We start from the raw sequence: 144,179 nt of genomic DNA, 5'->3' as shown, positions 1-144,179 counted from the left end.
CCCCACTCTCCACTCTCCACTCTCTCCAGTCTCCCCACTCTCCACTTTATCCATTATCTCCACTCTCCACTCTCCCCACTCTCCACTCTCCACTCTCTCCACTCTCCATTTTATCCAATCTCTCCCCACTCTCCATTCTCTCCACTCTCCCCCCACTATCCACTCTCCCCACTCTCTCCACTCTCCCCACTCTCTCCACTCTCTCCACTCTCTCCACTCTCCCCACTCTCCCCACTCTCCACACTCTCTTCACCCTCCATTCTCTCCAGTCTCCCCACTCTCCACTATCTCCACTCTCCACTCTCCCCATTCTCTCCACTCTCCCCACTCTCCACTCTCCACTCTCCACTCTCTCCACTCTCCCCACTCTCCACTCTTTCCACTCTCCTCAGTCTCCACTCTCGCCACTCTCCACTCTCCCCACTCTCTTCAGTCTCCCCACTCCCCACTCTCTCCTCTCCACTCTCCACTCTCCACTCTCTCCACTCTCCACTCTCTCCACTCTCCCCAGTCTCCACTCTCCACTCTCCCCAGTCTCCACTCTCCCCAGTCTCCACTCTCCCCACTCTCCACTCTCCCCATTCTCTCCACTCTCCACTCTCTCCAGTCTCCCCACTCTCCCCACTCTCCACTCTCTCCACTCTCCCCACTCTCCCCACTCTCCCCTCTCTCCACTCTCTCCACTCTTCCCACTCTCCACTCTCCCCACTCTCCCCACCCTCCCGTCTCACCAGTAGAGCTGTAGTACTGGCAGACTCTCTCCAGGACAGTGTTTTCTGTCGATCCTGGAGTCACCATCTCCTCATCCAGAACCCACAGCAGTCCTCTGGGGTCTCCCTCTGCCCCTCGCACCTACCACACACACACACGGACACACAAACACACACCATGTTCATCTGGCGAGGCTAGTCTGTGCCCGGAACACTGTGCCCGGAACACTGTGTGGCACACTGGACGATTAGTGGAAGTTCTCAGAAAGGGTGTCAGAGCTGTAGTCTCTTCTGTGTGTGTTAGGTGCAGGTAGCAGACGGTTGTGTGTGTTAGGTGCAGGTAGCAGACAGTTGTGTGTTAGGTGCAGGTAGCAGACAGTTGTGTGTGTTAGGTGCAGGTAGCAGACAGTTATGTGTGTTAGGTGCAGGTAGCAGACAGTTATGTGTGTTAGGTGCAGGTAGCAGACGGTTATGTGTGTTAGGTGCAGGTAGCAGACAGTTATGTGTGTTAGGTGCAGGTAGCAGACAGTTGTGTGTTAGGTGCAGGTAGCAGACGGTTATGTGTGTTAGGTGCAGGTAGCAGACAGTTATGTGTGTTAGGTGCAGGTAGCAGACGGTTGTGTGTGTTAGGTGCAGGTAGCAGCCAGTTGTGTGTGTTAGGTGCAGGTAGCAGCCAGTTGTGTGTGTTAGGTGCAGGTAGCAGACGGTTGTGTGTGTTAGGTGCAGGTAGCAGACAGTTGTGTGTTAGGTGCAGGTGGCAGACGGTTGTGTGTATGTTACCTGTAGAGCAGGCTGGTCTATGGAGGACACCACCTCAGCAGGACTGGTCTCTGGAGCTTCAAAGTCTACCTGAACTCCATCCTGCAACAACAAAACAGTACACACTCTTAGCAGTCATACAGGTGAACCAGTATCACATTACATGAGTGTGTGTGTGTGTTACTGTACCTGTGCGTATCTTTCCAGTGTGTGTGTGAAGGTGTGTGTGTAGTAGTACTCCAGCAGTCTCTCTTGTAGGTAGTTATGACAGAGTTCAGACCAGCCTGCAGCCCTCTCCTCTGCACTGTGTCTGGGGTTGCGGAGGCCTGGAGTGTCCACCACCATCACAGAGGCTAATGTCAGCTGCTGAGAGCTCAGAGCCCTGGGGGGGAGACAGCAGGAAACACCCAGGGCTCACCTCACCACTACCACATATACTCAGGTACAGAGATACTACACTGCCTGAGGTGGGTCTACATCACAACTCCACAAACAGATGACTTTTGATACTCTGTACTCTACTAGTCTTGAACAGGCAAAAAATAAAAGGTGTGTGAGATGACAGAACATGTGTGTGTACCTGTTGATAAGTGACACTATAGCCGTGAAGAGTTCTTCGTACAGTCCAGAAGCCATGCCATCTACACACTGAGTAGCACTCATCCTGGGACCTAGACAGAGAGAGAGATAGAGAGAGAGAGAGAGAGATAGATAGATAGATATATCTACATTGTATACTTTAACCATTTGTACATTGTTACAACACTGTATATATACATATATATATATATACAGTGGGGCAAAAAGTATTTAGTCAGCCACCAATTGTGCACGTTCTCCCACTTAAAAATATGAGAGAGGCCTGTAATTTTCATCATAGGTACACTTCAACTATGACAGACAAAATTAGAAAAAAATACAGAAAATCCCATTGTAGGATTTTTTATCAATTTAATGCAAATTATGGTGGAAAAAAAGTATTTGGTCAATAACAAAAGTTTATCTCAATACTTTGTATACCCTTTGTTGGCAATGACAGAGGTCAAACGTTTTCTGTAGGTCTTCACAAGGTTTTCACACACTGTTGCTGGCATTTTGGCCCATTCCTCCATGCAGATCTCCTCTAGAGCAGTGATGTTTTGGGGCTGTTGCTGGGCAACACGGACTTTCAACTCCCTCCAAAGATTTTCTATGGGGTTGAGATCTGGAGACTGGCTAGGCCACCTCAGGACCTTGAAATGCTTCTTACGAAGCCATTCCTTCGTTGCCCGGGCGGTGTGTTTGGGATCATTGTCATGCTGAAAGACCCAGCCACGTTTCATCTTCAATGCCCTTGCTGATCACGATACATGGCCCCATTCATTCTTTCCTTTACACGGATCAATCGTCCTGGTCCCTTTGCAGAAAAACAGCCCCAAGGCATGATGTTTCCACCCCCCATGCTTCACAGTAGGTATGATGTTCTTTGGATGCAACTCAGCATTCTTTGTCCTCCAAACACGATGAGTTGAGTTTTTACCAAAAAGTTATATTTTGGTTTCATCTGACCATATGACATTCTCCCAATCTTCTTCTGGATCATCCAAATGCTCTCTAGCAAACTTCAGATGAGCCTGGACATGTACTGGCTTAAGCAGGGGGACACGTCTGGCACTGCAGGATTTGAGTCCCTGGCGGCGTAGTGTGTTACTGATGGTAGGCTTTGTTACTTTGGTCCCAGCTCTCTGCAGGTCATTCACTAGGTCCCCCCGTGTGATTCTGGGATTTGTGCTCACCGTTCTTGTGATCATTTTTACCCCACGGGGTGAGATCTTGCGTGGAGCCCCAGATCGAGGGAGATTATCAGGGGTGTTGTATGTCTTCCATTTCCTAAAAATTGCTCTCACAGTTGATTTCTTCAAACCAAGCTGCTTACCAGGTCTACAATTTTGTTTCTGGTGTCCTTTGACAGCTCTTTGATCTTGGCCATAGTGGAGTTTGGAGTGTGACTGTTTGAGGTTGTGGACAGGTGTCTTTTATACTGATAACAATCAATTCATAAAAAATCCTACAATGTGATTTTCCAGATTTTTTTTCTCTCATTTTGTCTGTCATAGTTGAAGTGTACCTATGATGAAAATTACAGGCCTCTCTCATCTTTTTAAGTGGGAGAACTTGCACAATTGGTGGCTGACTAAATACTTTTTTGCCCCACTGTATATAAAATACGACATTTGTAATGTCTTTATTGTTTTGAAACTTCTGTATGTGTAATGTTTACTGTTAATTTTTATTGTTTATTTCACTTTTGTATATTATCTACCTCACTTGCTTTGGCAATGTTAACACATGTTTTCCATGCCAATAAAGCCCCTTGAATTGAATTGATAGATAGATAGATAGATAGATAGATAGATAGATAGATAGATAGATAGATAGATAGATAGATAGATAGATAGATAGATAGATAGATAGATAGATAGATAGATAGATAGATAGATAGATAGATAGAGAGAGAGAGAGAGAGAGAGAGAGAGAGAGAGGTAGATAGATACAGAGAGGTAGAGAGGTAGAGAGGTAGATAGATACAGAGAGGTAGAGAGGTAGATAGATACAGAGAGGTAGAGAGGTAGATAGATACAGAGAGGTAGATAGATACAGAGAGGTAGAGAGGTAGATAGATACAGAGAGGTAGATAGATACAGAGAGGTAGAGAGGTAGATAGATACAGAGAGGTAGAGAGGTAGATAGATACAGAGAGGTAGATAGATACAGAGAGGTAGAGGTAGATAGATACAGAGAGGTAGAGAGGTAGATAGATACAGAAGGTAGAGAGGTAGATAGATACAGAGAGAGAGAGAGAGAGAGGTAGATAGATACAGAGAGAGAGAGAGGTAGATAGATACAGAGAGAGAGAGAGAGAGAGAGAGAGAGAGAGAGGGAGAGAGGTGGTGCAGACACACAGGATGAGGCAGAGTGACCAGTCTGTTCTCATAGACTAGACGTATAGACGTAACATAGTAAATACATTGACACTCAAATAAGTATGATATGTTATGTTTGGTATGGTTGCATAAGACAAATGATTACTTATTAAGGCAGAAATGAAAGTAGGGTAGTTGGTCGGGGTGGATGGGTGAATAACGTGAACATCTAGCAACCCAAAGGTTGAGAGTTCGAATCTCATTTAGTAGCCAGTTAGCAATTTTTAAACTACTTACTACTTATTAACTACTTAGCATGTTAGCTAATCCTTCCCCTAACCCTTTTAGCTAACCTTTCCCCTAACCCAAACCTTAATCCTTCATCCTAAATCCTAACCTTAGCCCTAACCCCTAGCCAGCTAGCTAACGTTAGCCACCTAGCTAGAATTCATAACATATTATGCGTTTTACAAATTCGTATAATATATTATGTTTTGCAAATTTGTAACATATTGTATGTTTTGCAAATTCGTAACATATAATACGAATTGTAATTCGTAACAGATCATACGAAATGAATGATGGACATCCACAAATGAATACATACCATACTAAACATAACATATCAAACTAAATGGATTTGCCTACAGAATAATATCAAATGCTCTGAGACCAGGTTGGAGTGACAGAGTGTGTGTGTGTGTGCACCTGCGTGCGTGCGTGCCTGCCTGCTTGCGAGTACCTGTGTGTCTCTATCTTACCCTCCTCTGCATCAGTAGTAGCGTGTCTCTCTCTGCCGCCCCCGGTGGCTCTCTGCAGCAGCTGTCTGAGGTGGTGTTTGAATACTGCTGTGTGGAGCTCCTCCCCCTCACACCCCAATACACTACTGGCCACCTGGGCACTGTCGAAACTCACAAACGCCCTACGCCCCACTGGGGGAAGGAAGGGAGGTGGGGAGAGGAGGACAGGGGAAGGAAGGGAGGTGGGGAGAGGAGGACAGGGGAAGGAAGGGAGGTGGGGAGAGGAGGACAGGGGAAGGAAGGGAGGGGAGAAAAAGGGGAGGGAAAAAGAAGAGGGTGGAAAACAGGAAAAAGAAAGTATTGGCATGACTGTCATGTTTTCATAGGTCCTATTAACAGCTAAACTATATAAAGTATCATCTACAGTGTCTTCGGAAAGTATTCACACCCCTAGACTTTATAAAAATGTCACGTTAAGTCTTATTCTAAAATGGATTAAATATAAATAAAACCTCAGCAATCTACACACAATAACCCATAATGAAAAAGCATTCAGACCCAGGGCCTCCCGGGTGGCGCAGTGGTTAAGGGCGCTGTACTGCAGCATGTCCTGTGCCATCAGAGACTCTGGGTTCGCGCCCAGGCTCTGTCGTAACCGGCCGCGACCGGGAGGTCCGTGGTGCGACGCACAATTGACCTAGCGTCGTCCGGGTTAGGGAGGGTTTGGCCGGTAGGGATATCCTTGTCTCATCGCGCACCAGCAAGTCCTGTGCCAGGTGCGCGCTAACCAAGGTTGCCAGGTGCACGGTGTTTCCTCCTGCCTGCTTGATGCTGCTGGCTTCCGGGTTGGATGCACGCTGTGTTAAGAAGCAGTGAGGCTTGGTTGGGTTGTGAATCAGAGGACGCATGACTTTCAACCTTTGTGTCTCCCGAGCCCGTACAGGAGTTGTAGCGATGAGACAAGATAGCAGCTAGTAACAATTGGATTCCACGAAATTGGGGAGAAAAAGGGGTAAAGTTCACACAAAAAAAAATAAAAAAAAGTATTCAGACTATTTGCTATGAGACTCGAAATTGAGCTCAGGTGCATCCTGTTTCCATTGATCATCATTGAGATGTTCTACAACTTGATTGGAGTCCACCTGTGGTAAATTCAATTGATTGGACATGAATTGGAAAGGCACACACCTGTCTATATAAGGTCCCACAGTTGACAGTGCCTGTCAGAGCAAAAACCAAGCCATGATGTTGAAGGAATTGTCCATAGAGCTCCAAGACAGGAGCTGACAAGACAGCACAGATCTGGGGAAGGGTAGCAAAACAAATTATGCAGCACTGAAGGTCCCCACAGGCTTCCATCATTCTTAAATGGAAGAAGTTTGGAACCACCAAGACTCCTCCTTGAGATGGCCACCAGGAAGCCACTCCTCAGTAAAAGGCACATGACAACCCACCTTGCCAAAAGGTACCCAAAGACTCTCAGACCATGAAAAACAAGATTCTCTGGTCTGATGGAACCAAGACTGAACTCTTTGGCCTGAATGCCAAGCGTCACATCTGGAGGAAACCTGGCACCATCCCTATGGTGAAGCATGGTGGTGGCAGCATCATGCTGTGGGGATGTGTTTCAATGGCATAGAGGCTAGTCAGGATCAAGGCAAAGATGAACGGAGCAAAGTACAGAAAGATCCTTGATGAAAACCTGCTCCAGAGTGCTCAGGATCTCAGACTGGGGTGAAAGTTCACCTTCAAAAAAGGAGTGGCTTCGGGACAAGTCTCTGAATGTCCTTGAGTGGCCCAACCAGAGCCCGGACTTGAACCCGTCTCTGGAGAGACCTGAAGGTGTGCCATGCTTGCAGTGTCATACACAAGAAGACTGGAGGCTGTAATCGCTGCCAAAGGTTCTTCAACAAAGTACTGAGTAAAAGGTCTAAATACTAATGTAATATTTCAGTTTTTTATTTTTTATACATTTGCAAAATAAATTTTAAAAATCTGTTTTTGCTTTGTCATTATGGGGTATTCTGTGTAAATTGATGAGGGGGAAAAAACGATTTAATCTATTTTAGAATAAGGCTGTAACCTTGCAAAATGTGGAAAAGGTCAAGGGGTCTGAATACTTTCCGAAGGCACTGTAGTAAATGTTATGGAGAGAGAGATGATGGTACAGTCTATGGTATAAACTCTATACCTTTACATGCCCCCGCTGCTCCCAGATGGTACAACCCTGCCAGGACATGCCATATTGCTCGTTGCTCATTGGCCGAGAAGCCCAGAGTTTCCATGGCAACCAGCAGCTTGGTGAAGGCCACTGATGCACGCTGCTTTTCTTCCACCTGATGGAGGGATGGAGGAGAACACAGATGGTAGGAAGCAGGGCCTATTAGTATGTATAGTATGTAGAGTAAGCAATATGGCCAAAAAACACAAAGGTTAGCAACATGTCCTGGTTACCTTGGTGGGAGGGACTATTCCAAAACAGTTGGCCTCTGGGAATTGGTGCATCTGCAGCTCCGTCCTATCAGGAGGAGACAGGAAGTCATGTAAGAGTGTTTGTGTGTGTGTGCGTGTGCGTGTGCGTGTGTGTGTGTGTACCTCATCTCTGTACTGAGTCCAGCCAGCATCTGGGAGAAGACCAGGAAGTTACTCTCTCCCTCCATCTTTTGACACACTCTCCACTTCTCTAACATCATAGTCTGGAGGAGAGGAGAGAGGAATAAATTATCAGGCATTGAGACAATGATATTGTACATAGCAGTATAAGCAATACACTTTGATAATGGGCAACAATTTGTGTGCGTGCATGTTTGTGTTTGTGTGTGCGTGTGCGTGCCTGTGTGTGTGTGCTTATATGTGTGTGTGTGTCTGAGTGTGTGTGCTTATATGTGTGTGTGTGTGTGTGTACCTGTAGGTGTCCGGCAGAGGCCAGTCCAGCATGGTTGAAGTCCAGAGAGAGAACCATGGCGAAGCGAGAAGAGGCATCACTGTGCTGAGAGCTCACACACCCAAACGACCTCAGGATTGTGAATACTGCCTGGATACGCTCCACTGGACACACACAGACACAAACAGATGGAGAGAACATTATACACTCCATATACGTCATACACAAATACTTTATATCACATGACATTCCGCATGATCGCAGGAACACACAGGTACTAACCACTGATGCTGTCTCCGGCAGTACCAGCCTGTTTCAGGAGTGTGTGTGTGAAGGCTTGGCAGGAGGTGGTCTTGCCTGTGCCGCTGCGTCCCACCGCACACACACTCTGGTCCCTGCGGGTGCCCACCATGGAGACATAGACACGCCTGACTAGAGCGGCCAGGGCAGGGGGAGCGTCCCACACACTGTCCCCACGACGGGAGCGAGGGGTCTAGGGAGAGGAGACATCAATATTCAATCATCACCTGGTTCCACTGGAACTACAGGAAGTGTGTGTGTGTGTGTGTGTGTGTGTGTGTGTGTGTGTGTGTGTGTGTGTGTGTGTGTGTGTGTGTGTGTGTGTGTGTGTGTGTGTGTGTGTGTGTGTGTGTGTGTGCGCGCTAACCTTGCCGTGTTGGTTCAGCGGAGGCCAGAAGTTGAGCAGGTTGGGTCCTGCTTGTGTAAGAGGCAGGCTGGCTTTAGCTCGACTGGTTAACGTGTGGAGGGCTCCACACTCATTCACACTCTGCAGTTCACTCAAGTCCTCACACAGGTCCAACTCAGAGGGATTCAACTGGAGAGAAAAAGAGAGGGAGAGAGATGTCAGAAAGGAGAGATATTGTTGAGAGAAAGACCATGTGAGAGAGGGATGGAGAGAGAAGAAAAAATAGAGAGAGGGTAAAGGAAAGACTGGGGAAGTCAGGGGAGAGAGAGAGACTACCTTGTGGATGTCGTGCTCCATGACATCATGCAGTGTTCCATCTGTCTCCATTCTGACTCTCACTAAGCCTGCTGGGAGATCTGGGGTTCCTTCGTCTGGCTTCAGCTGAGTGGCTGGAATACAGAACCCACCAATCACAGAAAAGCTCAGTATAAACCTACCAATGGGAAGTCTCAGGACAAATCCATTAGTCACTAAAAGATTACTTTGATGTTTATCATTAACCATGTTTCCATCCACAGATTTTTTGGCAAGTAAGGTCACACTGTATTAAAAAAAAGCACGAAATCTGTGATGGAAACAGGAAGTGTTGGAACAATTTCAGAAATGTCGACAGACAATTTGTTTGTTCGACTTTGTGGGATCTTTTAGTGTCTGTAAAATGAATTATGCAACAAATGATTTCTTGCCCAATTGTTGATAGAATAACCATCATATGGAGGTAAATTTGAAGTCCCACATGGAAAGAAACACTACAAAAGTATGCGGACACCCCTTCAAATGAGTGGATTTGTCTATTTCAGCCACACCCGTTGCTGACAGGTGTGTAAAATCGAGCACAACACCATGTAATCTCCATAGACAAACATTGGCAGTAGAATGGCCTTATTGTCATTGGATGCCACCGTAATAAGGTGCCACTATTCCAACAAGTCAGTTTGTCAAATTTCTGCCCTGCTAGAGTTGCCCCGGTCAACTGTAAGTGCTGTTATTGTGAAGTGGAAATGTCTAGGAGCAACAATGGCTCAGCCGTGAAGTGGTAGGCCACACAAAAAATCATCTGTCCTCGGTTGCAACACTCACTACAGAGCTCCAAACTGCCTCTGGAAGCAATGTAGCACAAGAACTGTTCGTTGGGAGCATCATCAAATGGGTTTCCATGGCCGAGCAGCCGCACACAAGCCTAAGATCACCATGCGCAATGCCAAGCGTCGGCTGAAGAAGTGTAAAGCTCTCCGCCATTGGATTCTGGAGCAGTGGAAACGTGTTCTCTGGAGTGATGAATCACGCTTCACCATCTGGCAGTCCGACAAACTAATCTGGGTTTGGTGGATGCCAGGAGAACGCTACCTGCCCGAATGCATAGTGCCCACTGTAAAGTTTGGTGGAGGAGAAATAATGGTCTGGGGTTGTTTTTCATGGTTCAGGCTAGGATCCTCAAGTACTTTACACCACTGCTGTAACTAAGTAAAAATACTTGAAAGTACTACTTGAGTAGTTTTTTGGGGTAAGGGTATTTTACTTTGCTTTTTATATTTTTGGCAGCTTTTATTTCACTACGTTCCTAAAGAAAATGTTGTACTTTTTACTCTGTACATTTTCCCTGACACCCAAAAGTACTCATTACATTTTGAATGCTTAGCAAAATAGGAAAATTGTAATCTAATTCACACACATTCCTGGTCATCCCTACAGCATCTAATCTGGTGGACTCACTAAACACATGATTCATTTGTAAATGAATACAGTATGTGTGTGTCTGTGTGCATGTCTGACAATGCGCATGTGTGTGTCTGTGTGTTGGAGTGTTCCCCTGGCTATCCGTAAATAAATTCAACAATTCAAAAATGAAAATGCCGCAGTCTGGTTTGCTTAATATAAGGAATTTGAAATGATTTATACTTTTGATACTTAAGTATATTTTAGCAATTACATTTATTTTTGATACTTAGTTGAGTCATTTTCTATTAAGGTATCTTTACTTTTACTCAAGTATGACAATTGGGTACTTTTTCCACCACTGAGTTACAGTGAAGGGAAATCTTAATGCTACAGCATAGATAGAATGACATTCTAGACGATTCTGTGCTTCCAACTTTGTGGCAACAGTTTGGGGAAGGCCCTTTCCTCTTTCAGCATGACAATGCCCCTGTGCACAAAGCGAGGTCCATACAGAAATGCTTTGTCGAGGTCGGTGTGGAAGAACTTGACTGGCCTGCACAGAGCCCTGACCTCCATCCTATCGAACACCTTTGGGTTGAATTGGAACGCCGACTGCGAGCCAGGGCTAATCACCCAACATCAGTGCCCGACCTCACTAATGCTCTTGTGGCTGAATGGAAGCAAGTCCCCGCAGCAATGTTCCAACATATAGTGGAATGCCTTCCCAGAAGAGTGGAGGTTTTTATAGAAGCAAAGGGGGGATCAACTCCATGATTTTGGAATGCAATGTTCGACGTCAGGTGTCCACATACTTTTGGTAATGTAGTGCATGTTGTGTTGTCCTCCCACTACAACTTCAAAAAGCATGCACAGTTTATTAGGCTATAGATGGAATAAGTTATATGATGAACTTCACAGGGTGGTGAAAGTGCACAGTGACAAGCGTGATGCTCCTTTCCAATAAATATCATGGGTCTTCATTTGTATGCTAGTGACATGATGATGATTCACTTAGCTGCCAATTAACAAATAAGAATGGTCTTGCTCTTATCCATCTCAACATATAACCTGTCATCTTTATCAGCAAACTGTTGTCTAGAGAACATGAGCAAAAACCAGACTGATAATTTTTGCCATTTATTGCAACAGTTTGTGTGAAAAACCATCGATTGAGTGGGAAATGCTATAGAAACACAATGAATTCATGTTTTAATCCGTACATCATAACTTTAGCGCAAAAGTGGTTTTTAGATGCACTACGTCATCACGCACAGCCTTTAATCCGCACAAGTCAGTTTTGATGGAAACAAAATCTGGTGGGAAAAAGCGCATATTTTCTTAGGCAGATTTGATCATATTAATATACTACAGTAAATACTGTTAACGCTACAGTAAGCACTGTAGACTTGTCCCAACAGGATTTATTGTTGTTGTTGTTTTTGTGGAGAGAGATGAAGTCTTAGTGGGTTTCCTGGTTGTGGCTCTAGTCTGTATTCTCAGTAATATTCTCACTATTACTCCCACAGCACAGCTATACAGGGATTACCCGGCAGGGTTTATGTACCAGGGGCTTAGAATTTGATATGCATCCCTAATCTTTGATCACCAGTGTGAGTGTGTGTGTGTGTATCAGTATATGCGTGTGTGTATATGTGGGCATATGAAAAACTAATAGGATTAATGCTGAGTGGCTAGATATTCTACAGTAAACTACAGTAGAGTACATCAAAATACTGCTATAGTACATCGAATACTATTGGTATAGTACATCAGTATATAGTATACAGTATGTCAGGATACTAGTAGCTGTCAAAATGTCTCCCGCAGTATGAAGGGTTGGATACAGGAGGACAGTGGTAAAGCAAGGTACTATTAATACACATCCAATGCAACCCAATACCTCAGAACACACAGCAGTCTACCACACTGCATCACCATTACACTACATTACCACCACTTACCTAGGGAGAAGCCCTCCTTGTGGACGTACCACACAGTGCCAATCTCATACCACACATCCCTCACCTGAGAGAGAGAGAGACAGAGAGAGAGAGACAGAGAGAGAGAGAGACAGAGAGAGAGAGAGACAGACAGAGAGAGACAGAGAGAGAGAGAGACAGAGAGAGAGAGACATTACACAGATCCACAAAGAATTCGAAAACAAATCAAATTTTGAAAAACTCCCATATCTACTGGGTGAAATTCCACAGTGTGCCATCACAGCAGCAAGATTTGTGACCTGTTGCCACGAGAAAAGGGCAACCAGTGAAGAACAAACACCATTGTAAATACAACCCATATTTATGCTTATTTATTTTATCTTGTGTCCTTTAACCATTTGTACATTGTCAAAACACTATATATATATATAATATGACATTTGTAATGTCTTTACTGTTTTGAAACTTCTGTATGTGTAATGTTTACTGTTAATTTTTGTTGTTTTTCACTTTATATATCCACTTTGTATGTTGTCTACCTCACTTGCTTTGGCAATGTTAACACGTTTCCCATGCCAATAAAGCCCTTGAATTGAATTGAATTGTGTGTTCTACGGCATACAGTATGTGTGTGTCTGTGTGCATGTCTGACAATGCGCATGTGTGTGTCTGTGTGCATGTCTGTATGTGTCTGTCAGTGCGCGTGTGTATGCCTAACAGGCCTGCTACATTGTTTTCAATGTAACCAGGGAGTAAGCAGGCTTTGACGTGTTCCTTTTACGACGCCCAAGTGGAGCAAGTATGTAAGGGTGTGTGTGTGTGTGTGTGTGTGTGTGTGTGTGTGTGTGTGTGTGTGTGTGTGTGTGTGTGTGTGTGTGTGTGTGTGTGTGTGTATATGGTATGCACAGTAGATATCCTATGACAGGTCCACGTGACATCATACCTCTTTCTTCGTGTGTTGTGTTAAGGTGGTGTCTGCTTGTTGCCCCTCAGGCTCCAGTCTCTCTTCGATCACACCCTCTTTCTTCTCCTCTTTCTGCTTCTCTTTCTTTCCTTCCATCTTTGACTTCTTGGCATCATTTGTCACCTTCTCTTTCCCTGACTTCACTTCCTGCCCCTGCAGCTCTGATGTAACTTCTTGTTTTTGCTTCAGCTGCTCTGTCGTCATTTCCTGTTTCTGTGGCTCTGAGGTCTCTTCCTTTTTGGCTGTGTCCCCCAAGGGTGGGCTCTTGATTTCGGGGGAAATTATTTGCGGGGGCGAGGAGGTCTTGAGATCTGATTGGTTGGAGTGGCGGCCTCGCTCTCCATTGACCAAATGCTCATTTCGTAGTGCCATCTCAGCTTCCAGGATTGGTGGAGTCTGGTCTGGGAGGAGGAACTGCTGCACCAGGTTGTCACTCAGTTTACTGGGCTGGAAAGATACAAGATGGACACCACCATGGTAAGTAAAAACACAAAGCACCCTCCTGCCTTTACTTCACAATTGGCTGACTTGCTATCGACCCTCGGAAAAAAAAGGTTATTCCTTTCCAATTGTCTCTCTCGCGTTCTAACTCCACCCTTCCCTCCATCCCTTTCTATCTTCTCCTCTTCTCCTCCCTCCCTCCCTCTCTCCATCCCCATCCTTCAATTCCACTCTCTTTCACCCCTTCATCTCTTTCTCTTACCACCTTCTCTTCTTTGACCTCGGGTTCTTTTTGTTTGGTCTCCTTCTCTGTCTCTCTGACCAGCTGTTTGAGGAAGCCTCCCGGTAGGGCTGACAGAGGAGGCGGAGGAGAGGTGGGCTCTTCCTTCTTCTCCTTTATCTGTAGAGTGGAATGGAGGGATGGAGAGGGTAAGACTGATATGACAGACACAGGCCTTGTTCAAATACAAATGTACACATTCATCCTTTTATCCTTGTAGAAAAGGGGATGTATTTTCACAGTATGTATTTTAACCTATATTTGACAGTTAATGTAATTTGAACAGGGCCACAGACCAATGCTTCCATGCAGAGTCAGATATACTGTTAGAAATAGATGCAATGCAGTCTACGCTCAGCACAGGCTCAACAGCAATATACTGTGATAGCAGGATAGCTCACACACTTTCACACTTATACACACACACAAACACATGCTAGTGTGGAACAGCAAATATCATCTACTTTGAGGACTGCAGATCAGTTGAGTTCACAGAGTTTCCTATTGGCTACAAACAGGTGTGAATTACTGACACAGATTATATCAACGGTGTGTAACTAGTGAATGACTAGTTCATTACTGGTCTATTAATACCACCAGAGGTAATGGTCAGATTAGATTTAACCTGCTGTTACTGTGTAGACAGGAGGACAGAAAGGTCAGTAAGACAGCTCTCCTCTCTCTCCTGTCCTCTGCTCAGATGTGGTCTAAATATGTTACTGGTCCATAATGCTAACATATAGAGACATAAGAATGACATTGGGATTGGTAATAGAGGAGTGAATTAAATAACTAATTGAGCGAGCGAGTGAGTGAGTGAGTGAGTGAGTGAGTGAGTGAGTGAGTGAGTAAGGAAGGAAGGTAGGGTGTGTGTGTGATGCTCTGGTTACTGTATGTACACACAGGAGTGGTTGTATTTGCAGATGGGAGATGCAAAGCAGTGTGTGGGACATACGGTAGCCCACACATAGGACAACTAATCCAGATCACACAGGCTGATAATTCTAGACTACAAACATCTTCAACATGACTCATTAGAACACACATTAAGGGAACACACAACTAGAACACAAACAGAGTGAAGACCATTCCAGACTATTCTAGGACACAAATGCCTCGTGCCACATCATCTCTGCACCTCCCTTCTGCTCCCAGAGCTTTAAGCGTGAGGAAAGTGCCATGGCAACGGCTGCTGGGGGAGGAGTCAAACAGTCAGAGGTCAGCGTGATGTGATGTCAGAGTGGGGGTGGGTCAACACATAAACGGTGACACTGTGAACCTGGGATGGAGAGAAACAGGAATGAGAGAAAGAGGAATAGAGAGGGAAAAAATAGAGAGGGAGAAAGATAGGCAGAGAAGAAAGAGGGAAATTCACTCTTCAATTTTATTTTTATACCTACAACCTAAAATGGTTCTTTGGCTGTCCCCATAGCAGAACCATTTGCAAAACCCTTTTTGTTTCCAGGTAGAATCCTTATCGGTTCCATGTAGATCCCTTTCCACAGAGGGTTCTACATGGAACCCAAAAGGGTTCTACCTGGATCCAATAAGGGTTCTCCTATGCAGACAGCTGAAAAGCCCTTTTGGAGGCAGGCAAAGCAAAGAGAGAGGGAAGATGGAGAGAGAGAAAGAGATGGATAAAGTATACATTGAAAGATACACTTTATATACAAAAGTATGTGGACATCCCTTCAAATTAGTGGATTTGGGCTATTTCAGCCACACCTGTTACTTACAAGTGTATACAATCGAGCACACAACCATGTAATCTCCAAACATTGTCAGTAGAATGGCCTTACTGAAGACCTCAGTGACTTTCAACGTGGCACCGTCATAGGATGCCATATTTCCAACAAGTCAGTTCGTAAAATTTCTGCCCAGCTAGAGCTGCCCTCGGTCAATTGTAAGTGCTGTTATTGTGAAGTGGAAATGTCTGTCCTCGGTTGCAACACTCACTACCGAGTTCCAAACTGCCTCTGGAAGTAACGTCAGCACAAGAACTGTTCACCATCTGGCAGTCCGGCGGACTAATCTGGGTTTGGCGCATGCCAAGAGAACTCAACCTGCCAGAATGGATAGTGTCAACTGTAAAGTTTGGTGGAGGAGGAATAATGGTCTGGGGTTGTTTTTCATGGTTCCTTAGTGAAGGGAAATCTTAACGCTACAGCATACAATGACATTCTAGACAATTCTGTGCTTCCAAGTTTGTGGCAACAGTTTGGGGAAGGCCCTTTCCTGTTTCAGCTTGACAATGCCCTGTGCACAAAGCGAGGTCCATACAGAAATGGATTGTTGATATCGGTGTGGAAGAACTTTACTGGCCTGCACAGAGCCATGACCTCTACCCCATCAAACACCTTTGGGATGAATTGGAACACCGACTGCGATGTTTGCCCGTCATTGCCCGACCTCACTAATGCTCTTGTGGCTGAATGGAAGCTAATCCCTGTATCAATGTTCCTTTCCAGAAGAGTGGAGGCTGTTATAGCTGCAAAGGGGGGATCAACTCCATATTAATGCCCATGATTTCAGAATGAGATGTTTGACGAGAAGGTGTCCATATACTTTTGGTCATGTAGTGTATGTTGAGCAGTGTTTCTCAAACAGTAAGTTCAGAATCACGTGTTATGGTGCAGCATGTTTTCTGATGAGTTGTAGTAACCACTGCTGACAACACATGATGAAACACCTCACGACGAGGTGGAATACATGACAGGTGGCAGATCACTCAACACCAGCCACGCACAAATCAGCTGTCTCTCAGAAATATCAGTCTTTCTAGTGTAGTCATAAGCACACAAGCACTCTCACATTTGATTTAATATACTGAAAAGTGCTTATTTTTTTCATAAAGGTGTCCCTAAACCAGGGTTCTTCTAATTCCTTGATGTTATTTGTGTGTATGCTGGTTTTAAATCACTGCCTACTCCTTGATGTTATTTGTGTGTATGCTGGTTTTAAATCACTGCCTACTCCTTGATGTTATTTGTGTGTATGCTGGTTTTAAATCACTGCCTACTCCTTGATGTTATTTGTGTGTATGCTGGTTTTAAATCACTGCCTACTCCTTGATGTTATTTGTGTGTATGCTGGTTTTAAATCACTGCCTACTCCTTGATGTTATTTGTGTGTATGCTGGTTTTAAATCACTGCCTACTCCTTGATGTTATTTGTGTGTATGCTGGTTTTAAATCACTGCCTACTCCTTGATGTTATTTGTGTGTATGCTGGTTTTAAATCACTGCCTACTCCTTGATGTTTTATTGTGATTATATTCTGCCCCATAGGGAAATGCAAGGAAGTACATGTACAGTTGAAGTCTGCACAACCTCTCACAAACTACTGTTTCTTCCCTCACCAACACACTCGCCACCTGGGTCTCGTGTACAGCTCTCCTTTCCTCTGGTTTCAGCCTGACTTAGCTGTCCGATCCATTGGACTTCTCAGACACACTACAACCCTGACCTCTACTCCCCTGGGCCCAGATTCACAAAACCTTCTTTCGAATAAATTTCTTCTTAACTGCCATTTTTTCCTTAACCATAGACTTAAGAATAATGTTAAGCAAAGTTCCTACTCCTCAAAAAGGTTATAGGAAATTGTATTGCACTTCTTATGTTTCTCCATTATTAAGCAAGAAGTTTAAAAGAAATGTGATTATTGAAAATGAAGTTATTGGAAATGTCCTTAATTCAAAGATAGCTAAACCCTTGTCTAAAACTCAGGGCATCGAGAGAAAAAGCTCACGAAAGCAATTGAACATGTTTAATTCACTCACAAACTTCATCTTTCAGTATTGCTTATTTTAAACCCAAGAACATGTTTTAGAACAGTAATCTCATTAGGAAATATGCTAACATGATTTCCATTGCTAGCTAGATAGCTAGCTAAAACGGTTGCCTGGCAACAAACATTTTAAGAACATTTTTAAAAAGTTATTTGAAAAGTTTGTAAGAAATCATTAAATCTAAAGATATTGTTGAGGAATTACAATTAAGAACTATCTTATCTTCTTGCTTTTTTTTTCTTAAGAAGCTTTCTAAGTTTTTGCGAAATAAGTGTTTTTTTAAATCTGGGCCCTGGCCCTTACAGACACATCCACTACCTCCAGCTCTTGTCTGGAGCACCAGCAGTTACGAACGAACGGACGGACGGACAGACAGACCTGTAGATTTTATGAAAATATTGGGTATTGCATGTACAGTATATCCAAGGTCAGAAAGACTGTGGCTGGTTGGTTTAGGAGTATGACACACAGACAGGAAGACAGACCTGTTGTGGACAGTCTCTGATCAACACAACACCAATGAAGCCTACGTCAACTCATCTCTGAGGGTGATGATGTTGGTTAGTATGACATCCAGACCGCCATCTTAATATATATTTTTACTTCAGTGTTCACCTGTTGATTCACCACAACACATTTCTGGGTGATATGTAAGCAACTGTTTTAACTTGGTCAGATCTGTTCAGCCATGATGCTGTGTCCATGGCATGTTCCCGCGAACGGTGGCTCAATTCCGCCGGGTTCCAAACTTTTATCTCCCACCTGAAGCGACTCCAATTTTCTTGTGATCCACCAAATCAATAGTGACAACCCTGTCAACTTGATGGAACATGACATAACCCATCCTATATGGGGAACTGTTATATTCTGTCTTTGACAGCAGTCACACTTTCAGGCAACTCCTGTACACCAGGCCCTCTACCTTGTCTTCTCCTCTACGCCTCCACCCTACCTCTCTCCTCTACCCCTCCACCATACGCCTCTCTTCTACCCCTCAACCTTGTCCTCTACTCTACCCCTCTACCCTGTCCTCTACTCTACTCCTCTACCATGTCGTCTCCTCTACCCTGTCGTCTCCTCTACCCCTCCACCCTACCCCTCTCCTCTACCGCTCTACCTTGTCCTCTCCTCTACCCCTCCACCCTGTCCTCTCCTTGACCCCTCTACCCTGTCCTCTTCTCTAACCCTCTACCCTGTCCTCTTCTCTACCCCTCTACCCTGTCCTCTCCTCTACCCCTCTACCCTGTCCTCTTCTCTACCTCTACCCTGTCCTCTCCTCTACCCCTTTACCCTGCCCACTCCTCTACCCCTCTACCCTACCCTCTCCACTTTCCACTACCCCTCCTCTCTACACTCTTTCTCCTACCCCTCTCCCCTACCCTCTTTCCCCTACCCTCTTTCCCCTACCCGTCCACTCTCTCTACCCTACCCAGCCCTTCTTTGTCTCTTTTACCCCATCCTCTCTCTCCTTTTCCCTTAACCTTCTTTCCCCTATCTGCCCCTCAGTCCAAAGATCCACCCAGGGCTCTAGAAACAAAGTCATGAGAACAAACTCTGTCTCTGTCTTATATTCTCTGACATTTCACACAAATACACACTAAACTCAAAGTTCACCTACCTTATGATGGCTAATACTCAACGCAGGAACTCCAAATGTACTGCTGTATAGTCCGAAACTTGTGAGGCCAAAGAGAGAGGCTCACTGTCCCACTGTCAAACAGAAACACACACCGACACACACAGTCAGACAAGCCGAATGGGGCTCCCAGCAATGCAGTCAGAAATAGAGTGACACAGACAGCCATCTCAGCCATCTCACACACACACACACACACACACACACACACACACACACACACATACACACACACACACACAGTTCTATTATTATGACACACACACACAGATAAGGGAGGCAGCTGGCTTGCCACCAGATTGAGCTATAAATATAGTGGGACTGGGGGAGGTGGTAGGGGATACTACCCTGTTAGGAGAACTGGATTTAGCAAATGACAGGGGAGAGAGGGGACAGAGAAAGAAAGAGAGAAAGAGTGAGAGGTGAGAGAGAGAATACAGTTGGGGAAAAGCAATGGGTAAAAGAGGATGCTGTAGCAAACTAAGGCTTCCTGCATCTTCATTTGTCTAAGGTTTAGACTTCAGGTCTAAACAACCCAACGGATAAATGGCATATAGAGACTGAGGCGAGAGAGTGGAAAGCTGGAATGAATGTATTGGCTATTGGGATTTGGACATAAGAGTGATGGATTGCTGTTGATGTTGTTAGAATGAAACAAACACACACACAAACTCTAAGCCCAAAGCCCATTCCATAGCAACTGCTAGAAAAAGCCACGTATCTCTGAATTGGGTTACGTTAATCCTTACCCTTTTGCAAACTTTAATCTAATTCTCCTAACCTGCTACGTTACTTCTCCTAGCCTGCTGCGTAAATTGTCCTAACCTGATGCGGAAAGTCAATTCTGGCCAATTCTGACATAAACTGTATCCCATCTAGTCAAAACTGTTCTAACCTGACTGACAGCTACAGCTGAGAGAGGAAGAGCCTCAGAAAGCAGGACAGGGGATTGGATTAAAATGGCCGAGTTCACCAGGGAGGAGTGAAAGTAATTGCATTCGTTTTATAAGCGGGCTGCCTCCAGGGATGAGTTGGGTGCCTCGTTCAAAGCCGATGGCACAGAATAAAGTGACACATGTCAAGCACGTGGAGTAAGGATTTGTAATTCTGAGTTTTCACATGCATACAGTGCATTCGGAAAGTGTTCAGACCCCTTCAATTTTTCCACATTTTGTTACGTTCCAGTCTTATTCTAAACTGGATTGAATATATTTTTTTACACACTACACACCTTCCAACAGGACAACAACTCTAAGCACACAGCCAAGACAAGGCAGGAGTGGCTTGGGGACAAGTCTCTGAATGTCCTTGAGTGGCCCAGCCAGAGCCTGGACTTAAACCTGATCGAACATCTCTGGAGAGATCTAATAGCTGTGCAACGATGCTCCCCATCCAACCTGACAGATTTTGAGAGGATCTGCAGAGAAGAATGGGAGAAACTCCCAAAATACAGGTGTGCCAAGCTTGTAGCGTCATACCCAAGAAGAATAATCGCTGCCAAAGGTGCTTCAACAAAGTACTGAGTAAAGGGTCTGAATACCAATGTAAATGTCATATTTCAATTTGCTCAAATTTCGACAAACATGTTTTTGCTTTGTCATTATGGGGTATTGTGTGTAAGTTTTTACATTAAATGTGTTATAAAACAGGGGTACATTTATTCAGTAGCTGGATGTTATTGAAAAATGGTCAGATTGCTTGAACATGAACACATTAAAAGAGCTACACCACATGACACCTGCTCGTCTAACATCTCACTTCAAAATCATGGGCATTAATATGTAGTTGGTCCCCCTTTGCTGCTATAACAGCCTCCACTCTTCTGGGAATGCTTTCCACTAGATGTTGGAACATTGCTGTAGGGACTTGCTTCCATTCAGCCACAAGAGCATTGAGGTCGGGCACCGGCTCGCAGTAGGTATTTCAATTGATCCCAAAGGTGTTCGATGGAGTTGAGGTCAGGGCTCTGTGCAGGCCAGTCAATTTCTTCCACACCGATCTCAACAAACCATTTCTGTATGGACCTCATTTTGTGCACAGGGGCATTGTCATGCTGAAACAGGAAAGGGCATTCCCCAAACTGTTGCCACAAAGTTGGAAGCACAGAATCATCTAGAATGGTAGAGCGTGATTCATCACTACAGCGAACGCGTTTCCACTGCTCCAGAGTCCAATGGCGGCAAGCTTTACACCACTCTAGCCGAAAGCTTAGCATTGTGATCTTAGGCTTGTGTGGCTGCTTGATCATGGCAACCCATTTAATTAAGTCATTGTGCTGATGTTGCATCCAGAGGCAGTTTGGAACTCTGTAGTGAGTGTTGCAACCAAAGCCAGACGATTTTTAAGCGCTACAGCACTTGACGGTCCCATTATATGAGCTTGTGTGACCTACCACTTCGCGGCTGAGCCGTTGTTGCTCCTGGACATTCCACTTCACAATAACAGCACTTCACCGGGGCAGCTCTAGCAGGGCAGACATTTGACAAACTTACTTTTTGGGAAGGTGGCATCCTTAGACGGTGCCACGTTGAAAGTCACTGAGCTCTTCAGTATGGCCATTCTAATGCCAATGTCTGTCTATGGACATTGCATGGCTGTGTGCTTGATTTTATACAGCGGTCAGCAACAGGTGAGGCTGAAATAGCAATTCTTAATAGCAATTCTTAACTTGCCCTTGATATCATTACATAATACAGTTGAAGTCAGAAGTTTACATGCACTTAGGTTGGAGTCATTAAAACTTGTTTTTCAACCACTCCACACATTTCTTAACAAACTATAGTTTTGGCAAGACGGTTAGGACATCTGTGTGCATGACACCATACATTTTTCCAACAATTGTTTACAGGCAGATTATTTCATTTATAATTCCCTGTATCACAATTCCAGTGGGTCAGAAGTTGAAATTCACTAAGTTGACTGCCTATAAACAGCTTGGAAAATTCCAGAAAATGTCATGGCTTTAGAAGCTTCTGATAGGCTAATTTGAGTCAATTGGAGGTTCGGCCATAATGACCATCGTTTGGAGGAAAAGAGGGGAGGCTTGCAAGCCGAAGAACACCCATCCCAACCGTGAAGCATGGGGGTGGCAGCATTATGTTGTGGGGGTGCTTTCCTGCAGGAGGGACTGGGTGCACTTCATAAAATAGATGGCATCATGAGGCAGAAAATGACATGGATACATTGAAGCAACATCTCAAGACATCAGTCAGTAAGTTAAAGCCTGGTTGCAAATGGGTCTTCCAAACAATGAAGCATACTTCCAAAGTTGTGGCAAAATGGCTTAAGGACAACAAAGTCAAGGTATTGGAGTGGACATCACAAAGCCCTGACCTCAATCCCATAGAAAAAGCATGTGCGAGCAAGGAGGCCTATAAACCTGACTCAGTTACACCAGCTCTGTCAGGAGTAATCGGCCAAAATTCACCCAATTTATTGTGGGAAGCTTGTCGAAGGCTACCCGAAACATTTGACCCAAGTTTAAATTGTTTAAGACAACACTACCAAATACTAATTGAGTGTATGAAAGATACCCACTGGGAATGTGATGAAAGAAATAAAAGCTGAAATAAATCACTACACGATTGTTCCGACATTTCACATCCTTAAAATAAAGTGGTGATCCTAACTGACCTAAGACAGGGAATTTTTACTAGGATTAAATGTCAGGAATTGTGAGAAACTGAGTTTAAATGTATTTGGCTAAGGTGTATGTAAACTTCCAACTTCAATAGTATGTAGTGTACTGTAGTGGCTCAACAAATCACACTTAGACAAAGCAACACGAAAAGAAATGTTTTTATTTATTTCTGAACTGTTTTATATAAGCAGTCCAACACATATGCTCTACCTGTCTTGGAAACAAAACTAAATCATTTTTATAACAATTATTGAATAATATTATCAATAATGATCATTGTCGTCATAATCTCAATCGTAAGAGTAACCCAAAGCCAGTAGTATTTGTGGTACATGTAAAAGAGTGATGTGTGTGGAGCAGTTTTCTACAGCGAGACGTCTGGTGTGAGCTCGTAGACAGGAGGCGCCATTTCCCCAAAACACAATAAATATGAAAGAGCAAGAGTCTGGTATTCAAACAAAAATAATCATCTGGTAACTCGCAGGTTCAATAGCTAAAGTCTTTATGTGCAAGATCCGAGCCAATGTCTTCACCACAAACAGATTAATATACATCAAAATCCCAACCCTTCCCCTGCCCATCGTCATCTGAACATAAATCTACATCGTTACATCTTTTAAATAATCCTAGAGCATTTGTCATTTCATATACACATATATTCATATATATACTTGAATTTGTTAGTTTTTATCCTTACTATATGCCATCCTCTTTCAATATCTAGCGCGCGTGTGTTTGGCAAAAACATCTCCACCAAATAAACATACTGACAAGCGATTGTATGCAGCACACACACCAGTTGAACCCATTACAACCCAGCCCTGTGTGTGACAGGTAAAGGTGCCAAAAGCCAGACTCACTCCATGCTAGGACATAGAAACACCTCTTCTCACTCTGCTCCACAGCACCAGTTGTTTGTTCTGTACCCTTTAAAAGACACACATTCCTCAGATTCAGGGGTTGAGTGTGTGTGTGTGGCCAAAGGCTGGTGCTGTGAGGGGTCAAAGTTGAGAGAGGAGAATTTAGTGGTCCAGAACAGTCAGCCAAACAGCAACAGGTATTTGGCACATTGAACATCAAGTAAGTAACACATTGGCTTAAAAAGGTGCTACAAAGTCATTTCAACAAAAACTAAACCCATTCATTTGGTTTAAAAACAATTAAAAGACACCATGAAAGGTGACAGGTATCTCTAAAACAACATCACTTCCCTCTGACTTGTAAAGGCTACTAAGAATATCCCCCCCAGCCCCACATGCAGGTCACAGCTGAGGAAATGCATGGTTATAACAGACAAGGAACATTGTACTGCGTGAAAAAACAAAACCCTGAAATTACAATTGAGTGAACAAATAGTTTCACCTCTTCCTCCTCTCTCTTTTCTAAAACATCTCCCAGCTGTGCGTTCATGTCATTCAGTTAAACATGTCATGACTCCAGCCTGCAGCACAGCTGGTTCTCCTAAAACTGTGAAACATAAAGCTGCATTCTGGGTCACAATCAGAAATCATTTATAGGAAAGTTCAAACCAGCCTGAAGTGAACTAACTGATGGTTTGTGGAGTCAACAACCTAACGCCTCTCTCTCTGCACTGACGTCCCTATACAGCCATTCCTGTGTGTCTGTCTGTAAATCTGCATGTGTGTGTGTAAATCTGCATCTGGATGGCTGCAAGACTATGGCATACACACAAATTAGGACTGCCCTGATACAATCACACAGCACAGTATTTGGCCCTCAGAGGTTCACAGATGCATGCACGTGCGCACACACACACACACACACACAGAGGTATGCACACTGCCAGTTGATTGAAAGCTGTCAGACCCCCCCCTCCCCACATGCCCATAGAGAAGAGGACAGACAGACATGTATTGTAGAGTAGTACTGTTTTATACAGGAGATACAGAGAAGGACTTGGGCTATATACACATACTGTGGCCCATAAAGATCGCTAGTCAGTCAGTAGATCCCTCCTCCATCTATGTCTCTGTCGATTTGACGGTGTGTCCTTCATACACACCATCCCTTGTTCCTATAGTTACGAGTACAAGCGTTCCCCGGTCTCCATGGTTACCAGCAGCTGTACAGGAGCCAATCGGGGAAGTTTGTCCATGGTCACAAGAGTTCCGTGCCAGTGAGATCTGTATCCGAGGGCGATGCCTGCTTTCAAACGGGTCCTCAGGTGACTCAAGTAAATATTGACGTTGGCACATTATGCACTTCAGTGATGGAGGGAGGGAGGGAGGACATGAACAAAGGGTAAAAGTCTCTTCCAAATTCAAAGCAGCTTTCTTCCTCTCCTTTTTCATTCTCTGTTGAAGGAATAACAACCTGCTTCTACCTCTATGGCCCCATCTCTGGACACACAGCAACAATAGCATACACACACACACACACACGGACAATTGCATACACACACACACGGACAATTGCATACACACACACACAGACAATTGCATACACACACACACAGACAATTGCATACACACACACACAGACAATAGCATACACACACACACGGACAATTGCATTCACACACACACGGACAATTGCATACACACACACGGACAATTGCACACACACACACACACGGACAATTGCATACACACACACATGGACAATTGCACACACACACACACACACATATACATACAGGGACAATAACACACACACACAGGGACAATAGCATACACACACACACGGACAATAGCATACACACACACACACAGGGACAATAGCGTTCACGCACACACAGGGAGAAAAGCGTACACACACACACGCACGCACACACAGGGACAATAGCGTACACACACAGGGACAATAGCGTACACACACAGCGACAATAGCGTACACACACACAGCAACAATAGCGTACACACACACAGCAACAATAGCGTACACACACAAGGACAATAGCATACACACACACAGCAACAATAGCGTACACACACAGCAACAATAGCATACACACACAGCAACAATAGCATACACACACAGCAACACACAGGGACAATAGCATACACACACAGCAACAATAGCATACACACACACAGCAACAATAGCATACACACACACAGCAACAATAGCATACACACAGCAACAATAGCATACACACACAGCAACAATAGCATACACACACAGCAACAATAGCATACACACACAGCAACAATAGCATACACACACAGCAACAATAGCATACACACACAGCAACAATAGCATACACACACAGCAACAATAGCATACACACACAGCAACAATAGCATACACACACAGCAACAATAGCATACACACACATCAACACACAGGGACAATAGCGTACACACACAGCAACACACAGGGACAATAGCGTACACACACAGCAACACACAGGGACAATAGCGTACACACACAGCAACAATAGCATACACACAAACAGCAACAATAGCATACACACACAGCAACACACAGGGACAATAGCGTACACACACAGCAACAATAGCATACACACACATCAACACACAGGGACAATAGCGTACACACACAGCAACACACAGGGACAATAGCGTACACACACAGCAACACACAGGGACAATAGCGTACACACACAGCAACAATAGCATACACACAAACAGCAACAATAGCATACACACACAGCAACACACAGGGACAATAGCGTACACACACAGCAACACACAGGGACAATAGCGTACACATACAGCAACAATAGCATACACACACAGGGACAATAGCGTACACACACAGCAACACACAGGGACAATAACGTACACACACAGCAACAATAGCATACACACACAGGGACAATAGCGTACACACACAGCAACACACAGGGACAATAGCGTACACACAGCAACAATAGCATACACACACACAGCAACACACAGGGACAATAGCGTACACACACACAGCAACACACAGGGACAATAACGTACACACACACAGCAACACACAGGGACAATAATGTACACACACACAGTTCATTGCTATTCTCTTGGTATGTCCCAGCAGGTCTTTGCTCCTTCTGCTTTTCTCTCCTCCCCTCCGTATGAGCCCACAGGAGAGGAATGTCATTGGTCCAGACCCCTCTCTCCAAGCGATGCCATTGGTCCAGATCTTCACCTCCTGCTTTAGGTCCTGCCCCTCCACTACAGTCAGACAATCCTGTGGAGAGTGGCTGGCAGGTGTGTATGGCTCAGGTCCAGTCTCAAGACGAGGCTGGGGAATGAGGGAGACAAGGAGAAGAGGGGCTCTAGTCTTCAGTCTCCTACTCCAGGGTTGCTTTCTGCTGCTCTGCCAGGTTGACTGGGTGGAATGCCAGTGCATTGGGGTGAGAGGAGTGTGTCATCATTGAGAAGGGTCTACCCCGAGGCTACAGTGGGAGATGGAGGAGAGAAAACTCTCTGGACCTCTTTAGGTACATGCACATCTCTTTCCCTTCATCCCAGGGTCCCATGGTACGCTTTGGCTTTCAGAGGAGAGAGGCTGCCGGCTTGGTCCATACACACTCCAGAGTGAGAGTGTGGGGTGTTACTGTATGTTTGTGTGTGTGTGTCTAGGGCTGGGGGGGGCGGGGTCATAGGGGATGAGGTTATAAGATGCGGTGTGTGTGTGTGCAGGTGTGTAGCCTACAGGCCGTTGCTGTTGTGGTGTGTGAGGGGAGGTTTGGAGAGCTCCACCCCCCAGCCCGTCCCTTCCCAATGACCTTAGGGGCGCGACGCAGCAGCTTCTGGGCCTCAGTGAACGCCTCGGTCAGCTCCTTCTTCCACTGGACAAACTCTGGGTCACTCTGCAGACAGGTAGCACACATATTACACACATACCTTCCATTTGACTAACTTACAACTAGCACAATCATTTATAGAGACAGAGACAGTGAAAGAGGAAGAGACCAAGACAGAAAGATCTAGTAGTTTTCCTCCGTACCTCACACTGCAAGACAAACTGCTTCCCTCCTTTGATGCGCAGCAGGATGCACTTCTTATCTTTAATCTGTGTCTCCTCCACCGTCACAATCTGCTCCATCGTCAGCAGGTTTTGCTGTTGAACACACACCAACCAATCAGAAATTCACTTCGGGGAGGAGAGGAATCAATCACAGACAAGCTGGCTATGAGATGGACCAATCAAAATGGAGCTATAGAGGAGAGGGGTCTTCGGAACGGAGCTGCAGAGTAAGGACGCTTCTCTAAACTCTGAACTGAGGAGACACTCCAATTCATCTACTGCAGGAGGAAAGGAAGAGGGGAGGGCGAGCAGTGGTCAGACTTACCTTGGTCTCTTTTACAGAATGTTTTCATGTTTTTATCCAGGCCTACAGAATGTTTTCATGTTTTCATCCAGGCCTACAGAATGTTTTATATTCAGGCCTACAGAATGTTTTCATGTTTTCATCCAGGCCTACAGAATGTTTTCATGTTTTCATCCAGGCCTACAGAATGTTTTCATGTTTTCATCCAGGCCTACAGAATGTTTTCATGTTTTTATCCAGGCCTACAGAATGTTTTCATGTTTTTATCCAGGCCTACAGAATGTTTTCATGTTTTTATCCAGGCCTACAGAATGTTTTCATGTTTTGTCCAGGCCTACAGAATGTTTTCATGTTTTCATCCAGGCCTACAGAATGTTTTCATGTTTTCATCCAGGCCTACAGAATGTTTTATATTCAGGCCTACAGAATGTTTATGTTTTCATCCAGGCCTACAGAATGTTTTCATGTTTTTATCCAGGCCTACAGAATGTTTTCATGTTTCTATCCAGGCCTACAGAATGTTTTCATGTTTTCATCCAGGCCTACAGAATGTTTTAATGTTTTAATCCAGGCCTACAGAATGTTTTCATGTTTTTATCCAGGCCTACATAATGTTTTCATGTTTTCATCCAGGCCTACATATAATGTTTTCATGTTTTCATCCAGGCCTACAGAATGTTTTCATGTTTTCATCCAGGCCTACAGAATGTTTTCATGTTTTCATCCAGGCCTACAGAATGTTTTCATGTTTTTATCCAGGCCTACAGAATGTTTTATATTCAGGCCTACAGAATGTTTTCATGTTTTCATCCAGGCCTACAGAATGTTTTCATGTTTTCATCCAGGCCTACAGAATGTTTTCATGTTTCTATCCAGGCCTACAGAATGTTTTATCCAGGCCTACAGAATGTTTTTATCCAGGCCCACAGAATGTTTTCATCCAGGCCTACAGAATGTTTTCATGTTTTCATCCAGGCCTACAGAATGTTTTCATGTTTTCATCCAGGCCTACAGAATGTTTTCATGTTTTTATCCAGGCCTACAGAATGTTTTATATTCAGGCCTACAGAATGTTTTCATGTTTTCATCCAGGCCTACAGAATGTTTTCATGTTTTCATCCAGGCCTACAGAATGTTTTCATGTTTCTATCCAGGCCTACAGAATGTTTTATCCAGGCCTACAGAATGTTTTTATCCAGGCCCACAGAATGTTTTATATTCAGGCCTACAGAATGTTTTCATGTTTTCATCCAGGCCTACAGAATGTTTTCATGTTTTCATCCAGGCCTACAGAATGTTTTCATGTTTCTATCCAGGCCTACAGAATGTTTTATCCAGGCCTACAGAATGTTTTTATCCAGGCCCACAGAATGTTTTCATCCAGGCCTACAGAATGTTTTCATGTTTTCATCCAGGCCTACAGAATGTTTTCATGTTTTCATCCAGGCCTACAGAATGTTTTCATGTTTTTATCCAGGCCTACAGAATGTTTTCATCCAGGCCTACAGAATGTTTTCATGTTTCTATCCAGGCCTACAGAATGTTTTCATGTTTTAATCCAGGCCTACAGACTGTTTTCATGTTTTAATCCAGGCCTACAGACTGTTTTCATGATTTAATCCAGGCCTACAGAATGTTTTCATGATTTAATCCAGGCCTACAGAATGGAGCGAGGACAGACAACCTTCATGCACTGACAGACAGATGGACAATGACGAAGAATACACACACCCATCACACACCCATGAAAGCACATGCTTGTAAGTGGAAACAGACAGACGACCACATACGTGAACAACAGAAGAAGCACACCAACTTAGACACACAGGCACACAAAAAGGGATTGGGTAAGGTAGAAGTGTGTGTTGCTCACCCGTGACTCCCCCTCTCCCCTCCACTCCACTCGGTTGGGGAACAGGTAGAAGTATCGGCGCTGCCACTGCGTCAGGAACGGGTTCCCCAGCTTCAACATGTAGCCGTGCATTATACAGTCCTTCCCCAGGGCATAGTCTGAAACACACAATAAACACACATGGAAGGAAAGCCGGCGCCAGCAGGTACAAGGAAAAGCTTACCCACATGATGTGTGTGAGGTAGGGCTGCACAATGATAAAACACTATGTTCCACAGTACCTACTGTCTTACAAGTGTTTTGTTACAACACAAGTCATATCATCAATACAAAAATATTGCAATATAACATTCAGTCCATATCGTGCATCTCTAGTGTGATGTTTGTGGAGACGTGCATCGTGTGTGTGGAGACGTGCGCCGTGTGTGTGGAGACGTGCGTCGTGTGTGTGTGGAGACGTGCGTCGTGTGTGTGTGTGGAGACGTGCGTCGTGTGTGTGTGTGTGGAGACGTGCGTCGTGTGTGTGTGTGTGGAGACGTGCGTCGTGTGTGTGTGTGTGGAGACGTGCGTCGTGTGTGGAGACGTGCGTCGTGTGTGTGGAGATGTGCATCGTGTGTGTGGAGATGTGCATCGTGTGTGTGTGTGTGTGGAGACGTGCGTCGTGTGTGTGTGTGTGTGGAGACGTGCGTCGTGTGTGTGGAGATGTGCATCGTGTGTGTGGAGATGTGCATCGTGTGTGTGGAGATGTGCATCGTGTGTGTGTGTGTGTGGAGACGTGCGCCGTGTGTGTGTGGAGACGTGCGTTGTGTGTGTGTGTGGAGACGTGCGTTGTGTGTGTGTGGAGACGTGCGTCGTGTGTGTCCTCACCCTCCTCGTGGCCCAGCTGTTTGTTCTTGGCCCTCTTGCGGGCCTCGTTCTTGTCCGTGTCGGAGTTGACCGCCTCGTACACCGTCTCAGCCACCTCCTGCTGCCAGCGCTCTGAGATGACCAGCGGGAAGTTCTTATACAACTCCTGGTCACTGTCCAACAACTGGAGAGAGGTGAAAGGAGAGAGGAAGAGGAGAGAAAGAGGGATAGAGGTGAAAGGGGAGAGGAAGAGGAGAGAAAGAGGGAGAGAGGTGAAAGGAGAGAGGAAGAGGAGAGAAAGAGGGAGAGAGGTGAAAGGGGAGAGGAAGAGGAGAGAGAGGGAGAGAGGAAGAGGAGAGAAAGAGGGAGAGAGGAAGAGGAGAGAAACGACACAGCTCTGAGGTGGAAGACTAAGTGAAGTAATACCTGAGAACCACGTCACCAGTCCTTGTGAGACCTGCTAAGCTGTGCAGCACCACTGTAATTAAGGCAGCCTGGAACGCTCCCAACGTTCCTAATACTGTTGTGTAATGTTAAACCTCTGTTGGAAGGACTTTCTCTCTGAACACTGATAGAGTCACGTTACACCTCAGCCTCCGTGTGTGTGAGCATGTATAAGCATGTGTGAGCGTGTGTCTGAGTGCATGTGTGTGCATATGTGTGTGCATGTGTGTGTGTGCGTTGCAGTATGATGTAGGTGAGTGTGTATATCAGGATCAGCGGTTATATAATGCTGTGGATTTGACTGATGCCCTTGGTGTTTCATGAGATAAGGGTTGTGTGTGTTGGAGCTTTACCTTGATGCCCTTGGTGTCCTCCTCATCAAAGGAACCAATGTCAAAAGCATCTGCTGCATTTACCTCTCCTCTAGGAGGGATGAGAGGGGGAGAATACTGGAGGAGAGGAGGAAGAGGGGGGGGAAAGGGGATAAGTATTAGGGGGAAAAAAGGGTGAGTGAACAAAACAACGACTACATTCCTACAGCAGAGGAGTAACCATGGCAACAGATGGAGAGAAAGAGAACAGGGACGACTGTCCAGACTGGGAGGCTTTATAACAAACCTGGTCACCTGATTCAACACACACACGCCTTACCTTCTGGAGATACACTTGCTGCCAGTCAATGCCTTTGAAGAACAGATGCTCCTTCACCTCTGGGGCCCTGTGTGTGTGAGTGTGTGTGGAGAGAAAGGGAGCGAGAGAGAAAAAGCCAGGTCATTCTCACATTGGAACAGTTCCATGTCCTAACAGCAGGAGGCAGTATTTCCAACAGAACCAAACTCCAAATTAAAACTGTGCTCTACAAACTAGGTTACGGACTATTATAATGTATAGGCCTTTCACAGTATTCACACTAGGCCTTATACTCGCCACAAGGTTGGACAGAGAACCAATGGAAATATTCAATCATGTTACTCAGGACAGGTGCATGGTAACTCCATTGGTGCATTGAAAGACAAATGGCTAGCCCAGAACGGTTAAATACGGTTTATGAGGTATGCAGTCCAAGGTTGAAGTTTCTTAAAAGCTAACATTAACATCAATGATTGTAAAACGATGTTAGTAGTAGCAGGTGTTTGGGTGTGTGTGGTTGTGCGCGCGTGTGTACCCTCGTCCCAGGCAGCCCAGTCTTTTCACCACGTCTCTCTGCAGCAGACCCTCCAATAGACCCTTCAGCTCCACAGAGAACGAGTCTGGCAACTCCACGTTCTACGGAGAGGAGAGAGAGAAAGGTGAGGAGATTAGTCTCATTTCCTGCTTTAACAAGATAAACTACTGACATGATTTAACATGACAATAAAGCTTATTCCATATGTATTGACAATTGAGAGAACTGTATGTCCACAGTTCTCCTCCATAACACTCTCATTCCAAGCCGTCTGACTTTGGTGGTGATCATTTATCTAATAAAACCATTAAATCAGAATTCCTAACAGGGATTATATAGATTACTCAGATTAAGTGGCTGGATTAAAACCTAATCTGATTTAATCTCGACTGACAATACTTTCCTTGTTTAGCCTCTCCTAACAGAGGGGTGGTTCTCTCTGCTCTGCTCTGATACTCCATAGTCTTCTACAGTAGACATACTCTAGTCAAGACCCTCTTCAAGGAGAACTACCACGTGCAGGTTTTGGTTCCAGCCCTGCTCTAACACCTGATCCAGCTAATCGTGGTCCTGAGGAGTAGCTGCAACGAAACTCTGCGTGAGTGTAGCTTCTCAAGAGGGTTTGGCACGGCTGGTGTAGGCCTCCCCTCGTAGTCTATGCTAGGACACACTCTATGGCTTTCTTTCTCCCCAATTTCATGGTATCCAATTAGTAGTTAGTTGTGTCCCATCGCTGCAACTCCCGTACGGCCTCGGGAGAGGCGAAGGTCGAGAGCCGCGCGTCCTCCGAAAAAACCCAGCCAAGCTTCTTGGCACAATGCCCACTTAACCCGGAAGCCAGCCGCACCAATGTGTCGGAGGAAACACGTGACCTGGCGACCGTGTTCATTGCAACCAGCCTGCCACAGGAGTCGCTAGCATGCGACGGGACCCTGCCGGCCAAACCCTCCCCGAACCCGGATGATGCTGGACTAATTGTGCGCCACCCCCCGGTCGCGACCGGCTGCGACAGAGCCTGGACTCGAACCAGGATCTCTAGTGGCACAAGCTAGTACTGCGATGCTGTGCCTTAGACCACTGCACCACTCAGGATGCTCCCTCTATGGTGTAATCTGATGCTGTTTGTAGCAGGCAGAGAGAGGGATGCAAAGTAAGGATACAAATTCACCCTTGTTCCTGCCAGAACCTCTTCTCAGTTCTCTCTCTCATTCCCTGGGCATTATGAGGCAGATTTGTCAGTAGGAGTTTTCTGCAACATCTGTGAAGATGATATCTCCAGGATATGTACTGCTGTGGGGGTGTGTGTGTGCATTTGTTGCTGTGGGGGTGTGTGTGCATTTGTTGCTGTGGGGGTGTGTGTGTGCATTTGTTGCTGTGGGGGTGTGTGTGCATTTGTTTCAGTGTATTGAAGGATAAATCCTTACTTTGCGTATACAGGGCCTTCAGACAGTATTCACATCCCTAGACTTTTTACACATTCTGTTGTGTTACAATCTGATTTGAAAATTGATTATACAGATGTTGTCACTCCCTACACACAATACCCCATAATGTCAGCGGATCATTTTTTAAAACAAATGAATTAAAAAATGAATCTTAAAACGATGCACTAAGTCGCTCTGGAGAAAATTCTGCTAAATGACTACAATGTCAAAGTAATTCTGCAAAAAATGTTGCAAAGCAATTCACTTTTAGGTCTGAATACCAAGTGTTGCGTTCAGGTCAAATCCATTACACCACATTACTGAGTACCACTCTCCATATTTTCAAGCATAGTGGTGGCTGCATCATGTTATGGGTATGTTTGTAATTGGTACGGTCTGGGGAGTTTATCAGGATAAAATAAGAAATGGAATGTCGCTAAGCACAGACAAAATCCTAGAGGAAAACCTGGTTGTCTGCTTTCCACCAGACACTGAGTGATGAATTCACCTTTCAGCAGGACAATAACCTAAAACACAAGGCCAAATATACACTGGAGTTGCTTACCAAGAAGACATTGAATGTTCCTGAGTGGCCGGGTTACAGTTTTTACTTAATTCTACTTGAAAATATATTACAAGACCTGAAAATGGTGTGAATACTTGTGTAAATGAAATATTTCTATATTCCATGGTCAATAAATATGCAAACATTTCTATAAAAAAGTATCTATTTAATCCATTTTGAATTCAGGCTGTAACAACATGTGGAATAAATCGAGGGGTATGAATACTTCTATTCTGTGTCAACATGAACTAACCACATGCTGTGTGTTCAAGTGCACATAAGGACATCTCAATGAGTGTGTGTGTGCTTTGTGCGCACTGTAGTGTACACAAAGATCTATCATAGTGTGTGTGTGTGTGTGTGTGTGTGTGTGTGTGTGTGTGTGTGTGTGTGTGTGTGTGTGTGTGTGTGCATAAGGAGGCCATACCATAGTGAGCGTCATCCGGTCAATCTCATGTTTGTCTTTGGTCTTGTGCTGTCTGAAGGGACTGTGCCTAGAGAGAGGATACAGAGAGGAAGGCTGTTAGTGTTACTGTGGTGGAAGGAGGGAAGGAGTGAGGGACACGGTGACACAGTGAGGGACACGGTGAAACGGTGAGGGGCACGGTGAAACGGTGAGGGACACGGTGAAACGGTGAGGGACACGGTGAAACGGTGAGGGACACGGTGGAACGGTGAGGGACACGGTGAAACGGTGAGGGACACGGTGAAACGGTGAGGGACACGGTGAAACAGTGAGGGACACGGTGAAACAGTGAGGGACACGGTGAAACAGTGAGGGACACGGTGAAACAGTGAGGGACACGGTGAAACAGTGAGGGACACGGTGAAACAGTGTGGGAAACGGTGAAACAGTAAGGGAAACGGTGAAACAGTGAGGGACACGGTGAAACAGTGAACCAAGTCATGTGAGTGATGTCACACTGACAAGCTCGTCCTCAGCAGATCACATGTATCTCTCTCTCTCTCTCTCGTCTTTCAAGTCTTCAAACACACTGACACACACACATCAACCTCCCTCCCCTCTCTATTTCTCACTCCCTCACTTCACACCATACCTAGAAATCGTTACCCGGCCCCTAAACCCAGCTGCCTGCCTGCCTCTGAAGTGTGACCTACTGGGCCCGGACCACTGGTATTTACACACTCCACATCAAACACACAGAGAGAGATGTGCAACCACTGCACAACAGCAGAACCTGAGACAGAGCTGCATTTCCTGACAAAATGTTAAAAATATTGAACAATTAGAGCGTCATTTCCCCAAATTTGAAACCCTTATTCAAGGCTTATTCAAGGCGCGACACAGACAGAGAGAGAGAGAGATTTGTACATTGTACATTGTTAAAACACTGTATATATATATATATATATATATGACATTTGTAATGTCTTTTTGTTTTGAAACTTCTGTATGTGTAATGTTTACTGTTCATTTTTGTTGTTTTTCACTTTATATATCCACTTTGTATGTTGTCTACCTCACTTGCTTTGGCAATGTTAACACGTTTCCCATGCCAATAAAGCCCTTGAATTGAATTGAATTGAGAGACAGAGAGAGAGAGAGACAGAGAGAGACAGAGAGAGAGACAGCGAGAGAGAGAGATAGACAGAGAGACAGAGCGAGAGACAAGGCTGGATGGAGGGATCACAGGAGGAGAGAGATTAGTGAGTGATATGAGGGAATGCAGCAGACTGACCAACAGAGACAGAGACTAAGGGATTAAGAAAGTGATTGAGTAACATGTGGTAGTGGGTGGAGAGAGAGATGGAATGAGAGAAAGAATGAGAGGAGATGTAGTAGTGATGAAAGGATAAAAAGAGGTGGAGGAATAGAGGCGGGTTGGAGAGACAAGAGGGATAGAGGTGTGTGTTCTTACCCTCTGAGCAGTTTGAAGAGCATGCAGCCCAGGGAGAACCAGTCAGCACTGCTGTCGTACGCTGTCCCCTTCTGAAGCACCTCTGGGGCCATGTATCCATGGGTACCACTGTCACACACCAGGGGACCGTTAGTATCAGACACACTGCAGTAATACCACACTCACACCCATGGTCATGATCCTCAGAACACCACAGGGGCAGGGTTGTAGGGCTGAGTACTTACACGCTGGCGTGAGGTTTCTTCTTGGAGAAGTCACAGGCCAGACCCAGGTCTGAGATACGCACATGACCATGCTCATCCAATAGGATGTTAGCAGGCTGAGAGAGAGATAGAAGGGGGGAGGCATACAGGAAGAGGTTATCGACATCAATGACAACGTAGGAAACAACCAATAACTATAGAAGAACAAGGCTGTGACATGAAGACAGCGAGAGTTAGATGAGAGGTCAACAAATCTAATATCATATCTTACATTAATGGGCTAATGTAACTAATAACGAGAGAGAGAGACTAAAAACGAGAGAGAGAGAGACTAATATTTTTATTTTACCTTTATTTAACTAGGCAAGTCAGTTAAGAACAAATTCTTATTATCAATGACGGCCTAGGAAACAGTGGGTTAACTGCCTGTTAAGGGGCAGAACGACAGCTTTGTAACCTTGTCCAGCTCGGGGGTTTGAACTTGCAACCTTCCGTTACTAGTCCAACGCTCTAACCAACTAGGCTACCCTGCATCCCCAAAGAGAGATAACGAGAGATAACGAGAGAGAGAATACTAAAAACGAGAGAGAGAGAGACTAAAAACGAGAGAGAGAGAGAGAGAGACTAATAACGAGAGAGAGAGAGAGAGAGAGAGCAGAGAGAGAGACTAATAATGAGAGAGAGAGAGAGAGAGACTAATAATGAGAGAGAGAGAGAGAGAGACTAATAATGAGAGAGAGAGAGAGAGAGAGAGAGAGAGAGAGACTATATGATGAGAGAGGAGAGGAGGAGAGAGAGAGAGAGAGAGAGACTAATAATGGAGAGAGAGAGAGAGAGAAGAAGAGACGACTAATCAAATCGAGAGAGAGAGAGAGAGAGAGAGAGAGACTAATAATGAGAGAGAGAGAGAGAGAGAGAGAGAGAGAGAGAGACTAATAATGAGAGAGAGAGAGAGAAGAGAGAGAGAGAGACATAATAGAGAGACAAATAGATGAGAGAGAGAGAGAGAGATAACGAGAGACTAATAATGAGAGAGAGAGAGAGAGAGAGAGAGAGAGAGAGAGAGAGAGACTAATAATGAGAGAGAGAGAGAGAGAGAGAGAGAGACTAATAATGAGAGAGAGAGAGAGAGAGAGAGAGACTAATAATGAGAGAGAGAGAGAGAGAGAGAGACTAATAATGAGAGAGAGAGAGAGAGAGAGACTAATAATGAGAGAGAGAGAGAGAGAGAGAGACTAATAACGAGAGAGAGAGAGAGAGAGACTAATAACGAGAGAGAGAGAGAGAGAGCAGGACTAATAACCGAGAGAGAGAGAAGAGAGAGAGAGAAGAGACTAATAAACCGAGAGAGAGCAGAGAGACTAATAACAGAGAGAGAAGGAGAGAGAGAGAGAGACTAATACCGAGAGAGAGAAGAGAGAGAGAGAGACTATAACGAGAGAGAGAGAAAGAGAGACTATAACGAGAAGAGAGAGAACTAATAACGAGACGAGGAGAGAGAGAGAGAGAGAGAGAGAGAGAGAGAGAGACTAATAACGAGAGAGAGAGAGAGAGAGACTAATAACGAGAGAGAGAGAGACTAATAACGAGAGAGAGAGACTAATAACGAGAGAGAGAGAGAGAGAGACAGAGAAGAGGAGAAGAGAGAGACTAATAACAGAGAGAGAGAGAGAGAGAAGAGAGAGACTAATAACGAGAGAGAGAGAGATAACGAGAGAGACTAATAACGAGAGAGAGAGATAACGAGAGAGAGAGAGACTAATAACGAGAGAGAGAGAGAGAGACTAATAACGAGAGAGAGAGAGAAATAACGAGAGGGAGAGAGAGAGAGAGAGAGAGACTAATAACGAGAGAGAGAGATAACGAGAGAGAGAGAGAGACTAATAACGAGAGAGAGAAGAGAGAGAGACTAATAACGAGAGAGAGAGAGAGCGAGAGACTAATAACGAGAGAGAGAGAGATAAACAGAGGGATAAAGGAGGTATACAGCAGTCAGGTCTCTAGACAGAACAACTAGAAAGAGGGGAGGTGATTAAAAGGTGTATGGAGAGTCCTACCTTGAGGTCTCTGTAGACAACGAAGCGGTTGTGCATGTGTTCTAGTCCCAGGATGATCTCTGCTGCGTAGAAACGCATCTCCTTCTCACTGAACACACCATGCTGGGACAGGTGGTAGTGTAGGTCCCCTCCTACACACAATTAATACACGTCACTGAGTGTAACCATCCCTTCTCCAACACAGGGGTGAGTCAGCAGGACACAGGGGTGAGTCAGCAGGACACAGGGGTGAGTCAGCAGGACACAGGGGTGAGTCAGCAGGACACAGGGGTGAGTCAGCAGGACACAGGGCTGAGTCAGCAGGACACAGGGGTGAGTCAGCAGGAACAGGGGTGAGTCAGCAGGACACAGGGGTGAGTCAGCAGGACACAGGGGTGAGTCAGCAGGACACAGGGGTGAGTCAGCAGGACACAGGGGGTGAGTCAGCAGGACACAGGGGTGAGTCAGCAGGACAGGGTGAGTCAGCAGGACACAGGGTGAGTCAGCAGGACACAGGGGTGAGTCAGCAGGACACAGGGGTGAGTCAGCAGGACACAGGGGTGAGTCAGCAGGACACAGGGGTGAGTCAGCAGGACACAATAAGAAGTATGACTTGATCAACATGATCTAGATTCCCCCTGAGAGACACACTCAGGATAACGCAGCAGACATATTGATATCAGTGTGTGTTTAGAGCTGTAGTCTAATCGATAGCTCAGTCATTGTGTAACTGCTGTCTAAATGTGATCTATGGTCAGTGTGTGTGTGTGTGTGTTAACTGCTGTCTAAATGTGATCTATGGTCAGTGTGTGTGTGTGTGTGTGTGTTAACTGCTGTCTAAATGTGATCTATGGTCAGTGTGTGTGTGTGTGTTAACTGCTGTCTAAATGTGATCTATGGTCAGTGTGTGTAACTGCTGTCTAAATGTGATCTATGGTCAGTGTGTGTGTGTGTGTGTTAACTGCTGTCTAAATGTGATCTATGGTCAGTGTGTGTGTGTGTGTTAACTGCTGTCTAAATGTGATCTATGGTCAGTGTGTGTGTGTGTGTTAACTGCTATCTAAATGTGATCTATGGTCAGTGTGTGTGTGTGTGTGTGTGTGTGTGTGTGTGTGTGTTAACCGCTGTCTAATGTGATCCATGGTCAGTGTGTGTGTGTGTGTGTAACTGCTGTCTAAATGTGATCTATGGTCAGTGTGTGTGTGTTGACTGCTGTCTAAATGTGATCCATGGTCAGTGTGTGTGTGTGTGTGTAACTGCTGTCTAAATGTGATCCATGGTCAGTGTGTTTGTGTAACTGCTGTCTAAATGTGATCTATGGTCAGTGTGTGTGTGTGTATGTTAACTGCTGTCTAAATGTGATCCATGATCAATGTGTGTGTGTTAACTGCTGTCTAAATGTGATCTATGGTCAGTGTGTGTGTGTGTATGTTAACTGCTGTCTAAATGTGATCCATGATCAGTGTGTGTGTTAACTGCTGTCTAAATGTGATCTATGGTCAGTGTGTATGTGTGTGTGTTAACTGCTGTCTAAATGTGATCCATGGTCAGTGTGTGTGTGTGTGTGTGTAACTGCTGTCTAAATGTGATCTATGGTCAGTGTGTGTGTGTGTGTGTGTGTGTGTAACTGCTTTCTAAATGTGATCCATGGTCAGTGTGTGTGTGTGTGTGTGTGTGTAACTGTGGTCGAAATGTGATCTATGGTCAGTGTGTGTGTAAATGCTTTCTAAATGTGATCCATGATCAATGTGTGTGTGTGGTAACTGCTGTCTAAATGTGATCTATGGTCAGTGTGTGTGTGTTAACTGCTATCTAAATGTGATGTATGGTCAGTGTGTGTGTGTGTGTTAACTGCTGTCTAAATGTGATCTATGGTCAGTGTGTGTGTGTGTGTGCGTGTGTAACTGCTTTCTAAATGTGATCCATGGTCAGTGTGTGTGTGTGTGTAACTGTGGTCGAAATGTGATCTATGGTCAGTGTGTGTGTAACTGCTGTCTAAATGTGATCCATGGTCGGTGTGTGTGTGTAACTGCTGTCTAAATGTGATCTATGGTCAGTGTGTGTGTGTGTAACTGCTGTCTAAATGCGATCCATGGTCAGTGTGTGTGTGTGTGTGTAACTGCTGTCTAAATGTGATCTATGGTCGGTGTGTGTGTTAACTGCTGTCTAAATGTGATCTATGGTCAGTGTGTGTGTATGTAACTGCTGTCTAAATGTGATCTAGTCAGTGTGTGTGTTAACTGCTGTCTAAATGTGATCCATGGTCGGTGTGTGTGTGTGTGTGTGTTTAACTGCTGTCTAAATGTGATCTACGGTCAGTGTGTGTGTAACTGCTGTCTAAATGTGATACATGGTCAGTGTGTATAACTGCTCTCTAAAATGTGATCTATGGTCAGTGTGTGTGTGTGTGTGTGTGTGTGTTTGTGTGTGTGTGTGATGTGTGTGTGCTACCATCCGCAGACTCTGAATCCATTGGAGATTGTCTGTAGATGGGGATGTAGCCTACTTAACCAGACACACGTCAGAGACTGTCAGTTGCGCATCAGCCCAGAGGGACAGAGAGCCATCAGTGATGTCCTGTCCCATTCTGTGTGACCGTGTACTTTACCATGATCCTCAGAGGGACAGACCACTACAATGAGACTCCTCATGGTGACTGGTGTCTCACCTGCAGGTTGAACCAGGCGAGACCTGCCACCTTTCAGGAGTCTTACCGTTCATCAGGTCCAGAATGAAACAGAGTTTGTCTGGTGTGTGGAAGGCGTATGTCATACACACTATGAACGGACAGTCCTAGAGAGAAAGAGGGAGGGGACGTGTTTAAATGATAAAGTCAGACAGGTCAATCTGAAAATGATACTCCCTTGTACTGTGTATGTGAATATACATATGTATAAACAGAGTGCACAGAAAGCGGTGTGTTAGACTCACCCCTGTGCTGACAAGGGACAACATGATTCTCTCGTTCAGAGCCAGAGTCTCTCCCTGCTTCATCTTGATCCTCTTCTTATCCAAACACTTCATGGCATACCTGACACACACACACACACGACCTTACTGGTGCTGTACTGCTGAGAACTCACTGTTCCTGTAGGATCTTTTATCCCCTCCAGTCATTTATTGTGTGAATGTTTATTTTCTCCACTTTAACCACCCCTCTTTCTCTGCAAGTTCATGCTCCTGCGCTACTCACATCTTGCCGGTGTCAGCCTTCCTGCAGCCGTACACCTCCCCGAAACCCCCTCGACCAATGATACGATGGACACTGAAGTCATTCATCGTCAACTGAAGAGAGGCGAGAGAGATAGAGTGAGGGGGAGATGTAGAACGAGCGAGATGGAGAGAGAGAGAACAAGACAGAGAGAGAAGCTGACGTGATGTTACACTTCAGACAGTAGGCAATAAGAGGTGAAAAAGCCTTTCACAGGCAAAACATCACCACAATCCATACAGTAAGTTAGAATAACACACACACATACAAAATACAACTCACATGGATGTTCAGCTCCACATTCTTCCACTGGCAGAAACGAGTGAACTTGTCACTGATGAAAGAGAGAAAAAAGAAAGATGAGGAGAGGTAGACAGAAAGAAGGAGCAGCGCAGCGGACTAAGGCACTGCATCTCAGTGCAAGAGGCGTCACTAGAGTCCCTGGTTCGAATCCAGGCTGTATCACATCTGCTGTGATTGGGAGTCCCATAGGGCGGCGCACAATTGGCCCAGCGTCGCCCGGGTTTGGCCGAGGCAGGCCATCATTGTAAATAATAATTTGTTCTTAACTGACTTGCCTAGTTAAATACAGGTTCGATAAAACATGTAGAAAATAAATATTCCCCGACCTACTGACCTACTGACTGTGGAGAAACTCGTTTCCCTTACGACACAAATGGATGAAGGGATAATAAAGCACTTTATTCGAAATCTGGGTACAATGAAAAACTGTATTACTCTGGCCAGTATGCAACATATTTATTCTACACCCCCACCCCCCGTCTCCCCCCTCCTCCCTCTCCCCCCCGTCTCACCTCTCTATGAACTTGCGGAAGATCATCCCTCGCAGACTGTCACAGATCTCCACAATGTACGGCTGAACACAAACAGGAGTTTGTGAGTCTGTGCGTTTCAAGTTTCAACGTTTTATTGTCGATGCACAGGATACAGCAGGTGTAAACCAGTACAGTGAAATGCTGAACTTGTGAGTTATTTCCCAACAATGCACAATAAGTGTAGTAATATAGATAAGAAGAAGAACGTGAAATACGAGAAGAAGAAAAAAGGTCAATGCCAGTACCATCATTCAAATGTGCAGGGCTACTAGAGTGATTGAGGTAGATATGTTCATTTAACAGGGCTACTAGAGTGATTGAGGTAGATATGTTCATTTAACAGGGCTACTAGAGTGATTGAGGTAGATATGTTCATTTAACAGGGCTACTAGAGTGATTGAGGTAGATATGTTCATTTAACAGGGCTACTAGAGTGATTGAGGTAGATATGTTCATTTAACAGGGCTACTAGAGTGATTGAGGTAGATATGTTCATTTAACAGGGCTACTAGAGTGATTGAGGTAGATATGTTCATTTAACAGGGCTACTAGAGTGATTGAGGTAGATATGTTCATTTAACAGGGCTACTGGAGTGATTGAGGTAGATATGTTCATTTAACAGGGCTACTAGAGTGATTGAGGTAGATATGTTCATTTAACAGGGCTACTAGAGTGATTGAGGTAGATATGTTCATTTAACAGGGCTACTAGAGTGATTGAGGTAGATATGTTCATTTAACAGGGCTACTAGAGTGATTGAGGTAGATATGTTCATTTAACAGGGCTACTGGAGTGATTGAGGTAGATATGTTCATTTAACAGGGCTACTAGAGTGATTGAGGTAGATATGTTCATTTAACAGGGCTACTAGAGTGATTGTGGTAGACATGTACATATAAACAGGGGTACTGGAGGGATTGTGGTAGACATGTACATGTAAACAGGGGTACTGGAGGGATTGTGGTAGACATGTACATATAAACAGGGGTATTGGAGGGATTGTGGTAGACATGTACATGTAAACAGGGGTACTGGAGGGATTGTGGTAGACATGTACATATAAACAGGGGTATTGGAGGGATTGTGGTAGACATGTACATGTAAACAGGGGTATTGGAGGGATTGTGGTAGACATGTACATGTAAACAGGGGTACTGGAGGGATTGTGGTAGACATGTACATGTAAACAGGGGTATTGGAGGGATTGTGGTAGACATGTACATGTAAACAGGGGTACTGGAGGGATTGTGGTAGACATGTACATGTAAACAGGGGTACTGGAGGGATTGTGGTAGACATGTACATGTAAACAGGGGTACTGGAGGGATTGTGGTAGACATGTACATATAAACAGGGGTAAAAGTAACAAGTCGCAGGATAAATACCAATGGTCATGATAATCATAATAATAGAACTAGGTTATGGTGTGTGTGTGTCGGAACCCCACTATGTGGGACGGCACAGAGACACACACAGGAGTTAGATTGTTGCTGCAGTTTGTGTGTGTGTTCCTTACCTGGAAGAGAGAGGGAGGCACCTGTTTCTTGGCCAGGTGAGTCTGAACGTGGTCTACTGCTTTCTTAGAGAAGGCCTGAGAGAGAGAGATCGACAGCAAGACAGAGAGAGAAGGGGGAATGGAGAAGAGTATGGGGGGTGGAGGAGAGAGAGAGGAGGGTCATGTGACAAGTCATTTCCAGTCCAATATACCATGTAAAGTGTTTTAGATAGGTTGGGGTGTTGCATTGTGTTAATTCATGTCAACCTCCTCCCTGAGAGATGACAGCATTTTAGGGGAGTTTGTTACACTGTGTTGGTTTGTGTCCCATGTTGACCTTACATGTGAACAGGAGAGGAGTTCCTTCATGATGTATCCATCATAGATCTGTCTGCTACGACACAACCGCTCCTCTTCAGAATCCAACTTCTCGTAGTCCTTAATCTGACACACACACACACACACACACACATACACTTCCTCTGAAACACCATGAAATTTGCCTAATCTCAAACATCTCACATGACCTTTAATACAACTGACACACACTAGACTTCTGCTCTCTAACCACTGACTATAGAGAGGGAGAGAGCGAGACAGAGACAGACAGACAGGGGAGAGAGAGAGACAGACAGACAGGGGAGAGAGAGAGACAGAGAGGGGAGAGAGAGAGAGACAGAGAGAGGGGAGAGAGAGAGAGACAGACAGAGGGGAGAGAGAGAGAGACAGACAGAGGGGAGAGAGAGACAGACAGAGGGGAGAGAGAGAGAGACAGACAGAGGGGAGAGAGAGAGAGACAGACAGAGGGGAGAGAGAGAGAAAGGCAGACAGAGATAGAGGTGTGTGTTTCTCTCACTTCTTCGTAGAACTTGAGCTGTGGTACGGCCTCATCTATTTCATTCAAACAAAAATCCTTGAACAGCAGAAACCCTGAAACAGAGAACACACATACACACTGTCAGAGTTGTTTCTTTGACATTATGACATCAGCTTTAGGTGTGTGTGTGTGTGTTTTGACCTAACTAAAAGTAGGAAAGGTAATATCATTGTAAATAAAGCTTCTGGGGTCATTCACACACACACCTTTCATTTGGAGAAGTAGGCCTTTCTAGTGGATTAGCCTTAGTAAGAGAACAATGTCCTCATCTCATTGAGCAAATCCCCTATCAGACACACACATTGCAATGTGCTTGAAATGAACCACAATTACAGGGGGTGAGCGTCATCTTACATCTCTATTGTCTGCATTATTATCTACGTATCACTAACACAAACGTTTACACACACTAGGACACACACACACAATCTACTGAAGCCCATCTGAACAGCTCGCAAAAAAAGCCTGTGTGTTGCCACGGTAACCGCATCATAGCCTTCACGACACGTGTGCATGTGTTGTTACAGCCGATACACCACATCATCAGCAGAGATATTTCACATCTCAGATGGCAATCAGTGAAAATAAAAGTTCATGTCTGTTGTGGAAGTATATTTTTGTTTATTAGAGTAAATATATATGTGGCTGGTTTCAGGAAGCTAGGTGGCATATGTTGGCGTCACTATTTCACATGAGAGCCATTTGAACGTATGCAAATATGGAGAGTCGTAAAGAGAACACACAAGGATGTTGTAAAAAAAACACCTGTCTCCGGATTACATCTTCAAATTAAGGGCAACCATGGCATCCGTGACAGAGAGGGAGAAGTCCATCCATGTAAGAGAGTCTAGCTAGCTACATTTTCAGATATTACAAGTTTCAAATTTTGTCAGAAGTCATTTAAATTTAATTTTAAGTTAATTAAAGTATACTGTTAGCTGGCTGGCTAACATTACTTGTCTGACCTGTTTAGTAATATTATTTGTATCTCAAAATCCATTTGCATTGCTAGTTATAGCCTAATGTTAGCTAACTAACATTGAACCTTGTTGGTTAGTGGCATGCAGGGTAGTAACGTTATGAGTTGGGATTATGGTTCATTGTTTAGCTAGCTAGATGTCTAAATAAAAGATTCCACTTTGCAAGTAACTATTTCAATAGAATGGTTATGATGTCACTGTGACAACTGTCGATAGACGTAGCTCTGGCTATCTACTCCGATTTCAGATGTCCGGTGTCAGTAAGCGTTGGCAAAAAAAAGTGTTATTAAATTGTTGCCAGCAGCACAGTTAGTCACCAAAGCTCTGGATAACATGACAACAGCCTAACCAGCTTGACTGCTGTTGTCAGATCAGAACGCTCGGATCAACCCTACTCCTTGGCCAGAGCGTCCAGTGTGCACTCTGAACGCTCTGAGAGCGAAATGCTCTGAGTTTACCAACTAACCAGGCGTTGGTGACTAACTAGCTCTGTGGTGAAAAACACGTGGCTGAGCACACCCCTCTGTGGTGAAAAACAGGCGGCTGAGCACACCCCTCTGTGGTGAAAAACACACGGCTGAGCACACCCCTCTGTGGTGAAAAACAGGCGGCTGAGCACACCCCTCTGTGGTGAAAAACACACGGCTGAGCACACCCCTCTGTGGTGAAAAACACGCGGCTGAGCACACCCCTGAGGTGAAAAACAACAACTAGCCTACGAGCCCTTTTCTCTTGACACTTCAATCACCTCCCTCTTCCCCCTTATCTCCAAATCATTCTTTCTTTTTCCACACTACTGATTAAAGAGTCAATGACGCACTATCAAACGCAATCTGATCAATTGATTGAGAGCTGTGAGCTGCTAGGTTTAATTCTCCACCAAGAAGCACAGGTTACCACAGCCAGTGGGAAATCCCTGCCTAGGTAGAAACCTTGAGAGAAACTACGCTACTATAGGTTAGGAGAGAGGATAGGAGAGATGAGGATGTAAGTAAGAAGAATGGTAGAAGAGAAGGGATCAGGGGACAGTGGATTTTAGGAGATTGGCATTTTCACTTCTCTTCTCTATGATTGAGTGACTCTCACTCCACACACACGTTAACTCTGTCCTCCATAACAAAGGAAGAAGAGGTTATTTAAAGCATGAGGCCATCTCACAGTAACACATACAAAAAAAGCACCCGCTCCCTCACACACACACACACACACACACACACACACACACACGATATGACTGAGTGTGCGGTTGTTAACGGAGCTGTTGTGAGCAGTGTCTCTTCATAACCTCAGGAGGTAGAGACCAAAAGGCAAAGTGGAAAAGAGGAGAGAAAGATAACCTGCTTACTACTGCTGTGCTTATTGATTCAGTTAAAGGCTAATTGATAAGCTAGCAACTATATCCTGCATCCCTATCGGTAAACATATCAGAATCGGCCGATATTATCTAAAAATGCCAACATCTGTATCAGCCCGATGTCCAGTTTAACACTGATGTGCAAAACCGATGTCAAAGCTGACGTGCAGACCTATATAACGTAGGTACATGACGTAATGATGGCAAGTCAAATGGCGCTACACGTGCAACACAGCATTCCTAACCTAACCCACAATGTCCGCTGTGTGGATCAAGCAGTCAACAAGTCATTTGAAAGAGTAAGAACATTTCAGCGAGACACCTCACAGGCGAAATCAATTAACACCAAGATAATGGAATTCATTGCTTTTGACAATCAACCGTTCTCTGAAATGGGTGATGTTGGCTTTCGCCGACTGGTCGAGCACCGGTACACGTTGCCCTACCAGAGTTACACAGTAATAGCGTCACTGCTATTAGCTTCACAACATACTATGGAATGTCGTTTGGGTCTTTGCGTGTCAAAAAACAGATCGACATCAAACCACACTATTTGACAATAACACTATTTGAAGTGTTAAATAAGCTTTTCATTTGACACGTCAAATAACAGTTCTATTATATAATGTTGTGTAAGTCAAACGCCACCAACTATCAGTAACACTGTCAAAGCTCTACAAAAGTCTGCAAACAAGCGAACACCAGCCACGAACAATGTGTTTACAATACCGCATTGGGAATAAAGCATTTGTTCGACCACAACTTCTGGGGTAGCTAGCTTTAGCTGGTACTAAGCTAGCACCAATACAACCAGCTTGAAAACAATGACTAGTAGAAACTGCAGTCATTTTCATTATTCTTAGCAATGATTTAGGAATCCTTGTGAGTAAGTATTAGCTAGGTTGCCACTTGTTGTTCACCTATTGAAATTGAACATCAGTTCATGAAAATAAATAGCTAGCCAGCTACTTAACCCTGTTGCCCAAAGCTAACGTTATAAGCAGCCAGTTAGCTTCATATGGCTAGTGAGGCTCGACCGGACCTGGTTATGTTTTGTGAAGGTAGCCACAATAAGGATTTGGCACAATAGTGGAATTTGCAGTTTGCCTTCAAAATAAAAGTACCTCTTTGAAAGTGATGCAGAAGGTTACAATTTGTGGAATCATGCCATATTTAGACAAGGTAATGTTAAACGAGGTTGGAATGTGAAGCAATGAAATGGGGTATCAGTCTACTCAGTGACACCCAAAGAACACAACTGTGAAGAGTTTACACACATATTAGCATTGTAGCTCTTATCTCAGGACAGTCACTGTGTGAAATCACCTCCCCAGTCAACCTATTGTGTGTATTGACATTCATATTGCACTGTACAGCTTTACCTAAGGATTGGGGATCATTGAAATTAGGTATCAGTCTACTCAATACCCAAAATATTTCTTCCCAACGTCCTCAGAGTTATCAGACTCCAAAACACCCACGCAGCATTGTTTTTCCTCTGGAATAGTGTTCAATACACATGTTGACAGTAAATGTCTCAATTCACTGTTGTTACAGAGTCCCGCAATAAGAGTTATGACGCAAATGTTCTCTGGGTGGCACTGAGGACTGATACCTATGGATTGTAGATCAATGACATGGGGTAAGGCTGTACAGTGTACAACATTCCAACCTCATAATTATACTATTTGTATTGATTTGCATCACTGTCAATGGACATACTTTTATTTTGAAGGCTAACTGCAATGTCCACTATTGTGGCTAGATTCACATAGATGGGTCCGACCACCATTAATCAAATAAGAACTGTCTTATAAATTAGAGTTATTTTAGATGACACCTAGCTATAGTTAGTTAGCTAGCTAACTATAGCTACTGAAACATGTCACTTTGCTATGTTTTTGGGGAAGAACATAGTTTGCATCCATGAGCTAGCTAGCTTTTTAAATGACCAGCATTGTAGGTGCACGAAACAACTTTACCAGCATCATAGCATACGTATCGATGAACCGTTATAGTGTAATCAATGCAATAACTACGTAAAAAATGTACACGTTGCCTCACGGGTGGCGCAGTGGTCTAAGCAGTGCTATCTGTGCCACCAGAGACTCTGGGTTCGAGCCCAGGCTCTGTCGCAGCCAGCCGCAACCGGGAGGTTCATGGGGCGACGCACAATTGGCCTAGCGTCGTCCGGGTTAGGGAGGGTTTGGGCCGGTAGGGATATCCTTGACTCATCGCGCACTAGCGACTCCTGTAGTGGGCCGGGCGCAGTGCACACGGACCAGGTTGCTCGGCGTACGGTGTTTCCTCCGACACATTGGTGCGGCTGGCTTCCGGGTTGGATGCGCGCTGTGTTAAGAAGCAGTGTGGCTTGGTTGGGTTGTGTTTCGGAGGACGCGTGGCTCTTGACCTTAGTCTCTCCCGAGCCCGTACGGGAGTTGTAGCGATGAGACAAGACAGTAACGACTAACAATTGGATACCACGAAAATTGGGGAGAAAAAGGGGGTAAAAAAATTATTGTGTGTCATATTCAGGTCCTGATTGGTCAACAAGCATATTTGACATGCAAAGACCCAAACAGCATTCCATAGTATCCTGGATGAGAATGAAACGACTGAACAAATGAACAACGAAACAACACAGCAAGTGAAAGAAATAGGTTTTGATTTTGTTTTACTGGTAATGGGGACATGCGTAAATGCCAACAAAATAACTTTTTGGTCAGTGTGGTGTGTGTAACCTTCATTTAGGCAAGTCAATTAAGAACAAATTCTTATTTACAATGATGGCCTACCCCGGCCAAACATGGACGACGCTGGGCAAATTGTGCACCACCCTATGGGACTCCCAATCACTGCCAGATGTGATGCAGTCTGGATTCGAACCAGGGACTGTAGTGACGCCTCTTGCACCGAGATGCAGTGCAGTAGACTGCTACGTCCATGTGTGTGTGTTAACTATTTGACTGTACTAGAATGTTTAAAAGGTCCCAAAAATTGTAAATATCAGTATCACTTTTCTGGCAAGAAAAATATTGGATATCTGCCAAAAATGTAATTTCGGTGCATCACTACTAGCTACACATGCACTCACACACACACACACACACAGATACACCCCCCCAATACGCTCACACACAGATACACCCCCCCCTACAGGCTCACACACAGATAAACCCCCCCAATACTCTCACACACATATACACCCCCCCAATACGCTCACACACAGATACACTGCCCCAATACGCTCACAGACACCCCCCCCATACACTCACACAGAAACACCCCTATACGCTAGCACACAGAAACACCACCCCCCGATACGCTCACACACAGATACACCCCCCCTATAGGCTCACACACAAACACCCCCCTCCATACGCTAACACACAAAAACACCCCCCTCCATACGCTCGCACACAGAAACACCCCCCTCCATACGCTCGCACACAGAAACACCCCCCTCCATACGCTCGCACACAGAAACACCCCCCTCCATACGCTCGCACACAGAAACACCCCCCACCCTCCCCGATACACTAACACACAGATAAACCCCCACCCCCTATACACTCACACACAGAAACACCCCCCCGATACGCTAACACACAGATACACCCCCCCTACAGGCTCACACAGATATACCCACCCCTCCCCCCCAAATATGCTTACACACAGATCCGTCCTATATGCACACACAAACACCCCCCCCCCCATAAGCTCAAACAGACGCACCCCCCCTATACGCTAAAACACAGACGCATCCCCCCTATACGCTCAAACACAGACGCACCCCCACTATACGCTCACACAGACGCACCCCCACTATACGCTCAAACACAGACGCACCCCCCATATACGCTCAAACAGACGCACCCCCACTATACGCTCAAACAGACGCACCCCCACTATACGCTCAAACACAGTCGCACCCCCCTATACGCTCACTCACAGATGCTCACCCCCCTATACGCTCACTCACAGATGCTCACCCGCCTATACGCTCACACAGATGCTCACCCCCCTATACCCTCACTCACAGATGCTCACCCCCCTATACGCTCACTCACAGATGCTCACCCCCTATACGCTCACTCACAGATGCTCACCCCCCTATACCCTCACTCACAGATGCTCACCCCCCTATACGCTCACCCCCCTATACCCTCACTCACAGATGCTCACCCCTCTATACGCTCAGACGCACCCCCCATATACGCTCACTCACAGACGCACCCCCCTATACGCTCACTCACAGATGCTCACCCCCCTATACCCTCACTCACAGATGCTCACCCCCCTATACGCTCAGACACACCCCCCATATACGCTCACTCACAGATGCTCACCCCCCTATACGCTCACTCACAGATGCTCACCCCCCTATACCCTCACTCAGATGCTCACCCCCTATACGCTCAAACAGACACACCCCCCATATACGCTCAAACACAGATGCTCACCCCCCTATACGCTCACTCACAGATGCTCACCCCCCTATACGCTCACTCACAGATGCTCACCCCCCTATAAGCTCAAACAGACACCCCCCCCATATACGCTCACTCACAGATGCTCACCCCCCTATACGCTCACTCACAGATGCTCACCCCCTATACGCACAGACACACCCCCCATATACGCTCACTCACAGATGCTCACCCCCCTATACGCTCACTCACAGATGCTCACCCCCTATACGCTCACTCACAGATGCTCACCCCCCTATACGCTCACACAGATGCTCACCCCCCATATACGCTCACTCACAGACGCACCCCCCTATACACTCACTCACAGATGCTCACACCCCTCTTAAAGAATGTGTTGTGGCAGATACCATTTGATGTGGAGGTATAGCAGCAAAAGACAGTGAGATGGTCCAGGCAGAGAGGTGACAGGGTTGATGTGCATCGTGAAGCATCATTTCCCTCTGTAGTACAGGTATATAGGGCCTTGACACAGAGCTAACTCTCCCATCATTACTACACACTTCTGTCTGCAATGGCATCTCTATCTCACCAGCCCAGTGAGGGAGACAGCGAGAGCGAGACAGCGAGAGCGAGTGACTGTACAAAGTAGGGAAGCAAATTTCGGTCAATTTTGCTGCCGACTAACAGACCCTCATTAAGCGGTCATGCATACAAGGACCAGACATTTTTCATTAAGAGCTTAACGGAAACATGCAACATTAGCAAGCCTATCGTCTAACAGTGAGAAGGCTATAGCCTATTATTGAACATGCAACATTAGCAAGCCTATCGTCTAACAGTGAGAAGGCTATAGCCTATTATTGAACATGCAACATTAGCAAGCCTATCGTCTAACAGTGAGAAGGCTATAGCCTATTATTGAACATGCAACATTAGCAAGCCTATCGTCTAACAGTGAGAAGGCTATAGCCTATTATTGAACATGCAACATTAGCAAGCCTATCGTCTAACAGTGAGAAGGCTATAGCCTATTATTGAACATGCAACATTAGCAAGCCTATCGTCTAACAGTGAGAAGGCTATAGCCTATTATTGAACATGCAACATTAGCAAGCCTATCGTCTAACAGTGAGAAGGCTATAGCCTATTATTGAACATGCAACATTAGCAAGCCTATCGTCTAACAGTGAGAAGGCTATAGCCTATTATTGAACATGCAACATTAGCAAGCCTATCGTCTAACAGTGAGAAGGCTATAGCCTATTATTGAACATGCAACATTAGCAAGCCTATCGTCTAACAGTGAGAAGGCTATAGCCTATTATTGAACATGCAACATTAGCAAGCCTATCGTCTAACAGTGAGAAGGCTATAGCCTATTATTGAACATGCAACATTAGCAAGCCTATCGTCTAACAGTGAGAAGGCTATAGCCTATTATTGAACATGCAACATTAGCAAGCCTATCGTCTAACAGTGAGAAGGCTATAGCCTATTATTGAACATGCAACATTAGCAAGCCTATCGTCTAACAGTGAGAAGGCTATAGCCTATTATTGAACATGCAACATTAGCAAGCCTATCGTCTAACAGTGAGAAGGCTATAGCCTATTATTGAACATGCAACATTAGCAAGCCTATCGTCTAACAGTGAGAAGGCTATAGCCTATTATTGAACATGCAACATTAGCAAGCCTATCGTCTAACAGTGAGAAGGCTATAGCCTATTATTGAACATGCAACATTAGCAAGCCTATCGTCTAACAGTGAGAAGGCTATAGCCTATTATTGAACATGCAACATTAGCAAGCCTATCGTCTAACAGTGAGAAGGCTATAGCCTATTATTGAACATGCAACATTAGCAAGCCTATCGTCTAACAGTGAGAAGGCTATAGCCTATTATTGAACATGCAACATTAGCAAGCCTATCGTCTAACAGTGAGAAGGCTATAGCCTATTATTGAACATGCAACATTAGCAAGCCTATCGTCTAACAGTGAGAAGGCTATAGCCTATTATTGAACATGCAACATTAGCAAGCCTATCGTCTAACAGTGAGAAGGCTATAGCCTATTATTGAACATGCAACATTAGCAAGCCTATCGTCTAACAGTGAGAAGGCTATAGCCTATTATTGAACATGCAACATTAGCAAGCCTATCGTCTAACAGTGAGAAGGCTATAGCCTATTATTGAACATGCAACATTAGCAAGCCTATCGTCTAACAGTGAGAAGGCTATAGCCTATTATTGAACATGCAACATTAGCAAGCCTATCGTCTAACAGTGAGAAGGCTATAGCCTATTATTGAACATGCAACATTAGCAAGCCTATCGTCTAACAGTGAGAAGGCTATAGCCTATTATTGAACATGCAACATTAGCAAGCCTATCGTCTAACAGTGAGAAGGCTATAGCCTATTATTGAACATGCAACATTAGCAAGCCTATCGTCTAACAGTGAGAAGGCTATAGCCTATTATTGAACATGCAACATTAGCAAGCCTATCGTCTAACAGTGAGAAGGCTATAGCCTATTATTGAACATGCAACATTAGCAAGCCTATCGTCTAACAGTGAGAAGGCTATAGCCTATTATTGAACATGCAACATTAGCAAGCCTATCGTCTAACAGTGAGAAGGCTATAGCCTATTATTGAACATGCAACATTAGCAAGCCTATCGTCTAACAGTGAGAAGGCTATAGCCTATTATTGAACATGCAACATTAGCAAGCCTATCGTCTAACAGTGAGAAGGCTATAGCCTATTATTGAACATGCAACATTAGCAAGCCTATCGTCTAACAGTGAGAAGGCTATAGCCTATTATTGAACATGCAACATTAGCAAGCCTATCGTCTAACAGTGAGAAGGCTATAGCCTATTATTGAACATGCAACATTAGCAAGCCTATCGTCTAACAGTGAGAAGGCTATAGCCTATTATTGAACATGCAACATTAGCAAGCCTATCGTCTAACAGTGAGAAGGCTATAGCCTATTATTGAACATGCAACATTAGCAAGCCTATCGTCTAACAGTGAGAAGGCTATAGCCTATTATTGAACATGCAACATTAGCAAGCCTATCGTCTAACAGTGAGAAGGCTATAGCCTATTATTGAACATGCAACATTAGCAAGCCTATCGTCTAACAGTGAGAAGGCTATAGCCTATTATTGAACATGCAACATTAGCAAGCCTATCGTCTAACAGTGAGAAGGCTATAGCCTATTATTGAACATGCAACATTAGCAAGCCTATCGTCTAACAGTGAGAAGGCTATAGCCTATTATTGAACATGCAACATTAGCAAGCCTATCGTCTAACAGTGAGAAGGCTATAGCCTATTATTGAACATGCAACTCCAGTAATGAAGCAGCTAACAAAACCTCATCTTCAAACATTTGCCAAAATGCAACTGGCGGAAAACACAATTCTAAACAGGGCACCTAATGCTAGCAGTTCCATATGCAGAGATAGAAACTTAAAGGGGGAATCTAAAGATGCAACTACTAGGATGGGTTGTTAATATGACTAGGATTGTGCCTTTGGCTTCTGGACAACGAATAGAAAGTTATGAAAATCAATATAATAGGAGAGAAATGCTGGTCTTTATAAAATAATTGCCTCCATGTTTCTAAGGTTGAATTTTGGCTACTCTGAAGCAACATAAGACATGCCTCATTATTTGAAGTAATGTAAAATGTTTAGGTTTCAAACATTTGTACTGCCTCAAGCTCACGTTGCAAAGTGGTGCGTGATGAGCTGATAGACCCCAGACAGCCGACCGTTGACTATGCATCTGAATGGAAAACTGGAGGAGCGCATTACGAGGTGAGATTAAGAAATAAAAATAGCTCCTTTTTAAATCGTGGTCACCAAAGTTAACACGCATTGCACTTAGAATTGTTATTTGTTCTGCAATGACTGTGCTGACACACAAGCAGGCTTCCCTCCAGTAGCTTAGAGCTTTTTTGAGGAGCTACTCTCACACTGTCTGACAGGTGGTAGGCTATTCCACTCCTCAAACTAGGCTGTATGCTGTGCTCATGTGATAAATACAAACGCAGCAATTTAATTCCACAAATTAATGCAAGTTAACCTAGTAGAGGTCGATCGATTAATCGGAATGGCCGATTAATTAGGGCCGATTTCAAGTTTTCATAACAATCGGAAATCGGTATTTCTGGAAACTGATTTTTTTACACCTTTATTTAATCTTTATTTAACTAGGCAAGTCAGTTAAGAACACATTCTTATTTTCAATGACGGCCTAGGAACGGTGGGTTAATAGATTTTCACCTTGTCAGCTCGGGGGATCCAATCTTGCAACCTTACAGTTAACTGGTCCAACGCTATAACCACCTGCCTCTCGTTGCACTCCACAAGGAGGACTGCCTGTTATGCGAATGCAGTAAGCCAAGGTAAGTTGCTAGCTAGCATTAAACTTATCTTATAAAAAACAATCAATCAATCATAATCACTAGTTAACTACACATGGTTGATGATATTACTAGTTTATCTAGCGTGTCCTGCGTTGCATATAATCTGACTGAGCATACAAGTATCTGACTGAGCGGTAGGCAGCAGCAGGCTCGTAAGCATTCATTCAAACAGCACTTTCGTGCGTTTTGCCAGCAGCTCTTCGTTATGCGTCAAGCATTGCGCAGTTTATGACTTCAAGATTATCAACTCCCGAGATGAGGCTAATGTAACCGAAGTGAAATGGCTAGCTAGTTAGCGGGGTGCGCGCTAATAGTGTTTCAATCGTCACTCGCTCTGAGACTTGGAGTGGTTGTTCCCCTTGCTCCGCATGGGTAACGCTGCTTCGAGGGTGGCTGTTGTCGTTGTGTTCCTGGTTCGAGCCCAGGTAGGAGCGAGGAGAGGGACGGATGCTATACTGTTACACTGGCAATACTAAAGTTCCTATAAGAACATCCAATAGTCAAAGATTAATTAAATACAAATGGTATAAAGAGAAATAGTCCTATAATTCCTATAATAACTACAACCTAAAACGTCTTACCTGGAAATATTGAAGACTCATGTTAAAAGGAACCATCATGTTCTGAGCAAGGAACTTAAACGTTAGCTTTCTTACATGGCACATATTGCACTTTTACTTTCTTCTCCAACACTTTGTTTTTGCATTATTTAAACCAAATTGAACATGTTTCATTATTTATTTGAGGCTAAATTGATTTTATTAATGTATTATATTAACTTAAAACAAGTGTTCATTCAGTATTGTTGTAATGGTCATTATTGCAAATAAATAAATAAATAAATAAATAAATATAATCGGCCGATTAATCGGTATTGGCTTTTATTTTTGGTCCTCCAATAAATCGGTATTGGCGTTGAAAAATCATCATCGGCCGACCTCTAATCCTGTCCCCCCCCCCCAGATGCTTGTTCCAGTTGTGTAAACATTCTGCGCATGTGCTACGCAAAACAACTGTCACTGATATTCACACTTCCACTCAATACAAACACATTAAATTAACTTCACACTGTATAATACAGTACTGCATAGAATGGCTGATTTGCTCATATTTGCAAAGACCTACCTGTGATTTGGCTGAAGGAATATACATGCATAATGATCTGCATTACACCTATTAGAATCCTACAGTGCATTCTGAAGGTATCCCACATTTTGTTACGTTATAGTCGCATTCTAAAATGGATTCATAGTTTTTTCCTCATCTCCACACAATACCCCATATTGACAAGAAGAAAACAGGTTTAGAATTTTTTGAAAATGTATTCAAATTCAAAAACAGAAATACATTATTTACATAAGTATTCAGACCTTTTGCTATGAGACTCGAAATTAGAGATGCACTGATACGACATTTGTGGCTGATATCCAATATTTTCCTTGCCAAAAAAAAAGATACCGATAACCAATATTAAACATTTTAGCGGCCTTTTAAGCATTCTACTACGGTTAAAAAGTTAACACACACACATGGACACAGCAGTCTAAGGCACAGCATCTCAGTGCAAGAGGTCGTCACTACAGTCCCTAGTTCGAATCCAGGCTGCATCACATCCGGCAGTGATTGGGAGTCCCATAGGACAGTGCACAATTGGCCCAGCGTAGTCCGGGGTAGGCCGTCATTGTAAATAGGGATTTGTTAACGGACTTGCCTAGTTAAATACACGTGTCACACACAAAGTTATTTTGTTGGCATTTACGCATGTCCCCATTACCAGTAAAACACAATCAAATCTTATTTCTTTCACTTACTTGCTGTGCTGTTTCTTTGTTCAGTCTCAACCAGGATTTCATCATACATGTCTAGCAGTGAAGTTTCAACTCTGTCTGTCCGTGGCCTCTCTTCCTCGGAGCGCACTGTCACTGTGTCCATTTCCATCTTGTCCAGCTCTGTCTGTCCGTGGCCTCTCTTCCTCGGAGCGCACTGTCACTGTGTCCATTTCCATCTTGTCCAGCTCTGTCTGTCCGTGGCCTCTCTTCCTCGGAGCGCACTGTCACTGTGTCCATTTCCATCTTGTCCAGCTCTGTCTGTCCGTGGCCTCTCTTCCTCGGAGCGCACTGTCACTGTGTCCATTTCCATCTTGTCCAGCTCTGTCTGTCCGTGGCCTCTCTTCCTCGGAGCGCACTGTCACTGTGTCCATTTCCATCTTGTCCAGCTCTGTCTGTCCGTGGCCTCCCTTCCTCGGAGCGCACGGTCACTGTGTCCATTTCCATCTTGTCCAGCTCTGTCTGTCCGTGGCCTCTCTTCCTCGGAGCGCACTGTCACTGTGTCCATTTCCATCTTGTCCAGCTCTGTCTGTCCGTGGCCTTCCTCGGTGTGCACTGTCACTGTGTCCATTTCCATCTTGTCCAGCTCTGTCTGTCCGTGGCCTCTCTTCCTCGGAGCGCACGGTCACTGTGTCCATTTCCATCTTGTCCAACTCTGTCTGTCCGTGGCCTCTCTTCCTCGGAGCGCACGGTCACTGTGTCCATTTCCATCTTGTCCAGCTCTGTCTGTCCGTGGCCTCTCTTCCTCGGAGCGCACTGTCACTGTGTCCATTTCCATCTTGTCCAGCTCTGTCTGTCCGTGGCCTCTCTTCCTCGGAGCGCACTGTCACTGTGTCCATTTCCATCTTGTCCAGCTCTGTCTGTCCGTGGCCTCTCTTCCTCGGAGCGCACTGTCACTGTGTCCATTTCCATCTTGTCCAGCTCTGTCTGTCCGTGGCCTCTCTTCCTCGGAGCGCACTGTCACTGTGTCCATTTCCATCTTGTCCAGCTCTGTCTGTCCGTGGCCTCTCTTCCTCGGAGCGCACTGTCACTGTGTCCATTTCCATCTTGTCCAGCTCTGTCTGTCCGTGGCCTCTCTTCCTCGGAGCGCACTGTCACTGTGTCCATTTCCATCTTGTCCAGCTCTGTCTGTCCGTGGCCTCTCTTCCTCGGAGCGCACTGTCACTGTGTCCATTTCCATCTTGTCCAGCTCTGTCTGTCCGTGGCCTCCCTTCCTCGGAGCGCACGGTCACTGTGTCCATTTCCATCTTGTCCAGCTCTGTCTGTCCGTGGCCTCTCTTCCTCGGAGCGCACTGTCACTGTGTCCATTTCCATCTTGTCCAGCTCTGTCTGTCCGTGGCCTCTCTTCCTCGGAGCGCACTGTCACTGTGTCCATTTCCATCTTGTCCAGCTCTGTCTGTCCGTGGCCTCTCTTCCTCGGAGCGCACGGTCACTGTGTCCATTTCCATCTTGTCCAGCTCTGTCTGTCCGTGGCCTCTCTTCCTCGGAGCGCACGGTCACTGTGTCCATTTCTATCTTGTTCTGTCTGTCCGTGGCCTCTCTTCCTCGGAGCGCACGGTCACTGTGTCCATTTCCATCTTGTCCAGCTCTGTCTGTCCGTGGCCTCTCTTCGACGGAGAAGGGCCTTGGTCAGGGAGGTGACCAAAAACCCGATGGTCACTCTGACAGAGCTCCAGAGTTCCTCTGTGGAGATGGGAGAACCTTCCAGAAGGACAACCATCTCTGCAGTACTCCGCCAATCAGGCCTTTATGGTAGAGTGGCCAGATGGAAGCCACTCTCAGTAAAAGGCACATGACAGCCCACTTGGAGTTTGCCAAAAGGCACCAAAAGGACTCTCAGACCATGAGAAACAAGATTCTCCTGTCTGATGACACAAAGATTGAACTCTTTCACCTGAATGCCAAGCGTCACATGATGTCAGAAACCTGGCACCATCCCTACAGTAAAACATGACTGGCAGCATTATGCTGCGGGGATGTTTTTCAGCAGCAGAGACTGGGAGACTAGTCAGGATCTAGGGATATGGATCAAAGTACAGAGATCCTTGATGAAAACCTGCTCCAGAGTGTTCAGGACCCCAGACTAGGGCGAAGGTTCACCTTCCAACAGGACAACAACCCTAAGCACACAGCCAAGACAACGCAGGACTGGCTTCGGGAATAGTCTCTAAATATCCTTGAGTGGACCAGCCAGAGCCTGGACTTAAACCTGATTGAACATCTCTGGAGATACCTGAAAATAGCTCTGCAGCAATGCTCCCCATCCAACCTGATAGAGCTAGAGTGGATCTGCAGAGAAGAAATGGGAGAAACTCCCCAAATACAGGTTTGCCAAGCTTGTAGCGTCATACCAAAGAAGACTCGAGGCTGTAAAGGTGCTTCAACAAAGTACTGAGTAAAGGGTCTGAATACTTATGTAAACGTGATTTGAGTTTTTTTAATCAAATGTGCAAACATTTCTAAAAAGCAGTTTTTGCTTGTCATTATGGGGTATTGTGTTTGTCGATTGATGAGGGAAAACAACAATTGAATCCATTTTAGAATAAGGCTGTAACATAACAAAATGTGGAAAAAGTCAAGGGGTCTGAATACTTTCCTAACGCACTGTACCTTTAAAATACATCTCATGAGTGGAGAAGCAGACCCTTTTCCTTTCTTCCTGTGCCAATCTGCCTAGACGTACTGCCAAGTTCGCAGGTTGTTAGCTTGGTAACATGACTAAACAATGGTTTGTCAAACCAATAATTACCAACCCGGGATTAGTTTAAAAAACGGCCCGCGACATAGTTGGTTAAAATAAATTAAATGCACGAAAAATCGCAAAGGAAGAGAAAAGGTAGCTCTAGTATTATGGGGGATTTGTTTCCATTTGAGCTAGAGACACGCCCTTTACTTTGCTGTAAAGCTGCAGGCATGGCTTTGAAGAAGCTGTGCTCTATTTCTCCTCTCTGACACTCACAGAGACAGAGAAATTGCAGAGCCTACTCAGACTGGCCTGTGCTCTTGGTCCTACCAGGGATGAAATAATACAAATCGCTCACCTTTGCTTGCTCTGTGCGCTGCTCCAATATGTCAAATATAACAGAAGACTCATCTCCGCTCGCCATCAGGGCTAAATTATATTTAAAATAGAGTGGCCAGAGAGAATCAGGTGGGTAACGGCTGCCGGCTGGCTCATTACAGCTGCCTTTATTGGACCGACGCATACAAGAGACTAACGGCTGCCGGCTGGCTCATTACAGCTGCCTTTATTGGACCGACGCATACAAGAGACTAACGGCTGCCGGCTGGCTCATTACAGCTGCCTTTATTGGACCGACGCATACAAGAGACTAACGGCTGCCGGCTGGCTCATTACAGCTGCCTTTATTGGACCGACGCATACAAGAGACTAACGGCTGCCGGCTGGCTCATTACAGCTGCCTTTATTGGACCGACGCATACAAGAGACTAATGGCTGCCGGCTGGCTCATTACAGCTGCCTTTATTGGACCGACGCATACAAGAGACTAACGGCTGCCGGCTGGCTCATTACAGCTGCCTTTATTGGACCGACGCATACAAGAGACTAACGGCTGCCGGCTGGCTCATTACAGCTGCCTTTATTGGACCGACGCATACAAGAGACTAACGGCTGTTGCTTCAAAACATTCAGCTGAATTTAAAAACAAAACAAACTTTGACATTTTCTAACAGGCGCCAGTGGGTTCTTTAGATCGGTAGGGCAATATTAAACAATACTACAGTATTCTAAAATGTTGGTATCATGAGGTGTTGATTCCATGATATTACTGTGGTACCGGTATACACCGTGCAACACTATTTGGTTTATGGTCTATTTCACTTGCTTTGGCAATGTAAACATGTTTCCCATGCCAATAAAGCCCTTTGAATTGAGAGAGAACAAACTCCTTCCTGCTCCCCCTTCCCTCTCTCCTTTATCTCTTCTCCAGACCCTACACATCATTTCCTCATAAGCCCAAGCCCCTCCCCTTCCTTTCCTCCTCAGTTCCTGTCAGTGGCACACAGACACACCAGGGAACAAGGATTCTGCCTTCCTGCGACCTCTGCGCACACACAAACTATTGTACACATACATTTGTAAACGCGCACAAACTCGCACACACATTAGGGTTAGTGTGTGTAGAGAGGATCCCTGTTTGCAGAGAGGGCGTTTTTGCATGCAAAGCGCACACACACACAGTGGTTGGTGGGTGTTCTTCAGTGGAATAAGGTTAGAGGAGAAAGAGACAGACATTTTACATCGCTGGAGTCAGGGATTAACCTTAATCACAGGACACTTCAGCAGTCACCAGCTAAATCAACAAATGTCCTTCTCACAAAACACACACACACACAGCAACGCCCGCATACACACACTCCTAGGATGAGACATAGGCTTCTCTGTGCTTTGTGTCATTACTGGAATCACCTGAACTGGCTAAATATAACCTGCTGATTAAGTCGCCCTAACTCACAGCTCAACACGGTCCACACACACACACACACACACACACACACACACACACACACACACACACACACACGTCTCCTCCCCTTCATCCATCTCCAGTCCTTTTAGCTGAAGCTGTTTATTCTGGACCCGTGATGTAGGAAGCTAGGTAGGTCTCTTCTTTCTCCCCGTCTTTCCTTCAATATCCGCGTAGACAACCCGCCTGCTCTCTCCCCTCTGTTCTGTACTTTCATCTCTTGTCACTATTCAGGAAGTGTCCATGTTCAAACCTCCCACACATGGACACATACACGTACTAAACCAGGAAAACCCCTCAACCACGTTAACTTTGAGTTACTCAGACAGCATAAGCTGCAGAAAAATGTATAGAATTACAGGAAATGAGCTTTATAACTGATACATTTTGTACATTGTCATTTCGCCACTGCGGCCACTTTCTCTTCCCCACACACACACAGTCAGTCAAACCGTCTCCCTCCTTCAATTTCATTATAAGCCTGTGAAGCAATACATCAAAAAAGTACACTATACCACCCCCCCCCCCCCCCCCTCACACACACATCGAAAGCTGAAATGCACACACTGATTCCCTGGCTCTATGCTAGCTCTCCTCCACAGTGAAGGTCAGTACATGTATAATGCAACACACACACTGGCTCGTCTGCTACCACACAGTGACCATCAATCAGGAACACCTACCAGTATAAAGAACACTGGTGTCCACAACACCTTCTCTCACTCTACACTACTGTCAGTCTTTCCACTGATCTCAACCACTCTCCCTCTTCCCTCATCCCTCTTTTCTCTCCCTTCTACCATCCAAACCTCACCTCCCCCTCTTATTCCCCTCTACCCCCTCCAAACCTCCCCTTTACCACCTCCAAACCTCCCCTATACCCCTCCACTCTTACTCCCCTCCACCCTCCTCTACATCCCCTCTCCCACCTCTCCACCCTCCTCTTACTCCCCTCCACCCTCCTCTTACTCCCCTCCACCCTCCTCTTACTCCCCTCCACTCTCCTCTCTCTCTACCCTCCTCTCTCTCTCACCTCTCTACCCTCCTCTCTCTCACCTCTCTACCCTCCTCTCTCTCACCTCTACCCTCCTCTCTCTCTACCCTCCTCTCTCTCACCTCTCTACCCTCCTCTCTCTCTACCCTCCTCTCTCTCTCACCTCTCTACCCTCCTCTCTCTCTCACCTCTCTACCCTCCTCTCTCTCTCACCTCTCTACCCTCCTCTCTCTCTCACCTCTCTACCCTCCTCTCTCTCTCACCTCTCTACCCTCCTCTCTCTCACCTCTCTACCCTCCTCTCTCTCACCTCCTCTCTCTCACCTCTCTACCCTCCTCTCTCTCACCTCCTCTCTCTCACCTCTCTACCCTCCTCTCTCTCACCTCTCTACCCTCCTCTCTCTCACCTCTCTACCCTCCTCTCTCTCACCTCTCTACCCTCCTCTCTACCCTCCTCTCTCTCACCTCTCTACCCTCCTCTCTACCCTCCTCTCTCTCACCTCTCTACCCTCCTCTCTCTCTCCCCTCCACCCTCCTCTTACTCCCCTCCACCCTCCTCTTACTCCCCTCCACCCTCCTCTTACTCCCCTCCACCCTCCTCTTACTCCCCTCCACCCTCCTCTTACTCCCCTCCACCCTCCTCTTACTCCCCTCCACCCTCCTCTTACTCCCCTCCACATCTCCTGAGGTAGAGAGTCAGGGCTGGCGAGGGCTTTCAGACTTGTCTAGCACAAGGTCATAAGATTAGCTCAATGTGAAAACTCACTGCCAAAATCCTCACAGCTCACCAATCACTCACCCTCTCTCAGAGAGACACAACCAAATATACAAGCAATAAGACTTACAGTTACAGCAGGCTACACACACACACAGGCTCCAAGTCTGTCTGGGAAACACATTCACACCAATCCAGAGTTTATAAACACACAGGCCTGATGCCAAGAGCTGGACAGAAAGAGAGTGAGAAAAGAGGGGAGGAATGGGGGTATATGGAGAGAAGTGGGGAGAGAAAGAGGGGGATGAGAGAAGAGAGGATGGATATTGTCATTTAGGGGAAAAGTGGTTTGAGGGAGAGCAGCAGTAAGACAGAGTAGTGTTGGCTCTATCAAACTCACATACACTGGTTCCAGTGCCCCTCTCTCTGATGGTCCAAAACAGTGTTGTGTGAGTTTTAGTGTGTGATCGACCGGCCAATTAATACACCCAGTCCCTTAGCAATTAGACCCGTCTGCTGGAGCACAGAGACACCAATCAATGAGCCACTACCCTGACACACGCTCAAGCACACACACACACACACACACAACTGCCGACACTTTGACACACACACATCAGTATACGCATGAGCTGACACACTAACAAGGTAAACAGTGATCATCATCATACCAGCGAGCAGTGGGAGAGCGAGAGGGAAGGTGTGTGTGTTCTCCACTCCTGAAGAGAGAAGGATAGTAGACATGGTGAGGAATTGAAGCGTGTAGTGGGGACATGAGGAGAGAAAAGGCATGGAGACCTGGGTAGAAAGATGGGAGACTTAGGTAGGAGATATGGTGAGGAGAAGAGGCATGAAGAGGCCACTGTAGACTATTGAGACTGCCCCACCCGTCACGCCCGATGGCCTCGGGCAGCTCCAGTGCATTGTGGATCCATCTAGCCTTCATTGCTCTTGTTTAATGTCCCCTTCTCCATTTCCTCTCCTCCTCCGTTCTCATCATATTTTTTTATTTCTCCTTTAATCCATTTCATTTTTCCCTGTCATCGAGAGTTCCCATGGCAACCGACAGTTGCTAAGCAACGTAAAACTCTCCATCATCCATTCCAGTACTCTGACAGATGGAGAGAGAGAAAGAGGGAGAGAGCGGCAGGGCAAGAGTAAAAGAAACAGAGAGAGAAAGAATTCAGACAAAGAGAGAGGAGAGGGAGTGAAAGAACACTATGGGGGTCTCTGGAACACAAGGAGCCAGCCCTTCCACCCAGAGAACCAATCATAGCTTAGTGTTCCAGTCACAAGAGAGCCAATCACAGTCAGCCATCTTGAACACGGTGTACATCAGCTTTGTGCACCAGCCTGTAAACAAAGTCTCACACACACGTTAGCAGTCATATGGCTGTATCTGAGGAGCCTCTCTCCTCTCAGGCCCTCACAGGCACTCTGGCATGAGGGGTGGGGTGATCTCAGTACCGCAATGCAGTATCCACATATTCCCAGTAACCCAGTGAGAGTCAGACAGTGGGGACAGCAGAGTCTAAACATGGAGAGCGCGTGACAGAGCGATGAGAGTAAGAAATAGCGAACGAGAGCGAGAGAGATCGCAAACGAGAGCGAGAGAGATAGCAAACGAGAGCGAGAGAGATAGCAAACGAGAGCGAGAGAGATAGCAAACGAGAGCGAGAGAGATAGCAAACGAGAGCGAGAGAGATAGCAAGCGAGAGCGAGAGAGATAGCAAGCGAGAGAGCGAGAGAGATAGCAAGCGAGAGAGCGAGAGAGATAGCAAACGAGAGCGAGAGAGATAGCAAACGGGAGCGAGAGAGATAGCAAACGAGAGCGAGAGAGATAGCAAACGAGAGCGAGAGAGATAGCAAATGAGAGCGATAGCAAATGAGAGCGATAGAGATGGAGAGCAAGGGCTGGATGTCTAACGTGCCAGAGGCCTCCTAACCTCCCCACATGCTCTGGTACTGACATGTGGGGACATGGTCTAACACACACAGCCTAGGCCCTAAGGACACACAGCTGTGCACACACACGTACACACAAGTTTGTAGACACTGCTTCAAATTAGTGGATTCAGCTATTTCAGCCACACCTGTTGCAGACAGGTGTATACAAACGAGCACAAAGCCATGCAATCTCCATAGGGAGACATTCACAGTAGAATGGCATTACTTAAGAGCTCAGTGACTTTCAACGTGGCACCGTAGGATGATCCTCCCCTCGCCTTCTCAGGGGTGGGCATCCAGGCCGCTCCTACCAGGTGACGTGGAGAGGATCTGTGTTTGCACCACGTATTGTCACTAATGGTGTCCCCCAAGGCTTGGTTCTAGACCCTCTCTTCTCTCTATACACCAAATCACTTGGCTCCATCATATCCTCACATGGTCCCTCCTATCATTACTATGGGGATGACACTCAACTACCTTCCTCCTTCCCCCCTTTTGACACCCAGAAGCGACACGCATGTGTGTGCCTGGCAGATACTTTTGTGTGTGTGTGTGTGTGTGTGTGTGTGTGTGTGGTGTGTGTGTGTGTGTGTATATATATATAGTGTATGTGTACACCCCTTCAAATTAGTGGCTATTTCAGTGACACCTGTTGCTGACAGATATACAATATTGAGCACTTAGCCATGCAATCTCCATAGACAAACATTGGCAGTAGAACTGCCTTACTGAAGAGCGTAGTGACTTTCAACATGGCACCGTTATAGGATGCCACCTTTCCAACAAATTTCAGCCCTGCTAAAGCTGCCCCGGTCAACTGTAAGTGCTGTTATTGTGAAGTGGAAACGTCTAGGAGCAACAACAGCTCAGCTATGAAGTTTTAGGCCACACAAGCTCACAGAAGGAGACCTCCAAGTGCTGAAGCATGTAGTGTGTAAAAATAGTCGGTTACAACTCTCACCACAGAGTTCTAAACTGCCTCAGGAAATATCAGCACAAGAACTGTTATTAGGGAGATTCATGAAATGGGTTTCCATGGCCAAGCAGCCGCACACAAGCCTAAGATCACCACGCACAATACTAAGCATAGGCTGGAGTGGTGTAAAGCTCACCACGATTGGGATCTGGAGCAGTGGAAACACGTTCTCTGGAGTGATGATTCACGCTTCACCATCTGGCAGTCCGACGGACGAATCTGAGTTTGGCGGATGCCAGGAAAACGCTACATGCCCCAATGCATAGTGCCAACTGTAAAGGTTGGTGGAAGAGGAATAATGGTCTGGGGCTGTTTTTCATGGTTCGGGCCCCTTAGTTCCAGTGAAAGAAAATCTTAGCGCTACAGCATACAATGATATTCTAGACGATTCTGTGCTGGCCCGACTTCACTAAATGCTTGTGGGCTGAATGGAAGGAAGTCTCCGCAGCAATGTTCCAACATCTAGTGGAAAGCCTATCCAGAAGAGTGGAGGCTGTTATACTGTAGCAGCAAAGGGGGAGGACCAACTCCATATTAATACCCATGATTTTGGAATGAGCCGTTCGACGAGCAGGTGTCCACATACTTTTGGTCATGTAGTGTATGTGAGTGCGAGGATGTGTCTTCAGCCCATTCACAGCTAAAGAGGATATGAGGTGAGAGAGAAGGAAGAGTGAGAAAGTGAGCAAGAGCTCACAAGAGAGACCACAATAACCCCCCGCCATTATGCAATACTACACCCCCCAACTCCTATTTTCAGTGTTAGCCAATACGATGACAGAGCACCTTGTTCACCATGACTAGAGCATGCATACACACGGATGACACATATGGCTGGGTAGGTAGAATCTATATCAGTTAGCAGAGGCCTGTCATCACGGCTGGGTACAAGCTACACTTATCAGTTGTTAACCACAGCCCAACATCAGCAGACTGACAAAACACTCCAAAATCACCATAAACAAACATTGATGGCAGCAATCCAGTGTCAATGCTGTGGTTAGGTAGGTTGGTGACGTGTGTGTTTTAGTGATGGGGAAAAATACTCATTTATACAGTTACATATCGGGATATTATATTTGACGATATAACCTAGTTTGCAGTTTTCATAAGCGATCAATAAAACATGTCTCTCCCGCAGACACATGGTGAGCAATGTTTGGAACATCCAATCACAATACGTCTAGAATCATGAGAATCTCAATACGTCTAGAATCATGAGAATCTCAATACGTCTAGAATCATGAGAATCTCAATACGTCTAGAATCATGAGAATCTCAATACGTCTAGAATCATGAGAATCTCAATACGTCTAGAATCATGAGAATCTCAATACGTCTAGAATCATGAGAATCTCAATACGTCTAGAATCATGAGAATCTCAATACGTCTAGAATCATGAGAATCTCAATACATATCATATTGCCACCTAAATATCGTAATAATATCGTATCGTAATAATATCGTATCGTAATAATATCATATCGTGATAATATCGTATCGTGATAATATCGTATCGTGATAATATCGCACCGTCAAGTCCCTGGCAATTCCCAGCCCATGACTGTACTACCACACCAAGAGGGAACGAGAAATGAAGAGAGGAGAAGGTAGCGAGTGAGTGACAGGTAGAGAGAGAGAAAGAATTAGCGCTGCAGTCTCTGAGGGGAGGTGAGAGAGAGCAGAGCAACAGTAAGTAAAGCTAGTGAGCTGCAGGGCTCTGGTCCCCTGGTACAGACCGCTGCTACTGTCTCACTGTCTGTGATACTACTGGAAACCAGGCGACGGAGCACACTATTGTGACAGGTGGCTGAGACTTGATCTTGGATACAAACACAGGTTCAGTTTACAAAATGGGTTTTGGGTCACAGGAAAAGTTCCAAAAGCTTTACATGTGTCAGAGTGCTTTAGGTCAGCCACAGTGGATAACCCTTTAGTTACCACTGATCACCACTTTCTGTTAGCATGTGAAGAGCTGGAACAGGGTTAGCCAATCAGCAGCCTCATACAGATGGCATCTCGGAAAGGGAAGTAGAGTGTTGTCAGGCAAGACAGGACACACACCAACTCAATCACCAAATTATCCCATGACAACGGCTTAGGGCTGGCTAATATCTAATTCATTTGATGAGTTCAAATGTATGTTTCTGCAGGATATTCCAAATGCCTTGAGCTTATTTTGGACAGATTTAGGCAAGAGTGAAACCTCTCGCTTTGCTTCTTCCTCTGTTACACACATACAGCAAGCCCCTCCCTCTGCCACTCACACAACCAAGATGTTCACTTCTTCCTCTGTTACACACATACAGCAAGCCCCTCCCTCTGCCACTCACACAACCAAGATGTTCACTTCTTCCTCTGTTACACACATACAGCAAGCCCCTCCCTCTGCCACTCACACAACCAAGATGTTCACTTCTTCCTCTGTTACAAGCGGTTTCAAATCGCTATTTGAATTTGAGGTCAACAGAATCAGTCATATGGACACAAACACATTGAGACATTATTTAACTGTAATAAAGGACAAGTTAACCTTTCTGAAGATACCCTTTGTATGTCTCAACTACTCACATTGCGTACAGAGCAGACATTACTAAAACAGGAGTATCAATAAACATTGATTCTGGAAAAATAAGGCTAAGTTTGTTGTGTCACATACCACTCGCAGCATTTTAGCCAAAGACTTATATGGTCTAGTCTGTGTTTTATAAATGTGCAATAAGTATAAAACGCAATTATATAAGGAATTGTCAACTCATTGTCATTCTGAGAAATAAGGTAGACCACTTGATTTCAACATGTGAACAAAGTGGACAGACTAGCATGGTGTTCAAACTGTTGGAGACAGACAGCAGGGTGTGTTTATAACTATTCAACTGTTTTGCCTTGTTAGCTAGCAGATACAACTAAGTTGGCTAAACTTGAAACAAAGATTTCTATAAAGGCTAGCTGGCGATTCACTAGCACTTGTGAGATTGATATGAGACCGGTGACAATTTTCTAGAAAACCTGCTACAAGAAGTAAATGCATTGTGCATGTTTCTGGTTACAGTAGTCACAAAAAGGGCATTGTATCAGTGATTGAACAAAAGCAGGTTATAAAGTAGTTGAATAAAATACTGTTTGTGGAAGGGTTATATTTAGCCTAGGAATAACTTCACACGCCCTGAATTCATTAGATTATTGCTGACCGTTTGACATGCAGTGTATTTTAACTTTAAATTGTACAACAAAAAGCTTATTCAGAGAAATCATTTAGGCCATATTGCCCTTCCTACCACAGCTCCCCTCCCAGAACACATTCTTGCGCGTGTGTGTGTAATTCTATTGTGTCTGACATGGTGCTATAGTTCTCATGGTTGTTTGGTTATTGAAAGGACAACAGTACTCTATCACACAGACTACTCACCGATCTTTTGATTGAAGATTTTGTCGAAGGTCAGCTCATCTCTTTCCTCCAGGTACTTCTGCATCACACTGCGAATACTGCTCAAAAGAGAGAGGGGCGAGAAAGGGGAACACAACATTAGGAACGTACTTATCATCCTCTATAGGACCTAAGGTTACAATGAGCTCCACATTGTTACAAAACTGGAGCATATTTGAAAGGACACACACAGAAAGGGCAAAGGTGAAATCAGAGTATGGACTCCCAAATCCCCACTACAAAACATATTTATATTCCTTCCTGCCCAGGCTCTACTCTCCTAATTTCACCAGCTTCATCTCTCCTGTCCTGTCATCCTTTCAGCTCTCCTCCCTGCTCCCCTCCACCTCAATTCCTGATCCCTGCCCTGGTTTGGGCCTCTCCCTTCCTGCCACCTGTCCCCTGACAGAGGGGAGGCCCGGGGGAGAGAAGGAGGGTGAGGAGCAGGGGAGCGGTGGGGGTAGGGGGGACAGAACAGCAGCTTGCCCTGGGAGAGGGTGTTAATGAGAGGAGGACTGGGGAGAATGAATCAATTAAGCACCCCCTCCACGGGCCCATTAACACACACACACACACACACACACACACACACACACACACACACACACACACACGAGAAGGGATGGGAACGTTACCACACACATGGCAGAAGGAGGGTAGCACTTTCCACATGACAGCACATTGGCCAGACAGACACCTGGCCCAAGACGGATTGGTTTAAACAAGAGAGGAGAGAGGTTAAGGAGAGAATGAGAGAGATGGAAGGAGGCGGGACAGGTGAAAGATGAGCGAGCGAGATCTTGGATGTGTCTATTACTGCCAGTGAGCCAGTGGCAACGAGTGTGTGCTGATATGATCCAGAACCACAACAAATGTTTTTGTTTTTTCATCTCGTTTAACCTGTCTTTTGACAAACTGTTCAGTGATTACCAGCGTTGATTGTTCATTGTATTGATGATTAATGCAATGGGGTTTATTCTGTGATTCCCAGTGGATCAATGTTCCCCTGATATCAGTAGTGTTGTGTGAATGGTTTTTCCACAGTAACGGAATGATGGTTTGTTAAACTTTGGTTTGTGTTTGGCATACAGTTTAAAGTGAAAAATCTGAGTCTCAACGTAATTCCGTTACCGTGGAATTGCCCTTCTACTGTATTGGGGTGGCTGGCCCAGAACGGGCCGGTTCAGATAGACTGAATAAAAGGATCATACTAGAAGATGCTAGGCTTGGGCGGTATCCAGATTGTCAGACCTTCATACAGGATATTCGGTAATCGGCACTGAACACAAGGTGCGCCATTTTCAAACCCCACTGAGCATTTGTACGTCAAAGGGTTAGCAATGCTAACAAGTACATGTAAAATCCCATTGAGAACGCTAACTAAATGCTAACGAGCACAATGTGAAAATGTTATACGGTCTCTGACCAAAACTATTTTCAGGACAGACATCCCAGCTCATGAACTTATACAAATCACAAAAACATGCCACTCACAGTTTGCTGCACACACAAACCAAATATTACACAGCAAGGCTCTTGATCCAGGAGGAGATTCTCCGCTGTTACCAGCAAGCAAAGCTTCATTTTTGAAGGAGCTAACCACTTAGCTAGATGATAACTACTGTAGTAACTGAATTAGCAAACCAAATGCACAACTGCAGAGCATGTAGCACATTTTAGACAGTTAAAATAATTCACCTAATAGTTAAGATGTTTAGCTGGCAAACATTTAGTTGTGAATACCATACCGTAACTCAAATTGTATTGGTCACATGTAGCAGATGTTAATGCAAGTGTAGCGAAATGCTTGTACTTCTAGTTCTGACAGTGCAGCAATATCTAACAATTTCCAAACAAGTACCTAATACACACAAATCTAAAGAGGTGAATGAGAATATGTAAGTATATGGATGAGTGATGGCTGAGCAGCATAGGCAAGGTGCAGTAACTAGTAATCCATTTATTAAAGTGGTCAGTGATTGGGTCTCAATGTAGCCAGCAGCCTCTCCGAGTTAGTGATTGCTGATTGAATATATCCATAAACACTCCAGCCAGCTGGTCTGTGCATGCTCTGATGACACGGCTAGGGATGCCATCTGGGCCAGCAGCCTTGCGAGGGTTAACGCGCTTAAATGTTTAACTCACGTCGGCCACGGAGAAGGAGAGGGGCGCAGTCCTTGTTAGCGGGCCGCGACGGTGGCACTGAAGGGGTTTAGTTTGTCTGGACATCGGTGTCCGTGACTAGATCACCTGGTGTGTGATGCACAACAGTCAGTGACTCAAGGCTCCAGTCTCATCGTTGTGGACTTGTAAACAAACACCACATGACTGGGTACTACCAGTAAGCAACATAATGAAACATTTAAATGAAGAATGCGGTCTTCTTTATCTCCTAACATATTGCACAAGTTGATTGCAGGTATTTACTTAAAAAGTAGCTACAAATATTCAAATTTATAATAAAAATAATCCGGCATACGCAGTATACCACCCAAGCCTAGATGCTAGCACCAAGTATAAGTGGTTGGTAGAGACACTAAATACTAGCTAGTTTATAACACAGTGGCAGATGTAGTAAAAGAGGCTGATGCTTAGCTAGAGAAAACACTTACTAGTAGGCATGTAACATACTGGTTGATGCTAGCACCAATGCTAACTAACTTGTAGTAAAACAGTGGCTGATGCTCACAAAGACACAAACTACTAGTGATGTGACAAACGGAGAAAAACAGACAATTGCTTGATCAAGTTCCCTTTAAAAACAAGAAAAACGCATAACATTCCACATGAATTCACAATGCAGCTATGCTGCTGCAAGCAATGGTTTGTGTTTCACGGTGCGTCCCTTTCAGATGGTTAAGCACCTGTACTACCATTACTGTGCCTCAACTCCACTTCGCAAAGTCTGCATTTCACCACCTTCTATTTTAACTTAAAGTATTACCATTACAGGACTTCGATGCTGTTGCTTGCCTTTCCCATTTTTCCAACTGATAACAATGACATAATGGTGGAGTCAAAAAAATATATACTCCGACTCCTTGCACGTCGACTCAACAGCTGTATGTGTGTGTGTGTGTGTGTGTGTGTGTGTGTGTGTGTACGTACGTACAGTGAGGGAAAAAAGTTTTTGATCCCCTGCTGATTTTGTACGTTTGCCCACTGACAAAGAGATGATCCGTCTATAATTTTAATGGTAGGTTTATTTGAACAGTGAGAGACAGAATAACAAACAAAAAAATCCAGAAAAACACATGTCAAAAATATTGCATTTTAATGAGGGAAATAAGTATGAGGCATGTTGAACGGGACTAGGGGCTCCGCAGTAAAATAAAACAATGAGAGCTGCCCTAAACAACAGTATACAAGGCATATTGACATTAGAGGCATAAGGCAATCACAGTTGTGGATTGGGAGAGCTAAGACAACAACGGGTGAGACAACAACGGGTAAACAGCTAAGACAACAACGGGTAAACAGCTAAGACAACAACAACGGGTAAACAGCTAAGATAACAACGGGTAAACAGCTAAGACAACAACAACGGGTAAATGGTGATGAACGTCAGAGGGTCAGTTAGCTACACACAGGGCCTGAGTTCGAGGCTGGGGCCGACAAATAAACTAAATTAAGTACCGTGGTAATGAACAATCCAGCAGGCATCAGCTGCCGAGTGATCATAGGGTCCAATGAGCAGCAATAGATGAAACAGGGAGCCGTTCGGTAGTCGATTACTACGCTAGGCGAGCGGGAGACACGGCGTTCAGGAAGCTAGCGGGCCGGGGATAGTAGATGGATCTTCACCAACATCTACAATGCATAGGCCGGTTGAAAGCACATTGGTCAAATTACGTCAGCAGACCAGCCGTGATGGATCGACGGGGCTCCGTGTCAACAAAGGGGTCCAGGCCAATTGGCAAGAGAGGTATTGTCGTTGGTGTACTTCGTTTGCTAGCCGGGAGATGGGCCTAGCTCGAGGCTAACTGATGCATGCTTCTGGACAATAGCCACTCAGCAGCAGCTAGCTAGCTGCGATGATCCAGAGTAATGGTCCAGAGCTTGTGGCAGGAATCCGGTGATGTAGTGGGAAAAAAAGCAGTCCGATATGCTCAGGGCTGATATCGCGCTGTGCAGACTGGCAGGTATTATCCGGGCCATAGTGGCTGGTGTCTGAGCTAAAGGTAAAGACCGCTAGCAGTGGCTAACAATGACTAAATAGCTAGTAACTAATTAGCTGGCTAGCTTCAAATGGCTAGCTTCTGACGGAGGTTCCAGTTATAAGATCTAAAAAAATAGCAGCTACATACCACATTGGGTGAGGCGGGTTGCAGGAAGGTATATTTAATTTGAAAATGGAAAAAAAAAGAGACTGAAACATAATGGAATGCATTTTTTTTAAATGAATATTTACGAGACAAAAACAAACTTCTTACTGCTCGCCATCCTGTTTATCCCAATGGAATGCTGTATCTCGTCATTTCTTGGCTTGCAATGTTTCTCAACTTCAGTAAAGCAGGACCTATCATCAATGAATAGGCTAGACCCTCAACTCTGGACTTGGAAACCAGTTTGTCCTTTCCCCCCCCATTGTACCCCAACAAATCAGGGACTGATTTAGACCTGGGACACCAGGTGAGTGCAATTAATTATCAGGTAGAAGAGAAAACCAGCAGGCTCCGAACCTCGTAGGACAAGAGTTGAATATCCCTGGGCTAGGATATTCTACACGCAACAAATTGAATACTGAACACACACTCGCATCATTAGCGAAGAGAAAGAGCAGGCGAGCTAGGGCGAGGGAGAGAGAAGAGGGTGCAGGCAGAAATAACCTTGCAAACCGTGCGCATACTTCTTGGTAATCTCGCAATGTCTGGTCTTGCAGGCCTCGCAAATTCACCAAAGTAGCCTAAAGTTTGCCTCTTCATCTCTGGTTTTATTTAAATGACAACTTTCCCCAGACCTTTAGAGCTGGTAGTCCCAATACCCAGAAATAAGTTACCTCTGATTTGTTCAGACGTCCCTATGGGAAAAACAGATGGGGAAAGAAGGTTTGGGAATAAATGCTGAAAATAAGGTCAGAGGTTTAAAAAAGGCTTAGATGTTATGTCTTTTGTTCTATGAGATAGCAGTCTTAACATGACCTTTGTGATTTTTATTAGAATCATTCTTTAAAAATTCACAAAAAGTGAGGTTAACTGATGAAGATTATCTCAGAACCGAACGTATACGATCTCCTAAGCCGGTGTTTACCACAGACCTTATTTTCAGCATTTTTCCAAAAACACCATTCATTTTCCTCATAGGCTTTGTCCAACGAACCATGACAGAGTTATTGCCTACAAAAAGATGCCATTACTACCTCTCTATAGCTTATAGTCTAGTTGGACTATAACACAGAAAACAATGTTTTGTGATAACTGCACTCTGATTAAAATGTGGGAAAAAACTTTTTTTTGTTAGTTTTTTTTCTTAATGTTAAGGATCCCAATGTCATTACACACTCCTACTAGTTTATAACACAGTGGCTAATGCTAGCCTAGCAGCAAAGCTAAAACCAGGGTAAGAATTTAACCAATAGTACTAGTAGTGACATAGCTGGGCCTGGATCTGTGCCTACAGGTCAACTTGTACGCAGTCCAGTAATAGCTCTCTGTCTAACTGAGCCACAAGAACCAGGATACAGGAAGTTGACTCTTCCTCATTCACTGGAGGCCAGGGGTGAGTCATAGGCATGTCTGCCTGCTGCAGAAACAACTAGCCTGGCTAACCCCTAGTCCCTGGTGGACACTTGTGGAGAGCTGATCTAAATAAGCAATTTGGTGCAAATTCCTCTGGGTAGCCAATCAGGGGATACGGTGGAGCTACTACAATAATGTAACAATCCAATTATTTCAGATGCATGAAGTGCCTTTGCTCCAATGAGTAGGGGGCTACGGGGTGTTTCTGGACAGTGCCATAAAGCAGACAGCAGACTGTCCTGTCAGAATCTACTCTCTGCTACACTGGCCAATCAGAATCCACTCTCTGCTACACTGGCCAATAACAATCTAGAACCCACTCTGCTATACTCACCAATAACAATTCACTTCTACTCTTCTAGACTGGTGCACAATTACATTTTGCACTTCCCTTCTTGGATTTAAAAAAGGAAAGGACCTGTATACTGTAGACCAGGGGTGTCAAACCCATTTTGCCCCGGGGCCGCATTCAGTCTTCAACGAGGTCCAGAAGGCAGCACTGACAATTGGTTATATTTCCAAAGAACGTTATATTTGCAAAGAATTGTCATCTATCCATTGTTATTGGAATGTGACGCCCCCTGACATCCCCCCCAGTCCTCCCTGACTGTCCTCCCCCTCTGGATCTGAACCTGCCTCCTGTAACGACTGTACTCCAACAACCCCTCCCGCTCTCTGTCATCCCTCTTTAGCCTTCTAGTTTATTCCCTCTTCCCCCACCTCCTACCGCACAACACACATAACCTCTCGCCTCTCCTGCTGAGCTCTCTTTCAAACAGTACCAGCGCCCGATCCTCTCCCCTCCCCCCCTCTATCGCTTCCAGTGCTGCCGTCAAAATCTCACCTCTCTGCCAGCAGGCAAAGCCTAGGCACAAAGAGAATGTAGCAGCGATGCGCGATCCACAACGTCACAAACAGGCAGCCTAATTCAGATCATTTTTTTCCCACTCGTTGGTCTTTTGACCAATCAGATCAGCTCTGAAAAATAGCTGATGTGAAAATATCTGATGTGATTGGTCAAAAAAACAATTAGTGGAAAAAAGATCAGAATTGGGCTGCCTGTGTAAATGTCTCCAAACACACAAACACTCACACCCACTCCAAACATACACACAGCTCTAAACACAAAACACACGCACACTACTCCAAATGCCACATAAACAACTCCAAAGACCACATACACACAGCCCCAAGTACACAAACATAGAGCTGAAACACACACATACACACAGCTCCAAATCACTCACACATACCAACGCTGGCTTTCAGCACTCCGCTTTCCCTCTCTAGCCTAGATCCTCCCCTCCCAGTCTCTCCCTCTCTAGGCTATACAACCCCCCCCAGTCTCTCCCTCTCTAGCCTAGATCCCCACTCTCAGTCTCTCCCCTTCTAGCCCATTTCCCTCCCCTCTGTCTCTCCCTCTCTAGCCTAGATCCAACCCTCTGTTTCTCCCTCTCAAGCCTATACCACACCTCTCTAGCCTAGATCCCCCCCTCCCAGTCTCTCCCTCTCTAGTCGGATTATTATCATAGCCAATTTCAGGAGATAACACATGCTTTCCATCAATAATCTTTTAAATCCTTATCAAATTAAAACAAATAATTTCCATAAAGCCATCTGAACCCAAGCAGGGGTCAGACAATTCAGATCTAATAATTGTTTCTGGGAGGGTGAGGTTGCAGAGTATGCTAACAGCCAGTCACTATGTCCACTTTAGACAGTTAGGTTTGGAAGGACTAGCCTATGCAACACAGTCACTACAGTAGTAATGTTGCTGACCCTCCTGACCCTGGCCTGATGGTATTAATGCTCTCTCTCAATCTGCTGTGGTATTACCCACTGTGCTGTATTGGTAATCCTGGCTTCAGCGCACACACACACACACACACACACATTCATAAAGAGCAGGCCATGTATACCATACTACTTCAGTCATTGTTAAAGCAAACCCCACTATCACCCCTATGACACACTCTTATCACAGAAGAATAGTGTCTTATCTCCTCAGCCCTGTAAACAATACCTAATGGACGATTAGCAATCAAATTCTACAAGCTCAATACACACACGCGCACGCGCACACACACACACACCAAAAGTAGAAGAAGCTGTAGACAGTACAGAGATTGCCCTCTGAGGAGAAACCTCTTCCAAATCTGATTTGAAGAGGCAATCTTTTCCATTTGAGATTGAGGCCTGCCTGCACAATTCAAATGTGTGTAGTGTGATCTACAATGAGGAATCAACCCATCTGAGGATTAACTAGGATTTCTGAGTAAATGGTATTGACATTAAGGTCTGAAAGGCATTCGCCCATTGGGAAAGTCGGGAGTCAGATAAATGTTAAGTAGCAATTTTCAACACACAGGGGAGGAACCACAAAGAATTGAATTCTTTGCATTTTGGTTGTTGAAAGTTTTTTAAAAATCATTTAAAAAACCTGCCCAATGGGGCCAGCCTCAGAGCAGGCTCAACTTGCAGGACGGATCAGGACACTTGCCCCAGGCAATAGGGCAACCCTTAATGTCAATCCCTGCATTAATGTTGGGGCTGTGAACTTGCTCTGCACATGGGAAAACCAACTGAAGACCTACTCAGTTTAACAACACATCTAGTTCACTAGCTCGGGGTCTGATAGAGCTGAGACAGAGGATGAGGAAGTCACAGAAGCCTGGCTGACTGGATAGAACACATTGACACTTTCACAGAACTCACTTAATTGTAATACAAACACTAACAGAAGTAGCTAAATAATCGTTTCTCAGTACCAGAACCAGCACATCTTTCTCCGAACAGCTTAGGTTCCTGCCAAGCAGTTACACACCTGATTCTACCAATCAAAGCCTTGGCTGAAGACTATGATGATTAGTTCATAAGAATAATCAAGTGCGTTAATGCTCTGCTGGAGCAAAAGTTCACACCATCTACATCAGCCATTGTGGAAAAGACCCTGGCTGTAATAGGAGATCAATGTAGAAAAACTAAAAGAACAACATTAGTCTAAGTGGGTTCAAGGCTGCAGTTTGGACCTGTTCATTGACCACATCTAAAGCAAACAAATTCAGATTCAGCCTTGACTGAACACACACAGCGGGGTCTGTAAACACAGTCATCCCTTAGTAGGCTAACTTTAGCCCAGTACGTGATTGGTTTTCATCAATAGATGTGACTAAACATATTGAATTTCACGAAAAAGGGAGGTGATGTTTAGGGCCAGTTTCCTGAACCCAGATTAAGCCTACTCGTGGACTTAAAAGCGTGATCGATGGAGAATCTCTGTCAGCAGTGCTAAGGCCAAGACTAGGCATACTCTGGGTCTGGGAAACTGGTCCCTGTGTGTTGCTGATCTGATTTCTCGAGGTGGTCATTCAGGGGTGAGAATGTCTGTCTGTACTACAACTCCCATCAGGCAGTGGGGTGCTGCAGCAAACACCAGTGTGGCAAAAAGTTAACTTCTTATGGCTGGGGGCAGTATTGAGTAGCTTGGATGAATAAGGTGCCCAGAGGTGCTCAGCGTAAACTACTTGCTACTACTAGTCCCAGTTGCTAATATATGCATATTATTAGTATATTTGGATAGAAATCACTCTGAAGATTCTGAGGTTGGTCGTTTTTCAACTCATTCCCTATTGAAGATAGTGGGATATTGGTCATGTTGCACTTCCTAAGGCTTCCACTAGATGTCAACAGTCTTTAGAACCAGGCCTCCCGGGTGGCGCAGTGGTTAAGGGCGCTGTACTGCAGCACCAGCTGTGCCACCAGAGGCTCTGGGTTCGCGCCCAGGCTCTGTCGTAACCAGCCGCGACCGGGAGGTATGTGGGGCGACGCACAATTGGCCTAGCGTCGTCCGGGTTAGGGAGGGCTTGGCCGCTAGGGATATCCTTGTCTCATCGCACACCAGCGACTCCTGTGGCGGGCCGGGCGCAGTGCGCGCCAACCAAGGTTGCCAGGTGCACAGTGTTTCCTCCGACACATTGGTGCGGCTGGCTTCCGGGTTGGATGCGCGCTGTGTTAAGAAGCAGTGCGGCTTGGTTGGGTTGTGTATCGGAGGACGCGTGACCTTCAACATTCGTCTCTCCCGAGCCCTTACGGGAGTTGTAGCGATGAGACAAGATGGTAGCTACTAAACAATTGGATACCACGAAATTGGGGAGAAAAAGTGGTAAAAATAAATAAAAGGTCTTTAGAACCTTGTTTGATGCGTCTACTGTGAAGTGGGGGCGAATGAGAGGGGAATGAGTCCGAGGTCTGCCAGAATGCCTTGAGCTCGTGACGCTCGTTCACGTGAGAGTTAGCTTGAGTTCCATTGCATTTCTACAGACAAAGGAATTCTCCGGTTGGAACATTATTGATGATTTATGTTAAAAACATCCTAAAGATTGATTCTATACACCGTTTGACATGTTTCTACGGACTGGAACGGAACTTTGACTTTTCGTTTGCTCCTAGTGAACGCGCTTCGTGAGTTTGGATTTACCAAACGCGCTAACAAAAGGAGCTATTTAGACATAAATGATGGACATTATCAAATAAAACAAACATTTATTGTGGAACTGGGATTCCTGGTAGTGCATTCTGATGAAGATCATCAAAGGTAAGTGAATATTTATAATGTTATTTCTGACTTCTGCTGACTGCACAATATGGCGGATATCTTTTTGGCTTGTTTGGGCTCTGAGCGCCGTACTCAGATTATTGCATGGTTTGCTTTTTCCGTAAAGCTTTTTTGAAATCTGACACAGCGGTTGCATTAAGGAGAAGTGTATCTAAAGTTCCATGTATAACACTCGTATTTTCATCAACATTTATGATGAGTATTTCTGTAAATTGATGTGGCTCTTTGCAAAATCACAAGATGTTTTTGGACCTACTGAACATAACACGCCAATGTGTACTGAGATTTTTTTATAGAAATATGAACTTTATCAAACAAAACATACATGTATTGTGTAACATGAAGTTCTATGAGTGTCATCTGATGAAGATCATCAAAGGTTAGTGATTCATTCTCTCTCTATTTCAAATTTTTGTGACTCCTCTCTTTGGCTAGAAAAATGGCTGTGTTTTTCTGTGACTTGGCTCTGACCTAACAATCGTTTGTGGTGCTTTTGCTGTAAAGGCTATTTGAAATCGGACACTGTGGTGGGATCAACAAGAAGTGCATCTTTAAAATGGTGTGAAATACTAGTATGTTTGAGGAATTTTTATTATGGGATTTCTGTTGTTTTGAAATTGGCGCCCTGCACTTTCACTGGCTGTTGTCATATCGATCCCGTTAACGGAATTGCAGCCCTAAGAAGTTGTTTAAGACAGAAATATATGGACAGGTTTAGAATAAGGAATAGGCCTAAAGCTCTTTTCATTACAGTTAACTTCAAGTGCAATGTTACAAAAAGTTCTGAGAGACTGTATTTTGTAGAATATAAATTATTCTGTCAGGTAGAATAGTGAATCGTGTCAGGTCTACACTTTACATGTCTAGGCTACATGATGAACAAATTATAAACCTAATTTAGGATTGCTCGGATTAGAGCCAATTCATAACATTATCAGAAAGAACTTTGACGAAGTGATTGTATCTATGATCATTGCACAGCATGACACTGAATATTATGACTGAGAAAAGTCCATAAAGCAATCAATGGATGGAAGAGATGGCATAACGTGCTGTGCTTCTGAAGCTTGGTGAAGACTAGGACTGAGCTTGGTGAAGATTAGGACTAAGCTTGGTGAAGATTAGGACTAAGCTTGGTGAGAAACTTAGGCTTAGACGTTATACAGCCTGAGCCTAAACTACAAGTCGGAGACTTGTTAACATTATCATACGTTCATTATGTCGATCTCCTTTGAGCTGTACGTTTCACATTTACACAAAACACTGAGAAATCTATGGTGAGAATGCCATAGGTGTCAACTCTACACTGACAAAACACTTCACCACATCCTCTTTCTCTTAGTCTGACTAACAGCTCACTAGACAGCCAAACCCTGACCTTAAATAAAAATGTACAGCTATACGCTCAACTGATGCATGCAGGTTTTTCAGAGGAGGGATAAAGGTAAAATTGTTTTTTAGTTATAGTAAGGTATTTTATTTGTAAAGTAGGTATTCCCACATATCCAAAATGCTTATAGAAAGCAGTTTAGCATGAATATTCTCTAAAGTGCACAGACAACAGGGCCTCTCCACACTACCAACTACACCTAAGCGGGGGATACCATCTTTGTATGGGCAGCTACAGAGACATACATAAGAATTTGTTCTTAACTAGTTAATAGCCTAGTTAATACCAAAAAGTATGTGGACACGCCTTCAAATGAGTAGATTCAGCTATTTCAGCCACACCCGTTGCTGACTGATGTATAAAAATCGACCACACACATGCAATCTCCATAGACAAACATTTGCAGTAGAACGACCTTACTGAAGAGCTCAGTGACTTTCAATGTGGCACCGTCATAGGATGCCACCTTTTCAACAAGTCAGTTCGTCAAATTTCTGCCCTGCTAGCCCTGGTCAACTGTAACTGCTGTTATTGTGATGTGGAAACGTCTAGGAGCAACAACGGCTCAGCCATGAAGTGGTAGGCCAAACAAGCTTGAAAGAACGTGACCGCCGAATGCTGAAGCGCATACAAATCATCTGTCCACGGTTACAACACTCACTACCAACTTCCAAACTGCCTCTGGAAGCAACATCAGCACAAGAACTGTTCATCGGAAGCTTCATGAAATAAGTTTCCATGGCCAAGCAGCCGCACACAAGATTACCATGCACAATGCCAAGCGCCGGCTGGAGTGCTGGCGCACTGGAAACGTGTTCTCTGGATTGATGAATCACACTTCACTATCTGGCTGTCCGATGGACAAATCTGCTAAGCTAAGTCTATACAGAAATGGTTAGTCGAGATCGGTGTGGAAGAACTTGACTGGCCTGCACAGAGCCCTGACCTCAAACCCATCGAAAACCTTTGGGAACGCCGACTGCGAGCCAGGCCTAATCACCCAACATCAGTGTCCGACCTCACTAATGCTTGTGGCTGAATGGAAGCAAGTCCCCGCAGCAATGTTCCAACATCTAATGGAATGCCTTCCCAGAAGAGTGGAGGCTGTTATAGCAGAAATGGGGTGGGACATATTAATGCCCATGATTTTGGAATTAGATGTTTGATGAGCAAGTGTCCACATACTTTTAGTCATGCAGTGTAGCAATTAGCTCCAACTATACTACCTAACTGGCTTCATACTGACAGGTGTTGCTATGGTGGCATCAAAGGCCATGCACACATCACACTCTCCAAACGCTAAATTTCCATCACCTCACATTTGCCTTCAACGTCCCAATAGTAGCTGCCTGCGGGCCTGTATGTTATAAAAAATAATTTAAAAACTGTGCGTTTATAAATAGCTGTCAAAAACACCAGTGATTGTCGTAGGTCCCGTTTGGCACAGTTGGTAGAGCATGGTGATTGCAACGCCAGGGTTGAGGGTTTGATTCCCAAGGGGGACCAGTACGAAAATGGATGCACTCACTACATAAGACTATCTGTTAAATGTCAAACATGTAAATGGGGAAATTCAGGCAGTTGAAGGGGAGAGATATGCAGATGTGAATGGATGGATACAGAAGACTCCTCCCACCATCTCTTATCTATCATTCCATCAAAAACAGATACTGGTAGTACTAAAATATGACTGAATCAGATGAAAATAACAGCATATTATTTACACTCTTAAGCCACCAGTAAAAAATAAATAAACAGAAGCTACCACCGGATGGAGGAGGTGGTAATGGATGGATGGATTTGGTGCTAGCTGGAATGATTCTTGGTCTGGTCATCAGAACACATTGTTAATGAGCTTCATTAAAATGATATAATTCTCTATGGCATTACGTCAGATGCAAATTGGTCTAATGTGGATTTGAAGGCTAGGGCCTTGAATGGTAGGGACCCTGGAGTCGCCCAACGGAGACAGTTGACAAATAGTTTCCCATTAGTGAGTTACTGTAACTGACCGAGAGGTTTCAATGAGATAGGGCTTCCATCTCCCTATATGGCCATACAGACATACATCAATTTGACAGGTAGACAAACATTGACTGACCGAAGCAGAACATACAAGGCGGGTGAGCAGTTACATGTACCTGGATTCAGGCAGTATGATTTTCTTGCTCGCCCGGGCCGCTGGAGTAGATTTGCTCTTCTCCATCGCCATCAAATAGCTGACATCGGCGAGAACTGCTTCGAGGTCCGCCATCTTCAACCCTGGTTCGACCGAGTCGATACAACACCAGCCGTGGGAAGGATTTTTTTGTGAAAGATAAAGCAAATGTCCACTGAGAATCTTTAAAACCTAGTTCCAACCTGGGCGACCGAGGCAGCTATGCGGATGACAGGGGTGACCATCGAATGAAGCGTGTCGTTTTCTTCCTCTAGGTTCGGCACACACGGTCGCTCAAAACACAACCATTGTTACACAAAAAAAATAGTATTTATCTGGGTATTTTTTTGTGTGCCAAAAATGGTAGTGGTTTCAATGGCCAGACAAGATTGATGAGAGATTTCGAGATTTCAGTGAGCTTCACTTATTTTAGATGGCCCACCTGCTAGATGTGGCGAACTAGCAAGGCAGCTAGCTAATAACTGTGAATCCCCACTGATCCTAGCCACATAGTTTGTTTTATCTTCTTGAAAAGCTCAAATTGTAATATTGCGGTACGTGGTACTCCAGCAAGACGTATGCTTCAAGCTTCCTAATTGTGTCTCGTCGTATCTGCTTAAAAATAAAACATGACTTTATGCGTCGACAAAGATGGGTTGTATCACTTCTATCGAATTGGTATTCGATAAAGACATCCTCGTGTAATAACGATGACAGGGGTAGAAAGCTAAAATAACAAGAGCAAGCCAGCTCGCCTGTGTCACACAAAAAAAAAGTACTGACGAATGAATGGTCCAGATACTAGCGAATACAGTAGTGAGGTTCAGGTTCAAACATATTCACCAACATGAAAAATCAAAACAATTGTCTTATTGGCATAGGATCCTACACAGCGATATCAGAAAGAGGACGTCAATCAAACCACAGATGTAGGTTGCCAGCTGAATATCCAGCACGCAAAAACTATACCCGACTAAAATCTACTTTAGCTAACTAACGTTGGCGACAACTATCGAACGTAGCTATCAAGATAACAAGCATTCAGTTGTTGGGACTAACTTTACGTTAGATGCCACTTTAGCTAACTAACGTTGGCGACAACTATCGAACGTAGCTATCAAGATAACAAGCATTCAGTTGTTGGGACTAACTTTACGTTAGATGCCACATTTAAACTGTAAATTCAGCCACGAAATCAGCCAGATAGATTCTCAATGTACATGGTCGACAAGGGAGAAGTGTTATTACTAGCTGCTGTGGAAACCGGTGCTACTTGGTAGCGAGTTAGCCAGTAACGTTAGATAGCTGAATTTGAGCTAGTTAATATACGAAGCATAGGTAACAAACTAGCGCTAGCTAACACAACCGCTTTATCGCAACGACACAAAACCCACTCATCCAGTTCGCTAGCTAGCTCGCCATCTCAGTTAGGTAACGAATCCTGATCTTCAGCCAAATCCATGTTATTTCACAAGAGACCAACGAAACCGCACAAAATTAGCCATAGTCATTTATTTCACCCCAGTGTGTGGGCTCTGATATGGAGACAGTGGCTAGCTAGCTAGCTATCATGGGGGAGGGGGTGTTGGAGGAAATGGGCTAGTTAAGATAATCTTAGCTTGGTAACCGTCCACGGTCCCTCGCGACCGAGTCTTCAACTACAAGTTGAATTTTTTTTGGCGATCAACAGCTTGCCAACTAGCTGACGAACAGGCAATGAAATATAAACGAATAACCTAAGTACATATAACTTGGTAATATTTGCTGCCCGTCAGTGACTTCCTCCGTAAAGTTGTAACCATCAAACGTTTCTGCTCCTCAATCAGCACAAGCCGCAGCTGAGATCTGTGCATTCGACAGACTGACGACGCGGGAGAACGTTTGTTATCCTGTTTGTTTACGGTCCTCCAAGAGGCACCGATTTCCTCTCGTTATCCCTTTTGAGTCCGAATAAGAACAGTTGACTTTACTCCATTTCGCTGGCTGTGTTGTGTATTCTCAGAAACAAGCCCTACCTAATTGTAAAAGCCCCACTTCCTCCAACTGCGACTAAGCATCCTGGAAAACATGTAATGGAGCAGGATCACTCATGGACGCGGACCTAGATGATTATAAATGCCCTATTACGATTTGAATCAAATTAAAACCATTATATAAAATGAGCAATATTTTGTTTAGCTTTATATTTTTTATTTTTAACAGTGTTAACTGCAAATGAAGATTACATAATAGGATCAAAGAGGAGGTCGGTAGGCTGCCATTATGGGCATCATTTTTTAAATATTACATGAATAATATATAACAGACACTTCTGGGTGATAACTTGCTGGATCAATCCAATGGACCAATCCCCGAATCAACAGACAATTAACTCATCTGTGGACCTTGAAACCATGTTATTGTAAGTCTACGTTGGAGACCCATTCCTTTGCTAATTTGTTCTAAATTGAGGCTATCAATTACTCAGCTTTTGTAGCATAGGCCGCTATATAGACCTACACATATTTAATCGAGCAACTAATTTTTTTTCTGGTATCCAGTACAGACCAGGGTTCAAATACATGTGTATTTGAGAATCAGTATTTGTAATAGATTTCTATGTATTAGAGTATTTTCAAATACACAGCCAAGTTTGAGTATTTTATTATTTGAATGGCTATTTGTAAATACATATATATAAATTCAGCAAAAAAACAAACATCCTCTCGCTGTCAACTGCGTTTATTTTCAGAAAACTTAACATGTGTAAATACTTTTATGAACATGACAAAATTCAACAACTGAGACATAAACTGAACAAGTTTCACAGACATGTGACTACCAGAAATGGAATAATGTGTCCCTGAACAAAGGGGGGGTCAAAATCAAAAGTAACAGGCAGTATCTGGTGTGGCCACCAGCTGCATTAAGTACTGCAGTGCATCTCCTCATGGAATGCACCAGATTTGCCAGTTCTTGCTGTGAGATGTTACCCCACTCTTCCACAAAGGCACCTGCAAGTTCACAGACATTTCTGGGGGGAATGGCCTTAGCCCTCACCCTAAGATCCAACAGGTCCCATACGTGCTCAATGGGACTGAGATCCGGAGTCTTCGCTGGTCATGGCAGAACACTGACATTCCTGTCTTGCAGGAAATCATGCACAGAACGAGCAGTATGGCTGGTGGCATTGTCATGCTGGAGGGTCATGTCAGGATGAGCCTGCATGAAGGGTACCACATGAGGGAGGAGGATGTCTTCCCTGTCCGATGATGCTGTTACACACCGCCCCAGACCATGACGGACACTCCACCTCCAAATCGATCCCGCTCCAGTGTACAGGCCTCGGTGTAACGCTCATTCCTTCGACGATAAACGCAAATCCGACCATCACCCCTGGTGAGACAAAACCGCGACGCATCAGTGAGAGCACTTTTTGCCAGTCCTGTCTGGTCCAGCAACGGTGGGTTTGTGCCCATAAGCGACGTAGACAACAGGTCTACAAGCCCTCAGTCCAGCCTCTCTCAGCCTATCGTGGACAGTCTGAGCACTGATGGAGAGATTGTGCGTTCCTGGTGTAACTCGGGCAGTTGTTGTTGCCATCCTGTACCTGTCCCGCAGGTGTGATGTTCAGACGTACCGATCCTGTGCAGGTGTTGTTACACGTGGTCTGCCACTGCGAGGACGACCAGCTGTCCGTCCTGTCTCCCTATAGCACTGTCTTAGGTGTCTCACAGTACGGACATTGCAATTTATTGCCCTGGCCACATCTGCAGTCCTCATGCCTCCTTGCAGCATGCCTACAGCATGTTCACGCAGATGAGCAGGGACCCTAGACATCTTTATTTTGGTGTTTTTCAGAGTCAGTAGAAAGGCCTCTTTAGTGTCCTATGTTTTCATAATTGTGACCTTAATTGCCTACCATCTGTAAGTTGTTAGTGTCTTAACGACCGTTCCACAGGTGCATGTTCATTAATTGTTTATGGTTCATTGAACAAGCATGGGAAACAGTGTTTAAACCCTTTACAATGAAGATCTGTGAAGTTATTTGGATTTATACAAATTATCTTTGAAAGACAGGGTCTATAACAATACTCTACCAATTTATATTTGACAGTATTTTCAAATACTTACTGTGTTTTAAATGCTATTTTCAAATACCTGGGTTAAATACTTTCCAAGTGTATTTCCAAATAGGCCTACATTAAAATATTTAACTTCTTGTTTTATCAAATAAAATATATCTGAATACTTACTTCAAATGTATGTGAAAGTAATTCAGATTTTTGAAATAGTATTTGAACCCATAAGTCATTATATAGCTATAAAATACTAATTACTTTCAAATGTTGTAGTGCTTTAGAGTATAATACAGTGATTCCTTGTGGACAGCATTTAAAAATGGGAAGCAAATTCTGATGAAAGCATGGCAAAATTGGGCTTCCACTGTCCACCTGACTCTTCTCATAACAGGCCTGTCACGGAACAACGGTTTGTGTTATGTCGTCAGTATGATGTATGATTAATATTATATATTTGTTCAAAATACAAATATCAACAACTTACATTGCTACATCAAACATGTCTAACAAAACAAAACACAGGTATTAACAAGAAAGTGCTAAAACATACAAAAAATATCTATAAAATAAGTTAAAAAAATTAACAATTATTGTGCAATTGTATTCACATAATGATTCAGGAAGATGTTATTCTTGTTGTTATTCACTAGGGATAATATCTTAACAAGATAATTACATTCAATCAAAAATATGTGTAATTTTGGTATAGAAGTCTGGAATTTTTGTTTATGTATAAAGTATTCGTGTCACGCCCTGACCTTAGTTATCTTTGTTTTCTTTATTATTTTGGTACGGTCAGGGTGTGACAAGGGTGGTGTGTTTGTTTTTTTGGATTGTCTAGGGGTTTTTGTATGTCAATGGTACCTTAGTCTAGAGGTTTATATGTCTATGGTTGCCTAGAATGGCTCTCAATCAGAGGCAGCTATTTATCGTTGTCTCTGATTGGGAACCATATTTAGGTAGCCATATTCCTAGGTTTATCTGTGGGTTAGTGTCTATGTGTAGTTGCCTGTTTCAGCACTCGTGTGATATAGCAGCACTTTTGTTTAGTTTGTTTAAGTGTCCTTTGTGTTCTTCCTTTAATAAAGAGGAATGTATTCTCATCACGCTGCGCCTTGGTCTCCTTGTTACAACAAACGTGACAATTTAACAACAATCATTTTTTCAAATTACGATAATTTCAATGGTCTTGTTATCATTGCAATAGTAACATATTATATCCTTCATGTCAAAAACATGGGTAGTGTTCTTAATGGCAAATAAGTATTTTGCAACGTTTTCCCAAAATTCTGACACAAATTTACATTCAAAGTGAGTCAGATTCTCACCTTTTTCACAAAAAACACAGATATCATCAATAGCCATAAATTTGGACAACATATATCTTAAGTAGAATTTTAAAGTGCACTTCCTTAAATTTGTTTGGTATACAATATTTGTAAGTGTCACGACTTCCGCCGAAGTCGGGTCCTCTCCGCACCCCGCTACAGAATCCCACACCGCAACATATGGAGTCAGCAGGAGCAGGTGCCCCTGGAATAGGGGTGGAGGAGCGCGTTCGGGAGCACGTGGCGATGCTTCACCATCTCGGCGCCGCCATGGACCGCGTTGTCCAAACCATGGACCGCTGGGAGAGACAGGGAGTTCCTCCAGCGCTTCCACCAGCACAACCGGGGTCTCCACAACTCGCTACCCCTTCATCAGGTCCCAGTGGGATTCATCTCGCCCGTCCCCGGGAGTACGACGGGACGCCTGCACGCTGCCAGGGTTTCTACCTGGCAACCGTCCACCCGGCTCCTTCAGGCTGTGAGAAGGTGTCCGCCCTGGTCTCGTGCCTCTCTGGGAAAGCCTTGGAGTGGGCCAACGCAATGTGGGGAGAAGGAGATATGGCTGGACCATATCGAGGATTTCATCTGCCGCTTCCGGGCAGTCTTCGACCACCCACCCGAGGGTAGAGCGGCGGGTGAACATCTCTTCCATCTCAGGCAGGGGACGAGGAGCGCCCAGGAGTTCGCCGTGGATTTTCAGACCCTGGCCGCCGGCGCGAGATGGAACAATAGGGCCCTGATTGACCACTATCGCTGCAGTTTGCGCGAGGACGTCCGTCAGGAGTTGGCCTGCAGGGGCACCACCCTCGTCTGCTGGACCTGTCCATTTGGCTGGATAACCTGTTGGCTAGCCGCGGATGTCCAGATCGGGTTCTGTCGGTTCCATCCCCCAGCACCGCCGCTCCGATGCCCATGGAGCTGGGAGGTACTGTGTGTAGGGAGACTGACGGAGGTTCCGTCTCGTGCACCATCTGTGGCCGCAGACATCACACTGCCGGTCGGTGCCGGGTTGGTTCCTCTGGGGATCGAGGCTGCAGGCAGGGTACTCTGGTGTCACCCCAGGTGAGCCGGCACCATTCTCACCCAGAGCCCTCTGTTGCACACATGTTTTTGTATGTTACTTTTCCTGAGTTTTCCCCGCATTCCCAGCATAAGGCGCTCGTCGATTCAGGTGCAGCTGGGAATTTTATAGACAGATCGTTCGCCCTTAGTTTAGGTGTCCCCATTGTTCCCATGGCTGTGCCCTTCCCCGTTTACGCCATAGACAGGCAACCATTAGGATCAGGGTTGATTAGGGAAGCTACCGCTCCTCTGGGTATGGTGAAGCAGGGGGGTCACAAGGAGAGAATCAGTCTCTTCCTCATTGACTCTCCTGCGTTTCCCGTGGTGCTAGGCCTACCCTGGTTAGCTTGTCATGACCCCACTGTATCTTGGCAACGGAGGGCTCTCACGGTCGCGAGAGTGCTCGGAGAGGTGTTTAGGGGTTTCCATTGGTGCTACTACGGTGGAAAGTCCAGACCAGGTCTCCACCCTGTGCACATTCCCCCTGAACATGCCGATTTGGCGCTCGCCTTCTCCAAAATGAAGGCGACTCAATTACCACCCCATTGACGGGGTGATTGTGTGATAAACCTCCTGGTAAACTCTGCACTTCCCAGGAGTCACGTGTATCCCCTGTCACAGGCGGAGACGGCGGCTATGGAAACATATGTCTCCGAATCCCTGCGTCAGGGGTACATTCAGTCCTCCACTTCACCCGCCTCCTCGAGTTTATTTTTTGTGAAGAAGAAGGAGGGAGGTCTGCGCATTGAGGGAGGTGTATTGACTATCGAAACCAAATTAGATCTCAGGAGCGCTTACAACCTGGTGCGTATCCGGGAGGGAGACGAGTGGAAGACAGCGTTCAGCACGACCTCAGGGCATTATGAGTACTTCGTCATGCCGTACTGGTTAATGAATGCTCCATCAGTCTTCCAAGCCTTTGTAGATGAGATTTTCAGGGACCTGCATGAGCAGGGTGTAGTGGAGTATATTGATGACATTCTGATATACTCTGCTGCACGCGCTGAGCATGTGTCCCTGGTGCGCAGGGTGCTTGGTCGACTGTTGGAGCATGACCTGTACGTCAAAGGCTAAGAAATGTCTGTTTTTCCAACAGTCCGTCTCCTTCCTAGGGTACCGCATTTGCACATCAGGGGTGGAGATGGAGAGTGACCACATTTCAGCTGTGCGTAATTGGCCGACTCCCACCACGATAAAGGAGGTGCAGTGGTTCCTAGGGTTTGCCCATTACTACAAAATGTTTATCCAGGGTTTTGGTCAGGTAGTTGCTCTCATTACCTTACCTTAATTTCCACCATAATTTGCAAATAAATTCATAAAAAATCCTACAATGTGATTTTCTGGATTTGTTTTCTCAAATTTTGTCTGTCATAGTTGAAGTGTACCTATGATGAAAATTACAGGCCTCTCTCATCTTTTTAAGTGGGAGAACTTGCACAATTGGTGGCTGACTAAATACTTTTTTGCCCCACTGTAACTGAGGAACTCAGTTTAACCTTGTGCAATACCATAGATGCGGTTGTACCACTAAAAACAAAAAAGCATTTGTCATAAGAAACTAGCTCCCTGGTATACAGAAAATATCGAGCTCTGAAGCAAGCTTCCAGAGAATTGTAACGGAAATGGCGCCACACCAAACTCAAAGTCTTCCGACTAGCTTGGAAAGACAGTACCGCGCAATATCGAAGAACCCTCACTGCTGCTCGATCATCCTATTTTTCCAACTTAATTGAGGAAAATAAGAACAATCTGAAATTTATTTTTGATACTGTCGCAAAGCTAACTAAAAAGCGGCATTCCCCAAGAGAGGGTGGCTTTCACTTCAGCAGTAATAAATTCATGAACTTCTTTGAGGAAAATATCATGATCATTAGAAAGCTAATTACGCACTCCTCTTTAAATCTGCATATTCCTCCAAAGCTCCATTGTCCTGAGTCTGCACAACTCTGCCAGGACCTAGGATCAAAGGAGACACTCAAATGTTTTAGTACTATATCTCTTGACACAATGATGAAAATAATTGTGGTCTTAACCTTCAAGCTGCATACTGGACCCTATTCCAACTAAACTACTGAAAGAGCTGCTTCCTGTGCTTGGCCCTCCTATGTTGAACATAATAAACGGCTCTCTATCCACCGGATGTGGACCAAACTCACTAAAAGTGGAAGTAATAAAGCCTCTCTTGAAAAAGCCAAACCTTGACCCAGAAAATATAAAAAAACTATTGGCCTGTATCGAATCTTCCATTCCTCTTAAAAAAATTAGAAAAGGCTGTTGCGCAGCAACTCACTGCCTTCCTGAATGTATACAAAATGCTTCAGTCTGGTTTTAGACCCCATCATAGCACTGAGACTGCACTTGTGAAGGTGGTAAATTACCTTTTAATGGCGTCTTTTAATGGCATCTGTCCTCGTGCTCCTAGACCTTAGTGCTGCTTTTGATACCATCGATCACCACATTCTTTTGGAGAGATTGGAAACCCAAATTGGTCTACACGGACAAGTTCTAGCCTGGTTTAGATCTAATCTGTCAGAAAGATATCAGTTTGTCTTCTGACAAATCAACTGTAAATATTGGTGTTCCTCAAGGTTCCGTTTTAGGTTCACTATTGTTTTCACTATATATTTTACCTCTTAGGGATGTCATTCAAAAACATAACGTTAACTTTCACTGCTATGAGGATGACACACAGCTGTACATTTCAATGAAACATGGTGAAGCCCTAAAAGTGCCCTTGCTAGAAGCCTGTGTTTCAGACGTAAGGAAGTGGATGGCTGCAAACTTTCTACCGTTAAACTCGGACAAAACAGAGATGCTTGTTCTAGGTCCCAAGAAACAAAGAGATCTTCTGTTGAATCTGACAATTAATCTTGATGGTTGTACAGTGGTCTCAAATAAAACTGTGAAGGACCTCTGCGTTACTCTGGACCCTGATCTCTCTTTTGACGAACATATCAAGACTGTTTCAAGGACAGCTTTTTTCCATCTACGTAACATTGCAAAAATCTGAAACTTTCTGTCCAAAAATGATGCAGAAAAATGAATCCATGCTTTTGTTACTTCTAGGTTAGACTACTGCAATGCTCTACTTTCCGGCTAACCGGATAAAGCATTAAATAAACTTTAGTTGGTGCTAAATACAGCTGCTAGAATCCTGACTAGAACCAAAAAATGTGATCATATTACTCCAGTGCTAGCCTCCCTACACTGGCTTCCTGTTCAGGCAAGGGCTGTTTTCAAGGTTTTAATGCTAACCTACAAAGCATTACATGGGCTTGCTCCTACCTATCTTTCCGATTTGGTCCTGCCGTACATACCTACTTGTACACTACGGTTACAAGACGCAGGCCTCCTAATTGTCCCTAGAATATATAAGCAAACAGCTGGAGGCAGGGCTTTATCCTATAGAGCTCAATTTTTATGAAATGGTCTGTCTACCCATGTGAGAGATGCAGACTCGGTCTCAAACTTTAAGTCTTTAATGAAGAATCTCTTTAGTGGGTCATATGATTGAGTGTAGTCTGGCCCAGGAGTGTGAAGGTGAACGGCAAGTCTCTGGAGCAACGAACCGCCCTTGCTGTCTCTGTCTGGCCGGTTCCACTCTCTCCACTGGGATTCTCTGCCTCTAACTCTATTACAGGGGCTGAGTCACTGGCTTACTGGTGCTCTTCCATGCCGTCCCTAGGAGGAGTGCGTCCCTTGAGTGGGTTGAGTCACTGACGTGATCTTCCTGTCTGGGTTGGGGCCCCTCTTGGGTTGTGCCGTGGCGGAGATCTTTGTGGGCTATACTCGGGCTTGTATCAGGATGGTAAGTTGTTGTTTGAAGATATCCCTCTAGTGGTGTGGGGGTTATATCCTGCCAGGATCGGCCGGGGGAGTGGGCAGCGTTCGTGCCCTGGGCCGAGATGGGCTCAGAACTCGCTCCTCCACTCCTCCTCGAACCTCTCCCCCTTCCAGTGCATACTGGGGTACCAACCGGTTCTTGCACCTTGGCATCAGAGTCAGACCGAGATTCCTGCAGTGGACGACTGGTTCAGGTGCGCGGAGGAGACATGGGACGCCGCCCATGTTCACCTCCAGCGGGCCGTACTGCGCCATAAAGCCAGCGCAGACCGTCACCGCAGTGAGGCCCCGGTGTTTGCTCCGGGGGACCGGGTCTGGCTCTCTAAACCCGCCCCTCCGCCTGCCCTGCCGGAAGCTGGGCCCGTGGTTTGTGGGGCCATTTAAAGTCCTGAGGAGAGTGAACGAGGTTTGTTATAGGTTACAGCTTCCCCCGATTACCGTATTAACCCCTGTCACGACTTCCGCCGAAGTCAGGTCCTCTCCTTGTTCGGGCGGCGCTCAGCACTCGGCGTCGCCGGTCTTCTAGCCATTTCATTTTTTCCCCCTTTTTTCCTTTCATTTTCCCTTTTTTTCCCATTGTTCCTTGCATACCTGGTTTCAATTCCCTCATTTACTTGTTGTGTGTTTAACCCTCTGTTCCCCCCATGTCTTGTGTGGGATTGTTTATTGTAGAGCTTGTGCACGTTCCCCGGGAGCGCTTGACGGGTTATTTTGTGACCATTTATTCTTGTTGTTCTGGATGCCGTTGGTTTTGCTTAATAAATCTCCGGTTATTACCAAGTTCTGCTCTCCTGCGCCTGACTTCTCTGCCGCCAATTACGCACCCCGCTACAGTAAGGCCTTACCTTAACCAAGCTTTTTTCCAGACAATATCAGGAATAAGCATGTTCCAGAAAAATGTGCCTCTAGGCGTAAGTTGGTTCTGTGAATGTAGAATTTGTCTTATGTATATATACAACAAGATTTCTCAAGTAAGCCCACGCCTTCCAAACTGAGTTCTGGATAAGCTTTTTGATCATTACCAAAGCTAAGATGAGTTTTCATTAGTGTAGTTAAACCACTGGGAACGGCTTTAACCACAGAAATAAACTCTCTGAAAGGTATTTGAAACTCATTCAGTGTTATAAATTGTTCATATGTAAGAATATTACCCCTGTTGTCAAAAACATCAAGAACAAAGTCAATATTCCTCTCATGCCAGCTGAGGTAGAACAATGACTTGTTCCTTACAGGTTTGTCTGAATTATTCAAAAAAATTGCTTTATGTGGGGAAAAATTCTGCAGGAAACATATTTTACTGGCCATTAAATCTTGTTGGTGAAACCTAGCCAATTTAGCGGGTAATCTTTCAGGAATATAATTACATTTCAGTAAAAATTGAAGACCTCCCAAATTATTAAACACATTATTTGGAATGAAATATCATATTGTATCAGTATTGATCAAGCATCTTTTCAACCATTTGGTCTTGAAAGTGTTATTTATGTCAACAAAATCGAAACACTTCTAGACCGCCTTCAGCTCTTTTATTAGAGAGGACAGATTTCTTTAGTTTGTGAGACTTATTTTTCCAGATTAAGTCAAGAAAGGTCTTGTGGGTCTCTTTTCAAGTAGAGGGATTTACAAATACAGGTAATGAGGGGTACACAAAATGAGACAGTCCCTCTGCCTTGGACAGAAGTACTCTCCCAAGTATAGAAAAATCCCTTTATAGCCAATTATTAAATCTATTTTTTGTTTTCTTAATTTTAGGAGAGAAATTCACATCTTGTCTGACTAAGTGTTTTTTTTTGACAGATCTATTCCTAAATATTAAACACAGACCTTTACAGGAATATTTTCTATTTCTTTATCATCAGAGTCAAATAAACATAATATTTCACATTTAGAAACATTCAGCATTAATCCTGATGCAATAGAAAATGCAGTTATAGCATTAAGGGCATGTGCGACCTGGTCTTTGTCTCTTAAAAAAAGAGTAATATCATCAGCCAGTTGGGAAATGTTGATTTCTTTGTTAAATATGGTTAAGCCATACAAATTTGCATTATTCAGAATATCTAGATATAGAAGTTCCACAACCAAAATAAATCAAAATGGCAAAATTGGGCATCTCTGTCATACACTTCTGTTGGTACTGAATCTTTTGGATCTATTAAGGTTTTGTAACACAGAACTATTTATATCTTTGTAAAACATGCACATGATTTGATAACATTTTCACAGAAGCCAAAGAGTTTAAGTGACCTAAAAAGAAATTAATGTTCAATTGTGTCAAAGGCTTTACAGATGTCCAAAAATTAGGCAACCGCATCTGAGTCAATTGCATCTGAATAATCTAGAAGGTCAAAGAATAAACTAATGTTAGAGTTTATGTGACGGCCCTTCAAAAATCCAGTTTGAGTCTCATTTATAATGGTATCTATTCCTTTCTTTAATCTTTTGGCATAAACCAGAGCAATCAATTTGTAATCAACGTTGAGAGAAGGGTCTTTATCTGGCTTCGGAATCAGTGAAATATGGCCCTGTTTCAAGTGGAGACCATTTCCTCATTTTCAATGCAATCTTGAAACATAAAAAATAGGTTATTCTAGTAACTCTCAAAACTGTCTATAGAATTCAACTGACAGGCCATCAGGGCCAGGTGTCGTCAATATGATATGTGTGTGATTCTATCCAGCAATGTGCGTCATCGCACCGTTATATTTGATTTAACCAATCCGCATTTTATTATGATATTTAACTTTTATAGAGGCATCACTGGAGACGTAGCGCCCCCTGCCGGCCAGTGAAGGTATTATTGTCAGAAGTACTCAAACATGTCTAAATATCCCTCTGTTTAATTGTTTGTTTGTTTATTTATTGAATTGTTTGTTTGTTTCTCTCTAGCTATATTTATCTCATAGTACCATTTAATCTACAGTTGACATACAATCAGAGAGGCAGAATCATGGACAGTAGGTCAGTGAGGTTTTAGAAAGACAGTTTATTCAGCATTGGGGATAAGCTTGGGGTAACGGGTGAAATTACTGCTGAATGCGGCGGATGGACTGGATCTGAGGGGTCTGGGAGTGGGAGCCGAACTCCCTGAAGTGCTTGTACTCGCCACAGTGACGGTCACACTCCATGATGTACTGGTAGCCGCGGTATCCGGGGTACTGGTAGCACACGAAACTGTTAGGTAGAGAGACAGAGAGATTTCAGAGTCAGTTGGCGGAAAGGGATACCATGAGGCTAGGGAAGTAGTAAAAAATGAAATTGTAGCGAGGATGAGAGAGATTCATAGAGAATGTAAGAGAGAGAGGCAGATTGGAGTGAGCGCTTGAGAGTGAGTGTAGTATTACGTGTTTTACTTTTCTATTATTTCTCTATTTTCTTTCTCTCTGCATTGTTGGGAAGGGCCGTAAAGTAAGCATTTCACTGTTAGTCTACACCTGTTGTCTACAAAGCATGTGACAAATAACATGTGATTTGATTTGAGAGAAGGAGAGAGGGTGAGAGACAGGGTGAGAGGGAGATGTGTTAGGGGACTGGGTGAGAGGGGACTACGGCTGGCTACTCACGCTCCAGACTGGATCCTGAGGGAGCCGACCTCGTTGTTGCACCAGCCCATGGCCTGAAGGGAGGGGTAGTCGTCACTCAGCTCGCCCTTACGACCCAGGAAGTTCTCGCGCTCATAGATGGTCATACGGCACTCCCTGTGGTTCTGGAGGGGAGAGGACAGGGGGGATGTCAGTTAGTCAGTCAAGAGGAAGAGTGTAGAATAGGTAGTGGTAAAAAGAGATATGGATAGAGAGAGTGGTGGTTGTGTTACTCACAGCGCAGGCAATGGGCCTGAAGGAGGTCATCCTCTCTATGTGGTAGGCATTGCTACCACTGAAGGCATCGCACTGGGGGTACTCTCCTCTCTCCAGCACAAACTGCTGGCCCTGGTAGGAAGCATGCTCATAGCCAATCCAACTATAGGAGAGAGGGAGAGAAAGGTCAGGGAGGGAGAGAGGGAGATGGAGAGAAGATGGGAGGGAGAAAGGGAAGAAGTCAGAGATTGCGTCGATATCATCATTTTCCCCCGGCTTCTCTGAGCAATAGTTCTAAAGTCTGAAACCATACAGTGCTAGGTGAGTGTGTCTGCGTGTGTATGTGGATTTGTGTGTGTTTTTTACTCACGCTCCACTCTCAATCCTGAGGGAGCGCACGGTCTCAAAACCAAACTCCATCACATTGCAGCACTCGGAGGTGAACTCATGCCGACGGCCCTGGAAGCACTCCTCGTCGAAGACAATGATCTGAGAGGGGCAGAGAGAGAGAGACATGACTTACGTACTCTATCTATCTATTTACCTGGACAGGTTAAAGCTGAGGTTTGGGTGCAGACACAAGTATCTCTACAACTACCTCTTTAAAGCTGGGATATTGGTCAATTTGGTTCTAATAACAGTTACATGAACCTGGATAAATGGACCAATCATATGAGACTATGGTAATGCAATGTGGTCTGTTTCGTCTAAATTTGGGCAGGGTGTAATCTGTTCAGCTGGAACAGAAATAGTGTGTCTAGACCCGAGCCTGCTGTTATGACAGAATTGTCTCCTGTGATAAACGGTGTGTACTGAGCTCAGCCTGTTTCTCACACAGCCCTCTGTTAAAGAGCTTTCCTGAACACACAGGCAGGCTATGCTCAAATACTTAACAAATCCATCCTTCCTTCCCCTCTTCCCTCCTTGGGGTAATCACTGTTCTGACGTAGCTGGATAGATGGAAGTACACTACATTGCTTTCAGATCATTGACTACTGCAAGAAAGGATGAATTGTAGAAGTTTTGAAACAGGGCCAGAACAGACCTTTACATAATGCATTGAGCTGTGCTGTCATCCATACACTCAGTTAATCAGTCTCACATACCTTCCAGTGGCCGGAGAACTTGGTACAATGGTGAGTCATCTTGTCTGGAATGAGAGAGGACAGATAGTAGGACTGTTATAAACAATTGTAGTCCTACAAAGTGCAGAATGTGATGAACTCGTGATGAGAATTTCTTTCCCACACATTCATACTCATATTACACACACACACACACACACACACACACACACACACACACACACACACACACACACACACACACACACACACACACACACACACACACACACACACACACACACACACACACACACACACACACACACACACACACACACACACTCACATTATTAACACACACATACACAGTGCCCCAGACACACAACAATGTTTAGAAACAAAGTTTGCCCATATCAAAAACTACTGAGCATCAAAAAAATATATGGGTGAAAATTAAAACACAAAAACAAATAAAATAGCTGGTGGAGGGAGAAAATGGAGAAGCTTTGTGCTTCAAACCCCAGAATAGTTTCCAATGGCAGGTTAGCACAGCAGGACTCCATCCATGTGTGTAAACTATTCATACTCTACGACCACAGCTACGCTATGCTTTTGTACTGAAAAGGCCTGTACAGCTCCAATGCTCTAGAATGTGAAAAGGCTGGTTTAGCTTTGTATGCAGGGCTAAAAGGCTTGATTTAACTATGTGTTGTTCGGTGCTGAAACGCCTGTGAGGTTAGTATCCCAGCGAGCCGAAAAGCATGAGCTGTGGAGCAACTGGCCTGGACAGCAGGACCATTGTGTGAGGCTGGATTGAAATCATCAGCAGCTATTTACACAGCCCCGATTAGAATGAGGAAAGTCCAGCTGGCCATGGTGCATATCCAGGATACTACTCTGTCTATTTTTTCCCCTTTTTTTCCTGTGTCGATCTAACCATTTTTCTCGTCTCGTGTCTATTTACCCCCTTTTCCCTCCTTTTTTTCTCCTCTCTCCATCTCTCTTTCTCTGTCCATCCTATGTCAGCGCCTGGTCTCTGTTTCCGCCACCCAGAGTTAGGCCTTTGGGCCTGCTAGGCTGCAGTGCGAAGTGGTGGGGGACAGACCAAGTCAGTATGGGGCCTGCTACCCTACCCTGGGTACTCTGCCCCGCTCAACATGCCTGCTTGCCTGCCTGGCTTGCTGGGTGGATGATCAGGCTGGTGCTGGGTGGGACAGAGGGACTCACCTTGCTTTGATGCCCTTGGCTGTCCTGGAATGAGAGTGAGAGGACTCACGCGCCCCCACCCTTTTAAAGCCTCCCCTGGCAAGGGGCCACGCTGAAAGCTCCGGGTCAGCAGCGGGGAGGGGCCTCTCTTTGTCCAACCGACAAAAGCAGGGGTAATCTATAGAGGGCCAGAAGTGCAGACACCACAGTATCACCCAGGGCAGGGACCAGATATGGGGAGGAGAGAAGGGCACTTAGAGAGCATGTCAAGGGGTGAGGAGGAGGGGAGGGGGATGCCCTCAAAGCCATGTACAGTAGCCTACACTGTTGATTTCTCTCTCTTCTCACGTCCTCTCTCTCCCTCTCTCTTCCTAACCATCTCTCCCTATCAACCTTCTCGATTTCTATCATTCACACCTCACGTTTTCTTATGAGTAAGTAAACTAGCTAGCTGTGTCCCCAACGCCTAATGGATGACCCTCCCTACCTCCCCTCTCTGTTGACAAGCTTGTCATGTCCTTTACTCACCTATAGGGAGAGACCTGTCTGTTTCTCTGTCTGCTCACCTGTCTGTCACACTCTGGTTCACCTCACCTGCTCTGCTACAGTCACTGTCTCCTATTAACCCCCAAATAACAAAATACTGTATCTGTATACAGTGCATTCGGAAAGTAAGTATAAAGACCCATTGACTCCTCAGTAAATGGCTCATGACAGCCTGCTTGGAGTTTGCCAAAAGGCACCTTAAAGGATTCTCAGAACATGAGAAATTAGATTCTCTGGTCTGAACAAACTAAGATGTAACTTTTTGGCCTGAATGCCAAGCATCACATCTGGAGGAATCCTGACACCATCCCTACGGTGAAACATGGTGGTGGCAGAATCATGCCGTGGGGATGTTTTTCAGCGGCAGGAAGACTAGTCAGAATTGAATTATGAACGGAACAAAGTACAGAGAGATCCTTGATGAAAACTTGCTCCAGAGCGTTCAGGACGTCAGACTGGGGCGAAGGTTCACCCTCCAACAGGACAACAACCCTAAGCACACAGCCAAGACAACACAGGATTGGCTTTGGGAATAGTCTCTGAATGTCCTTGAGTGGCCCAGCCAGAGCCCGGACTTGAACCCGATCGAACATCTCTGGAGAGACGCTCTCCATCCAACCTGACAGCGCTTGAGAGGATTTGCTGAGAAGAATGGGAGAAACTCCCCAAATACAGGTGTACCAAGCATGTAGCGTCATACCAAAGAAGACTCAAGGCTGTAATCGCTGCCAAAGGTACTTCAACAAAGTACTGAGTAGAGTGTCTGAATACTTATGTAAATGTTATATTTCAGTTTTTTAAAATTTAGAATACATTTGCAAAAATGTCTAAAAACCTATTTTTGCTTTGTCATTATGGGATATTGTGTGTAAATTGATATGTGTGTAAAGTGTGATAAGACTTCATTGTTATGACATCATCAGTTTAATGTCATTGTAGAAGGTTGACAGGACTCAAACCGAGCGTCTTCAAAATAAAAGTACACAGTTAAACTTGTGCCTGGAAGACTTTTAGATTGTTGACAAAGTTGTTGTTTTTCTTTTTTATTCTGTTAGCCCACATTGAGCCACAGCATGTAGTGTTGATGGTCTCTTAGTTATTCCTGTCATAGTTAATCAGTCAGTATGATCAGGACATGCTTCCATGTTTTATAACACACAGTAGCAGGAGGCTCCATTTGCTGCTGGAATGTAGAGATATATTTTGGCAGAGAAAGAGGGAGAGAGGGAGAGTGTAAAAATGGGGGAGAGAGGGGAATGAGAGAAGGAAAGAGAGATAAGGAAAGAAAGCAATAGAAGGAAAAAGAGAGACTGAGAGAGAAAGATAAGGGGATGAGAGAGTAGGGAAAGATAAGGGGATGAGAGAGTAGGGAAAGCGGGAGGGGAGAGAGAGAAATAGAGAGCGGGAGGGGAGAGAGAGAAATAGAGAGCGGGAGAGAGAGAGAGAGAGAGAGAAAGAAACATAGAGATTGAGGGATAAAGCCAAGCCAAGAAACGTGACAGAGGACTGAGATTGTCAAGGACTCCAGCCACCCAAGTATAAACTGTTCTCTCTGCTACCTCACTGCAAGCGGTATCAGTGCACCAAGTCTGGAACCAACAGGACCCTTAACAGGCGGTATCAGTGCACCAAGTCTGGAACCAACAGGACCCTAAACAGCTTCTACCCCCAAGCCATAAAACTGCCAAACAAGAATGCTGAATAGCTAATAACATGGCTACCTGCTGCTGCCTATTATCTATCCTGTTGTCTAGTCACTTTAACCCTACGCACAGTCAAAAAGGATTCAGACCTGTTGACTTTTTCCACATTTTGTTATGTTACAGCCTTAATTTTAAAATGAATGAAAGTGTTTTTTTTCTATCATCAATCTACACACAATACCCCATAATGAAAAAGTAAAAACAGGTTTTTGGAAATGTTGGCAAATCTATAAAAAACTGAAACATCACATATACATAAGTATTCAGACACTTTACTCAGTACTTTGTTGAAGCACCTTTGGCAGTGATTACAGCCTTGAGTCTTCTTGGGGATGACGCTACAAGCTTGGCACACCTGTATTTGGGGAGTTTCTCACATTCTTCTCTGCAGATCATCTCAAGCTCTGTCAGGTTGGATGGGGAGCGTTGCTGCACAGCTATTTTCAGGTCTCTCCAGAGATTCGATCGGGTTCAAGTCCAGGTTCTGGCTGGGCTACTCAAGGACATTCAGAGACTTGTCCCGATGCCGCTCCTGCGCTGTCTTGACTGTGTGCTTAAGGTTGTTGTCCTGTTGGAAGGTGAAGCTTCACCCCAGTTTGATGTCTTGAGCACTCTGGAGCAGGTTTTCATCAAGGATCTCTCTGTACTTTGCTCCTTTCATCTTTGCCCTCGATCCTGACTAGTCTCCCAGTCTCTGCTGCTGATAAACATCCCCCCAGCATGATGCTAACACCACCATGCTTCACAGTAGGGATGGTACCAGGTTTCCTCCAGACATGAAACTTGGCATTCAGGCCAAAGAGTTCAATCTTGGTTTCATCAGACCAGAGAATCTTGTTTCTCATGGCCTGAGAGTCCTTTAGGGGCCTTTTTGCAAACTCCAAGTGGGCTGTCATATGCCTTTTACTGAGGAGTGGATTCCCTCCGGCCACTCTACCATAAAGGCTTGATTGGTAGAGTGCTGCAGAGATGGTTGTCCTTCTGGAAGGTTCTCCCATCTCCACAGAGGAACTCTGGAGCTCTGTCAGAGTGACCATCTAGCTCTTGGTCATCTCACTGTCCAAGGCCCTTCTCCGCTGATTGCGCCGTTTGGCCAGGCAGCCAGCTCAAGGAAGAGTCTTGGTTGTTCCAAATTTCTTCCATTTAAGAATGATGGAAGCCACTGTGTTCTTGGGGGACCTTCAATGCTGCAGCAATTTTTTGGTATCCTTCCCCGGACCTGTGCCTCTACACAATCCTGTCTCAGAGCTCTACGGACAATTCCTTCGACCTCATGGCTTGGTTTTTGCTCTGACATTCACTGTCAACTTAGGGACCTTATATAGACAGGTGTGTGCCTTTCCAAATGATGTCCAATAAATTAAATTTATCACAGGTTGACTCCAATCAAGTTGTAGAAACATCTCAAGGATGATCAATGGAAACAGGATGCCCCTGAGCTCAAGTTCGAGTCTCATAGCAAGGGGTCTGAATGCCTTTGTAAATAAGGTATTTCTGTTTTGTATTTTTAATAAATTTGCCAACATTTCTAAAAAACACTTTATCATTTTGGGGTATTGTGTGTAGATTGATGAGGTTAATCCATTTTACAATAAGGCTGTAACATAACAATATGTGGAAAAGATCAAGGGTTTGAATATTTTCCGAATGCACTGTACCAACCATCCACAGGCTCCAGTTAGAGAGAGGTAGGCTAGTGACAGTCCTGTCTCTGCTCTTCTCTCTGTTGACTACTGCTTGACTAGCCAGTCTCTCTACTGTTAACACAGACAGGCACTTTTCTGGTACTGTACTGTACTGTACTGCTATGAGCTAATTCTAAAGCTATCTGGCTACAGTATGAGCTACAGTATGAGCTACAGTATGTAGCTACAGTATGAGCTACAGTATGCAGCTACAGTATGACCAGTGGTGGAAAAAGTACCCAGTTGTCATACTTGAGTAAAAGTAAAGATACCTTAATAGCAAATGACAAGTAAAAGTAAAGGTCACCGAGTAAAATACTACTTGTGTAAAGGTCTAAAAGCATTTGGTTTTAAATATACTACATGTAATTGCTTAGGTATGTAAAGAAAACGTGTAATTACTTAGGTAGCAAAAGTAAAAGTATGAATCATTTAAGATTGCCTACATTAAGCTCTTTTTTTTTTACGGATAGCTAAGGACACACTCCAACGCTCAGACATCATTTACAAATGAAGCATGTGTGTTTAGTGAATCTGCCAGATCAGAGGTAGTAGGGATGACCAGAGATGTTCTCTTGATAAGTGCGGGAATCTGATAATTTCCTGTATTTAAAATGTAATAAGTACTTTTCGGGGTGTCAGAAAAAATGCATGGAGTTAAAAGTATATTATTTTCTTTAGGAATGTAGTGAAGTAAAAGTAAAAGTTGTCAAAAATATAAAAAGTAAAGTACAGATACCCCATAAAACAACTTAAGTAGTACTTTAAAGTACTTTTTACTTAAGTACTTTACACCACTGCTATGACTATGCTACAAAAATGTGGCTAATGCTAAATGTACTGTATGTGGATAAAATAACCAGTCACACACTTTATGAACAAATTATACACATTATAGCATAGTTTTCTCATGCCAAAACAACATGTGTTCCAGTGTCCTTTGGCAGTGATTACAGCTGTGAGTCTTTCTGGGTAAGTCTCTAAGAGCTTTGCACACCTGGATTGTAGAATATTTCCACATTATTATTTTTAGGATTGGTTGTTGATCATTGCTAGATAGACATTTTGAATTATTGCCATAGATTTTCATGCCGATTTATACTGCCAGTATATGCAGTACCAGTCAAAAGTTTGGACACACTTACTCATTCAAGGGTTTTTCTTTATTTGTACATTGTAGAATAATAGTGAAGACATCAAAACTATGAAATAACACATGGATTCATGTAGTAATTAAGAAAGACAAAATATATTTCAAATTTGCGATTTTTCAAAGTAGACACCCTTTGCCTTGATGACAGCTTTGCACACTTGTGGCATTCTCTCAACCAGCTTCATGAGGTAGTCACCTGGAATGCATTTAAATTAACAAGTGTGCCTTGTTAAACGTTTATTTGTGGAATTTCTTCCCCTCTTAATGTGTTTGAACCAATCATTTGTGTTGTGACAAGGTAGGGGTGGCATACAGAAGATAGCCCTATTTGGTAAAAGACCAAGTCCATATTATGGCAAGAACAGCTCAAATAAGCAAAGAGAAATGACAGTCCATCATTACTTTAAGACATGAAGGTAAGTCAATCCAGAAATGTCAAGAACTTTGAACATTTCTTCAAGTGCAGTTGCAAAAACCATCATGTGCTGTGATGAAACTGGCTCTCATGAAGACCGCCACAGGAAAGGAAGACCCAGAGTTACCTCTGCGGCAGAGGATAAATTAATTAGAGTTACCAGCCTCAGCAATTGAAGCTCAAATAAATGCTTCACAGAGTTCAAGTAACAGACACATCTCATCATCAACTGTTCAGAGGAGACTGAGTGAATCAGGCCTTCATTGTCTAATTGTTGCAAAGAAACCACTACTAAAGGACATCAATAATAATAAGAGACTTGCTTGGGCCAAGAAACACAAGCAATGGACATTAGACCGGTGGAAATCTGTCCTTTGGTCTGATGAGTCCAAATTTGAGATTTATGGTTCCAACCGCTGTGTCTTTGTGAGACGCAGAGTAGGTGAACGGAAGATCTCCGTATGTGTGGTTCCCACCGTGAAGCATGGAGGAGGTGTGATGGTGTTGGGGTGCTTTGCTGGTGACAATGTCTGTGATTTATTTAGAATTCAAAGCAGACTTAACCAGCATGGCTACCACAGCATTCTGCAGCGATACACCATTCCATCTGGTTTGCTCTGACTGGGACTATCATTTGTTTTTTAACAGGACAATGACCAAACACACCTCCAGGCTTTGTAAGGGTTATTTGACCAAGAAGGAGAGTGATGGAGTGCCGCATCAGATGACCTTGCCTCCACAATCACCCGACCTCAACCCAATTGAGATGGTTTGGAATGAGTTGGACCGCAGAGTGAAGGAAAAGCAGGCAACAAGTGCTCAGCATATGTGGGAACTCCTTCAAGACAGTTGGAAAAGCATTCCAGCTAAAGCTGGTTGAGAGAATGCCAAGAGTGTGCAAAACTGTCATCAAGGCAAATGGTGGCTACTTTGAAGAATCTCAAATATAAAATCTATTTTGATTTGTTTAACACTTTTTTGGTTACTACATGATTCCATTTGTATTATTTCATAGCTTTGATGTCTTCACTACTTTCTACAATGTACAAAATAACAACAATAAAGAAAAACACTTGAATGAGTAGGTGTGTACAAACTTTTGACTGGTACTGTATTTGGCCTTGTGTTTTGGGTTATTGTCTTGCTGAAAGGTGAATTTGTCCGTTGGAAAGCAACCGTAACCAGATTTTCCTCTAGGATTTTCCTGTGCTTTTCTATTCTGTTAATTTTTTTCCTAAAAAACTCCCTAGTCCCTGCCAATAAGAAGAAAGACTTTCCGAAGCCATTGTGCCTGCCGGCAGACATCTTGTGATGGCCACTCCAATACCTTGACTTTTTTGTCCTTACGCCATTTTGCCACAACTTTGGAAGTATGCTTGGGGTCGTTGTCTATTTGGAAGACCCATTTGCGACCAAGCTTTAACTTCCTGACTGATGTCTTGAGATGTTGCTTCAATATATCCACATTATTTTCCTTCCTCATGAAGCCATCTATTTTGTGAAGTGCAGTCCCTCGTGCAGCAAAGCACCTCCACAACACGATGCTGCCATGACATAATTTTCTGGAATTTCCCAAGCTGTTTAAAGGCACAGTCAACTTAGTTTACGTTAACTTCTGGAATTGTGATACAGTGAATTATAAGTGAAATAATCTGTCTGTAAACAATTGTTGGAAAAATTACGGTGTCATGCACAAAGTAGATGTCCTAACCGACTAGCCAAAACGATATTTTGATAACAAGAAATCTGTGGACTTGGTTGAAATCAATTTTTAATGACTGCAAAGAAAGTGTATGTAAACTTCTGACTTCAACTATTTGAAATCAAGATATATTAGTGTTTTATTTTTTCATATATTATTTTTTATAAATGTTAGAATTTTTCTTCCACTTTGACATTAGAGTATTTTGAGTAGATTGTTGACAAAAAACTGACAATTAAATTCATTTGAATCCCACTTTATAACAAAATGTGGAAAAAAATCAAGGGGTGTGAATACTTTCTGAAGGAACTGTATCTATCTAAATTAGTTCATTAACCAATCAAACAAACAATCAATCAATCTTTCAAGGATCACGATGCCCACAACATTGAAAAAGTCATCTTTATTCTTAAAACCATAACTTCATGATCATTAACATTGACCTATACAATGGAGGGACCTGTACTTGATTGGACAATGTGTGTAGAACATGAACACTTTCCATAAAGACCTGTGGTGAGGGGGTAGAGAGAGACGGGGAGATGGGGGGTAAGGAAAGAGGAGAAAGAAGAGAGTAGTAGAGAGGAGAAAAGACAAGGATTAAGGCTTTGTCAGTGTCATACAGGCTCTACTATTTCTCCTCTATCTTCCTTTAGCATCCTTTTCTGTGTTTTAAAATGCTGTGTGATACTGCCTGTATATTAGCATTATATCCATGTAAAACATGTGTGGGAGACAGACAGACAGTGCTGTGAGACGTTATCACCTGGTTACATATCCATATCCTTTCTCCGATAATAATTATAATAAATTATTATAATAAAAAAAATATGAATAGTGATCTTAACTTTATTCATAAACTACTTTTCACACATTGTGCTTGGAACTACATAGAAGAAGAAGAAGTAGAAGAAGGAACAGAGTAAATCAGTCATGGCTATATCATGTAAAGTTTTTCCTGTTAGAGTAAGAGAAAGATAAGAGAGAAACACTGTGTGTGTGTGTCTGTGTGTGTGTGTGTGTGTCTGTACATGAGTGCATGCATGTGTGTGTGCATGCAGCTGCGTGTGTTTGTGTTAGAGGATTAACTCCTTGCGCCCTTCAGGTCTATGCATTCCTGTTCTCTATATGCTGCTATAGTTTACAGGCCCAGCGCACTAACAGAGGGGAAAGTGCCATTGTCAGGGCTTTCCATTGACAGTAAAGTGCTTACAGGCAGCACGGGGGAGGGGTGGGGGGTTCTGGGTGATGCGATGACCTGGGGTGCTTTGGTCCAGATCAACTCTGATGACGCTTGTGTTTTTATTGTCCCGCGAGCCCCGGCTTTCGGCCCTTGCCAGGGTATAAAAGCTAGGGCTCTGCACTGAGGGGGCCAGCACGAGCCAGCCTACCCCACACGGCACTACAAGCTGTACACACAGGTAAGGACACACCCCACCCATACACACAGTCCACAGCGGCAAACAGTACACAAGGGCCCACACCTCACAGCCTACAATGCCTGGGTGTGTCACCCTCGAGCGGGGCAGAGCCCCTAACAGAGGCCCAGGCCTCAGGGCCTACATGAGGCACTCAGACCCCAGGCTGGATGGTTACTTTCTTATTGGTGATTCTGATCCATCCTATGGAAGTGTGTGGCCTCTGTGTCCTGCCTTAGTTATTTACAAAAATAAAATAGTAACACACAATCAACACACATTCATTCTGTAGTAAGAACATAGATACCACACCTTTACCTGATTGTGTTTTGACTGTTTTTACATGTATTTCTCCTTGTCCCTCTTTCTCTCAATCTATCTCTCTACCTCCCCCTCCATTCTCTTTCCCTCTCTTTACTTGCATCTCTATCCTCCTCACTCGCCCTCTTTCCGTCAATACTCTCTTTTACTGTCTCTGGTTGCTCCACCCTCTCTTTCCTCTGACATACCTCTCCTCTCCCTGTCCCCTCTCTCCAATCCCTCCATCCTCTCCTTGCCCCCTCTCTTTCCACACTCATCTCTCCATCCCATCCCTCCATTGTCCCTCCCTCTATCCCTTCTCCCTCCGTACTTTCCATCTCCCTCCCGCTCTCTGTCAGAATCTCCTGATCCCTCACCATGTCTCAGACCGCCAAGTCCGCCTCCAGTCAGGGCACTGATGCTAAGGACAAGGGAGCCCCTGCCCCCGCTGCCACCAGCAAGGCCACCAAGACCGGAGACCCTGGCATGGGAAACTTCAAAGTGAGTCACCACATCTCCATTGTATATAGACACAGCCCACTTGGCACAGGAGCTGGATTCAAATTGTAACTGCAGAAAAAAAGAGTAATGTCCACCAATTGTGTGGGAGCAGCAAACAGTCTAAAGTTAGCCATTTGCCTTTAGCCTTTATTTGAGCAGGGTTAATTTACTATGGATAGAGCATTATACAGGAGGTCTGTTGTGATTGGAAACATTGCTACTCAGTCAGTGGATGACCCCAGACATCTAAGATGACCCCAGACATCTTACGGCCTTCACAGCAGTACAAGGGGCTTTGGGTTTAGTGGAAGGAAGCTCCTGTCCAGGTAGTCAGAGTGATAATGGAGCTTTCTAACTGATTGATAGATTGAGTTACTGTAGTTACTAGCCCCAACTGTAAAGGGCTCTGAGTCCTACAGTAGTTACATACCTGCAGTAGTAAAAGGCACCATATTCATTCTAATTCTATGGTAAAATGGCAAATATAGAATACAATATTTCTGGAATAAGGACAGTGTCTCACCCTTGACCTCTCCTGTTGATGATGTCATCTAAACTCGGACCCCTGCAGATCATGCTGTTCGACCAGGAGAACTTCCAGGGCAGAATGATGGAGATCCAGAATGAGTGCATGAACGTGTGTGACCGCGGCATGGAGAGAGTGCGCAGTATCATCGTTGAGTGCGGCCCGTAAGTGGACACATACACCTACAGGGAAAGATCACACACACACACACACACACACACACACACACACACACACACACACACACACACATACACCTACAGGGAAAGATCACACACACACACACACACACACACACATACAGGGAAAGATCACACACACACACACACACACACATACAGGGAAAGATCACACACACACACATACACCTACAGGGAAAGATCACACACACACACACACACACACACACCTATAGGGTATGATTACACAATCAGTAAGCTCCACTATATTCTAGTCCAAAACACAGGAACACTTTAATATCTGAGATCAAACACTGATCCTGTACTCTTTCACAGTTCTTCACACTCATTTCATCCCGTCTTCTAATCCCTCTCTCCCCTCTCTCCCCCTTGTGCCCCCCCTGTCCCTGATGGCCCCCCCTCTCCAGCTTTGTTGCCTTTGAGCAGACTAACTTCCGTGGGGAGATGTTCATCTTGGAGAAGGGAGAGTACCCTCGCTGGGATACCTGGAGCAACTCTTACCGTAGCGACTGCCTCATGTCCCTCAGACCCATCCGCATGGTGAGGAACACACACACACACACGTTCGCATACACACATAGACTCATGCCAAACACACACACAAACACACTCTCACATTTTCACACACACATTCCCAACATGACAATGACAAAGGAGTTTGCTAAAGCAAAAACATCTGGTGACCAGGGCTAATACAGTAGCTAGTGGAATTAACCTCCAACACTGTACCCTGACATTCTCTCTCCTTCCTCCCCTTCCTTCCCTCTCTCCCTCCTTCCCTCATCAGGACAGCATGGAGCACAAGATCTGTCTGTTTGAGCTCTCTGACTTCAAGGGCAATAAGATGGAGATCCAGGAGGATGACGTGCCCACCCTCTGGGCGCACGGCTTCACTGACAGGGTGGGCAGCGTGAGGGTGCCTGGCGGAGTGTGAGTACACACACACACAGACACACATGCACTCATCCTTATACACGCACACCACATCTATATTTATATGTATCACAGCAGTAGGGCTACTCTGCTGCTGAGAACCTGGTTAAATAAACTGACAAATCATCAGCTATATCAGTGATAAAGCTCATATCTGCAGGAGAAGCTAGAAATAGAGTAGTAATAGATTAGCAGCAGTATAGTGACATATGGCCCAGAGCCTAAGGCAGAGCTGCAGGTCCCTTGCCTTGTGCCTACAACAAGGGAAGTATTCAGTCAGTCATGGGGAGGACTGTGTCATGTTTGTGTGTCATAAAATATCAAAGGTACATTTATGACTGTAGAACTCCATTATATGACTTCATTTTAATCTAAAAACAGCCTAGAAATACTATAAATCTAAATATACGGTAACTAAACTGATCCTCTCTATCTCCTCCTCTCTCCAGGTGGGTGGGTTACCAGTACCCCGGATACAGAGGCTACCAGTACCTGTTTGAGTGTGGTGACTACAGACACTACAACGAGTTCTGTGCCTTCCAGCCCCAGATCCAGTCCATGCGTCGCGTCAGGGACATGCAGTTCCATCAGCGTGGTTGCTTCAACCTCACTTCCGCCACCAAGTGAGTGAACTCTGGTGGACGGACGCTGTAACTGCAGCCAGCCCTCCCTCACTCAACCCGCTCAACAGGCGCTTTTTATTTCTCCAATCCTATCCCTCCTTTCCTTCCCTTCACCCACCCTCATCCCTCCATCCTAAAGGGATAGAATGACAGCATCGTACCAACTGGAACAACCTAAATGACTTTTTATGATGCCAAATAATAAACATGTTTTGAAAAACTTGAACTCCTTTTGCCTGGACTACTTTTATTCAGAGCCTGTGGCAACATTTTTACCACAGCATTTTGTGCTTCACTGTCTTTCTCTGTTTGTTATTCACTGTTTATTTCTCTCTCTTCCCTTATGTCTGTCTGACTGCTTTCTCCCAATGTTTTGTCTTTCTCGGTCTCTCCCTCCTTCACTGTGTCCATCTCTCTCTCTCTTCCTTCTGTCCCTCACCTCTCCATCTGTCCTGTTAGACTGAGAAAGGACCATCTGATTAGCGTGGGGTTAAAGGTTGAACACAGCCCCCCTCACCACTGACAGACAGCACAGTCCCCCTGTCTCTAAGCTATAGATTGAACAGTTTAAATTATTATTACCTAACCATGAGGATGAATGTAGATAAAGTTTGTATAAGGTTATTCAATGGGACCTTTAAATGTGTTTCCTATCTAGAGCTATGACGTAGGAGTTATGGTCAGTTTATGACAAAACACAAAATTTGACAAATATGAGGGATTTAAAATGTTCACCTTTGAGTTTTGGCCAATGGTCCCACAAAATGACCAAAGAAAAAGATGTAGACTTGATAAATCATCATTAAAATAGGAAACTTATGAAATGAGCTCATTTTAGGTTACAACAGAGCATCCAGTTGTTTTAACATCCAGTTGTGCAGCAAAAAGCTGCCGCTATACTGATGTAAACATGTATCTAAATCATTCTGATAAGAAATGTAGGCTACCTCACCTTCTTGACCTACCCTAACTTAATCCAGTTGACTCTCCAATAGGAAAATATGTTTCTCCTTGCTCCCTCAGAACAACAGATCTATACGTTCTTTATTTCAAAGGGATATTGTATCTATTCCTTATGTCACAACTTACTGGAATACATTTGTCAATAATATCTGTTGGAAAAAGGTCTGGTTATTACCCCACAAATACCTGCTTGTTTACAAGGTCAGAGGTCTCTTTCAGAATGATCCTTAAGTAGTACCCTGCAAATCATTACCTGAAGAAACTCAAAAAATACATAAGCATAAACTGTACATTTTGTGTTGAGCATCCAGAAACAGTTTTGCATTATCTACATGTAAAGAAATGATGGAAAGATATTCACAGTTTTATTATTGTTAATATTCTTGATGGCTTTTGTTTGTTATGGGAGAAGGTGCTACTCGGTTTCCTTAACCATAATAAATATAAAGAAAAACAATTTTACCTCATAAATCTAATTGTGCTAATGGAAAAATTTAATTTCATAAATGTAAATTCACTAATAAAAAAACACTCTTCCGTGTTTTCTATAAGGAATTCGAGCAGTACATTAAGACCATTCTACATTCTTCTAATACGAAAGCTGTGACAGCAATCAATATGTGTGTATCTTTTAAGGTCTTTGTATAATCTGTCATTTGTTGTGCCCCCTAGCAAATGTTATCATTGTCTGGTTGTATACTGGTTAATCTGCAATAAAAAAAAATATTTTTTTAAGAAATGCAGGCTACATAACCATAACAAAAAGTACAGACGTCACTCGAACTATGTCACGTGGGTTGATAGCAACTCCAGCTGTCTGGTTTCAAGCAGCAAGTCAAGCATAAACAACATGGCAGCACTCTTCAAAGCTGGAAAAGGTCAGTATACAATCAATACACAAACTATTGAAAAATGCTAATTTGTCTCTCGAATACAAAGGGATATTGTACTTATTTTGTTTGTTGATCCTTCGACAATGAATAGACTGAGAGTCATGTGCCGGGGTGCTAGCTACATTACTCGGCTAGTAGCTTATGCTAGTATTTGGTAATGAGCTAGCTAGCTAAAGACCAATGCTAAGTAACGACAGCTAATTGCATATCGAGCGTTCAGTTGGCTTCTTAGCTAGCTAACCACCCCCAAAAACGATTCACAGCTTTTATGCATTACTAGAATGCTGCATTTGCAATGGCAGTAAATTAGTCTGGCTTTAGTTGAGCTAGTAATAGCTTTCGAGGCATTTGAACTTGAATGGGGTTAAGTAAGGACTGCAACCAGTTAACGTTAAGTAACCATTGTTTGCACTGACTTTTGTTGGGTGGTTAGCTATGTAATACACAGATTGTAATACACAGATTGTAATTAATCTATTCGCATTTCAATGTATCGGGTTCGTTGTCCACCCAAGTGTTTTCTCGGACAAGCGCTCGCACTGGGATAAAGGTTAAAAGCGAGAGGACAGAGGTGACCTTTCACCTACACTGAACAAGAATATAAACTCAACATGTAAAGCGTTGGTCCCATGTTTCATGACTTGAAATAAAATATCCCACACATTTTCCATATGAACAAAAATCTTACTTCTCTTAAATGTTGTGTACAAATGTGTTTACATACTTGTTAGTGAGCATTTCTCCTTTGCCAAGATAATCCATCAACCTGACTGGTGTGGCATATCAAGAAACTGAATTAACAGCACGATCATTACACAGATGCACCTTGTGCTGGGGACAATTTGTTTGATGATGTCAATGTTGTGAACAAGGTGCTCCATGGTGGACTTATGGTATGGGCAGGCATTAGCTATGGACAACAAACACATTAGCATTTTATCGACAGAAATGTTAATGCACAGAGATAACGTGATGAGATCCTGAGGCCCATTGTCGTGCCATTCAGCCATCACCTCATGTTTCAGCATGATAATGCGCAGCTCCATGTCAAAAGGATCTGTACACAATTCCTGGAATCTGAAAATGTCCCAGTTCTTCCATGGCCTGCATACTCACCAGATATGATACCCGTTGAGCATGTTTGGGATGCTCTGGATCGACGTTTATGACAGTGTGTTCCAGTTCCCGACAATATCCAGCAACTTCGCACAGCCATTGAAGAGGAGTGGAACAACATTCCACAGGCCACAATCAACAGACTATTCAACTCTATGCAAAGGAGATGTGTCGCGCTGCATAAGACAGATGGTGGTGACACCCCTAACTTTTTTTTAAAGGTATCTGTGACCAACAGATGCATATCTGTATTCCCAGTCATCTAAAATCCATAGGTTAGGGCCTAATGAATTTATTTTAATTGACTGATTTCCTTTTATATGAACTGTAACTCTTAGACATTGTTGAATGTTGCATTTTATTTTTGTTCAGTATAGTGAACTTCTTCGGGATCGGTGTCCCGTCCATGGGACAGTTGCGCTAATGTAGGCTAATGCGATTAGCATTAGTAAGTAGCAAGACCATTTCCCAGGACATATCTGATATTGGCAGAAAGCTTTAACAAGAATTTATCTAACTGTCCAATTTACAGTAGCTATTACAGTGAAAGAATACCATGCTATTGTTTGAGGAGCGTGCACAATTTTGAAAATAAAAGTTATTTAATAAATAAATTAGGCACATTTGGGCAGTCTTGATACAACTTTTTGACCAGAAATACAATGTTTCATTGGATCAGTCTAAAACGTTGCACATACACTGCTGCCATCTAGTGGCCAAAATCTAAATTGTACCTGGGCTGGAATAATACATTATGCCCTTTCTCTTGCATTTCAAAGATGATGGTAGCTTTTACCAGATATATAGTGTTATATTCTCCTACATTCCTTTCACATTTCCACAAAGTTCAAAGTGTTTCCTTTCAAATGGTACCAAGAATATGCATATCCTTACTTCAGGTCCCGAGCTACAGGCAGTTAGATTTGGGTATGTCACTTTAGGCTAAAAATGTTTTTAAAGGGGTGGATCCTTTTAACTGCCAACCAATATAAATTGATATAAGCGATTATTATCACTATTATTATCGCTATTATTTACTTCTTGAGGGAATTTGCAAAGTTAAATGACTAGTCATTTGCTACTGAATAATCTTTTTAGTTTACAAGTCACAGCCTACTTTCATCCAGGGCCTCTCTTTATTTTATTTTACTAGGTAAGTTGACTGAACATATTCTCATTTTCAGCAATGACCTGGGGAATAGTTACAGGGGAGAGGAGAAGAATGAGCCAATTGTAAACTGGGGATAATTAGGTGACTGATGGTTTGAGGGGCAGATTGTGAATTTAGCCAGGACACTGGGGATAACACCCTACTCTTACAATAAGTGCCATGGGATCTTAAGTGACCACAGAGTCAGGACACCCAATTTAACATCCCATAGACCGCACCCTACACAGGACAATGTCCCCAATCACTCCCCTGGGGCATTGGGATAGTTTTTTAGACCAGAGGAAAGAGTGCCTCCTACTGGCCCTCCAACACCACTTCCAGCAGCATCTGGTCTCCCAACCAGGACCAACCCTGCTTAGCTTCAGAAGCAAGCCAGCAGTGGGATGCAGGGTGGTATGCTGCTGATACTAACTTTACCTAATGATGATGATGCATGTTGATAATCTTCATGTCCAGTCTCCAACCTTTACCCCACAGGCAGGGGGTTGTCAGTGTGGCGAGATTTAGCTAGACAGTTATGTATTGTGGATGGTACTGTGTGTGTGCGTGCCAGGGACGTCACCAGGACCTTGCTTTTGGGGCCCTGAATGATTTTGGGTCAGCCCTGAATCTTTTGCGATGGTGTACATTTTTTGTGTAGTCAACTGAATGCGCCACTTAGTTAATATAGCTATGGTTACGTGACACTCACAAAGTCATCCAACCGTTAGAATCAAGGGTGTCGTGCTGCCAGTGTGCAGTGGAGTGATGCTTCGCCACTTCTCAGAATGGTACTTTTTCGCAAGATCACTTCATGATTAATTCATATTGTACATAACAAACCTAATATAATAGCATAGATAATGTCAGGCTACTGTTATACCAAAAACACCACGTCTTATGACAATTTAGGATGATTGTGCTGAAATGTAGAAAAAAAAGTTTTTTTCCCTCAAACACAACTCAACAGCACGCGCTATATGCTAAAATATTATTTGATTTAAACTAAATACAAGTTGCTGTGTTTAACTCTATCTGTGCTAAAATTCTGTTAAACAATAGTTAGGCTACTTAGCCTACATCATTCAAGATCTAAAACTTTTGACCGGTAGTGTAAATTTTGAACACCTACTCATTCAAGGGTTTTTCTTTATTTTGACCATTTTCTACATTGTAGAATAATAGTGAAGACATCGAAACTATGAAATAACACATATGGAATCTAACCAAAAAATTGTTAAACAAATCAAAATATATTTGAGATTGTTCAAAAAGCCACCCTTTGTCTTGATGACAGCTTTGCACTCTCTTGACATTCTCTCAACCAGCTTCACCTGGAATGCTTTTCCAACAGTGTCAAAGGAGTTCCCACATGCTGAGCACTTGTTGGCTGCTTTTCTCCCAGTCCATGTGGCTGAAAAACATCCCCACAGCATGATGCTGCCATCACCATGCTTCACCGTAGGGATGGTGCCAGGTTTCCTCCAGACATGACGCTTAGCATTCAGGCCAAAGAGTCCAGTCTTGGTTTCATCAGAACAGAGCATTTTGTTTCTCATGGTCTGAGAGTCCTTTTGGTGCCTTTTGGCAAACTCCAAGTGGGCTGTCGTGCCTTTTACTGAGGAGTGGCTTCCATCTGGCCACTCTACCATAAAGTCCTGATTGACGGAATGCTGCAGAGATGGTTGTCCTTCTGGAAGTTTATCCCATCCCCACAGAGGAATTCTGGAGCTCTGTCAGGAACCATCGGGTTCTTGGCCAACTCCCTTACCCTGATCCACTTCCCAGGCCCTAATCCCCTGATTGATCAGTTTGGCTGGGTGGACAGCTCTAGGAAGAGTCTTGGTGGTTCCAAACTTCTTCCATTTAAGAATGATGGAAGCCACTGTGTTCTTGGATACCTTCAATGCCTGTAGACATGTTTTGGTACCCTACCCCAGATCTGTGCCTCGACTGAATCCTGTCTCTGAGCTCTACGGACAATAATTTCGACTTCATGGCTTGGTTTTTCCTCTGACATACACTGTTAACTGTGGGACCTTTTTCATTGGCCTAATGCTATTGGTTTCATTTATGATTTGGGTCATTCATTTTATTGATCTCTATGTCAATGTCAGTAACTTGTCATTTAGGTCATTTGTGTGGTATATAAAATATTATTGTATTGTCTTAAGTCATGTAAAATGATCTAGCGTTACAATAAATTATTTTAGAAAAGGCAAACATTTTTCTCTGACCTGCAAACCCCTTAGCCCCTGGTCTTCGGGACTGATCCCTGAATGGTATGAAACTCTGGTGACGGTCCTGGTGCGGGTGTGTTGGGTCTATTTACAATGATTGGTTGTCACTCAGCGTCGACCTGGGCAGTTGTATTCATGTAACACTGTCTAACAGTCGAGTTATGATGTTGTGAATTCATGCTAGACATGAGCAGCTCTTACAATACTAAAGCCTCTCTCTCTCTGTCTTTCTCCCCCTTTCCAGCCCTGGGCCTGTGTGTCAGTGGCTGTAGGTCTCTGTCCTCTCTAGCTGAGCTACCAGAGATGCACCAGATGATGAGACAAACCTGTAGAGACTACGCAGACAGAGAGCTGGGTCCTATAGCTGGCAAACTTGATAAGGAACACCTCTTCCCAGCGCAACAGGTACACACACACTAGTGAATCTCGGGTAGACTCATAACCTACGTTCCCGGGGTTTTAGGTATGAGTAATTCCCCCCCCCCCCAACACAGTTCTTCTCCCTAAATTTCCCTTTCCCCTCCATATCTCTTTCACTCATTTGCGTTCCGACCACTCCCTCTACACACACCTGCTGAATTTGCACACATTCTCCTGGCCTACAGAAATGCCTATACAAACAGTGGGCATAAATGGCTCTGAAGGGATACACAATCTACACTCCTTGCCAAATGAAGACAGTTTTATCACAAATTCACAATGGACTGGTTGATTTGAAGTAGGTAAATATGTGTTCCAACAACAAGCTGCAGTTTGGGAATAATTGCATCCCGTCTATTTTCTGCTTTGGCTACCTTGCGAACTGCTAGTGCCAATTAGCCCAGGCTATAACCTCCATAAACATAGACAGGTTCCACACTGAAAATATGTACAAATATTTGTTTGATTAAAACGGAGCGTATTTTCATCAGAATCATTACGCCTACTCACCAAATAGATGTCATCGCCTCAATTCATCACCATGCAGTGTTCAATGAGGAATTGTTATGCTAGTACTCGAACAGTCAAATGTCAAAAGCTCATCGCTACTCTTGGTTATATCTGCCGGAATGGTGGGTGTAGGGTCATGAAATATTGTGTGGGAGGCAGGCAGTTTGAAAAATGGGAAAAATGCATAATTCTTGTGCAGTTCATATCTATAGGCTAAATTTAAGTTTTTCATTATTCGTATGTCATTAGTGCGTAAGCCTAAGCTTCAGAGCCTGACTGTACGAGCGCCAAATACATGCCATTCGCCAAATGCTTTTTGAAACTTGCGCAGGGAAGCTCATCTGCGTGCTCATCATATCCAGGGTCTTGACCTGACTGCAGTTTGGCGTCGTAACAGACTTCAGTGGGAAAATGCTCACCTTCGATGGCCACTGGGACGCTGGAGAAGTGTGCTCTTCACGATTGACAGCTGGTTTCAACTGTACCGGACAGATGGCAGACATCGTTTGTGGGCAAGTGGTTTGCTGATGTTAACGTTGTGAACAGAGTGCCCCATGGTGGGGTTATGGTATGGGCAGGCAGGCAGGCAGGCATAAACTACGGGCAACAAACACAATTGCATACTCACCAGACATGTCACCCATTGAGCATGTTTGGGATGCTCTGGATCAACATGTACGAAAGCATGTTCCAGTTCCTGCCAATATCCAGCAACTTCAAACATCCATTGAAGAGGAGAGGGTCAACATTCCACAGACCACAATCAACAGGCTGATCAACTAGATGCGAAGGAGATGTGTCGTGCTGCATGAGGCAAATGGTGATCACACCAGATACTGACTGTTTCACTCCCCTACGTTTTTTTTAAGGTATATGTGACCATTTCCCAGTCATTCGAAATCCATAGATTAGGGCCTAATGAATTTATTCCGATTGACTGATTTCCTTATATACTGTAACTCAGTAAAATCTTAATTGTTGCATTTATATTTTTGTTGTTTATTAACTCCTGCAGAATGAAACACTTTATTGCATTACTGATACACCTAATCTACATTTTGAACAGGAGTGGAGAAATATGAATAATTTATTTCAGGATCTTAAACAGTCAATTATGTTTGGGTGATATTTGGATGAAACCAGATAAAAATATGCTGACCAAAGTATGAAAAATGACAGTTGCTTTTACATTGATCATAAAGTTACTGAGGCGGATTATTAAGGGGATAGGGTGACATCACCCTAACTCATTTTAATACACCTATGGTAAGATCATATTCTCTTACCTAATTTAAATAAGTAGTACCGCCTTGTAACCAACACTGGAGAAGGTGTATTTGACGAGTGCCATGGTTTTATATAGCTAGGTAGCTACTCTACAGATGCCAAAATTTGACTGTAGGGTGTCAGCCAATATAATTAAAGGTTTACACTATTTATCTATGGCAGAGACACTTGTGTCTTCTTTCATCTGTGTCTGGTATTAGCTAGTTACTGGCTAGCTAGGTCTTCAGCCAGCATTGAATAAAGGGGGGGGAAGGGTCGTTCAAAACTCTGACACAGTTGTCATGTCAACACATCTGTCAGTGCTCCTGTGAACTGTATCATAAGTGACATGCCAAATGGGAGATGTATAAAAGAAAAAGTGACGCAATTGATGCAATTTCAATGTTGTTCGAGTTGCTTTGTGTATCACCAATTTTGCTTGAGATGATTTTGTTGCCACATTGCTCATTTCATCCAAGTTTCTTGACATAGGCCTTTCAAACATCTGTCAGTCAAGGCAAGCTAATAGATATAAGCTTCCCGCCCACTCAGCCTGTCTTTTCAAACTTCCTGGTAGTTAGCCATGGAAGAAAGTATTTTTTGAACCCCCCCCCCCCCCCTATTTTACATGGGAATCAGAATGACTGTTCTGGGCCTTTTTTTAAATAATGAATGTGTGGTTAGGGAGCATCTAAAGATGCTATCTTTATCAGAATCCTAAAAACTGATAGTATTTAAACCACATAGTATGCATGCATCCAAGCCAAACTGAAATCTTATCAGAAACATGTTGGGTCGTTTTCACAGCTTTTAATTTCCTTAAAACTGGTAAAACCGATGTCATTTGGTAATTTTGCACAGTAAATCTTTCCTGTTTTGTGGCGTTGTTGCATTTCTTCCCCAATGCTTAAACGTCTGCTGTGGGAGAGAAGCATAGATGATAAAAATCGAATAAAATTGTGTTCCTAGAACTTTACCGATGTCAACTATACTTATCAAAAATATAAACGCTCCATGCAACAATTTAAGATTTTGCTGCATTACAGTTCATATAAGGTCTGATGCTATTTTGAAAGCCAAGAAGAAAATTAAATATAAAGTACATTACAATGATATATTTAACTTTATGGGACTGAATGCTGAGTTAAGGCTGCCAGGCTTGCAAGGACAGACCAGATACAACTTCAATTAACACTGAGGTGTGAAGTAAAAGGTGTTGAAGCCTTTGGACCCAACGAGTGGCAGGAGTCTTTGAAGTGTCCTCTGAAGCTCCCTCCTGCTGTTCAAAGACCATTCACTGGCATTTTCTACAATAAATCTGCCTCCAGAAATGAACATTTCTCCCAAGTGGGAGTGATACCTACTCCTGTTGCCTGCTGCACTGCTGCTTGGATTCCACCTGGCGATCTGTTCACCGTCTTCCCTGGCCTGTCTCCCCCTGTCTGGTACAGGTACCCCCCCTCCCCGTCTGGCACAGGTACCCACATCTCCCGAGCTTTCGCTCGCCTCCAGCACACACGCACTGTTGGGGAGACTCCTGTGCTTGGTTGACTACAATGTTTCTTTACCCAACCGTGGGACAGACTGTTGATTCCCACACTCGAGACTCTGACTTTGTATTGGTTTCACAGACTTTTGGCTTCCCATCCTATTCTAACAACCTCTCGCTGGCTTTGTATTCATGTTACCTAATGAAATTGCTGCACAATATGATCTTGTTGCCATCTGATGCACATTCAGATGTATAAAATCAGCACTGCAGAGCTCTCCCTGCCCTCTGCCGTGCCCTGATTGTATTACTGCTGATGTTATCTGGAAATGTGCATGTACACATTGGCCCATCTACAGTTGCTAGCCCCAATTTTGACTTGTGCTCTGATATCTGATTCACTGATTTCTGCTCTCGTAAAAGCCTGGGTTTTCTGCACGATAACACTCGAAACTTATTACCTAAAATGGATTAATTGAAAGTGTGGGTTCACAGCTCCAATCCAGAAGTGCTGGTCATTATTGAGACGTGTTTTCTGGTTATAACCTTTTTCGGCATGACAGATCTTCCAAAGGTGGGGGATTGGTAAACTTTACCAAGGATCACCTTCAGTGCGCAGTTGTCTTCACCAAGTCTGTCTTATGCATGCCACCCGTTAGATAAAATACGGAACGGTTCTGTATTTCACTGAAAGAATAAACGTCTTGTTTTCGAGATGATAGTTTCCGGATTCGACCATATTAATGACCTAAGGCTCGTATAACTAAGTCTATGATTTGATAGAGCAGTCTGAGCGGTGGTAGGCACCAGCAGGCTCGTAAGCATTCATTCAAACAGCACTTTCGTTCATTTTTCCAGCAGCTCTTCGTTGTGCTTCAAGCATTGTGCTGTTTATGACTTCAAGCCTATCAACTCCCGAGATTAGGCTGGTGTAACCGATGTGAAATGGCTAGCTAGTTAGCAGGGTGCGTTTCAAACGTCACTCGCTCTGAGACTTGGAGTGGTTGTTCCCCTTGCAGAGCCGCAGCTTTTGTGGAGTGATGGGTAACGCTGCTTCGAGGGTGGCTGTTGTCTGTGTTTCTGGTTCGAGCCCAGGTAGGAGTGAGGAGAGGGACGGAAGCTATACTGTTACATTGGCAATACTATAGTGCCAATAAGAACATCCAATAGTCAAAGGTATATGAAATACACTGTTTTACAGCCTGTGTTTGTAATGGCTACTCGGTGAAATAACCGGTCAGAGGCCGAGCAATTGCCGTACCAGTCAGTGATGCAACCAGTCAGGCAGGATGCTCTCAATGTTGCAGCTAAAGAACCTTTTGAGGATCTCAGGACTCATGCCAAATCTTTTTAGTTTCCTGAGGGGGAATAGGCTTTGTCGTGCCCTCTTCACGACTGTCTTCGTGTGTTTGGACCATTCTAGTTTTGTTGATGTGGACACCGAGGAACTTGAAGCTCTCAACCTGCTCCACTACAGCTCTGTCGATGAGATTGGGGGCGTGCTCGGTCCTCTTTTTCCTGTAGTCCACAATCATCTCCTTAGTCTTGGTTACGTTGAGGGATAGGTTCACACCACACGGCCAGGACTCTGACCACCTCCCTATAGGCTGTCTGGTCATTGACTTGGCCAAAACTTTTGATACAGAAGACCATTCCATTCTTGTAGGCCGGCTAAGGAGTATTGGTGTCTCTGAGGGGGCTTTGGCCTAGTTTGCTAACTACCTCTCTCAAAGAGTGCAGTGTATAAAGTCTGAAAATCTGCTGTCTTAGCCACTGCCTGTCACCAAGGGAGTACCCCAAGGCTCGGTCCTAGGCCCCACGCTCTTTTCAATTTACATCAACAACATAGCTCAGGCAGTAGGAGGCTCTCATCCATTTACAGTGGGGCAAAAAAGTATTTAGTCAGCCATAATTTGCAAATAAATTCATAAAAAATCCTACAATGTGATTTTCTGGATTTTTTTCGTCTCATTTTGTCTGTCATAGTTGAAGTGTACCTATGATGAAAATTACAGGTCTCTCATATTTTTAAGTGGGAGAACTTGCACAATTGGTGGCTGACTAAATACTTTTTTGCCCCACTGTATATGCAGATGATAGTCTTATACTCAGCTGGCCCCTCCCTGGAGTTTGTGTTAAATGCTCTATAGCAAAGCTTTCTTAGTATCCAACAAGCTTTCTCTGCCCTTAACCTTGTTCTGAACACCTCCAAAACAAAGGTTGTGGTTTGGTAAGAAGAATGCCCCTCTTCCCACAGGTGTGATGACTACCTTAAGCTCTAATTCCTGAGGTAGTAACCTCATTCAAGTACTTGGGAGTATGGCTAGATGGTGCACTGTTCTTCTCTCAGCACATATCAAAGCTGCAGGCTAAAGTTAAATCTAGACTTGGTTTCTTCTATCGTAATCGCTCCTCTTTCACCCCAGCTGCCAAACTAACCCTGATTCAGATGACCATCCTACCCATACTAGTTTACTGAGACATAATTCATAGACCGGCAGGTAAGGGTGCTCTAGAGTGGCTAGATGTTCTTTACCATTCTGCCATCAGATTTGCCACCAATGCTCCTTATAGGACACATCACTGCACTCTATACTCCTCTGTAAACTGGTCATCTCTGTACACCCGTCGCAAGACCCACTGGTTGATGCTTATTTATAAAACCCTCTTAGGCCTCACACTCCCCTATCTGAGAAATCTACTGCAGCCCTCATCCTCCACATACAACACCTGTTCTGCCAGTCACATTCTGTTAAAGGTCCCCAAGGCACACACTGGGTCGCTCCTCTTTTCAGTTCGCTGCAGCTAGCGAATGGAACGAGCTGCAACAAACACTCGAACTGGACAGTTTTATCTCAATCTCTTCATTCAAAGACTCAATCATGCTTTGTGTGATGTATTGTTGTCTCAACCTTCTTGCCCTTTGTGTTGTTGTCTGTGGCCAATAATGTTTGTACCATGCTGTGTTGTATGTGTTGCTGCCTTGCTATGTTGTCTTAAGTCTCTCTTTATTTAGTGTTGTCTCTCTTGTTGTGATGTGTGTTTTGTCCTATTTTATTTATTTTTATTTTTAATCGCAGCCACCGTCCCCGCAAGAAGCCTTTTGGTCGTCATTGTAAATAAGAATTTGTTATTAACTGACTTGCCTAGTTAAATAAGGAAATCAGTCAATTGAAATAAATTCATTAGGCCCTATTTACATGACTCAGCAGGGGCGCAGACATAGGTGGGCCTGGGAGGGCATAGGCCTACCCACTTGGAAGCCATGCCCGGCCAATCAGAATAAGCTTGATTACAGACATAAATACTCCTGAGCACCCCTTTCTGAGGCAGCTTATGGTAGAGAAATTGACAAATTCTCTGGAAACAGCTCTGGTGGACATTCCTGCACTAAGCATGTCAATTGCACGTTCCCTCAAAATATGAGACATCTGTGGCATTGTGTTGCGTGACAAAACAACACATTTTAGAGTGGCCTATTGTCTCCAGCACAAGGTGCACCTGTGTAATGATCATGCTGTTTAATCAGCTTCTTGATATACCTGTCAGGTGGATGGTTTATCTTGACAAAGGATATATTATGTATTTATATTATATTTACTTTCTACATTCTGGTAAGCAAAGGCTTATTTAGTCTTCTAGGGCAGTAATGACAGATGAGAAGCTGCATGTTTCTCTAATGCATCCATGTGTGTGTGTTTCTACAGGTGCGAGAGCTGGGTGCTATGGGGGTGATGGCTATAGAGGTTCCTGAGGCGCTGGGAGGAGCAGGAATGGACTACCTGGCCTACTCTCTGGCCGTGGAGGAGATCAGTAGGGGCTGCGGCAGCACTGGATGTGTGGTCTCGGTCAACAACGTACGTAAGGGTGTGTGTTTTATGTTGTCGCTGTATCTAACACTGATACTAAAGGGTATGTGTGTGTAGTCTTTGTACATAGGGCCAATATTGAAGTTTGGAACACAGAAGCAGAAGGAACAGTGGATCACTCCCTTCACGACTGGAGAGAAAGTTGGCTGCTTCGCTCTGAGTGAACCAGGTACACCACAGACGCACACAACACACACTGTGCCCCAGGGCCCTCCATTTACTTCTACACTCCAACTAGGGAAGATGAGTGGTTGTTGATTCTCTCTCTTTCTCTCCCCCATCTGTGTAGGTAATGGTAGTGATGCAGGGGCAGCGTCTACGTTAGCCAGACAGGAGGGAGAGGAGTGGGTGTTGAACGGGACTAAAGCCTGGATTACCAACAGCTGGGATGCTTCGGCTACTGTTATATTCGCTACCACTGACAAGTCACTCAAACACAAGGTTAGATACACCGTTGTTGGAGTCGAATCATAGTGAAACCCCCTATATTCCTTCTTCTTCTCTCACTCGCTCACTCTCTCTGTTTCTCAGTATTTTGATATTATAATAAATGTAACTTATACATGCATTTCAGTGTGTTGCCCCCCCCCCCCCCCCCCCCCATAGGGTATCAGCGCATTCCTGGTGCCCATGCCCCATCCTGGCCTGTCCCTGGGGAAGAAGGAGGACAAGCTGGGAATCAGAGCAACCTCCACAGCCAACCTCATCCTGGAGGACTGTAGGATACCCCTGGGCAACATGCTGGGGTCACGAGGATCAGGCTTCAAGATAGCCATGGTCGGTTTATAGGTGGGGGTGGGGTGTTGGTTGTGTGTGTGCATAGTCGATGTGAGTGATTATGTGCTTGTCCCACAGCAAACCCTGGACAGTGGGCGTATAGGTATAGCTTCCCAGGCCCTGGGTATTGCTCAGGCTGCTCTGGACTGTGCTGCGGACTACGCTCACAAACGCACCGCCTTCGGCGCGCCCATTGGCAAGCTGCAGGCTGTACAGGTGTGTGTGTGTATGTAAAAGTTTGTTTAAATGTTAAGGTGTCTTATATTAAAGTGGAACTGACCACGTTTGTACTACTTTTCAGATATGAAACAGACAATCATATCAGTCAAAAAAATCGAATTCTCACATTATGCTACAAAACCAACTTTATAAGACGTTTCAAAATAGTTTCTATTTGACTCAACATTCCATGACGTACACTAAGGCACTGTTGGTAGAATAGTTGGATGTAGGTCAATGCATGATTAATATAATTCACCAATAGTTCTTGGTAGTCCAAAAAATATTGCTATCAGATTGTAAATCCCAGTGGGCTTGATACATTGTTTGCTGCCTCTGTTCGGGAAGCACTGTTTCAGTTTCAATGACTCAATATTTTGGACAAAAACACATTTAATGTAATGAAGGCTGGGAATGTCAATACAATCAAACTAGCAAGGTCAATGATCACAAGTCAGTCATAACATCTTGCTCTGGCTAGCATTAGTTGTTGATCTTGTTGATGTGCATAACTGAAGGAGAGAGCCTACCTTTTTCATGGTTATTTGATCAAGGACTGTAAAGTTCACTAATGTAAGAGGACTCCTGTGGTATTTACATATTAGCAGAAATCCATTGAGGTGGCTTTTGGCGAATGTGTTCTAATGGTCTAAAGTCTCTGTTGCTACTGCCTGGAAATGCACAGTCCAGTGTCATGTTCTTCCTGGGGGTGTATATGCTAAAATATTGTCAGTTCCACTTGAAGGGTGTGTATCTCTATGCTTCAGTTCAAGTTGGCAGACATGGCTGTAGCTGTTGAAAGTGCTCGTCTCCTCACCTGGAAGGCCGCAATGCTAAAAGATGCCAAGAAACCCTTCACCAAGGTACACATCCCACCACACCACACACACACACACACACCATCCTCTCTGTCATATTACATAACGTTGTACTACGTCCTTCCTGTCCCCACAGGAAGCAGCGATGGCCAAACTAGCAGCGTCTGAGGCTGCTACCTTCTGCGGCCACCAGGTACGCATCAGAGAACCTGTCATGTCCTTATTTCTACAACTAGTGACTGAATCAATCAATAATCCATATGGAATTCATTGACATTTCTCAGATGCTAAACCCTTAAACATATTTACCCCTTTTTCTCTATCTGTGGAACTAAAAGTCAATCCAGGTTCTTGGGGGAATGGGTTACGTGACAGACATGCCAGCGGAGAGGCACTACCGTGACGCGCGAATCACTGAGATCTATGAAGGCACCAGTGAGATCCAGAGACTGGTGATAGCCGGCCAGCTGCTGAAGGAGTATGCGTCATAGAGACTTGCGATTTAGACCCAAATGGTGGCCGTATATTCCCTACATAGTGCACTACTTCTGGATAGATTCCAGTGGCCAAAAGTGGTGTACTATATAGGGAATAGGGTGCCATTTCAGATTGGCTCATAACAGCTACTACACCCAGGGCTGCGTTCAGGACTGCAGTGTAGTGTTGCACAGTCTCATCAGCGCCGGTCAGCTACTGAACTGGAAGGAATGCCAGGCATGGAGACGGGCTCACACAGCTCTGGGTAGAAGTTGCCCTTAACCACAGATCTTGGACCAGATTGCCCAACGCCCAAATTCTAACCTCAACTGTTATGGAGAGAACATCTTTCACTGGGCCAATGGGGAGTGACACCTACCTACCACTCCAATGGGACACCATCAGGCCAGGGTTCAGGACAACTTGCACCCCACCTCTGACTCATATTACTGCAACAATTACTAAACAATCCAAGCAATTTGTTTATTTTGATATCAACATGAAGATATGCATCTTCCTTTCTGCCTTAACATTATTATCTGCCTTAAACTGATGTTATCTGGTAACATAATAGAAGTTAGTGGACTCATGTCCTCATTGTGGATAACCAGGGTGAAGATGACTAGCTCTGTCCAAATCATACAAAAAGAAAGGTGCTGTCCTGGGTGGTGATCAGATAGAAATGTATCGTGTAGAACTGACATGTCTCTTAGACATGCATAGTGAGGAATCATTTCAGTTCTGTTCATGCCATTTCTATCTACAATGTCCAGTATGCGGTTGCGTCCTCCTGAGCGTGAGTGACCCTGTTGTCTGTGTGAGGTGCAGTGCTAATTTAAGTCACACGAGGGCAGTGCAGTGTCTGGACTGTCTTGCCTTCACCTGCAATGAGGGAAATCAATGGCCATTTGAACACTTTTAACGTGCATTCCTCCCTGTTCTTTCTTGGAAATATTTATTCACCAAATTGGGTAGTTTTAAACAAGGATTCTGCTGTTGTCTAACCTCATCCTCAGGCTAGGCTGGTGGGTGAGACTAGTAGTTAGTTATCACCATGTTGGAAAATAATCAATGATTACTTCAAGCAGGGGGGAGAAATGCATTTGAGTTTTTAAACACGGACACACACCTCACAACCATCCTGCTGTGCCTGTTCTGATGCTGCCCTCTAGGCTGTACATTGACAATATGATATTTTGAGACTGTTATGGAACTGCAACAACTGGGAAGTGGTTTAACATGTTTGTCTCTATGGCTGTTAGTTATTAGGACTATTGCATTGAATGTTTAATATCAGTTGTGTGATCTGTTCAGATGAAACTGAATGACGCAGCTATACAGGAGCTCTTGGGTTTCAGAAGTCTAAATGATGGGTTGTGTAGCAAATATTTTTTTTTGAGGATTCGCTACGAAGCCCATCAAGCTTGTGCCTCAAACTGCTGTTGTACATGTTTTATCGTAATTTTATGGTACATAATGAAATTAAAAACACACGATCACATGATTATTCCCTTGAATCTTTTAATGTTACATAGTTATGCTCTGTGGCTGTTTAGTGACATGGCAACATTTCAGTATTAATCTTGCCCAAAGGGCTGGTTTCACAGACCTAGGTTAAGCCTACTCATAGAAAAATCACATTTCTTTTCTCATCAATTGCTTTTAATATGCCAAGTTCTTAATTTGAAGTATTTAAATCATGTATCTAAATCATCATCCAGAGTACAACTTAATTTGGGACCCATCAGGAAACAGGAACTATTAGAATCTGAACTTAGTCAATTGGTCCAATTGGTTCAGAAGTAAATTCATTCAAGGAGCATCGCTAGGACATACACCTTCTAATCTAAAGTAAGGTTTAGTAGCAATGAGGGAGTTCTATTACGCTGGCCCAGGTTGAACCGAGGAATGTCACATCATCGGGCGAAAGCGGGGAGGGAGGAGCGCCCTTCTCGACTCAATCTGTGCTGCTCGGTCATGTTGTCAAAAAGGCAGCTAGGTGCATCATTCAGAAACATACAACAGGCAGAAAGCGTTTATCAAAAGCAATCACTTCTTCATGTGAACAAGGAATCCTACTTATCGCTTCACGTGCTTAATCTACGTCACTTTTGTTCTTAGCTGACTTCGCCGTCAGCCAGAGTGGGGCACAAGGTTCACACCCAGGGGACAGCATGGATTCAAAACAAATGCAATCACTTTTCACCCTTTTCAAACAACCACCGGGGTAACTCGACCCAGATAAACAAACCCCCTCATTCGCTACTCTTCCCTATAGCCACACCCTCTCTCTGCGCCCTCCTTTCAAATACTTCCTCTTTCCTCTCATTGGTAATGGCCTCTGATAGGCATTGGAGGAGTTCAAGGTGTTTTCCTCCAGGAGTGGAGTAGATGGCCTTGGACCAGGTCAGCACATTATGAGGGGTATTGTTGTAGTAGCCTGGGCCAGGGTATTGCAACCCAGACATGTACAGTTGAAGTCGGATGTGTACGTACACCATAACCAAATACATTTAAACTCAGTTTCACAATTCCTGACATTTAATCCCAGTAAAAGATTTGCTGCCTTAGGTCAGTTAGGATCACTACCTTTATTTTAAGAATGTGAAATGTCAGAATAATAGTAGAATGATTTATTTCAGCTTTTATTTCTTTCATCAGATTCCCAGTGGGTCAGAAGTTTACATACACTCAATTAGTATTTGATAGCATTGCCTTTAAATTGGGTCAAATGTTTCAGTTAGCCTTCCACAAGCTTGCCACAATAAGTTGGGTGAATTTTGGCCCATTCCTCCTGACAGAGCTGGTGTAACGGAGTCAGGTTTGTAGGCCTTGCTTACACACGATTTTTCAGTTCTGCCCACAAATGTTCTATGGGATTGAGGTCAGGGTTTGTGATGGCCACTCCAATACCTTGACTTTGTTGTCCTTAAGCCATTTTGTCACAACTTTGGAAGTATGCTTGGGGTCATTGTCCATTTGGAAGACCCATTTGCAACCAAGTTTTATCTTCCTGACTGATGTCTTGATGTTGCTTCAATATATCCACAATTTTCCTTCCTCATGAAGCCATCTATTTTGTGAAGTGCACCAGTCCCTCCTGCAGCAGAGCTCCCCCACAACATGATGCTGCCACCCCTGCGCTTCACGGTTGGGATGGTGTTCTTCAGCTTGCAAGCCTCCCCCTTTTCCTCCAAACATAACGATGGTCATTATGGCCAAACAGTTCTATTTTTCTTTCATCTGGCCAGAGGACATTTCTCAAAAGTATGGTCTTCATCCCCATTTGCAGTTGCAAACCGTAGTCTGGCTTTTTCATGGCGGTTTTGGAGCAGTGGCTTCTTCCTTGCTGAGCGGCCTTTCAGATCCTGTCGATATAAATCAAATCAAAGTTTATTTGTCTCGTGCGCGGAATACAACAGGTGTAGACCTTATAGTGAATTGCTTACTTACAGGCGCTAACCAATAGTGCGAAAGAAAAGTGTGTGTGTGTGTGGGTAAGTAAAGAAATAAAACAGTAAAAAGACATTTGAAAATAACAGTAGCAAGGCTATATACAGACACCAGTTAGTCAGGCTTATTGAGGTAGTAAGTACATGTGGGTGTGGTTAAAATGACTATGCATATGATGAACAGAGAGTAGCAGTAGTGTAAAAGAGGGGTTGGCGGGTGGTGGGACACAATGCAGAAAGCCCGGTTAGCCAATGTGCGGGAGCACTGGTTGGTCATGCCAATTGAGGTAGTATGTACATGAATGTATAGTTAAAGTGACTATGCATATAAGATAAACAGAGAGTAGAAGATGGGTTGGGGGGGCACATAATACAAATAGTCCAGGTAACCATTTGGTTACCTGTTCAGGAGTCTTATGGCTTGGGGGTAAAACTGTTGAGAACCCTTTTTGTCCTAGACTTGGCACTCCGGTACCACTTGCCATGCGGTAGTAGAGAGAACAGTCTGTGGCTGGGGTCTTTGACAATTTTCAGGGCCTTCCTCAGACACAGCCGGGTGTAGAGGTCCTGGATGGCAGGCAGCTTTGCCCCAGTGATGTACTGGGCTGTACACACTACCCTCTGTAGTGCCTTGCGGTCGGAGGCTGAGCAATTGCCGTACCAGGCAGTGATGCAATCCTTTGAGGATCTCAGGACCCATGCCAAATATTTTTAGTTTCCTGAGGGGGAATAGGCTTTGTCGTGCCCTCTTCACGACTGTCTTGGTGTTTGGATCATTCTAGTTTGTTGGTGATGTGGACACCAAGGAATTTGAAGCTCTCAACCTAATCCACTACAGCCCCGTCGATGAGAATGGGGACGTGCTCGGTGCTCCTTTTCCTGTAGTTCACAATAATCTCCTTAGTCTTGGTTACGTTGAGGGCTAGGTTATTATTCTGGCACCACCCGGCCAGGTCTCTGACCTCCTCCCTATAGGCTGTCTTGTCGGTGATCAGGCCTACCACTGTTGTGTCGTCAGCAAACTTAATGATGGTGTTGGAGTTGTGCCTGGCCATGCAGTTGTGGGTGAACAGGGAGTACAGGAGGGGACTGAGCACCCCTGGGGAGCTCCAGTGTTGAGGATCAGTGAGGCAGATGGGTTGCAACCTACCCTCACCACCTGGGGGAGGCCTGTCAGGAAGTCCAGGATCCAGTTGCAGAGGGAGGTGTTTAGTCCCAGGTTCCTTAGCTTAGTGATGAGCTTTAAGGGTACTATGGTGTTGAACGCTGAGCTGTAGTCAATGAATAGCATTCTCACATGGGTGTTCCTTTTGTCCAGGTAGGAAAGGGCAGTATGGAGTGCAATAGAGAGTGCATCATCTGTGTATCTGTTTGGGCGGTATGCAAATTGGAGTGGGTCTAGGGTTTCTGGGATAATGGTGTTGATGTGAGCCACGACCAGCCTTTCAAAGCACTTCATGGCTATGGACGTGCTGTTCCAGGGGTAGTGCTGAAGGACTGGGAGGAGGGATCGATGGAGTGGTGGTCCTTCCCAATAGATATAGGACTAGTATTACTGTGGATACATATACTTTGTACCTGTTTCCTCCAGCATCTTCACAAGGTTCTTTGCTGTTGGTCTGGGATTGATTTGCACTTTTCGCACCAAAGTACGTTCATCTCTAGGAGACAGAACGCGTCTCCTTCCTGAGCGGTAATGATTGTGTTTATACTTGCATACTATGGTTTGTACAGATGAACGTGGTACCTTCAGGCATTTGGAAATTGCTCCCAAAGATGAACCAGACTTTTCTGAGGTCTTGGCTGATTTCTTTTGATTTTCCCATGATGTCAAGCAAAGAGGCACTGAGTTTGAAGGTAGGCATAGAAATGCATCCATAGGTACAACTCCAATTGACTCAAATTATGTCAATTAGCCTATCAGAAGCTTCTCAAGCCATGACATAATTTTCTGGTATTTTCCAAGCTGTTTAAAGGCACCGTCAACTTAGTGGATGTAAACTTCTGACCCACTGGAAGTGTGAGTGAAAAAATCTGTAAACAATTGTTGGAAAAATGACTTGTCATGCAAAGTAGATGTCCTAGCCGACTTGCCAAAACTATAGTTTGTTAACAAGAAATGTGTGGAGTGGTTGAAAAACGAGTTAATGACTCCGACCTAAGTTGGAGTAAACTTCCGACTTCAACTGTAGTTAAGTTTTGAGGTCGGGGAGAGGACTCGGTCCCACACCACATCAGTTACCAGGCCTTCAAACTGATACACTTTGGTATTGGTTATTATATTAGGATCCCCATTAGCTGTTGCGAAAGCAGCAGCTACTCTTCCTGGAGTCCATACAAAACATGACATAATACAGAACAGTAATAGACAAGAACAGAACATTTTTTTAAAAAGTGTTTTAAAATGTCATACTGCCTACATATCAATACATACAATATCTAGGTCAAATAGGAGAGACGCATTGTGCAATGATGTGTTGCTTTATCTGTTTTTTTAAACCAGGTTTGCTGTTCATTTGCACAATATGAAATGGAGGCGAGTTCCATGCAATAATGGCTCTATATAATACTGTATGCTTTCTTGAATTTGTTCTGGATTTAGAGACTGAAAAGACAGGTGGCCCACTGATCTCCTACAAACACTCACGCACACACAAAGACATACTTTGTATAATCATAATACATAAATGTACACCTATAGTAAATATACACTCATTAGCAATGTTATGCTGCATTGTTTTGTCCTTTTTTGAGAGATATTGAAATTTGTCTTCTGCGTTACACAACTACCTCAAGCTGCACATATGTCGCCCTCTCTCTCACCAATTGTCCCCCTGCTCCCCCACTTTCCTCGCCCCGGTCTCTCCCTCTTCATCTGTTGCCCCCACTCTCGGTCCCAATCCCAAATGAGACCTGAGAAGATTTGGTAATAGGCTGAGTGGAAGTTTAACCCTATTACTTGTACCAATTAAATCTTCTCAGATCTCTACCAGTGGATAGGGTTTTGGCAAACATTTGGGATTAGGCCCATCTCCTCTTACCTGGCCAAACACCCTCTTCCTGACCCTGATGGTCCCACCTCTCACACATGCTGGCCCAGGGGTGGTGCTGAAGGATTGGGAGGCAGGATCAATGGAGTGGCCGTCCTTCCCATCACATCTGTCCAGTAATAGGTTCCAGTAGTAACCCTGAGTGAGGCTGAAGAAAGCATTTCTCTCCTCGGCCATGTAACGCAAACACATTCAGAGCAGAGGGAGAGGAGCTGGTGTAGGGATAGGAGGTATAGGGAGAGGAGCTGGTGTAGGGATAGGTGGTATAGGGAGAGGAGCTGGTGTAGGGAGAGGAGCTGGTGTAGGGATAGGCGGTATAGGGAGAGGAGCTGGTGTAGGGATAGGTGGTATAGGGAGAGGAGCTGGTGTAGGGATAGGCGGTATAGGGAGAGGAGCTGGTGTAGGGATAGGCGGTATAGGGAGAGGGGCTGGTGTAGGGATAGGAGGTATAGGGAGAGGAGCTGGTGTAGGGATAGGTGGTATAGGGAGAGGAGCTGGTGTAGGGAGAGGAGCTGGTGTAGGGATAGGCGGTATAGGGAGAGGAGCTGGTGTAGGGATAGGAGGGAGAGGCGCTGGTGTAGGGATAGGCGGTATAGGGAGAGGGGCTGGTGTAGGGATAGGCGGTATAGGGAGAGGGGCTGGTGTAGGGATAGGCGGTATAGGGAGAGGGGCTGGTGTAGGGATAGGCGGTATAGGGAGAGGGGCTGGTGTAGGGATAGGCGGTATAGGGAGAGGGGCTGGTGTAGGGATAGGCGGTATAGGGAGAGGGGCTGGTGTAGGGATAGGCGGTATAGGGAGAGGGGCTGGTGTAGGGATAGGCGGTATAGGGAGAGGGGCTGGTGTAGGGATAGGCGGTATAGGGAGAGGGGCTGGTGTAGGGATAGGCGGTATAGGGAGAGGGGCTGGTGTAGGGATAGGCGGTATAGGGAGAGGGGCTGGTGTAGGGATAGGCGGTATAGGGAGAGGGGCTGGTGTAGGGATAGGCGGTATAGGGAGAGGGGCTGGTGTAGGGATAGGCGGTATAGGGAGAGGGGCTGGTGTAGGGATAGGCGGTATAGGGAGAGGGGCTGGTGTAGGGATAGGCGGTATAGGGAGAGGGGCTGGTGTAGGGATAGGCGGTATAGGGAGAGGGGCTGGTGTAGGGATAGGCGGTATAGGGAGAGGGGCTGGTGTAGGGATAGGCGGTATAGGGAGAGGGGCTGGTGTAGGGATAGGCGGTATAGGGAGAGGAGCTGGTGTAGGGATAGGCGGTATAGGGAGAGGAGCTGGTGTAGGGATAGGCGGTATAGGGAGAGGAGCTGGTGTAGGGATAGGCGGTATAGGGAGAGGAGCTGGTGTAGGGATAGGCGGTATAGGGAGAGGAGCTGGTGTAGGGAGAGGAGCTGGTGCAGGGATAGGTGGTATAGGAGCTGGTGCAGGGATAGGTGGTATAGGGAGAGGTGCTGGTGTAGGGATAGGCGGTATAGGGAGAGGAGCTGGTGTAGGGATAGGAGGGAGAGGCGCTGGTGTAGGGAGAGGCGCTGGTGTAGGGATAGGAGGGAGAGGCGCTGGTGTAGGGATAGGAGGGAGAGGAGCTGGTGTAGGGATAGGAGGGAGAGGAGCTGGTGTAGGGATAGGAGGGAGAGGAGCTGGTGTAGGGATAGGAGGGAGAGGCGCTGGTGTAGGGATAGGAGGGAGAGGCGCTGGTGTAGGGAGAGGAGCTGGTGTAGGGAGAGGAGCTGGTGTAGGGAGAGGAGCTGGTATAGGGAGAGGAGCTGGTATAGGGAGAGGAGCTGTTGTAGGGATAGGCGGTATAGGGAGAGGCGCTGGTGTGGGGATAGGAGGGAGAGGAGCTGGTGCAGGGATAGGTGGTATAGGGAGAGGAGCTGGTGTAGGGATAGGAGGTATAGGGAGAGGAGCTGGTGTAGGGATAGGAGGTATAGGGAGAGGAGCTGGTGTAGGGATAGGAGGTATAGGGAGAGGAGCTGGTGTAGGGATAGGAGGTATAGGGAGAGGAGCTGGTGTAGGGATAGGAGGTATAGGGAGAGGAGCTGGTGTAGGGATAGGAGGTATAGGGAGAGGAGCTGGTGTAGGGATAGGAGGTATAGGGAGAGGAGCTGGTGTAGGGATAGGAGGTATAGGGAGAGGAGCTGGTGTAGGGATAGGAGGTATAGGGAGAGGAGCTGGTGTAGGGATAGGAGGTATAGGGAGAGGCGCTGGTGTGGGGATAGGAGGGAGAGGAGCTGGTGCAGGGATAGGTGGTATAGGGAGAGGAGCTGGTGTAGGGATAGGAGGTATAGGGAGAGGAGCTGGTGTAGGGATAGGAGGTATAGGGAGAGGAGCTGGTGTAGGGATAGGAGGTATAGGGAGAGGAGCTGGTGTAGGGATAGGAGGTATAGGGAGAGGAGCTGGTGTAGGGATAGGAGGTATAGGGAGAGGAGCGGGTGTAGGGATAGGTGGTATAGGGAGAGGGGCTGGTGTAAGGATATGAGGGAGAGGAGCTGGTGTAGGGATAGGAGGGATAGGAGCTGGTGTAGGGATATGAGGGATAGGAGCTGGTGTAGGGATATGAGGGATAGGAGCTGGTGTAGGGATATGAGGGAGAGGAGCTGGTGTAGGGATAGGAGGGAGAGGAGCTGGTGTAGGGATAGGAGGGAGAGGAGCTGGTGTAGGGATAGGAGGGAGAGGAGCTGGTGTAGGGATAGGAGGTATAGGGAGAGGAGCGGGTGTAGGGATAGGTGGTATAGGGAGAGGGGCTGGTGTAGGGATAGGAGGGAGAGGAGCTGGTGTAGGGATAGGAGGGATAGGAGCTGGTGTAGGGATAGGAGCTGGTGTAGGGATATGAGGGAGAGGAGCTGGTGTAGGGATAGGAGGGAGAGGAGCTGGTGTAGGGATAGGAGGGAGAGGAGCTGGTGTAGGGATAGGAGGGAGAGGAGCTGGTGTAGGGATAGGAGGGAGAGGAGCTGGTGTAGGGATAGGAGGGATAGGAGCTGGTGTAGGGATAGGAGGGATAGGAGCTGGTGTAGGGATAGGAGGGATAGGAGCTGGTGTAGGGATAGGAGGGAGAGGAGCTGGTGTAGGGATAGGAGCTGGTGTAGGGATAGGAGGGAGAGGAGCTGGTGTAGGGATAGGAGGGAGAGGAGCTGGTGTAGGGATAGGAGGGAGAGGAGCTGGTGTAGGGATATGAGGGAGAGGAGCTGGTGTAGGGATATGAGGGAGAGGAGCTGGTGTAGGGATAGGAGGGAGAGGAGCTGGTGTAGGGATAGGAGGGAGAGGAGCTGGTGTAGGGATAGGAGGGAGAGGAGCTGGTGTAGGGATAGGAGGGAGAGGAGCTGGTGTAGGGATAGGAGGGATAGGAGCTGGTGTAGGGATAGGAGGGATAGGAGCTGGTGTAGGGATAGGAGCTGGTGTAGGGATAGGAGGGAGAGGAGCTGGTGTAGGGATAGGAGGGAGAGGAGCTGGTGTAGGGAGAGGAGCTGGTGTAGGGAGAGGAGCTGGTGTAGGGATAGGAGGAAGAGGCGCTGGTGTAGGGATAGGAGGGAGAGGCGCTGGTGTAGGGATAGGATGGAGAGGCGCTGGTGTAGGGATAGGAGGGAGAGGCGCTGGTGTAGGGATAGGAGGGAGAGGCGCTGGTGTAGGGATAGGAGGGAGAGGCGCTGGTGTAGGGATAGGAGGGAGAGGCGCTGGTGTAGGGATAGGAGGGAGAGGCGCTGGTGTAGGGATAGGAGGGAGAGGCGCTGGTGTAGGGATAGGAGGGAGAGGCGCTGGTGTAGGGATAGGAGGGAGAGGCGCTGGTGTAGGGATAGGAGGGAGAGGCGCTGGTGTAGGGATAGGAGGGAGAGGCGCTGGTGTAGGGATAGGAGGGAGAGGCGCTAGTGTAGGGATAGGAGGGAGAGGAGCTAGTGTAGGGATAGGAGGGAGAGGAGCTGGTGTAGGGAGAGGATCTGGTGTAGGGATAGGAGGGAGAGGATCTGGTGTAGGGATAGGAGGGAGAGGCTCTGGTGTAGGGATAGGAGGGAGGGGAGCTGGTGTAGGGATAGGAGGGAGAGGAGCTGGTGTAGGGAGAGGATGTATAGGGAGAGGAGCTGGTGTAGGGATAGGAGGGAGAGGAGCTGGTGCAGGGATAGGTGGTATAGGGAGAGGAGCTGGTGTAGGGATAGGAGGTATAGGGAGAGGAGCTGGTGTAGGGATAGGAGGTATAGGGAGAGGAGCTGGTGTAGGGATAGGAGGTATAGGGAGAGGAGCTGGTGTAGGGATAGGAGGTATAGGGAGAGGAGCTGGTGTAGGGATAGGAGGTATAGGGAGAGGAGCTGGTGTAGGGATAGGAGGTATAGGGAGAGGAGCTGGTGTAGGGATAGGAGGTATAGGGAGAGGAGCTGGTGTAGGGATAGGAGGTATAGGGAGAGGAGCTGGTGTAGGGATAGGAGGTATAGGGAGAGGAGCTGGTGTAGGGATAGGAGGTATAGGGAGAGGAGCTGGTGTAGGGAGAGGAGGTATAGGGAGAGGAGCTGGTGTAGGGAGAGGAGGTATAGGGAGAGGAGCTGGTGTAGGGAGAGGAGGTATAGGGAGAGGAGCTGGTGTAGGGAGAGGAGGTATGGGGAGAGGGGCTGGTGTAGGGATAGGAGGCTTCTGACCCACTGGAATTGTGATAGTGAATTATAGGTGAAATAATCTGTCTGTAAACAATTGTTGGAAAAATTACTTGTCATGCACAAAGTAGATGTCCTAAAGGAAGTGCCAAAACTAGTTTGTTAACAAGAAATTGGTTGAGTTATTGAAAAACTAGTTTTAATGACTCCAACGTAAGTGTATGTAAACTTCCGACTTCAACTATAGGTGGTGGAAGAGGAAGATGGGTAGGAGTGGGGGGAGAGATTGCATTTGTGTACATGGTGAGTCCTTCCGCCATACGACACTGTAAACAACAGACCATGCAGGTCTGAGGTGGAGGTGACTGGAGCAGGGGGCAGAGAAACAATCCATCCCTCAATCTTTCAACCCAATATTATCTGTGTCGAACTTTTGTCAGCACTTTGTCACTCAACACTTCAAAGAATCCAGACTTAACACTGTGCGTGTTTGTGCACGTGTATTTAAATACGACACCTGAAGTGGTTGTATAGGGCTACGACGTTGTTTGATATCTTGCCCGTCTAGCCCAACCCGGCCATCAGCACGAGGGCATTGAACAGCTCGGGAATCATCCTCATCTTCTGGCGCCAGACGCTTTAGCAGTGTGAAGAGTTTAGTTTGATCCTGACACGAAACCCAAACCGGCTGCGCGCGTGCGCCATCATGCATACATTTATTTTGCCCCCCCCACACCAAACGCGATCACGACATGCAGGTTAAAATATCAAAACACTCTGAACCAATAACATTAATTCAGTTCTGTCGTCACATTCTGCGATTGGCTTGAGTCTACGTCAGCCGACAGACTACATTAACTGTAGCTGTTTATTTGATCTGCGCATGTGCCAGAAACAGCAGCGTAAGCTTCTCCATATGCTTATGCACGAGTGAAGTAAGTTCGGAAAAGCTTAAAGTATGAATAATTTTCACATACAAACGTTATATGTCCGAACTCCGAATCAAGTAGGCTTCCCCAAAATAAGATGGTCGTAGGGGTCAGTGGAGGCTCCCTTCATAAAGGTTAATAGTGATTTTTTTTTTTTAAGTGATCCTTTTGAGATAAAACTATACTAAATATATTCCTGTCACCAAAAAAAATTATTAAAACACACTGTTTTGCAATGAAGGCCTACAATAGCCTCAATTGCACTCTGTAGGGTAGCACCATGGTGTAGCCAGAGAACAACTAGTTTCAGTCCTCCTCTGGGTATATTGACTTCAATATAAAATCTAGGAGGCTCATATTTCCCTTCTAATTACTTACTCAGTGATTATGATAACTTCCGGAGGACGTCCTCTAACCTATCAGAGCTCTTGCAGCATGAACTGACATGTTGTCCACCAAATTAAAGGATCAGAGAATGAATCTAGTGCTGAAAACATAAGCTACAGCTAGCTAGCACTGCAGTGCATAAAATGTGGTGAGTAGTTGACTCAAAGAGCGAGAAATACAAAAGTTGAACAGTTAAATTAATTTCTTCAAAAATGAAGGACTCAAGCAGGAGCTAGCTATATTTAGTATATTTTTGTTTCACTTTCACATCTAGCAAATGCAGCTAGCTAGTTTAGCCTACTTAAACACCCGGCTCAAACAGAGGGCTGCTATGTTAGCTAGCTGGCTATGGCTTCCAACACTGAAACTCTTCCACATCAAGGTAAGCTTTTGGTTTTTCTAATTCAGTGGTTCCCAAACTTCATAGTCCTGTACCCCTTCAAACATTAAACGTCCAGCTATGTGCACCAGGGTCAGCGCACTCTCAAATGTTTTTTGCCATCATTGTAAGCCTGCCACACACACACACACACACACACATACAATACATTTATTGGAACTCTAGGGGCAGTATTTTCATTTTTGGGGAAAACATTCCCGTTTTAAACGGGATATTTTGTCAGGAAAATATGCTAGAATATGCATATAATTGACAGCTTTCGATAGAAAACACTAACGTTTCCAAAACTGTAAAGATATTGTCTGCGAATATAACAGAACTGATATTGCAAGCGAAAGCCTGAGAAAAACCTGGGAAGTACCCCAGGTTTTGAAAGCGCTGCGTTCCAATGACTCCCTATTTGGCTGTGAATGTACCATCAACGAGCTTACGCTTTCTACGTATTCCACAAGGTGTCTGCAGCATTGTGACGTAGTTTTACGCATTTCTGTTGAAGAATAGCCATATGCGGACACATTGCGTAAGTGGTCACATGGTGGCTCCGAGAGAGATTCTCATGTAAAGTACAGAGGTAGCCATTACTCCAATCGGTCCTAGAGAAAAAGGAATTGTCCCGACGGATATATTATCGAATAGATATTAGAAAAACACCTTGAGGATGGATTCTAAACAACTTTTGCCATGTTTCTGTCGATATTATGGAGCTAATTTGGAATATTTTTCAGCGTTGTGGTGACCGCAATTTCCGGGCGATTTCTCAGCCAAACATGAAGAACAAACGGAGCTGTTTCGCCTACAAAAATAATCTTTTGGAATTTTTTTTACTTTGGCTATCTACCTGGGAGTCTCCTGAGTGAAAACATCCGAAGTTCAAAGGTAAACGATTTAATTTCATTGCTTTTCTGATTTCCGTGACAAGGTTGCCTGCTGCTAGCAAGGCATAATGCTATGCTAGGCTATGATAAACTTACACAAATGCTTGTCTAGCGTTGGCTGTAAAGCATATTTTGAAAATCTGAGATGACAAGGTGATTAACAAAAGGCTAAGCTGTGTCTCAATATATTTCAGTTGTGATTTTCATGAATAGGAATATTTTCTAGGGATATTTATGTCCGCTGCCTTATGCTAATTCGTTTCAGGCGATGATTACGCTCCCGCATGCGGGTTTGGGAGTCGCTTAAGAATGAGTGAGAGTTTGTCACTTCCCATGAGCCGGGTTGTGACAAAGAGCTCTTATAGTACCAGGGCACAAATAATAATAATAATAAACCATTTTGTACTTTATTTATCCATCTTACATATACAACCTTATTTGTACATCAAAAATTGTGAAAAATTCACCACAGGTTAATGAAAAGGGTGTGCTTGAAAGGATGCACATAACTCTGCAATGTTGGGTTGTATTGGAGAAAGTCTCAGTCTTAAATAATTTTCCACACACAGTCTGTGCCTGTAATTAGTTTTAATGTTAGTGAGGGCCGAGAATCCACTCTCACATAGATAGGTGGTTACAAAGGGCATCAGTGTCATAGCAATTTGCCAAGGCAGGATACTCTGAACGCAACCCTATCCCGAAATCTGGCAGTGACTTCTGATTAAATTCCATTTTCACAGAACCGCTTGTTGCAATTTCGATGAGGCTCTCTTGTTCAGATATCGGTAAGTAGACTGGAGGCAGGGCATGAAAGGGATAACGAATCCAGTTGTTTGTGTCGTCTGTTTCGGGAAAATAATTGCAGACTCAACTCACTCAGGTGCTTTGCTATATCATATTTGACATTGTCCTTACGCTTGAGTTCATTTGCACACAAAAAAAAATCATACAATGATGGAAAGACCTGTGCGCTGTCCTTGTTAATGCAGACAGAAAAGAGCTCCAACTTCATAATCATAGCCTCAATTTTGTCCCGCACATTGATTATAGTTGCGGAGAGTCCCTGTAATCCTAGATTCAGATCATTCAGCGAGAAAAAACATCACCTAGAGAGCGGTCTTGCAAGCAGTCAGACAAGTGAAAAATTATGGTCAGTAAAGAACTTTAATCTCGTCTCTCAATCAAAAAAACATGTCAATAATTTGCCCCTTGATAACCAGCGCACTTTTGTATGTTGTAAAAGCGTTACATGGTCGCTGCCCATATCATTGCATAATGCAGAAAATACACAAGTTCAGGGGCCTTGCTTTAACAAAGTTAACCATTTTCACTGTAGTGTCCAAAACATCTTTCAAGCTGTCAGGCATTCCCTTGGCAGCAAAAGCCTCTTGGTGGATGCTGCAGTGTACCCAAGTGACGTCGGGAGCAACTGCTGTCATGGCTTTTGCGCCATCAGTATAGATACCAAAACATCTTGACCACCAAAGTCCATTTGATGTCACAAAGCTGTCCAGTACTTTAAAAATATCCTCTCATGTTGTCCTAGTTTCCAGTGGTTTGCAGAAGAGGATTTATTCCTTAATTGACCCCCCATAAACGTAACGGACATATACAGTTG

The 144,179-nt window shown here is 44.7% G+C and overlaps 6 protein-coding genes across 6 annotated transcripts in view; 2 read left to right on the top strand and 4 right to left on the bottom strand.

The window, feature by feature from the left end:
- Positions 1 to 19,543, bottom strand: part of myo18b (myosin XVIIIB) — a 59,841-nt gene extending 40,298 nt beyond the window's left edge. Inside the window, exons 1-17 of the mRNA XM_031802650.1 lie at positions 19,392 to 19,543; positions 15,129 to 15,265; positions 13,969 to 14,106; positions 13,245 to 13,712; positions 12,323 to 12,386; positions 8,979 to 9,091; positions 8,664 to 8,831; positions 8,279 to 8,489; positions 8,018 to 8,160; positions 7,708 to 7,808; positions 7,567 to 7,630; positions 7,304 to 7,448; positions 5,134 to 5,304; positions 2,050 to 2,140; positions 1,659 to 1,851; positions 1,491 to 1,571; positions 732 to 852 (exon numbers count right to left, since the gene is read on the bottom strand). Of these exons, the coding sequence (XP_031658510.1) occupies positions 732 to 852; positions 1,491 to 1,571; positions 1,659 to 1,851; positions 2,050 to 2,140; positions 5,134 to 5,304; positions 7,304 to 7,448; positions 7,567 to 7,630; positions 7,708 to 7,808; positions 8,018 to 8,160; positions 8,279 to 8,489; positions 8,664 to 8,831; positions 8,979 to 9,091; positions 12,323 to 12,386; positions 13,245 to 13,712; positions 13,969 to 14,106; positions 15,129 to 15,167 (2,311 nt within the window). The 5' untranslated portion in view covers positions 15,168 to 15,265; positions 19,392 to 19,543. The remainder of the gene's footprint in view (positions 1 to 731; positions 853 to 1,490; positions 1,572 to 1,658; positions 1,852 to 2,049; positions 2,141 to 5,133; positions 5,305 to 7,303; positions 7,449 to 7,566; positions 7,631 to 7,707; positions 7,809 to 8,017; positions 8,161 to 8,278; positions 8,490 to 8,663; positions 8,832 to 8,978; positions 9,092 to 12,322; positions 12,387 to 13,244; positions 13,713 to 13,968; positions 14,107 to 15,128; positions 15,266 to 19,391) is intronic.
- An 8,043-nt stretch (positions 19,544 to 27,586) lies between these two features.
- Positions 27,587 to 86,666, bottom strand: grk3 (G protein-coupled receptor kinase 3). Its single transcript, XM_031802246.1, is given in 22 exon segments — positions 27,587 to 27,727; positions 27,730 to 27,835; positions 27,973 to 28,086; positions 30,171 to 30,307; positions 31,017 to 31,179; positions 31,793 to 31,888; positions 32,091 to 32,157; positions 32,605 to 32,705; positions 35,021 to 35,087; positions 36,474 to 36,581; positions 36,698 to 36,792; positions 38,734 to 38,864; positions 41,427 to 41,505; positions 41,644 to 41,743; positions 41,906 to 41,997; positions 42,206 to 42,257; positions 42,739 to 42,800; positions 44,277 to 44,351; positions 44,598 to 44,699; positions 45,112 to 45,185; positions 70,706 to 70,782; positions 84,608 to 86,666. Coding segments are annotated over 22 exon segments (2,064 nt in total). The 5' UTR covers positions 84,721 to 86,666; the 3' UTR covers positions 27,587 to 27,674.
- Positions 86,667 to 97,884: 11,218 nt separating this feature from the next.
- LOC109881234 (beta-crystallin A4) lies at positions 97,885 to 101,212 on the bottom strand. Its single transcript, XM_020473386.2, has 6 exons — positions 101,010 to 101,212; positions 99,822 to 99,865; positions 99,086 to 99,204; positions 98,737 to 98,878; positions 98,482 to 98,624; positions 97,885 to 98,092 (listed from the first exon to the last, which is right to left on the bottom strand). Exons 2-6 carry the CDS (start codon positions 99,858 to 99,860, stop codon positions 97,945 to 97,947), a joined length of 591 nt encoding a protein of 196 aa, XP_020328975.1. The 5' UTR covers positions 99,861 to 99,865; positions 101,010 to 101,212; the 3' UTR covers positions 97,885 to 97,944.
- Positions 101,213 to 109,512: 8,300 nt separating this feature from the next.
- On the top strand, positions 109,513 to 112,919 carry crybb1 (crystallin, beta B1). The gene is made up of 6 exons (XM_020473388.2): positions 109,513 to 109,613; positions 110,270 to 110,411; positions 110,983 to 111,101; positions 111,545 to 111,677; positions 111,925 to 112,067; positions 112,520 to 112,919. The coding sequence occupies exons 2-6, from the start codon at positions 110,289 to 110,291 to the stop codon at positions 112,695 to 112,697; spliced, it is 696 nt and encodes a 231-aa protein (XP_020328977.1). The 5' UTR covers positions 109,513 to 109,613; positions 110,270 to 110,288; the 3' UTR covers positions 112,698 to 112,919.
- A 1,512-nt stretch (positions 112,920 to 114,431) lies between these two features.
- acads (acyl-CoA dehydrogenase short chain) lies at positions 114,432 to 130,405 on the top strand. The gene is made up of 10 exons (XM_020473382.2): positions 114,432 to 114,534; positions 119,300 to 119,460; positions 126,448 to 126,597; positions 126,667 to 126,778; positions 126,899 to 127,050; positions 127,216 to 127,386; positions 127,465 to 127,602; positions 128,373 to 128,468; positions 128,560 to 128,616; positions 128,762 to 130,405. Exons 1-10 carry the CDS (start codon positions 114,507 to 114,509, stop codon positions 128,912 to 128,914), a joined length of 1,218 nt encoding a protein of 405 aa, XP_020328971.1. The 5' UTR covers positions 114,432 to 114,506; the 3' UTR covers positions 128,915 to 130,405.
- A 5,029-nt stretch (positions 130,406 to 135,434) lies between these two features.
- On the bottom strand, positions 135,435 to 140,591 carry LOC116356571 (extensin-2-like). Its single transcript, XM_031802649.1, has 3 exons — positions 140,545 to 140,591; positions 136,792 to 137,657; positions 135,435 to 135,460 (listed from the first exon to the last, which is right to left on the bottom strand). Exons 1-3 carry the CDS (start codon positions 140,589 to 140,591, stop codon positions 135,435 to 135,437), a joined length of 939 nt encoding a protein of 312 aa, XP_031658509.1.
- Between the last annotated feature and the right edge of the window lie 3,588 nt (positions 140,592 to 144,179).

Source organism: Oncorhynchus kisutch, linkage group LG23 (assembly GCF_002021735.2).
Source record: "Oncorhynchus kisutch isolate 150728-3 linkage group LG23, Okis_V2, whole genome shotgun sequence".
NCBI classification, from domain to species: Eukaryota; Metazoa; Chordata; class Actinopteri; order Salmoniformes; family Salmonidae; genus Oncorhynchus; species Oncorhynchus kisutch.
Note: the sequence above shows the minus strand (reverse complement) of the source record. Positions and strands in the feature narration are given on the sequence as shown.

Coding starts and splice junctions, on each gene's coding strand:
- crybb1 (XM_020473388.2), top strand. CDS start 110,289: ATGTCTCAGACCGCCAAGTCCGCCTCCAGTCAGGGCACTGATGCTAAG. Junction 110,412..110,982: donor CTGGCATGGGAAACTTCAAA/GTGAGTCACCAC, acceptor GGACCCCTGCAG/ATCATGCTGTTCGACCAGGA. Junction 111,678..111,924: donor CCCTCAGACCCATCCGCATG/GTGAGGAACACA, acceptor TTCCCTCATCAG/GACAGCATGGAGCACAAGAT.
- LOC109881234 (XM_020473386.2), bottom strand. CDS start 99,860: ATGACTCACCATTGTACCAAGTTCTCCGGCCACTGGAAG. Junction 99,205..99,821: donor AGTTCTCCGGCCACTGGAAG/GTATGTGAGACT, acceptor TGCCCCTCTCAG/ATCATTGTCTTCGACGAGGA. Junction 98,879..99,085: donor CTCAGGATTGAGAGTGGAGC/GTGAGTAAAAAA, acceptor TCTCTCCTATAG/TTGGATTGGCTATGAGCATG.
- acads (XM_020473382.2), top strand. CDS start 114,507: ATGGCAGCACTCTTCAAAGCTGGAAAAG. Junction 114,535..119,299: donor ACTCTTCAAAGCTGGAAAAG/GTCAGTATACAA, acceptor CCCCCTTTCCAG/CCCTGGGCCTGTGTGTCAGT. Junction 127,387..127,464: donor CAGGCTTCAAGATAGCCATG/GTCGGTTTATAG, acceptor CTTGTCCCACAG/CAAACCCTGGACAGTGGGCG.
- LOC116356571 (XM_031802649.1), bottom strand. CDS start 140,591: ATGAGGATGATTCCCGAGCTGTTCAATGCCCTCGTGCTGATGGCCGG. Junction 137,658..140,544: donor GCCCTCGTGCTGATGGCCGG/GTTGGGCTAGAC, acceptor TCCCTACACCAG/CTCCTCTCCCTATACCACCT. Junction 135,461..136,791: donor CTCCTATACCACCTATCCCT/GCACCAGCTCCT, acceptor CCAATCCTTCAG/CACCACCCCTGGGCCAGCAT.